A 123,968-nucleotide genomic window follows, 5' to 3' on the forward strand; every position below is an offset into this window, starting at 1 on the left:
AACGGGTGCAACTATGCCCTCTGCCTTCATGTACTCAGTGCCTACGCATATATACTATTGAGCCCCCGCCCACACTTTTTTTTAGGACTCGAGCGCTGTTTTTGTTAACATTCGAAGACCTGAAAAATTGCTTACTTCCCTGTTTTAAGCCCTAGAGGTAAATAGGCTCTATTGCACTATAAAGCCATCCTGCAATAGACTCATCCTGCCCTGCCCTTCCTTGATATCCTTGGAACCTGCTTGGAGTTTATTTCCTTTGACAGCCAAAATAATCCTTATCTGTAGCTTCTGAAATAAAATATATTGCTAGTTTGGACAACATGGCCAAATATATACACACTAAAAAAGATAATTGCGCAGCATCTGTAAAAAACAGCAGTTAACGTCAGTTAGCAAAACATAATCACTATATTTTTGCAATGCCTTGCAGTCAGATGGTGTTTTCAATTTTTTTTTTCATTTTTTCAAAAAGACCTTTTACAAACCATCTATGTATCAATTACATCTGGTAAGAGATGTGTTCAAGCTCATGAATTTTAGACTGGTCTCAAATCCCGGCTTCTCCACTTATCCAAAGTGTATGCTCCCGGCCAAATCCTTCCATCTCACTATGCCTTATCTGCCACAAAGTGTATGCACCCGGCCAAATCCTTCCATCTCACTATGCCTTATCTGCCACAAAGTGTATGCACCCGGCCAAATCCTTCCATCTCACTATGCCTTATCTGCCACAAAGTGTATGCTCCCGGCCAAATCATTCCATCTCACTATGCCTTATCTGCCACAAAGTGTATGCTCCCGGCCAAATCCTTCCATCTCACTATGCCTTATCTGCCACAAAGTGTATGCTCCCGGCCAAATCCTTCCATCTCACTATGCCTTATCTGCCACAAAGTGTATGCTCCCGGCCAAATCCTTCCATCTCACTATGCCTTATCTGCCACAAAGTGTATGCTCCCGGCCAAATCCTTCCATCTCACTATGCCTTATCTGCCACAAAGTGTATGCACCCGGCCAAATCCTTCCATCTCACTATGCCTTATCTGCCACAAAGTGTATGCTCCCGGCCAAATCCTTCCATCTCACTATGCCTTATCTGCCACAAAGTGTATGCTCCCGGCCAAATCCTTCCATCTCACTATGCCTTATCTGCCACAAAGTGTATGCTCCCGGCCAAATCCTTCCATCTCACTATGCCTTATCTGCCACAAAGTGTATGCTCCCGGCCAAATCCTTCCATCTCACTATGCCTTATCTGCCACAAAGTGTATGCTCCCGGCCAAATCCTTCCATCTCACTATGCCTTATCTGCCACAATTAAAAGTCTTTATAAGGTATTCAGCTCACACTGTATGCTACTTTAAAAAAAGCCCCACTCCTGATATTTCCACATAGATAAATATTAACAGTTACAATTCATATACTAGCTGTCACAGTTTATTTGTCTCCTCCCTTACTCATGGCCACGTGTTTTTAATTTAACTTCTCATGATGCCTTTGCGTATTGAAGACTCATTCTATAACATTATTTTCTGTGATATCACTGATGTCACTATTTATGCAAATAATGGGGGGCCCACACACTTTTTCGCCAACCAGGGCTCTGCAATTCCTATGGCCGGCCCTGTACGAACATTTTTGGTTTTATGTTTCAAACTAATACTGCTGTCAACATTAAAGAGAAAGGAGTGATATGGCAGAGCTTTGCCTATGGCACAGCTTTGATTAGGGCAGAGTTTGTATAATGGCAGAGCTCGGATTATAGCAAGGCTTGGGGAATGACACAGCACTGGTAAGTCCGAGCTCGGATTATGGCTGAAAAAAGATCTTCTAGGGTTTTTGTTAATGCAGGACTTGATCCATTGAGAGTGAAGGCTGATCGTCCGGTGTTGAGATATTTCGGAAGTATGTTCTTCAATTCCACTCTTATGCCGATGACACGCAGGTCTACATTGTGATAAAAAATATGGAGGAAGCTTTTGAGATTAACCTATGTATGAATGAGTTTAGCGAGTGGATGGCAGATAATCAGCTCCAGCTCAATGCTGCCAAAACTGAGCTGATACTGTTTAGTCCAAAAGGGAAAATGCTAACAGAGAGACAGAAATTACCCCCGTTTATCCTGGAAAAACAACTACAATATACCACCAAGGTCAAGAACCTTGGATGTGTGTGGCAATCAAACCTCAGCAGGGAGGCCCAGGTATGGGCTAAAGTTAAATCCGTTTTCTACGCAATTCGGGTGCTGCGTAACGTACTCCCTTTCATCCCAGTTTAAGACCATGCAGTAGTGGTGGGTGCCATAACTAGCCCCCACCTGGACTACTGCAATAGTCTGTTGGCAGGAGTTCCAGCCAAGCAGCTAGCCAGACTACAGAGAGCCCAAAATGCAGCAGTTATGTTAGTCGGACAGCTGAATAGAAGGGATCATGTATTTGCTTTCCGGAGATCCCTGCACTGGCTTAAGGTAGAGGACAGAATCAAATGTAAAATGGCATGCCTTGTATATAAATGTTTGAATGGACTTGCCCCGGGATACCTTGCCGATAAGATCATTCCCTACTGTCCCATTAGAGATCTCCGGTCTAGAGATCAGCTCTTGATGTCGGTGCCAAGGTCTAACCTGATCCCCGGGGGAGACAAAAGATTCAGTGTGTTTGGTCCGAAATTGTGGAACCAACTACCATTAGAGATCAGATCTTCCGAATCACTAATACTTTTTAGGAAGAGCCTGAAAACTTTTCTTTTCAGATAGGCTGCTTTCATTATACAAAGTGCATATTGAACTGATACTCAGAAGTCCACCCATTAGTTTACATCAGAACCCGTATATAGTTGATTCTGTTTGGTGCGCATTAGAAATTCTCAAATCAAATCGTTGTAGAGCACGGAGCATAATTTACAATAACAAGATGCAGACACTGGTGGGCCTCTGAGTGATCGCTAAAATCTGCACCCTTAGCAGGGCACAACGCAAGGAAGGGCACATGCAGGTGGATGGAGGAGACCCCCGCCCAATATTTTAGAGAGGATACTCAGTTCCCATTAGTTTAGCTGTCAGAGGAGGAGGTAAAGTCACATTTAACAGAGTTAACTTTAAAATGTAAAAAGACAAAACTACAAGTCCAAGAATTTCAAGTTAAGAAAGGGACTGGATGGCTTTCTCGCGCATGGAAATGGGGAACTTGAGAGCTCCGCGTTCAGGGGTGAGCCTGGGGAGCTGAGCACTGCAGGGGAGTACCATGCATGACTGCATTTATGTACCATCCTATCTCTGCATGGCTGGTTGTGCTTTTGTGATCTGTACACATGCTTCTCAAATGCAATACCTCCGCACTGCCCACTATTCTCTGCTCAATATTTACCCGTATTTAAGAAACTCAAAACCAAATGAGCAATTTATTCCATACAAATTTGAATGTTTGGCACGAAAAATATATATATATTCTCTTGAAATGTGGAGTATGTCTCATTATGTATAACAGCAACCTACATACTTGTTGTGTGTCAAGGAATTACTAAATGCTGAGGCTATCACCCACGCTCTTTGCAATGTGGTTTTATGCATTTTGAACGTAGTGCTGAGCTCTCATGTTTCACGTGAGCATGCATGAGAAGGACATCTTGGCCTGCTTTTTTTTCCTCTTTGGATTCTGGCACTTGCAGTATTTTCTTTCTGATTTAAAATGTAAGAAAACTACAAGGCCCAGAACTCAAAGCAACAACAGTAAAGGGTGTTCTTCTCCTACATAGCCATGTGAACATTTAGAGTTGTAGTAATAGGAGAGCGTATGGTGGCACGTGTAATTTGGTCACCTAGTCCTTTATAAAAAAGGTAATTGAACTTTGCAGTGTGGTGGTTAGTTGCAGTCCTACATTTCAAAAGGGTGTTGGGAAGCGAGCAAACCCATCCCACCTCCCTAGGCGCTTTAGGGTGACACAAGTCCCATTTGAAGACCTCTAATTCCCCAGGGGACGGCCTCCTAAAGGTCCCCACATGATCATAATATTATACGCAATTTAGACGTTTAAACATAGTGTGCGATTATAAGCAGACGCCATTTTGCAGCTATTAAGTAGCCATGGTCAAAGCCTAGGGCCCTCCTGGCCATGCAATATTTAGTGTGTAAGGCACAGGCTGCAAGCCTGAAGGGGAAATCTGAACAGGCCCAGGCGCTGATGAGAGAGGCCCACGCTGCTAACTTCCACAGAAACCCTTCTTTGTTCTAAAGTTGTTGCCAATATCTTTATTCTAAGAAAGAATCTGCTCTTCAAGGCCACAAGACAGTAATGGGCGCCCTGGTGTAAGCGTTAACACAAACAGGACAGAGCAGGCCTCCGATCCCCACTCAGCCAACTGCAAGTTATAGCCCCTACAACTGCCCTAGTCCCGAGACCCCTGAATTCCAAGATACTAGTTGACCCTAGACCACCAACCATAAACCAATCAACCACAAAAGATCTAAGAGTATGGTTGTCCCACCTTTATTTCACAATGGTATGATTTGTAATGCAAGGAACAGGTAAGGGATAAATTATACTTCAAAAGTGAGGGTGGAGGCCTTGGAAGACGAGAGATACGACCGAGATGAGTGAAGTATGTGTGGGTCACTGTAACCTCGAAACTCCCCCAGTGCCAGTCTTTGAGAATGCCAGGTGCACTGTATAATGTAGCACTATTTGCAAATGTATCTAATTGCTTCTTTGACCTGGAGACGATGAGCCCAGCAGATCCCACGTGATGGAAGATGGACGGACTGTGCTGGGACCAATGGCCTGGCATCCCCTATGTAGCATGCCGACCAGGTATAGGGTCGCACCAACCAGCCACGCGGGTTTCCACTGTATACAATGACGTGTTCTATGATGATGTGTCTCCTTTTAAGCTTCTGCTTGTACTTCTTTTCGGAAGAACGTTCCATGACAGCAGAGTTCTTTGCTGACGCACCTATTTTTGTAGAAATCAAACTTGTTTTCGAATGGATTGTGCTTCAGAAATATTTTCGAGCAGAGAGCGCTGCGCGTCGATGCCTGCCAACTCAATGTCCCTCAGAGGCCTCTATCTCGATATCAAAGTTGCCGATGGTATAAAGCGTGAGCAGCGACTGTTGGCTGCATTTCAATTTTTCCGCTAAAGCTATCGCTTCAGATACGGTACGCTTCTGTCCCCTACAAAGAATCTTCGATATAATCTTACAAATGGCATTGTCATCGGCGCCATCAACTCCGAGATCGGGGTTTAAGAAGTGCCAGGACCATGGGGCGAGAATGGCCCTTATGGACCCACATCGGGTGTGTCTGTGCTGCCTGGTTTCCTCTCATGCTACTTTTGTCTGTAAGACCCATCTGCATGGTCAGTAGGATCAGGTCTCCCAAATTCTATTTTTGGGGACGAATCTAGTACACTTGCATTTTTGCAGAGACTCATGTAGATGTTTGATCCTCGATTCCTCGGAAATCAAGGGTTCAGGAACCCCAGGTGCACCATATTGTAGGCCAAAGGGACGTGAGTCATAAGAGGAATGTTCTACATCCTGATAAATCGAAGAAAGTGATTTAAAAAAATCCTTTCTATGTAGTGGTATAGGATTTTTCAATAATCTTCAATGGCGTCGCAGAGATTTTCGACCCCGTCGACATCGAGGGTTCAACGGATCTCGAAAGAGATTTGTCTCGACTCAAGGGATCCTTCGACCGCTCTCGAAGAGTTTTTTTCCTTTCCTCCCAGGATCGAGGGCGCACAGGTTTTGCCCTTATCTTTTTTCTTGTTGTGTTTTTCTACCGGGAATGGCTTTCATGAGTCTTTGAGGGGGTCAAGGCTGCATTTTCGAATACCCTCATCATTTTAAATCTGAAATTCTCCCACTCAGCCGGAGAGGCTGATTTTGTCAGGCACTTGACCCGTTCTGGGGAAGAACTCGACAACGAAGATGGCAACCTATGGTGCCTTTTCTTCTAATGCCACAATAATGACAAGTGGTCAGAGCCACTGCGTGATCGCGATCGTTTTGTCTTTCGACGAGGAGAAATATTTCTCGATTCATCAGAAGATTGTATTTTTGACAGAGTCATCGATGGGGATTTATGACACCTACAGGCCATTAGATTTCCTCTTCGCTCTTTCTGAGCTCTCGCCATCATCGTTAGGCAGGCCTTACAGTCAAAAGGAGCAAACCCATCCCACCCCCTAGGCGCTTTAGGGTGAAGTAAGCCCCATTGGGAGACCGCTAATAACCCAGGGGGGCATCCCAAACGATCATAATATTGTACACAATTTAGACGTTTAAATAAGCAGACGCCATTTTGCAGATATTAAGTAGCCATGGTCAAAGCATAGGGGCCGCATGGCCATGCGATATTTAGCGTGTTAGGCACAGGCTTCGAGCCTGAAGGGGAAATCTGAGCAGGCCCAAGCGCTGATGAGGGAGGCCCACGCTGATAACTTCCACAGAAACCCTTCTTTGTTCTAAAGTTGTTGCTAATAAATTTGTTCTAAGAAAGAATGTGCTCTGCAATGCCACGAGAAAGTGCTGGGCACCCTGTTGTATGCGTTTTCACAAACAGGACAGAGCAGGCCTCCGATCCCAACCCAGCCAACTGCGAGTTATAGCCCCTACAGCTGCACTAGTCCCAAGACCCAAGAATTCCAAGATACTAGTTGACCCCAGACCATAAACCAATCAACCACAAAAGATCTAAGAGCATGATTGTCACACCCTTATTTCCCAATGGCATAATTTGTAATGCGAGGTACAGGGAGGGATAAATTATAGTTCAAAAGTGAGAGTGGAAACCTTGAAAGCCGAGAGACACGACCGAGATGAGTGAAGTATGTATGGGTCAGTGTGAGCTGGAAACTCACCCTTTGCCAGTCTTTCGGAATGCCATGTGCAGTGTATAATGATAGAGTAGTACTATTTGCAAATGTAACTAATTGCTTCTTTGGCCTTGGTTCCCTGGAGATGATGAGCCCAGCAGACCTGATGTGATGGAAGATGGACGGAATGAGCTGGGACCAATGGCCTGCATCCCTATGGAGCAGGCCGGCCATGTATAGGGTTGCACCAACCAGCCACGCGGGTTTCCACTGTATACAATGAGGTGTTCTGTGACAATGTGTCTTCTTTTAAGCTTCTGCTTGTACCTCTTTTTCGGAGAACGTACCATGACCGCAGAGTTCTTTGCTGACGCACCTATTTTTGGAGAAATAAAACTTGTTATCCTTGCAAGCGTTTTCTGGCGTGAGTGTTTAGAGGCGTGCCTGCAATGGACAATAACACTAAATGTATATTACAGGAATTAGCAAGCAGTGGTAATGCCAATAGTTTGGGCTTTTGTGTAGGAATGGGAAAGGTACTTGCCAGGCACAGCTTTAGAGGTATTAACTGGCCATTGATGGTGGTGGGTGCAAAATGTTGCGAGTAACTGGGCATCTCATAGCAGTGCCTAGCAAATTCTTTATACTTATACACAAGCTAAACTGTTGGCTTTGCAAATGCTTGTTTTTAACAGGACTGAATTGAAGGACGCAGAGGCTTTTCAATTGAGTGGTTGAAGACAGACGACTTTTTTTTACACCAGTAGCTCGTATACAACTCCAATTAAGTAATTAACTCTCAGAAGACTGCTATGAAAAAACACTGGCAGGCACTTTAATTACAAAGCCTGATGGTAAGGCTTCATTAAAGCGAGCTCAAAGAGTTCCGATGAGAGGACTTATGGTTGGGGAGGGGCAGGAACTGGGTGGGAATGGCCATATGGATTAGCATGGCCATGGGCAGTCAGTGGGTGGTCCAATAAACAAACCACACCTACAAACTATGTGTCCCTCCTCATATGCCCTTTTCCATATCGGTACTACCACCTCATAGCCCAAACATAACATGACATAAGCTTAAAGCCAGGACACCCAGAATATCACAGGACGGTACTTACTTTTAAAAATAAATAATAATAATAATAAGAGTAAATGATCAAGCACTGATGTTATCTGAAAAGTGGCCAGTTGTTTGTCATCATAACATTTTTTGGGGGGAGGAGGGGGGCAGCGTTTGCTCTTACTCATGTAATAAGATACACCAATGCCAACCAAGTGAATTAATCTCAAGGGATGAGGTGCCAACATGTCCCAGGCCATTTGGAGATGCTAGTCCAGTCCTGGTTTTAATTTCGCATTCTGAGGCTTGTCCCGAATAGAAAATGGGGTAATCTGGGACTACAACCCCAACAATAAAAAGTTAAAACCAGGACTGGAGTAGCTAGCACCTTGAGATTGGAATGAAGCATGTAGGCACCTTATTTATGAAAAGGGTCTGCCATTGCCGTCCCTTTCTGCTGTTTGGACATCCAGTAATGCAAGTATTGTCCACGCTTACTTTTTGAGGACTTGTAGTAGCCCGAGAGTAGGCGAGGTCTGTCTGATCGTGGCTGCTTTTTGCGTAACTTCTGCGCGCTAGATCGAGTTTTTCTCGGCTGCTTTCATTTGCAGGTTCCTGTGGGGACAGCAGCGGAGAAACGAAACCAGACTGATGCCGTTTCCGACGCGCTCCCCTTTGCAGGAGTTTCGGTTTCGTTTATCGCGGCCAGAAGGAAAAAAGAGAGAAAGACTGTAGGGCGTGGGCAGAAGAGAGGATGCTGCAGAACGAAGAAGGTCGTTAAGAAGACAGCAGGAGAAAAGGTGAGGGGAAAACAGAGGTACGAGACAAGAATCAAGCAGAGGAGGGGCAAGGGGAAACAGGAGAGGGGTACGAGGCAAGAAACGGGGGAGAGGCAAGGGGAAAAGAGGATAGGGGCAAGGGGGAATAGGAGAGGGTACGAGGCAAGAAAAGGGGGAGAGGCGAGGGGAAAAGAGGAGAGGTATGAGGTAAGAATCAAACGGGGGAGAGGCAAGGCAGGGACGAGACAAGAATCAAACAGAGGAGGGGCAAGGGGAAACAGGAGAGGGGTACGAGGCAAGAAACAGGGGAGAGGCAGGGGGAAAAGAGGATAGGGGCAAGGGGGAATAGGAGAGGGGTACGAGGCAAGAAACGGGGGAGAGGCAAGGCAAGGACGAGCCAAGAATCAAACAGAGGAGGGGCAAGGGGAAACAGGAGAGGAGTACGAGGCAAGAAACGGGGGAGAGGCAAGGGGAAAAGAGGAGAGGTACGAGGTAAGAATCAAACGGGGGAGAGGCAAGGGAGGTACGAGACAAGAATCAAGCATAGGGGGGCAAGGGGAAAAGAAGAGAAGGGCAAAGGGAAACAGGAGAGGGGTACGAGGCAAGAATCAAACGGGGGACAGACAAGGGGAAAAGAGGAGGGGTATGTGGAAACAGGGGAGAGGTATGAGGCAATAATCAACCAGAGGAGAGGCAAGACGAAAAGAGGAGGGGCAAGGGGAAACAGGAGAGGTACGAGGTAAGAATCAAACGAGGGAGAGGCAAGGGGAAAAGAAGAGAAGGGCAAGGGAAACAGGAGAAGGGGTAGGAGGCAAAACTCAAGTAGGGGAGAGGCAAAGGGAAAAGAGGACAGGGGCAAGGGGAAACAGGAGAGGGGTACGAGGCAAGAAACGGGGGAGAGGCAGGGGGAAAAGGGGAGAGGGACAAGGGGGAATAAGAGACGGGTACGAGTCAAGAATCAAGCAGGGGAGAGGCAAGGGGAAAAGAGGAGAGGTACGTGGTAAGAATCAAACGGGGGAGAGGCAAGGCAGGTACGAGACCAGAATCAAGCAGAGGAGGGGCAAGTGGAAACAGGAGAGGGGTACGAGGCAAGAAACGGGTGAGAGGCAAGGGGAAAAGAGGATAGGGGCAAGGGGGGAATAGGAGAGGGGTACGAGACAAGAAACGGTTAAAGAGGATAGGGGCAAGGGGGAATAGGAGAGGGGTACGAGGCAAGAAACGGGGGAGAGGCAAGGCAGGGACGAGCCAAGAATCAAACAGAGGGGCAAGGGGAAACAGGAGAGGGGTACGAGGCAAGAAACGGGGGAGAGGCAAGGGGAAAAGAGGATAGGGGCAAGGGGGAATAGGAGAGGGGTACGAGGCAAGACACGGGGGAGAGGCAAGGGGAAAAGAGGATAGGGGCAAGGGGGAATAGGAGAGGGGTACGAGGTAAGAAACGGGGGAGAGGCAAGGGGAAAAGAGGAGAGGTACGAGGTAAGAATCAAACGGGGAGAGGCACGGGAGGTACGAGACAAGAATCAAGCATGGGGAAAAGAAGAGAAGGGCAAGGGGAAACAGGAGAGGGGTACGAGGCAAGAATCAAGCAGGGGACAGGCAAGGGGAAAAGAGGAGGGGTATGTGAAAACAGGAGAAAGGTACGAGGCAATAATCAACCAGAGGAGAGGCAAGGGGAAAAGAGGATGGGCAAGGGGAAACAGGAGAGGTACGAGGTAAGAATCAAACGAGGGAGAGGCAAGGAAGGTACGAGGCAAGAATCAAGCAGGGGAGAGGCAAGGGGAAAAGAAGAGAAGGGCAAGGCAAACAGGAGAGGGGTAGGAGGCAAAACTCAAGTAGGGGAGAGACAAAGGGAAAAGGACAGGGGCAAGGGGAAACAGGAGAGGGGTACGAGGCAAGAAACAGGGGAGAGGCAGGGGGAAAAGAGGAGAGGGGCAAGGGGGAATAAGAGAGGGGTAAGAGGCAAGAATCAAGCAGGGGAGAGGCAAGGGGAAAAGAGGAGAGGTACGAGGTAAGAATTAAACGGGGGAGAGGCAAGGGAGGTACGAGACAAAAATCAAGCAGGGGAGAGGCAAGGGGAAAAGAGAAGGGCAAGGGTAACAGGAGAAGGGGTAGGGGGCAAAACTCAAGTAGGGGAGAGGCAAAGGGAAAAGAGACAGGGGCAAGGGGAAACAGGAGAGGGGTACGAGGCAAGAAACGGGGGAGAGGCAGGGGGAAAAGGGGAGAGGGGCAAGGGGGAATAAGAGACGGGTACGAGTCAAGAATCAAGCAGGGGAGAGGCAAGGGGAAAAGAGGAGAGGTACGAGGTAAGAATCAAACGGGGGAGAGGCAAGGGAGGTACGAGACAAGAATCAAGCATAGGGGGGCAAGGGGAAAAGACGAGAAGGGCAAAGGGAAACAGGAGAGGGGTACGAGGCAAGAATCAAACGGGGGACAGGCAAGGGGAAAAGAGGAGGGGTATGTGGAAACAGGGGAGAGGTATGAGGCAATAATCAACCAGAGGAGAGGCAAGACGAAAAGAGGAGGGGCAAGGGGAAACAGGAGAGGTACGAGGTAAGAATCAAACGAGGGAGAGGCAAGGGGAAAAGAAGAGAAGGGCAAGGGAAACAGGAGAAGGGGTAGGAGGCAAAACTCAAGTAGGGGAGAGGCAAAGGGAAAAGAGGACAGGGGCAAGGGGAAACAGGAGAGGGGTACGAGGCAAGAAACGGGGGAGAGGCAGGGGGAAAAGGGGAGAGGGGCAAGGGGGAATAAGAGACGGGTACGAGTCAAGAATCAAGCAGGGGAGAGGCAAGGGGAAAAGAGGAGAGGTACGAGGTAAGAATCAAACGGGGGAGAGGCAAGGGAGGTACGAGACAAGAATCAAGCATAGGGGGGCAAGGGGAAAAGACGAGAAGGGCAAAGGGAAACAGGAGAGGGGTACGAGGCAAGAATCAAACGGGGGACAGGCAAGGGGAAAAGAGGAGGGGTATGTGGAAACAGGGGAGAGGTATGAGGCAATAATCAACCAGAGGAGAGGCAAGACGAAAAGAGGAGGGGCAAGGGGAAACAGGAGAGGTACGAGGTAAGAATCAAACGAGGGAGAGGCAAGGGGAAAAGAAGAGAAGGGCAAGGGAAACAGGAGAAGGGGTAGGAGGCAAAACTCAAGTAGGGGAGAGGCAAAGGGAAAAGAGGACAGGGGCAAGGGGAAACAGGAGAGGGGTACGAGGCAAGAAACGGGGGAGAGGCAGGGGGAAAAGGGGAGAGGGGCAAGGGGGAATAAGAGACGGGTACGAGTCAAGAATCAAGCAGGGGAGAGGCAAGGGGAAAAGAGGAGAGGTACGAGGTAAGAATCAAACGGGGGAGAGGCAAGGCAGGTACGAGACCAGAATCAAGCAGAGGAGGGGCAAGGGGAAACAGGAGAGGGGTACGAGGCAAGAAACGGGTGAGAGGCAAGGGGAAAAGAGGATAGGGGCAAGGGGGAATAGGAGAGGGGTACGAGGCAAGAAACGGTTAAAGAGGATAGGGGCAAGGGGGAATATGAGAGGGGTACGAGGCAAGAAACGGGGGAGAGGCAAGGCAGGGACGAGCCAAGAATCAAACAGAGGAGAGGGGCAAGGGGAAACAGGAGAGGGGTACGAGGCAAGAAACGGGGGAGAGGCAAGGGGAAAAGAGGATAAGGGCAAGGGGGAATAGGAGAGGGGTACGAGGCAAGACACGGGGAGAGGCAAGGGGAAAAGAGGATAGGGGCAAGGGGGAATAGGAGAGGGGTACGAGGTAAGAAACGGGGGAGAGGCAAGGGGAAAAGAGGAGAGGTACGAGGTAAGAATCAAACGGGGAGAGGCACGGGAGGTACGAGACAAGAATCAAGCATGGGGAAAAGAAGAGAAGGGCAAGGGGAAACAGGAGAGGGGTACGAGGCAAGAATCAAACAGGGGACAGGCAAGGGGAAAAGAGGAGGGGTATGTGAAAACAGGAGAGAGGTACTGTTGGGGGCTGTCCCGGTCCACCGGGCAGCCCCATACTCGTGTCGGGTAGCACCCGACACGACACGCTGGAGTGCGGCGATCACGCCGCACGATGAAGGGTGGGGGTTCATCCCACCCGCTCCGGGACACCGGAGCGCCACACATGGCCGGCTGACAACCGGCTTACCTCGGCCCCGGCTCTGGGGGCACCCAGGCCGGGGTCGCATCCCCAACCCGCCTCACATGGCTGGGGGACCCACAGGGACGGCGTTGCCCGGCAGGGGCACCGTCCGGACGGCGTTGCCCGGCAGGGGCACCGTCCTCCAGCTGGGCCCCGACCTTGGGCCCAGCACACGTGGCGAGGCACCCCCCAGGCACCAACACAACACACCACGCGGAGTCAGGTTCACTCGTGACTGCCGAGCCGGAAGCGGCTCGGACCTTTTATTAGGTTGGCCACAGGGGTAACCATGTGACCACATACCTCCATGGAACGTACCATGGCCCCTCACAGGGGTGCCATGCAACACTCCTCCTTTTTCATAACACAATGCAAAAACTCCAAAATTCCACCACGACTACCACTACTACTACTGGAGCCACTCTACTACTTTACACACCCTTTATTAACCTGGGTGAGTGGCTCTCATGTCACTAAACAGCACCAGTGAGGGCTACTGGCACCACATAAAGCACTCGGAGCCTACAGGTGCGCACCACACGACATTGCCCACTAACTGGACCATTTTAAGCAAGTCCATGTCTGCCGGCTCACAGTCTTCCGGGGAATGTCACTTATGATGTCCATCTTCAGTATGGAGTCGCCGGAAACCAGCTCGCACCCTCACCAGAGTTCATTTAGGACAGTTACTACACCATCACACAAAACACCGGCAAAGCCGCACCTGGGGAGGCCCAGGGGCCACATCGGCTAAGTCCACTTGTACGGAGAGGAGATCGTGGCAGGGTGGCAGAAAAACCCTGTTCCTCCTTGCAGGGGCCTGGGGGCCTGCATCCTCGTTTCCCCTTTTCTTTGCACGGCAGGCCCATGCTCTTGAAGGGCACTGCCGCATGCTTTCCTCCAGTTGGGGGGCAGACAGCCCACCTCACGGTGCTGCGACGCCGCAGGATCACCCCACACGGGGCGGGCAGCTTCCTTGCGAGCCCAGCTGGTGTTGGGCCCGCTGCCTTATTTTTTTTTTTCCGGCAGCGATGTTTGCCGCGGCCTGCGGGTGGGGGGGGCAGGCAGCTCTCCGCCCGCTCCTCGGGGCGAGCACTCTATTGTGCTTGCGAGCCCAGCTGGTGCTGGGCCCGCCTCCTTTGTTTCCTTTGCAGGCCCGTTCGATTCGGGCCTGCACCATCCCTTTTTTTTTTTCACGCGGGCCCAGCTGGTTTTGGGCCCGCCTCATGTCTCCCTCTACCGCGGGCCGATGGGGGCAGCCACGCTGTGGTGGGCGGCCAGCTGGCATGCTGGGGGAGGGGCCGCTCACCTCTCCATCCGGCCCACCGCGTGTGCTAGTCCTCGCTGCCTCCGCCAGCCCGGTGCGGCCGACGCCGCTAGCACTTCCCTTCCCGATGGTGGTGGGGGAAGGGCGCAGTCACCCACGCGGCCGATGCCGCGAACTTCTTCCGTCTCCCTCAGGGGACGGGCGGGCCGCTCGCCCACCCTGATATCCTTGCGGGCCCCGCTGGTGTTGGGCCCGCCTCCTTCATGCGGCGTCCCTCGCCGCTCCCATTTCGGCACGCGGATCGCGGGCGTGGCGTCGCCTCCTCACTGTGGCCGACGCCGCAGATCGTACCTCCCCCAGATGGGAGGGGGGGCAGCCCGCGCGGCCACCGCCGCACCCATCTGCATTGTGGGCCCAGTTGATGATGGGCCCACCCGTGCACTCGATCCTCGGGGCACGCAGGGCCCACCTTCGTCGCCATTGTTGGGGGCTGTCCCGGTCCACCGGGCAGCCCCATACTCGTGTCGGGTAGCACCCGACACGACACGCTGGAGTGCGGCGATCACGCCGCACGATGAAGGGTGGGGGTTCATCCCACCCGCTCCGGGACACCGGAGCGCCACACATGGCCGGCTGACAACCGGCTTACCTCGGCCCCGGCTCTGGGGGCACCCAGGCCGGGGTCGCATCCCCAACCCGCCTCACATGGCTGGGGGACCCACAGGGACGGCGTTGCCCGGCAGGTGCACCGTCCGGACGGCGTTGCCCGGCAGGGGCACCGTCCTCCAGCTGGGCCCCGACCTTGGGCCCAGCACACGTGGCGAGGCACCCCCCAGGCACCAACACAACACACCACGCGGAGTCAGGTTCACTCGTGACTGCCGAGCCGGAAGCGGCTCGGACCTTTTATTAGGTTGGCCACATGGGTAACCATGTGACCACATACCTCCATGGAACGTACCATGGCCCCTCACAGGGGTGCCATGCAACAGGTACGAGGCAATAATCAACCAGAGGAGAGGCAAGGGGAAAAGAGGAGGGGCAAGGGGAAACAGGAGAGGTACGAGGTAAGAATCAAACGAGGGAGAGGCAAGGAAGGTACGAGGCAAAACTCAAGTAGGGGAGAGGCAAAGGGAAAAGGACAGGGGCAAGGGGAAACAGGAGAGGGGTACGAGGCAAGAAACAGGGGAGAGGCAGGGGGAAAAGAGGAGAGGGGCAAGGGGGAATAAGAGAGGGGTAAGAGGCAAGAATCAAGCAGGGGAGAGGCAAGGGGAAAAGAGGAGAGGTACGAGGTAAGAATCAAACGGGGGAGAGGCAAGGGAGGTACGAGACAAAAATCAAGCAGGGCAGAGGCAAGGGGAAAAGAGAAGGGCAAGGGTAACAGGAGAAGGGGTAGGAGGCAAAACTCAAGTAGGGGAGAGGCAAAGGGAAAAGAGACAGGGGCAAGGGGAAACAGGAGAGGGGTACGAGGCAAGAAACGGGGGAGAGGCAGGGGGAAAAGGGGAGAGGGGCAAGGGGGAATAAGAGACGGGTACGAGTCAAGAATCAAGCAGGGGAGAGGCAAGGGGAAAAGAGGAGAGGTACGAGGTAAGAATCAAACGGGGGAGAGGCAAGGCAGGTACGAGACCAGAATCAAGCAGAGGAGGGGCAAGGGGAAACAGGAGAGGGGTACGAGGCAAGAAACGGGTGAGAGGCAAGGGGAAAAGAGGATAGGGGAAAGGGGGAATAGAAGAGGGGTACGAGGCAAGAAACGGGAAAAGAGGATAGGGGCAAGGGGGAATAGGAGAGGGGTACGAGGCAAGAAACGGGGGAGAGGCAAGGCAGGGACGAGCCAAGAATCAAACAGAGGAGGGGCAAGGGGAAACAAGAGAGGGGTACGAGGCAAGAAACGGGGGAGAGGCAAGGGGAAAAGAGGATAGGGGTAAGGGGGAATAGGAGAGGGGTACGAGGCAAGACACGGGGGAGAGGCAAGGGGAAAAGAGGATAGGGGCAAGGGGGAATAGGAGAGGGGTACGAGGTAAGAAACGGGGGAGAGGCAAGGGGAAAAGAGGAGAGGTACGAGGTAAGAATCAAACGGGGAGAGGCACGGGAGGTACGAGACAAGAATCAAGCATGGGGGAGGCAAGGGGAAAAGAAGAGAAGGGCAAGGGGAAACAGGAGAGGGGTACGAGGCAAGAATCAAGCAGGGGACAGGCAAGGGGAAAAGAGGAGGGGTATGTGAAAACAGGAGAGAGGTACGAGGCAATAATCAACCAGAGGAGAGGCAAGGGGAAAAGAGGAGGGGCAAGGGGAAACAGGAGAGGTACGAGGTAAGAATCAAACGAGGGAGAGGCAAGGAAGGTACGAGGCAAGAATCAAGCAGGGGAGAGGCAAGGGGAAAAGAAGAGAAGGGCAAGGCAAACAGGAGAGGGGTAGGAGGCAAAACTCAAGTAGGGGAGAGGCAAAGGGAAAAGGACAGGGGCAAGGGGAAACAGGAGAGGGGTACGAGGCAAGAAACAGGGGAGAGGCAGGGGGAAAAAAGGAGAGGGGCAAGGGGGAATAAGAGAGGGGTACGAGGCAAGATTCAAGCAGGGGAGAGGCAAGGGTACGAGGTAAGAATCAAACGGGGGAGAGGCAAGGGAGGTACGAGACAAGAATCAAGCAGGGGAGAGGCAAGGGGAAAAGAGAAGGGCAAGGGTAACAGGAGAGAGGGGTAGGAGGCAAAGTAGGGGAGAGGCAAAGGGAAAAGAGGACAGGGGCAAGGGGAAACAGAAGAGGGGTAAGAGGCAAGCATCAAACAGTGGAGAGGCAACGGGAAAAAAGTAGAACGTAAAGGAGGAAATCGTATAGCGGTACGAGGCAAGAATCACGCACGGGAGAGGCAAAGGGACAAGGAGTAGAGGGGTAAGGGGCAACAGGAGAGAGGTACGAGGCAAGAATCAAGCAGGGCACAGGCAAGGGGAAAAGAGAGGGGCAAAGGGGAACAACAGGAGAGGTGTATGGGGCAAGACTCAAGCAGGGGAGATGCAAGGGGGAAGAGGGGCAAGGGGAAACAGGAAAGAGGTAGGAAACAAGAATCAAAGGCAGGAGCGGGAATGGAAAAGAGGAGAGTGGTGAGGGAAAACAGAGAGAGGCACAAAGCAAGAATTAAACGGGAGAAGCAAAGGGGAAAAGAGGAGAGAGTTGAGGGAAAAGAGGAAAGCGGTTAGGGGAAAACAGGAGTGGGGTATGAGGCAAGAATAAAACTGGCAGGGTAAAAAGACTACATGGGAGGCAAACGGGGCAAGAGGAGCTTAGATGTACGAGGCAAACATTTAACGGGACAGAAAAGGGGAAACGAGAGAGGTTTGTGGAAAACAGGTGCGAGGCAAGAATCAAACGGATGAGGGCGTTGCTCCCCCTTTTTTGTTGTTAGCACAGCACGAGCACAGCGCTGTATAATTTTTTTTATTGACAATTTATGTATTTTACAACACTCATAGATACAATATACGGTCAGACATGTCTTAATATCCCCCCCCCCACACCGGCAGTCAGAGACAGTGGGCAGCAACATGCACAACAGTGCACGCAGAGCATTTTCTAGCCAACTCGGTGCCCAGTGTGAAACACCAGAAGCCCCCCCCCCACTGGCATCCGCCACACCCCCAAACTAGACCTATGTGTCGTGCGACAAAACCCCTCCTCAATATGAATAATGAATTGCTATATAAATGAAGCTGGTTTCCTTAAATTGTGATGCAAGTACTTTACAGAAGAATTCTAATGTGAAAACACAGCGGTTGGTGTCCAAGTTATTGTTTTTTCTGTCACCTGCTCTTAGGGAAGGCCTTTCCTGAATGCAGTTTCAAACTGTCCACACTGGCACACTGTGGTGTGACCAGCCTACCAGGGTCTGAGGGCCCTCTGACCACTGGCCCTGTGTTGCAGGTGTTCTGTTCGTACAAGGGGCAATACTAGACTATCTATATTAATTATTTTCTGATGCATGGTTATCATTCCAAGATGGACAGTCTGGTAGACTCTTATTGTACTCTTTCAAAATCACAAAGACTTTCTGGACTATAACAGTGATCAGAGATCTCTATATTGGATAAACAAATCTGTGATAAAAATACTCCTACGTCCCGTCCCCTTTCCTCCATACTTTTGGGACATTCCGTCCTGGGGGACAGGACCCGGGACCGGAGCACTTTTGTAAAAAAGCATCAAATAGAAAAATGTGTCTTTCTCTTCTTACGCGGGGTACCGCAAACGGCCGTAACCCCGCCCTCCTTAGCTCTGCTCACCGCATCGCCCTTCAGTCCCTTTCTCTGCATGTTCGGTGCTGCACGCACTAGCATCACCGGGAAGCCTTTTTCCTTCCCATTGTCCTTCTCGCCTGCTCCGGTTCTGCGGTTGCGTAGTCCTCCGTCTATGCCGGAGTGTCAGGGATTTGCCACTTGTAACTCTTGCGAGCGTTGCTTCGCTAGGGCAGATCCCCATTTTCTCTGCTGGAGTGTCTAGGACCGGATCACCGTTGGGACTCGTGTTTCTTCCGTGACTCCCTTTCGGTTCGGGCACTACAGCGTTGTCTTTGTCGGTGGGAGGAGATCTTCCAGAAGGTTCACCGAGAAGAGACGCCCGGTCAGTTCCTTACTTTTCAGGGCACCCCGGCCGGGGGACTCCTTCCCGGGGTCCTCCTGGTCCGGGAGGGGCTTCAAAAGCTCTGCTACTAGGGTTTTCCCTGAGGTGCCTCGCAGGCCTAATAGGCGTACCAGGGTTTTCTCCGATGGTTTCCGCGAGAGGCCTGCCTATACCGGTTCACGATCTAAGATTAACCGAGCCAGCATAGTCATGCTGAGGCGTTGGGTACTGGAGTTTGCTCCGAGGTCTCCTTGTCAGGAGCTTCCCACACAGACACTGGGGTGCGCCCTGAGGCCTCTGTTGAGTCTTTCTGTACCAAACCATGGTTTTAGGCCCCTCTCAGGGGAACTATTAAGATCGGACTTTGTTCCGAGGTTCCCCTTAACGAGGCTAAGGTGTGTACCAACAGAACTGAGAGACCTGTTAAGACCTTGTCTGTGAGGTGGATTCCTCAACTTTCCTGCGCTAGCGAGTCACTGGTTCTGTTGAGGGGGCACAGGGAGAGGTCGTCAACCGTACCTCCTCTGTTACTGGCATTGCTGAGGTTCCTCTTTTGGAGGCTACTTTAAGGGACAGGATGTCCAGTAAACATCCAAGGCTCCATAGTACCGGCTCTGCCGAGGATCCTTGTTTCAAGGTTAAAATTTCAGTCCAATCCCCTGACCAGTCTGTGTAGTCAACTGTCTCATCTACACATGTGACGCAGTTCTCCTCAGATGTTCACAAAATGGCAGGCCTTCCCGCTTGGTCTATGGTGGCCATTTTGGATTCTTCCCTTACACCCACGCTATCGACGGCGGGTGCTAGGAACCTTATTTTTGGTGGACAACCGTTTCCACGGGTCAGTGCAAACCCGTTCCGCCCTTCTTATGACTGGCGCGCTCGGATGCCACCACCGCATATGGTCTCGCTTTCTGGCACCCTCTTCGTCAGAGGATGCTTTTTCCAGGAAGTTTCAGAGACTTATGCACTCTGATCCCATGAGGGAGTACTTTAAGGGCCTTTCTTGTAGCTCTGTCACCAGGGTTTTCCCCTGAGGTGCCCCAACGGCCTAACAGGCATACCGGAGATTTCTCAGAGGGTTCTGACGGACCTGCCAGTACCTGACTTTTTCCGAGGTTCATCATCACGGTGCTAAAGTTAAGCCCAGTTTGGCTGGGATACCAGGGTTCACCCTGAGGTCTCTGTTTCTGGAGCTTTCCCTGCTGTAAGGCTAAAGTCTGTAGCAAGTCCCGACTCGAGGCCCCTTTTAAGGGAGCTTTACGTACCAGGTTGAAACCTGAGGTTCCTCTTGTGGAGGCTAAAGTTTGTACCGAGTCGCGACTCAAGGCCCCTTTTAAGGGCGCTTTACGTACCAGGTTACCTGAGGTTCCTCTTGTGGAGGCTAAAGTCTATATCAACAGATCTGAGAGGCCTTCTCTGTGGGTCTTGTCGTTGAGGTATTGTCCTCAACCGTCCCACGCTCAGGGTGGTACCGGTTCTGTTGAGGCCTCAGTTGGATGCTAATTTTGAGACTGGTTCGAAGATGTCGACTAAACATCTGAGACCACCCAGTACAGGCTCTGCCGAGGATGCTTGTATGGCTAAAGTGTTACTTAAATCCCCTGACTCTCCTGAGGAGGCAATTGCCTCAGCTGAGCATGTGACGCAGTTCTCTTCAGGTGGTGACAAAATGGCGTCCCAACCTGCGTGGCCTATGGCAGCCATTTTGGATACCTCCCTTACACCTACATTCACAATGTCTGGTGCTGAGAGCATTCCTTTCGGCAATAGTAACCCCGTTCCGCCCTTCTTTGACTGGCGTACGTGGGCTCCGCTGCCTCATTCTGTCTCGCTCCCTCCTGTTTTTGCTCCACTGATCTATGTGGACCGGGCCGGTGGTGGACCCTCCTGGCAACCATCCTCCTTGTGTTCGGGAGGGTAGGTCACTTACGAGCGGTTTCTTCCTCTTCGACACCTAAGCCCTCGGCTCAGGATGAGTTTTTGAAGATGTTTCAGATGCTCGGGCACTCTGACCCTATGAGGATGTACTTCAAGCGTCTTTTCACTCCTGTTCCACCCTGGCTCCGGCTGCTCTGATTCGGGTTTTCTTTTAAAACCTGAGGCGGTAGGTGTGGAGGACCAGTCTTCTGCTCCCGCCTCGTTGGGATGAGCCTTATGCGGATGAGGACGGCTATGAGCAGCTCCGCTCTGTGAGAGCATTCCATGACCGGGAGGGGCTTGTGTAGCTCTGTTACCAGGTATTCCCCTGAGGTACCTCAAGGGCCTAATAGGTGCATCAGGGTGTTCTCTGAGGGTCCCTCAGACGACCTGCCAAAACCGAACGTGGTTCCGAGGTTCACCATTTGGCTGCTAAGGTTCAGCTCAGTTTGTCTTGGGCTCTGGATACCGGGGTTCGCCCTCAGGTCTCCATTTCTGGGGCTTTCCACACTGACGCTGGGGTACGCCTTGAGGTCTCCGTTTCTGGGGCTTGTCACACTGAGCCACGGCTCGAGGCCCCTCCTTGATGGAGCTATATGTCCCGGGTTAAAACCCAAGGTTCCTCTAAATACAGTACCGACGGAGTCGAGGGATCCTCTAAGTGTACTCTCGGTAGGATACATTCCTCAAACGTCCCACGCTCAGGGTTGTGGTGGTACCGATTCTGTCGAGGGGGGCAAAGAAGGTGATAGTCAACAGGCCTTCCAGTACCGGCTCTGTTGAGGTTCCTCCATTGGAGGCTAATTCTGGGTCAGTTCCTAGGATGTCCACGAAACATCCTTGCACCGGCTCGGCCGAGGATCCTTGTTTCAAGCCTAAGTGTTTCTTAAGTCCCCTGACTCCCCTGAGGGGACAGTTGCCTCATTTTCTCCTATGATGCAGTTCTCTTCAGGTGTTGACTAAATGGCGGCCATTTTGGATACCTCCCTTACACCAACTTTCATGTTGACTGGTGCTGGGAGCGTTCCTTTTGTGGCCAAGCAGTTTTTTCCACGCTATCAACAAGGACCCGTTTTTTGGTCCTGGCGACAGCTTCAGCGAAGGCCCATTGTACACAGAGGGTTGCGTCCCAGACTTGGTCCTTCTCTGGGATCAGGGGGTTTCAGGGTCGTCGTGCGCGCCTATCTGAAACTCCAGTTGGTAGCCCTGCCTTAAGCGGCAGCAGCAAGTTGGTTGGTTTTTCTCTCGGCCATCAGCCTCTACAGTGACAGGCCACCTCTGCCGACAAATCACCAAATTATATTTTTGGTCGGTCACACTACACTTCGGTGGTAGGACGAATCTCGTCTCATATGGAGGGGTGGAAAACAATCACCGAATTCTGGTGGGGTCTGTCCATCGTTTAGGCGGGTTTTGCTTGCCGTTTCCTCCTACGCGACCCTTCAAACCTCTCTTCCGACAGATCAGGATGCCCTCCCTCAGAGCAGAGTTCCAAGAACAACTATACCTCCGAGCGGTGTAACCTGTTCTCCGCATGGAGCAAGGGAAGGGCTAGTACTGTTGTCCTTTCGCAGTGCTCAACCAGGCTGGCCTGCGCATTATCTTCGATTTTTCTGAGAGAAATTCAAGTTGATCACGCCCTGCCAAATAAAGTCCTCTCTTCGGAAGGGCGATTGGCTCATAGTGGTGGTCTTCCAAAATGCGTAAATGCACATTTTGACTTAGAGCCCACATATGAAATATCTGCGGTTCTCTGGAGCCTGCATATGAAATATCTGTGGTTCTCCATGGGAGCATAACACTTCAGATTCGGGTACTTCTTTTGGTCTTGCCTCAGCGAGATGCACCAGAAACTCCTCTAAGGGGCCCTGCAGCCGTCTCCCAATACCGGATCTTTTTCCAAGGTTCCCCATTTGGGGCTAAGGCTGACCCCAGTTCTGCTGTGGCTTTGGATACCAGGGTTCGCCCTGAGGCTTCTCCATCTGGAGCTAAATTTACTGAGTCTTGGCTCAAGGCCCCTCTCGAGGTGGCTATAAGACCAGGGTTAAACCTGATGTTCCCCTGCTTGGGGCTAAATCGGTCACCAACAGAATTGAGAGTCCCTCATCGAGGGTCTTGGCTGTAAGGTATATCCCTAAGACTGTCCAGTACTGGCTCTGCTGAGGATCCTCAACTAGACGCTAATTCTTGGGAAGCCCCTGACGTGTCGAGTAAAACACCCTCGATCTGCCAGTACCGGCTCTGCCGAGGTTCCTTGTTTCAAGGCTAGGATGGCACACAAGGCCCCTGACTCCCCTGGGGAGACTATTGGTTCACTTGCCCCTGTGACGCAGTTCGCCCCTGGTGTGTGATAAAGGTGGCCCAACCTCTGCGGGCCATAGCGGCCCTTTTGAATACCTCTGTTAAAGCAAGGTTTTACATCAACAAGCAGGGCGACACGGACTCTCCTCTACTTGTGGATCTTGTCATGCAAATTTGGGCTGGGCCATCCAGTATATTGTTTGGCTCCAGGCTGCACACATCCCGGGTCACCTCAATGTGACCGCAGATTAATTCAGTCACTGTCGGCATCGGTTACGAGTGTGAGATGAACAGCAATATCATCTCCAACTTTTCCAGCAATGGGGCACGCCGAGTTGGTCCTCTTTGCAGCTCGTGGGTCAACATGAAAGCTTATGCGTACCCCTCATTGCCTCCTACCTATTGGTCGCTCTGTAAACACCTTGAACCGTTGCCAAAGCAGCTATGTGGGTTTTCCCACCAGCTTTTGTGAAACATTAATGCTTAGACCTGAGCTCCAGGGCTGATGCTCAGTTCGGGCAAGCTGTTCTCAAAAACCTCTTTTAGTAAAGGAGTTCCATCCACCTGTTGATATTCTGTAAGGAGTGCTTGGTAATCTCCCAAAAGTATGGAGGAAAGGGGACGGGACGTAGGAGTGTAACAAAGTTACTCACAGTAGTGACTACCTTACTCCTAGTCCATAGTCCCCTTTCCTCCATACGCCCGCCCGCTGTACCCTCTAATAAGTATCTATTATTGCTTAAATGGTCTCAGACCTGGCGATAGAAAAGGGCTGAAGCGCGATGCGCTGGGCGGAGCTAAGGAGGCCGGGGTACGGCCATGTGCGGTACCTCGTGTAAAAAGAGAAGGACACATTTTTCAATTTGATGATTTTTTACAAAAGTTCTCCGGTCCCGGGTCCCGTCCCACAGGATGGAATGTCCCAAAAGTATGGAGGAAAGGGGACTATGGACTTAGGAGTAAGGTAATCACTACGGTGAGTAACTTTGTTATTATTGTATGTATAAATATCTAAATTCATAACAGATGCATGGCTTGGGTTCACAATACTCACCCCAACATAAAAAAGTTTGTAACCATAAACCATACATACTCATTTGGACATCTTAAGTTTTTGGTTGTGAGTATAAAATGGCTGCAACATCGGCCACTCAATTGGGGTTCAAGGGCTCTTTTGCTTCTTGTTTCTCAAGAATTTTGGATGAAGGGCTGCGTCTCAGTGTGAGCATGCCCAACCCCCAGTACTGAAACATCTTTTGGGAATTATATCTATAGACAGGATACAATAGAAGAGAGACCCAATAAACAATGCACAGAAATGCTACACAAAAAGGATTGTACCTCTTACAAACTTTAGCCTTACTAGTAATAAGCTGATGAAGCGTTTTAAACAAAACAGCCTTCTAATGCATGGTAAAGGGTCCACAGTGCCTCGCCCACTACGTCCTCACTGTTACACAGACCTCAGGGGTTATTTCTGCAAAAACCAGCAGGCCTATGCTTTATATAACCGAGCTGGCATTAGCATCTCTTATTAGTGCTGGCCTGCAACTAGTGAAATTTATGGTGTGGCAGAGTAGAAAGGGCGTTTGGCCAGTGGATGTACAATTTGAGGCAACTTCTTTGATTGCTTTATGCGTTAAAGTGTGGGCACAGTATGGCATGGGCGTCAGAGCCACATACACAACACGTTTCAGTATGCTATTGTATAGACATTGGACACATCAGACAAAAACAGGCATATGTGCTGTTACATACAGGAGCGCCACATAGATGCCATTTAGCAACAGGATGGTGGCTTGTATAGCGCACAAAACATTGCTGCACACATATCACTGCATTGATTTGCCATGGACTACTGTCTGCATGTTGACCCACAATCAACACTACTTTCCTAATCAAGGTGCCAAGTGACATGAAGTTGTCATCTGGTGTGGCGCTAGGCAGCGGTTGGCTTGTTATGAAAATTAAAAGACCTTTGATGCATTTAGTCCATGTCCCAACGCAGCAACTAGAAAACGTAAGCAAGAAAATGACAATTAACCTTCCCAGTGATGCTCCATATGTAACTGAAAAGTAATATACAAAAAAAACGTTTTTGTGTGTCAAAGAGACAAAAAAAGAAAGAAAATAGTGTTCAACTTTTTCTGTGTGTCATTTTAATTCTCTTAGAAGAATGCATAGGTTTGGTCAGCTAACTGATACTTGTGCTGGCCTGGTGAATACAAATGCCCCATGTTCAGTACTTAACACTGAAATGTTAAGCACATACTGTGTAAAAACAATGGATGTTAAATGAGCCATCACTTATAAATTGCCCCACTTGAAAGGCTGTCGACACAAAGAATGGGGGACACATGGTGTGTTACTCCAGAGCATCTCATTCCCCTCGAAGGCATCCCAGTCATCCACAAATCGACAGAGACCAGCCAGCCGAACATCTCAGGAGCACCTACCTGCACAGCAGGCTGCTTAATCTTTTGTCCAGCAAAATCAGACTTAGCTTTTTGGGTGGGCCTCTTACTGCGAGCTGTTTAGCTCTGCTCCCCGGGCTGAGTGCATGCATGGTGTGGTTGGGGCAGGGAGGTTGGTGTGGCCTGGACGGGGGTCACGTGCCCTCACAAAGAAGCATTTCTTTATTTTCCTACATGAACTGTGCGCAGGTGGCGCTTTATAGTTCTTACTCCCAGAATCTGCAAACAGCGCAACAGTGTGCTCCGTGCACCTGGCAGACGATTTCAGCCAGTCAGAAGTCGGGGTCTGGTGTCAGTAATGCACTCATTCAACCATCTACTTGCTGCTTTCTAGCCAATGGTATTCGAACGTGTGCTGTGGAGGGTGGGGCTTGCACACCGCCATGTTGTCAATGGGTGTTACGTTCTGGCTCCGCGTTGCAGTGCCGGGGGAGACAGAACGTTGTGGACCTTAACAGAAGGCCACGGTGGCAGGAGCGAAATGAATACACGCCACGCCTCGTTGGCTTCATGCCCAGAACTGCCTCCCGTTCGTAGGGGCGGGGCTTTTATTAGAACGCCCTGCGTCACTGCGTTGCGGGAGCAGGGCGGATACAACAATGGGCAGAGGCACATTGCTGCATGTGCTGATGGAGGATTCCCTGCTGTGCTAAAAGCAAGAGATGGAAGATGTAAGCAGGTGAACGGGTGAAGGATAAACTGGAGAGAGTGCGAGGCAAGAATGAAACACTGCAGGGGAATAGGGAAAAGTGAAGAGTGGGAACAGGACAGAGGTAGGAGGCAAGAATCAAACGGGAAAGGCACGGGGAAAGAGGGAGAGGGGAATGAGGACAGCTTTAAAGAGGAAAACTGGAGGGTTACGAGCAGAGGTTGAAGTGGGCGGGAGCGGTCAGGAGCGGTACTCCTATACTTTTTTATTTTTCAGTTTCACTGTTCCTATACTTTTATTTTAAAAAGAAACCGTTCCGGAACGGTTTAGTTTTAAAATAAAAGTGTAGGAAGAAGTTGAAGCTTGCACTTCAGTGCACTGCACTGAAAATTCCCTTAAATAACAGGTGTGTTTGTTTGGGGGTTTGGAGTATGTGTGGGAGGCGGCACAGCGATGGGGTTTGTGTAGAGTGGGGCAGACCGGCAGGGAACATAGCTCCACTACTTCTTTTCGTACACTTCGACCGAGACAAAAATCAAACAGGAGAGAGGCAAGGGGAAACGATGAGACGGTCAAAGGAAACAGAGAAGAGAGGTACAAGGCAAAAATCAAACACGGGAGGGGAAAGAGGAGAGAGGCAAGGGGAAAGGTGGAGAGCGGAAGGGGTAAATGGAAGAGGAAGCCTAGGTAAAGGGCAAACAAGCGAGAGCGTATTAGGAAACCAGATGTTAGAAAAATCGGGAGAGACATAATGGGGAGCACGAGGTGAGGAGCACACTGGAGAGAGCCATGGGTGAGAACGGAGGGGCAGTGGGGAAAACGGCACAAGTCGAGGGACCACGCTGGTGGGCGCCACCCATCCACTTTTTTTGAGAGGGCGGACGCCGTCCCCCTGTGTGTTTAACCAACCACAAGTCTACATGAATACCTTATTAGAGGACAGCAACACGTCTCATATTAATATCCTGCTTTGCAGGACATGTTTCCTTACAGTTCTTGGATCTAACAGGCACATGCGTTTTATAATTAGCCAGTTATGCAATAACGAAATGGATACTATTGGTGAAAGTAAGGTGAATGAAATGTGCATATTTAACTTAAGGAAATGCCAATTTCCTATGACGTCACTTTCCAATCGGCTCGTTAAAGTCGCCCCCACCATTTTATTTAGGACTCGAGCCTTGAAACCAAGAGAGGGGGAAAGATGAGGGAGCCAAGAGGAAAACAGGAGCCGTAGTGACCAAACAGGCGGTAGGTTAGAGGAAAAGAGGTTCTCTCTGGTGCTGCTTGCCCCCTTTACTTCTATCTGCCTTCTGTTTTCGTGCCCTTCGCACACTTCACTTTAGACTGCTTTTCTTTTCCGTGCCGCTCACACGCTTTACTTTCCATTCCTCAGCTTCAGACTCACACGTGCACTGGGTCTCTCCTCAGCTTCAGACTCACGTGCACTGTGTCTCTCCTCAGCTTCAGACTCACACGCACTGGGTCTCTCCTCAGCTTCAGACTCACACGCGCACTGGGTCTCTCCTCAGCTTCAGACTCACACGCGCACTAGGTCTCTCCTCAGCTTCAGACTCACACGCGCACTGGGTCTCTCCTCAGCTTCAGACTCACACGCGCACTGGGTCTCTCCTCAGCTTCAGACTCACACGCGCACTGGGTCTCTCCTCAGCTTCAGACTCATACGCGCACTGGGTCTCTCCTCATCTTCAGACTCACACGCGCACTGGGTCTCTCCTCAGCTTCAGACTCACACGCGCACTGGGTCTCTCCTCAGCTTCAGATTCACACGCGCACTGGGTCTCTCCTCAGCTTCAGACTCACACGCGCACTGGGTCTCTCCAATGCTACAGACTCACACGCGCACTGGGTCTCTCCTCAGCTTCAGACTCACACGCGCACTGGGTCTCTCCTCAGCTTCAGCTTCACACGCGCACTGGGTCTCTCCTCAGCTTCAGCTTCACACGCACACTGGGTCTCTCCTCAGCTTCTCTCCTCAGCTTCAGACTCACACGCGCACTGGGTCTCTCCTCAGCTTCAGACTCACACGCCCACTGGGTCTCTCCTCAGCTTCAGACTCACACGCGCACTGGGTCTCTCCTCAGCTTCAGACTCACACGCGCACAGTGTCTCTCCTCAGCTTCAGATTCACACGCGCACTGGGTCTCTCCTCAGCTTCAGACTCACACGCACACTGGGTCTCTCCTTAGCTTCTCTCCTCAGCTTCAGACTCACACGCGCACTGGGTCTCTCCTCAGCTTCAGACTCACACGCCCACTGGGTCTCTCCTCAGCTTCAGACTCACACGCGCACTGGGTCTCACCTCAGCTTCAGACTCACACGCACTGGGTCTCTCCTCAGCTTCAGACTCACACGCGCACTGGGTCTCTCCTCAGCTTCAGACTCACATGTGCACTGGGTCTCTCCTCAGCTTCAGACTCACACGCGCACTGGGTCTCTCCTCAGCTTCAGACTCACACGCGCACTGGGTCTCTCATGCTGTCAGAAACTCACCGGTCAGCGCGCTGTTGCTCACAATGTCCACTACACTCAGCGCTGAGGTCAGGGTCTCTCCCCCTCAGACATTCCTGGGGTTTGTATCATGTGCAGGAAAATGAGCACCTACCAACGCCTACAACAGTATCAGCCCACCCTCTAGGTTTCGCCTCGCAATTCCGCTCCTTGGAGACACGGCTCCCTCGCCACACTCTTTCCCAATACTTTACACAACAACTGGTCAGTGTCTCGATGTCCCGCTCTCCAATGGATGACTCTGGGCTTCTTGGCTGAAATTGCCTGGCGTTCTGCTTCCACAGCTTGTTTGTTTTCTGCAGCAAAGCTCCACCTTTTATACTTTGGTCGGTGTTCAATATGATGCAGGTGTGCATAGTTACTGCCAAGTGCCTGACTCTGCTTGACCTCATTAAAGGGGCATGCTGGTGATGTGCTGTAGTAGGCCTCTCTAGTCATCTTCCTCCTCTCAGTACCATAGGCTCCTTTCCCATAGGTAATCTGCATTACTCTCGGGTGCCTCTTCCTCTTCCCAGTGTGTGTTGAAAACGGGGATGGGGAATAGGATAGGACTGGTAATAGCCCATAAAGGCTAAGGGAGAGTAGGGTGATTGATAACTGGAACTGATGGGGATACCATGTTTCACCTTCTGGCATTCTCTCCCCAATCCCCAGAGACCCTCCACTCGGGTGGTCCTCCCTCACTTGTCCGCTCCCAGGGTCAGGATCCAAGAGTGATGGCCCTTCTCTGGCCACCTGGATGAAGATCCCAGGGGAGTAGGTGAGAGAATACCTTCGGGTTTCTCACATATAGCATTGTGTATACTCTTGTGCAACCATGACATAACTAATACACTTGTGCATTCCGTTTGTCATGCATCAAGTCTCTTCACCCACACCCTGTAACCCTAAGAAAAATGAGGAAAAACAACAGAAGACGAGGGTCAGTTTCTCACTTCCCTGCCCTGTGTTACAGCACACGTAATCCCACTGCATTCTTCATGTCACATAGCTATTGCTCCTGGACCTGCATGCAAGCCCAGAAGTGGTTGTTGTAAGGCGAAAAGGGAAAAACCGGTGGGTGGGATGTCCTCTGTTCCTACCCGCTGAGCCGGCTGCTCTGGTTCACCGTTGTGACATGCAGTCAGCCTTCTCTCATCCTGTGCTATCGTGTACGTCTGTCAAACACCTGGGCGTTTCACCTTCACGACCCAGCTAGGGTGTATCACAGCTGTGACCTGGCTTAGGTGCAGTAGAAGTATGGAGGCCTCTTGTTCACGCCGCCATTGTGGCATGTAGCAGCCACACACGTTGCCATTAATCACGATCACTGATCGAAGGACGGAACTCTCTTTTACCCTTACCCTGACGCCCAGCCTTCTAGCTAATGTAGTCCCCGCCAATGCGTCCGCTTCCCCCATACTGGGCAAACACACACCGAACCATTCCTGGCAGATGGGAGGTGGGCTAGAGCATCATTTACAGTTCTGATTGCTCTGCACCTGATTAGCGGCTTAAGATATTTCTTCCTTTAGAATGGAAGGAAGAGCAGAATACAAGAAAATGCATTATGTTGTTGGTTTCATTTTTACAAAGGGGGCATTTTTTGGGAGATTCACAGTTCTATTTGAGCAATAGTTCAGCTAGGTACGTACTAAACTGGAGCTTGAGGTATAAAGCCCGGGAGAATTTTGGCGAGACAACATCCAGATATCTTTCATATCCAAGGGTCTGCTTAAGGTCCCAGTATTTCCTTCCGCTCTTGTTGCTTGCAATGTCAACGAGAAGTCCACTTGCTTCGTTGTACATGATGGCGTCTTTGATCCGTGTTTTTACACTCTGGCTAATACGTTGGGGTTCTGACTAGCACTCACAGTGACCCAGCTGATTAAAGGCATCCTTTAAATATTTAACCATGGTAGGGAAGGAGCACCTGCAATAAAATATCTTTGAGGGCCAATCTATACGCAGTAAGTACAGAAGACCATACCCTAGCCCATTAGAGTGACTTATGTAGCAGCCCAATTCTCTGGACATCGACCTCTAGAAAAACAGGAATAGTAGGAGTGCTTCTGGAGAGTCCCAAAATGTTTTTGATAAATGTATTTTCATTTGTAGTTAGTTGGTCTCATTTTGTTCCCCATAGTGCGCTGCTTGTCTCACATGAGCAGAGTACGCTTTCAAGGATGCCTTCACCGCCCCATTGCCATACTCAAAGTGGTGGAGACTTGTGAAGCCCGGTAGCATTTTTCTGGGAATCAGACCCCTAAGTAGTCGTACTAATTAACTTGCTTAAATTTCCCCCGTTGAGCGTCAGGCTGAGTCTGTTGAGCCCCTTGGTTATGCTTTTCCTAAAAACCATAGCTTTTATTTTTTTTGCATTTATGGAGAGCCCATTTCCGCCACAAAACTCTTCTATTGCCAGCAGTTGTTTTTTGAGCCGAGCGGGGTCAGGGATAGGAGTACAGCGTCATCCGCAAACATTAAAATTGGGTAATTTTCCCCAGCCAAGGTTGGTGCATCACAAGGTAAATTCATTAGTGTGAAGACGGATTTCTGAACTCTGTCCTGGAGGGGAAGAGGTTCAGAAGGCCAGCCTAGTTTCTTGGAACAGGGTAACCTCTGGACAAGCCAGACCAATCAGGGTAGCGATCGCGGCGGTCAAGACTAGGTCTCAAGAGGGGTGAGGGTGACTGAAAGCCCGCAATGAGCACACAAAGCAAGGACACTTACAAATTATCCAAGCAGGTGTTATATTAAAAATATATACACATTTATTACAAGGCCTTTGTAACCTTGACTGTAGCGAGAAATCACAATAAAACTCATGTAAACCAACACATACCAAACCAATACAATATATATACCAATACAAACGAGTCTAACGAGTTAGACGCACAAAATGTGTAGACCACCTAGATGGGGAGGAAAACAGGCAGTGCGAATAATAATTAGACCCAGTCCGCCTTCAGAGGCACCTAACTAAAAGGAAGTCCGAGCCCTACGAAGAATGGAGCCTTGTGCTCAAAAGTACCTGTACACGCTGGTGCCAACGGGCAAAAAGGGGAGTCTCTTCGAGGGAATCAGGCAGTTTACGACTCAAGCGCAGCCTCCACTGTGGGCAGAAGCAGAGCGCGAGTACGGAAAGGCGTGCTGTTAGACATAGCGGGGAAAAGCTATGGGCTCCTGCAGGAGGGCGACCAGTTCCTAGCGATGCTACTCACCGGTCCCTGATGTAAGCAGACCCAGGCTTCTCCGTGTCAGTTTCAGTGCTGGCAGGTTCAGATACAAGCAGGGGACGTCTCGGCTTTGTGTAGATTCCGCAGCAGCAGAAGTTGAGTTGAGGATGTCCCAAACGCAGTGAACCCGCACAGTTTGTTACCACAGCAGGGCAACGGAGCGGCCGGGTGTATTTCAGCCAAATGTACACTACTCACTTCAGACCTGGGAATGCCAAGAGTACGAATCGTGTGAGAGTGACAAGGACTCTTAATACAACAAAACCTGACGGCGGTTACAGATCAAGACTCCTGGGTAGGCTGGTCAGTCTGCTGGATGGCCCATAGACACTTCCGAAGGCTTACGTGCAGGAGATGGTGAAGATGCCGAGAATAGTTGTTCCCACTATTCCAAGGGTCGAAGTACCAGTACAGGCCTTCTCGTTCGATCCGAGGTAGAAAGGGTTTCACAAAGCGACAGCAGTGCAGAGGAGCAGTCCTTCAGCGGGTCACCAGCGATTCCTCGGTTCAGCCTCGTGGTTGCAGGATACTTGGCTCCTGTATTCCTTTGTTCGTGAGAACTCAGGAGATCGACATGGTAGTGGCGTTTCCAGCCCCCTCTTATCCACGGTTCCCTTCGTGCCAAAACGGAGGGGACCCAATGGGAGATCCGCTCATAAAACACTAACACCATATGTGGACCTATCACGGACCACGGGGGTCCCAGGCATTCACACTACCCTAGACTCTGGCGCCCAGGATGTGTATTGGGACCAGACATCCCAGCCCCCCATCCTGGAGGCACACACAAGGCCTGTAGAAGCCCGCGAAAGCATCTGTGTTTCACGGGAAAGTACATGCCCAAATAAGGAAGGCCCCGGGTCGGCTCGACCTGGGGGAGGTGAAGGGGCAAGACGGTCAGCGGACAGGACAAAGAGCCTTGTGGTCTGGCCATTTTGGGAGCCAGGCCACCATTTTGGGATAAGCGTGAGAAACGTGCTTAAAACGCCAAAAGGAGCTCAAAAACACAAGAAATGATCGCTGCCACCAATCCCGTCCGTGATTCACTTGGACTGTTCATTTACAATCCAAAGAGAGTATCCAGGGCCTGTAGAAGACTAGAGACCCAAGAGAGCAGTAACTTAGCTTACAGTGCCCTCTTGTGCCATGTTGCGCGAAAGCTGCAACATGATAAAGAAACTACGGAAAACAACGTTTCCCGGTACTGACTGTCTTAAGGGCATGTCCGTTTCCCCGTAAGAATGGAGCGAAAGCCCAGAGGAGTGCGGCAGAAGGCTGCACTTCTCTGGCAAAGTCTAGATCATGGGGAAAACAACAGCACAAAGTTAAGGGGTTGCCACATGGAAGGAAAATTACCCAGTATTAAGAAATCTTTCCTAACAATTAGGTATGGGATTATGCCATTAATAAAAAGGCAAAACAGTTTGGGAGCCAAAACACATCCTTGGCGTACACCGATATGAATTTGGATTCTCTTGGTGAGCGTCCCATTGGCACTCCATCTTACCTCAGCCTCTTTTCCTGTATATAAACAGAGGGATTCCCATATCTCTTAGAGTATTCTATAACATCACCTTCTGCACTTTCTCAAAAGCTGTTTTTAGGTCAACAAATGTGACATATAACCAAATTTTTCTAAGAGTTGCATATTTGTCACATAAAAGACCCAACCTTAGGCATTGGTCGATGGTACTGAAATTTGCCCGCAAGCCAGCCTGCAGATGGTGTAAGATGTTCTTTTCTTCCATCCAAACCTCCAGCTGAGCCAACAGTGCCCTGGCTAATATACACGCCCCCCGCATCAAGCAATGATATTGGGCAGTAGTTCCCAGGGTCCTTTCTGCCGTCCAACAGGACAATTTCAGCTTGGATCCATGTTTGGAGGCTTGCTACCAAAGCCACGTTGAAAAGCTTGGTAAGATAAGGGGCCCATATCAGGGGCTCTGATTTATAAAAAGCTACCAGTACCTTATATGGGCAACGTGCTTTTTCGGCTTTTTGACTATTGAGAGCAGTGGTAACTTTGCCTAGTGTTAGGCTAAGAGAGCCAGGAGCTCCTTCAATATTGACTATGACAGCGGGGCTTCTGTCCATGAACACTCTAGTTTCTGTGTACAATGATGAAAAATGTGAATACCAGACTAATTTCAAAATGTGACACTTGATTTGCTTTTGACATTACGTGCTTGCTTACCCTATAAGGCTCCAGGATCGGTTCGGGTATTTTTCAACAATGGCATTAAGGAGGGCATTCCAGGTGCCTCTACAGTGCTCCTCCTTTTTCTCTTTCAGCAGACACTTGTAGACGGGGTGAGCTGTTGGTATTACCTCATTCCCTGCTACAAAAGCATTTTTCACACTTTAAATTGGATTCTCCTTTGCCCTACTGAACTCCTGGTCGAACCAGGGATTTGTTTTTATTACGTTCCTACGGTTCAGTCTGGCATTGGCCGTGAATAATGGTCTTACTTCGTCCACAAACATTGCATGTGACTTTAATACATGTGAGGGTGACCCACCATCACCTACACCTAGCAAAGCACTTTCTAGTGTTGGGAGGATAGATTCGTAGGTAGCAGCCACTTTCTCAGTTGTGTTGATTTTGGCCACCTTAACTGCTTTTCTTGCATATCCGGATAGCCTCACTGCTACATTATCTAGTGGTTTACTCACCCACACCAGCCCAAACAATTGGGGGCCATCCTCAGAGTCTATGGCCGGTGGTCACCCTCCACCCTTTCGAGCGCTAAAAACTCAATAGTCTGGGACAATATTTCCAAATTTACCAAGATGCAATCTATTACCGAGGCTTGAGGGCCATTCACATATGTATATTTGGCTGGTCAGTCTCCAGCAAACCTCCCATTGCATGCTCACATTTTTCAAGACATACAGATATTTGCAAGCACAATGCCGTTCTTTTTAGACCACCTGGGGAGTGCAGCAAAGCGGCTTTCCACATTTCAGAATCTTATCCTCATCCTCACAAATACCATTGGTCAGTGACAGTGGCTCATATTGGAGGTTAAAATCCCCAGTGATGAGTACCTACGGGCTGCTTGGATGTTTCATTCTTCAGATATTAACTCTATCCTTAAGAAGATCAAACAATTTGAGTTCTTTATCTTGACCTGGTTTATTGTACACATTGATTAAAAATATTTCAGATCCATCCCTAGTAGTCAAGGAAAGCCACAATAGCTCCATACATGTGGTATCAATCTGTTCTGCTTCATTGTCTAGAGAAGCTTCAATCCATATTAAAAGGCCCCACTCTCTCTCCCCTGCCTTCCCTTAACTGTTGGGATCTCAAACATTGTGTAGCCCTGGAGAGGGGTTACCTCTATTGCCCTGGTCTCCTGAAGACCATTGATTGTATACCCTCCTACAAAATCCAGTCATTGGCTGTCTTATCATATTCCTGGCCAGCCCTGTGATGTTCTAGGATAAAATGTGTACCACTGACTCCCGTAGATCGGCTTGATCGCCACCATAGGTGGCCACGGGTTGGTCGTGGCACACATGATATCGTTTCACGGCCGCTCGCTCCCCTCAGTTCGACTGGGGAGACCTCTCCATTTGCCTAATTTCACATCAGTGCTATTGCCATTGTTGCAACAGTCATTGGGGCAGGGTCCTGTAAGGAACTCACGGTGGCAGCAGTAAGACAACCACAATTGATCACAGTTCAAGGGTGTTTATTGAACTTTATAATGGGTGAGATAAACGCCTAATCTAAATCTAGAATGGGAGCAAGCTACGACCATCAAATAATAAGGCATTCCTAATAGCGTCTTGCCAAACAAAAAGGACCTATACTAAAAAGAAACGATTACTGATTCCTTACTGCTAAATTACAAAAAGAGTGTGGGATAATTTTCACCAGAAAAAAAAGAAGTATCCACAAAATGAAAGTCAGGATGGTAAGGCTGGGTCTCCCTTCCCCGCGTTTGAAGCACGGGACACGACAGGACTTCTGCGCACAGCACATTCCTGGGCCTCGTCAGCACGAGGTTCACAGTTCAGGTTCAATGATATCAAAATCTTCAGAGGCTAAGTCTCCTTTCAAATGTCTCTTGCCTTAGAAGGCCTGTGGTGTTTCACAATGACAAACAAACAAAAAGTTCTCTCAGTGATCTTGCACCTTGGCCAATTGCACTTCGCCACAGGATCTCCCTCCGCCGGGCTAGGATCCTTCTCGAAGTTTTGGGCCTCACTCCATCGGATTCACTACAGCCTTTCTTTAACACAGTTCATGTATTTTAACACAGTTCATGCATTGCTCATTTTCATCAGACACCACGGTTTTCCTTCACCTAGCTTTCTCACGGCATCCCTGTGTCAGGTTCACACTTGCCTTTATTACACAGTTAACCATCTTCTTGGAAAGCTGGGTTCCCTTACGATAGCTTTCCTCTGGCTACGGGTCAGAGACTTTTGATTGTATAAGGGATTTAACCTGTCCCTTATAGGACCACTCTGACGCCTCACGCCACCCTTTCCCAGGGCTTCTGGTTCTTGTAGTTTCAAAGACTAGGTCCCAGTCAGTCTTTTTTGAATGAGCACCCACGTGGCATTGGACTCAACTGGTTTTCTCTACAGTTCAACCACACAAACAAGTTACTTGTCTTTTGGATTCCTTGCGTTCAAAATTGCTGCCACTTGCAACCTTGGGCTTAACACAGTTCGGCTTACTGTAAGTTTCTTCTGACTCATCGGCTGTGCTGAACCCCCTGGCTTCTTTGTTCTCTGGAGTCAAGGATAGTACCACGGTAGCCAGCTTGCCTCTCCGCCTGCATTATCAAATCGGGAGGTCCCTGTGTACCATTGAGGTCTCCTGCATCGCACGCCAGCTGTAGCTCCCGGTCCTATAATTTCCCTTTTGTAGGCTTTGCAGGTCTGAGGTGAAAAGGGCAAGGGCAACTCCCCCTTCGCCGTCCTTCCAGGTCTCACCGCTTTCCTTCTCCGTTTGAACTGCCTGTTTGGTGTAGCTGTCTCCTCGCTCGTTCGTCCTTGCTCGAAGTGTGCTTTCGTGCTCCACCTTTTATCCCTGTTGGGAAAGTAAAGGGTTGTCAGGTGTATGTGATTACTGTCAATTGCCTGACTCTGCCTGGCCCTTGCGTTAGGACATTTCAGATAAACAGTTATAGTATTAGTCCGTTGTTTGTCACAGTGTAAGAGAGTGCTCGTGTCGAGGAAAGCGGGGGCTAGAGTTTTCAGATATCCTGCAAGGTACGATGGGGGAAAGGTGTCATAAGAAAGGGGTTTATTGGTTAACTCAGAAAGGTGAGTTTGTAGGGTTGGTGAGATGATTAAGGTGGATTGTGGGAATGGTAGTGTTTTGTCAAAGCAAGCTGGAAATTCGGGAAACAATAATCAGAAGAAGGTAGAGAAGAATGACTGAAAGTATCAGGGTAGGAAGGGTGATGATTATGGGAGTGGTTAGTATAATGGGTTGGAAAAATTAGCTTGAAAGGGTTCCGACTTTGAGTGTGGAATTGAGAATAGTGGTGGGGGACTTTGTATGTGTAGAAATGGTTCTGCACCAAGAAGGACATGGTCGGGATGAGGTTGAGGTAGAATGACAAACTCCCACGAAAGCTGAGGGGATATCAGGTGAGGGCATTGGAAGTGGGGAGGAGGAATAGCATGTCTCGCCTAATGGTGCTCGCCCCAATGTCCCCAGAGGTTCTCCACACAGATGATCCTCCCTCGTTTGACCTCCCCTGACCACCTTGGTGTTGGATCCCCGGGGTTTCTTAGGGAGAACACCCTTAGGTTTCTCACAGTCCCGATGGAAGTTGAACTCCTGAGGTCCCACTGGATATTTAATTTCCTTATTCCACAGGGCATCGTATCAATATTCGACATCTGTCTGGGGAACTGCCGGCCTCAGTACAATTTGGGACCATAGTACACAGCTAGACCTGCAGCTCTATTGATAGCAGTCCCTGGACAAGCTCCTACCCAGTCAGTAACATCTGTATGTAATCCTGGGGGCTATTGGACATTTATTTCCAGATGCATTTAACAATATCATCTTATAAGATGGAAGGGCAACCTTTTTTATGATGAATCCAGTGGAGAGTCTTATTAATTAGAGCCTCTTGGTTCTCAAACGAGCCCTCAACCAGTCTTGGGACATTGTACATTACTACAAAGTGATTTGTGGTCCGATGTTCTGGGAACCTCATCGAGGAGGCCAACCCACCAGTGCGTCTTGTCTGTTGGGCCTATCTGGGTGTCTACCTCTTAATGCCCTAGATGGGGAGGTGGCAGCTGGGATTCTGCAGGTTGAGGGCTGACTGTTCGGGCAAACGTGGCTACCAGTCTCCTCGTATTGTTTAATAACATCCACAATCGGATCAGCCCACCTCTTATTCTCTTTTGCCTTCACAGTCTATCTCTTCTGGCTGTTGTTGTTCCTGTCTACTTCATTTAGCTTCCTCTTGTGCCAAGGTTACAGCCGTTATCAACCCCTCGACCTCTATCAGTTAAGTTCACTTTGGTGTTGGCTGGTAAATGTGTTCTGAGGTACTTGCCATGTAGATCTCCCACCTCTTTCTTCAGCTCGCTGACACTGGCCTTTAGCTGGTACACTAATTTACTGAGGTTGCTTAGTTTGCCAGAGATATCACTGCTGATGTGCGCCTCATCCTCTCAAGCGTGCTCTAGCCCTTTTGGTTTTAGATATTCCTGTCTTGCCGGGGATACCCTTTATTCTGTTTTTGTGAACTTCCTTTGGGCAGGGCTTTATTCTCAGCCCAGGTTTTAACTCTTCAGGCCTGCTCACTCTGGTAGTAGGATCGCCCTCAGGGTTCTGACCCAAGTCCAGGTCCTCTAAAGATGAGAATCTGTTTAGGGTTGGTATCAAGGAAGAATTTATTGTTTGAACCCATGGCCACCTCAAAGTCGATCAGGAGGTTGCTAGTTAAGGGCACTTCCAATGGAGCACTCACACTTGCTACTTTCGCACAGTACTCAATGACACATGGCATGCTGCTGGTCTCCATATTTATACTCCCTACGGGTAGGAGATATCTTTCCCACCTCTTGGTGTGTCCTTCTTTTTGTCTCGTATACATCTAGGGGTTCCTTTAATAGCCCAACCGGCTGCCCTTGAGCAGGGTTACCCTCGGCCCCGGCCATCTTTACTTTTACTGGAGTATCCTCAGCAATGCCAATGAGATGCATCTCTGAGTCTATGCCTGCAACAATGCAATTTGGTTTCATTACTTTCTTTGTAGAGATATTAACCCCGCCCTCAATAGCAAACAAGAGGTCCTTTATTTCAGTAATCAAGACATTGACCTCGTTAATAGGTTGAAGCAGATACAGTGCAGGTAGCAGTAGTCCAAGTACCACACTGGTACGCAACTCAAGTGCATGCTTCCAACAGACACAAGTTCACGCACACCCTTTCACTGCTGCCTCTTACCTGTAGAGTACAGATTGAAGAAGTGCAAGCTCCATTTACAAACCCCAGATACAGCACAGTTAGCATCAGTATACAGGGCGAAAAATGTGCATTCACCACGTCAATAATCACGTGGCGTGTATGAAATGGTGTGGTGTATATGTATAGAATTGAGGTGGCAAATGACTTTTGATGTCTGGCTAGTGGCTTGCAACTTGAAATTGTTCTCTATGAGTGTATGCTTTACTCTAAAGAGGCAGCGGTAGTGCAAGGACATGTGCAGACTGGATCTCTGCCAGTGCAGGAAGGAAAGAACAGGAATATAGGCCTTCTCTGTCTATGCCCCAAGACTCTGGAACCTCCTCTCCGCCAACATCGGACTTGCCTCATCGCTCCCACAGTTCAGAAAAGTGCTCAAGACCTTCCTCTTCAAGGAATGGTTCCTCCCTGACCCCTGGGTCCACAAACCCCTCACCTCGTGTCCCCACCCTAACTGAGGCTGCGTGATCTGCACCCCACTGTCTCCTCCCCTGGTTGCTAGAAGATCCCTTGCTGTCAATTGCTTGCCTGCCCTCCTGTGTTAGCTCCTCACTCCCTTTTTCTCTGCTTCCCTCACAATGTTCTCCCCCCTCTGATTGTAAAGCGCTCTGTTGTTCCTGAAGCTAGGTCTATGCACATTAACTACTGTAATAATAATAAAGCTGCACATGCACAATGGGTTCAGCAAGGACAGCAATACAAGACACCATCCACCACCACACCTTCATGCTGCCCCATGTATATGAGAACACCATGATAAGGCCTCCATGTAGTGCAGTCTGCCCCTCCTCATAGCTCTTTAGCACACTGCATTCCAATGAGGCTGTGTTTGAGCAAACAGCTGCACCCACACTGACAACACCGCTTGTAGCGCAGAAACAGCTGTGTGCGTGTGTGTGTGTGTTTGAGTACATGCATTTCAACCTTTACTAGAAAGCATATATCTCCTATTGGGCAATCTCAGTTGTATAACATATGAGTACATTAGTTATAAGCACTTGGTTTGCACTAATAACAGCCAGTCCCATAGTTCAAAGTTAAGCATTGTACCTGTTGCCACCCCGATGCATGGCCCATTTCTCCATTCTTATGCATCTGATAGAGTACCATTACAGTGAGTAAAAGCAGAAGCTCTTTATAGTGCTACACTACATCAAGAATAGTGGTGGCACGTGCTGTTTGGAAACAAATTGTTATCTTTATTCAGCACAAAATCACTTGACCATTTATCCTCAGTAGTAGGTCTGGACTTACTGGTTAACTAATGTTCACTGCAGGTGCCCTTGTTTTTTTGCTTGTCATTTGCATATTAATGGTGACTTGGCTTTCTTTCTTCTTCCCAGAGACTGCATCGAACATATCACCCATTGTCCTTTCACCTCACTGTGCCTGAGTCAATCATAAAACGACACGATGGCGGCAACATCAGACTAAAGCATCTACCTTTTTAGCAGACTGACATCTGAAGGCTCCAAGCCTGTGCAGGTCAACTCCCTGCGCATCTCCTGACCAATCACTAGAGAGTACCTGTTTGTGATGGCGTGCAAGGTAGAGCGTTTCCAGAGTGCCGGAAAAGGAAATGGCCTGCGGGCTACTGTGCCGTGTATACCAGGCGAAGAGCTATACGTCGCAGAGCCTTATGCCTACACCGTCAGCAATACTGGATTCGGACATGTATGTGAGGCCTGCCTCTGTTCCACAGGCCACCTGCTTCAGTGCTCTCGCTGCAAGTTTGCCAAATATTGCAGCAAACAATGCCAGGCGCAAGCCTGGCCGGACCACAAGTCTGAGTGCAAATGCCTAAAGGACCCTGGATTTGGCACTGCTCTTTTCAGACTAGTTTTCAGAATCCTTGTGAAGATGCTCCGAAAGTCCCCTTGTCCTTCTGAAGAGCTCTATTCTATGGCTGAACTTAAGGGACATTTCGAAAACCTGAGCGGAGAAGATCAAATGGACTATCAACTCTTTGGAGAGATGTTGAAAAACTACCTGAGAAGAGAAAACCTGGACCCTTTGCACTTGACAGACAACCTAAACATTGCTGACTTCTTTGCTAAGGAGGTCTGCAATGGTTTTATCATCACTAACGAAATGATGCTGTCAGCTGCGGTTGGCTTGTACCCGAGCATGTCTCTGTTGAACCACAGCTGTCAGCCAAACTGCACAGGTATTTTTATGGGGCGTCACTTCCATCTCCGCGCAATCAGGACTATCCAGACTGGTGAGGAGCTGACCATCACCTACACTGAATGTCTCATGTGCACTGTAGAGCGTCAGAAGTCCCTGAGGCGCAAGTATTTCTTTGAGTGTGACTGCCATCGATGTCTCACACAGGACAACGATGACACGATGCTGGCTGGTGACCAAGAGGCTTCAAACGAGACCAAGGCCTTGATTTCCAAAGTGCGAGAGTTGCAAGAAAACGAACAGTGGGCGGCAAGTCTGTCTCTGTGTAGGGCTCAGATTGCAAGAAATGCAGGGCGGGTTCCCGACGAGAATGTCTACCAGCTTGAAATCCTTGAATGTGCCATGCAAGCCTGTGTGACTCTGAACCTGCAGGCAGAAGCGTTGCACCATGGCACAAGAACTTTGGAACCCTACAGACTGTACGCCCCAGCAATGCTCACCAACTATCCTCTGAAGTTAATGGAAATTGGCATTTTGCTGCTTGAGCAGGGCAGGATCCCTAAAGCAATGGAGACCCTCCAAGAAGCTCTAAAGGACATGGAAATATTTTTGGGAAGAGCTCATCCCAAGACACAACTTCTGCTAAAGGTCCTGCAGGTATGAAAGTAAAGGAAACTCCTGCAGACATGGCCTTAGTCCATCAGCAGGAGCAAACTATAAGCTTTGTCCATTATATATGAAACATTTTGCTTTATATCTCTTCTTTATGGGTCGTCATTCTCCTTCATGCAATCCCCAAACACACAGACTATTTTAACATAGGTATGTTTGTATGGCACCAGGTGGCATGTGAAGTCAAAAGGAGCTCTTAGTAGCTATCAGTATCAATTTAACCAGGCTCTTCTACTCTTCAAGCAGGAGAAAAATAGCTCTCAGCGATTGAAACCCTTTTCTGTGCGAATGCTTGCAAGGCAGCTGAATATATGCTGAACAAACACCACCCTCCAAATTGACCCTCTTTGGCATAGATAGTGGAAAGTTTAAGACCCAAGAAGAAGGCTTTTTTTCAGTGCCGAAACACATTCACTAAACTTTAAACTTGATATTTACATCATGAATTCACTCTCTGCTAAGAGCTTTTTGCTTATTTTTGAGACTTGGCTGCCTACGTTTTGTTCTTCAATAGCTTTGGGGGCCCACTTTCTGCCTGTGTAACTGATGGCTCAATGAAATCAGACGAACTTGATCTCTCTCACATGAATCTAAACTCGCACTGCATCCTGTGGTTGTCTTGATCACTTTATGCCCCCTGTTGTTGCTGTGCTTGCAACGTACTCTGCGCCAGAAGCCAAGAAGGCTTCTGCCCAGGCGACCGGTCCTTCATGGTGGTGTTCTTTTTGCAGGTCTGGTTTACTGTAAGTGAATTCGTTCAGTGGTAGACAATGTATTCATGTAGGGTCATCATTTACTACATTTTCTGTCCTGCACGAGGCACGTATAGTATGTAGGTGATGATGCTGGATAGCAGGTCTCCATGTGAGTGGGCGCAAATCAAGTGGCCAGAGCATTATTTACACCCACCCCTACAACTGATAGACCTCTTCCCTAAGAAAGTATGCTTATTAGGGCACCAAATATTTCACTCTCACCATCTGATGCATCCCTCGTCCAGATGTAACGATTATTGGACGGCCACTCTCAACTCAGGGAGTTCCTTCCTTCTCCAATCAAGGTGTCGCACAGTAAAATGCTTAACAGATTCAGACTTGGTCAGGTTTCCAACCTGTATAATAACAATCAGCTTCTAGCCCCTGTGCCACCAATAACCCAGGAACCAGGCCGGTATATAGAAGTAGAAATATAATTTTATTTAGGTTGCACAATTAATAATAGCTACACCACAATAACACAAGCTACCAACTCTGTGACACCACACAATAACTTCAGCACATATGTAATTTACGTATTCGCATTCACTAGCAGATATTTCTGAATAACATTTCAATTTCAATGAACACAAGCTTATTTTTAATCGCAGTGCATATCGCATATGAACACATAGGAAAGCTTGAAAACACAGTCATTTAAAATCATTTGCTCCTTTCTCCCGGCAACCCCCCACCCTCAATACTCTCTGGCATCAGTTATATGTGACACCCCTCCGTTCAAAGGCAAGTTTTAGAGGACTATGAACATATAGGGAATTTCGTTTGGCTTTTAAATTTGAAAGGCAGGGTTTTGGAAATGAAAATCAATTCGAAAATCCATTTGGGAACACACACATTCAAATGAAAAGCAGGATTTTTGGGATTCTTGTTTTGGGACCAAGGACACCCCTTTTCTGCAAGGAAGTTTAGGGGTTACAGGAAAATAGGGTCACTGTTATGTTGGAAGGATACACGTGGAGACTCTGCGGAAGCTTCCAACACCTTTTATTTGTTATAGGTTCAATCTCCAAGGAGAACGACCCCCAGCCAGGGGCAGCACTACCGTCCTCCTCCCTTCACTGTCCTTCCTCCACACACTCTAGAACCTAGAACCTTCAACAGTAACTAGCCTCTAGGTTCTACAGTAACTAAGTATCATGATGCACAGTTGTTCAGCTGCATTCTAATGATGATGGAATAGATTCCACAAAGGGATGCAATGTGCATACAATGTTACCCATCCTAACACCTCCTCTCCTTAACCATGAAATACAAAATGTCAGGAGTACATTCATTCACTAATATGCTAAAGAGGAAAAGAGAAAAATAGTTTCCACAAATGGATGCAATGTGGATACAATGTTGCAATAACTAATACTATACAATGTTAATATATTACTTCTCCTGAAACACATGAAAAAAAAGAAAAATAAATCCAAAGCGATAAGTCTTCCACTCATTCTCGCCCACTTCCACTCACATACTTCTCCTTGACTGGCCGGAAAAGAGCCACTCTCTCCTTGTTCCAGACGCCACCTCCTTTGACTAACACTGAAGAACCTAAGTCCTTAACAACTTGTTTGGGCTCAGAAAATAACGAGGCTCCTTTGCGCACTTTGGTAGGAAGTTTGACCTTAATCCAGTCGCCCTCCTCCACTTTAAATTCTCTACAGCAATTCTTTTGAACATATTGCACTTTAGATTTGGCCCCAGAATCAAGAATTTTCCCTCTCGCATTTTCCAAATCTACTCCGACTAGCTTAGACCTACCCATCCAGCCAGGACATATGTGTGAATTGGGCCTTCTTCCCCTCAGTACCTCAAACGGGGATACACCTGTGACACTGTGGGGAGCTAGCCTGTACTGGAATGTTTGTTCCATCACTGTCCTTATCCAATCCCCACCAGTGGCAACCGCAATCCTAATGGCCTCCATCAGAGTTCTGTTGCAGCGTTCTACGCACCCATTGCTCTGGGGGTGGTATAAGGACGTGTTGACTTGCTCTATCCCATGTTTACTCAAAAAGCCTCTAAATTCCTTAGACACCAGTTGGGAACCATTGTCAGATAAACATTTACTAGGAAATCCTTCTCTCCAGAATAACTTCCATAAATTACATAATGCTGCTGCTGGAAATGTCTTTTAATACACAAACGTCAGGCCATTTCGACAATAAATCCATAACCACCAACAAGTAGCTATCCCTTCCACCTCCAGTGTTAAATGGACCCAAGAGATCTAAAGCAATTCCATCCCACGGAACTCGGGGATATTCTCTCACTATCATAGGCACCTTCTGCACTCTGAGTCCTTTATTTCCCTCCACACATTCCACACAATCTTTGACGTGTTCCTCTGTATCTCTATCAACCCCGGGCCACCAAAACTCAGACCTCACCAAACCCTTTGTTCTAGCAAGCCCTAAGTGTCCCACATGGGCCAAATCTAGTATCAATGTTCTCATACCAGATGGTGCAACCATCTGATGTCCCCTATTTAAATAGCCATTCTGAGCCCATAATTCTTCCTTCACCCTGGCAAATCCACCCATATAACCACTATAATTCTTTATCTTCCCATCCATCACCAATGTCAACAGTCTTTGATAAACAGCATCTTCACTACAAGCAGTGTCCCCATCATTCTTTTTCAATGTCTCATGTAATTGAAATATCTCTGCACTCTCCTCAGAACATGAATAATTATCACCAGTTTGAACTTCTCTCTGAACCGATCTAGATAAGGCATCTGCGACCACATTGGTCTCACCATTAACATGAAGCATGGTAAATTGTAAACCTTGCAGTGCCGTTACCCACTTCATGAAGCGCCTCGACACTCCTTCCAAACCAGCTTTAGTAAAAATCCCAACCAAGGGTTTATGGTCAGTGCAAATCGTGAACTCCCTGCCCCACAGAAATCTGTTAAATTGTCACATGCTAGGGCTTCTTTTTCCACCACAGAATATCTACCTTCTGGTCACTTTGGTGATCTGGATGCAAATGCCACCGTATGTAAACCAACATGATCCTCTCGCATGAGTACGGCACCAATGCCATAGTCACTGGCATCCATGAACAGCAATTTACGTTTCCCTTCTTCAAAAATCTTCAATATAAGTGCATTGAGAATGGACATTTTTATCCTTTCAAATTCTTCCTTACAGTGATCATTCCATTTAAAAAAAACTCCCTTGCGAGTAAGCATTCTCATGTTCCTTGACATTTCCGATAAACCTCTGATAAATTTACCATAGAATTCTACTAGACCAAGAAAAGACAAAACATCCCCCTTTGACTTGCGCGCTTCCATCCTTCTTATGGCTTCTATGGCTTCCTCTTTGGGTTTGACACCCTCGCCTGTTATCTCATGGCCTAAATAAACCACTTTGTTGGCCTTGAATATACACTTTTCCAAAGCTACTGTGAGACCTGCTTCTTTCAATATGTCTAAAACTCTCTTTAACCGCTCATCATGTTCCACCTCATTGCTCCCACACACAAGAACATCATCTTGCTAACACATAACGCCTTTCTCTCCCCCAAGCAATCTGTGCATTATACCCTGAAAAACACTCGCTGCCAAAACCAACCCAAACGGCATATGAGCAAATCTGAATAGCCCAATTGGTGTGATGAAAGCTGTGAGGTCCCTAGAATCAGCATATAACTCTACTTGATGGTAGGCTGATTTTAAGTCTAGAATGGAAAACACCTTGGAGCCAGACACTCCCACCAGTATGTCATCTATTCTAGGTAAAGGAAACCTGTCCGCCACAACCATACTATTCAAATGCCTAAAATCGATGCATAATCTCAATGATCCATTGGTTTTCATGACCACCACTATGGGACTAACCCACTCTGACGCATCTATCCTTTCAATAACTCCCATCACTTTCCATCCTCTTCAATTCCTTTTCCACGTCTTCTCTGAGAGCAAGGGGAATGATACGCAATTTTGCAACCTTGGGAACAGCACCCCTCTTTAATCGAATTTTGTGCACAAACCCCTTCAAACATCCCAACTTGTTAGAGCTGGTATCCAAATGTACATCAGTAGTGCCTTCACTCTGCACAGACAATACTTGATCCGGATTGCTTGCCTCAAGCCTTATTTTTAATTCAGCTTGGTTGCTCCACAAAAGCAACTATCCCCCTCTATTGGTAACATATATGGTCCCTGTAGATTTCCTGTGTTTAAATTGTAGTTCGGCTTCAAAACTTCCTATGATCTCTATGGAGATCAGAGCAAATGCATCATCATATGCATTTGCTCTGACAGAATTCTCCCACAAAGTGCAACAATCAAACTTCTCCTTCCACACTTGTACACTTATCAATGTGTAATCTGCTCCACTATCTATAAGCATCGATACAGGCACTCCTCCAACCAACACAATGACATAAGGCTTTTTCTTTTTTATCTTGCCATCAATGGCGTTCACAGAAAACACTGTTCTCTTCCATTTTCACTGTAAGGTTCATCCTCATAATCCGCACTGACCTCCTGTACTTGACTTGGACCAGAAATAAAATTTCTTCAACATCAGGCAATATGCCGTCTCACACCACAGTCCTTGCATATAATATGTATTGCAAAACACTCTTTATCAGACGCTAAGTGTGACAAACTCCCGCATTGTCATGATCACGGCCAAAACTCCCAACAGAAGCCCCAAGAAAACCTGGTCCTGCATCTACCATTCATGGATGGAGCACAGACTCAATGGTGAAGGAGCAGGCAAGGGAGACACTTCCTGACTTCCAAACATGGCTGCCTCATTTGTTCCTGAAGTCACTGTTTGGGTCCAGGCATTCTTTCTAACTCCATACTTAAGCCCCTCCACTCGAGTGCTCCGCGCTTCGCGTCTTTCTGCTTTTGCAGTTAACGCTTATCACGGTCCGCTCTGTCTCCGTTATAACTTGCCTGTAACTTCCACAGTTTCCTCAGCACCTCAGTTTTAGCATTTCCCTGATTACGTTTGGTTTAGTTTCCAGGTTTCCGTCACAGCATTAATTCTGCAGTTCAGAGTCCTCGTTCGTAATTCCTGTCAGTCAGCTGTTCCAGTCACAGCTAGCTCCTGACTGATTCTCGGCTGCCTTTGAAGTGCGTTAGGTGCTTAAGGTATTTTTCCAGTCAGAGCATTTTCTCGCAGCAAGTATTTCCTCACATTTGTTGTTTCCTTGAAGTGTGCCATAGTGTATTTTGAGAGTTTTCCAATTACTGCACTTTTGTGTAGCAAACGTTTCCACACACATGTTGTTTCCTTGAAGTGTGCCATTGTGTGTTGAGTTTTCCAGTCAAAGCATTTTTACACGGCGAACGGTTCCACACACTTGTTGTCTCATTGAAGCGTGCCATAGCGTATTGGGAGTTTCCAGTCACAGCAACCTTACTCGGCAACCTTTCCACACACGTGTTGTTTTCTTGAAAAGTGCCTTAGGTATTGAGAGTATCTTATTGTGGCATTGTTTTAAGGTTCCTCAAAGGCACCTTCCTGCTGAAGCTAGTCACTCACGTTCTACTTCCAATCCTTTTTTCACTCACACATAGTAGCACGTTGAACAGACGACTCTCCGAGTGTTCTTGAGTGGTTTTATTTTTGGAAGGGTAGCAGTTTTTATTTTTTATTTATTTGCATTTATAAAGCGCACAAAACTGCCCTGGGGCATCGTGGCGCTGTTACAGCAGACTTAGTCTTGAACACAAACATAGGAATATGTTTACAGATGTAAACCGAGTTACAGAGTACGTTTCACATTGGTAATAAACATTGAGCTTAGGGGTTATGCTATGCTGTGGTTACAATGCAAGCATGAATGTGCATGTGGAGGACTTTTAGCGGAATAGGAGGGTTTTGAGGTTTTTACGGAAGGTGTGGTATGATTTTTCGTTCCTTAGTGAGGTAGGTAAGGAGTTCCAGTTTTTAGGTGCGAGGTGTTGGAAGCTGGTTCCTCCCGCCCTGGATCTTTGAAACGTGGGGACATCAATCATGTTGGTGCGGTGAGCTCTGGTGGGTCTGATGGAGGCTTTCGGTGTGATTCTTTCTGCGAGATAGGGTGGGGCATCCAGGGAGAGGCATCTATGTGTGATGGTCATGGCTTTGAAAAGTATGCGTTCCTTCACGGGTAGCCAGTGAGCATCTTTCCTTGCTTGCGAGATGTGTTCTCTTTTTGGAATGGACAGCGCTGCCCGGAGCGCGTTGTTTTGCGTGATTTGGAGTTTTTATAGGTTGTGGGCGGAGGTGCCTAGGAACAGGGCATTACAGTAGTCTATTTTTGTACCTATAGTGGCTCTGGCGATGGACAGGCAGTTTTTAGTGGAGAGAAAAGGCTTGACAGCATTTATCACCTTGGTGGTGAGTGCTGAGGAAGAGGCTATGGCGTTGACCTGGCGAGACATAGATAGTGAGGCATCTAGGTGAACACCTAAGGTTTTAACAGTCTTGGAGACTGTGATGGTGGAGTTGTCGATGTTGAAGGATTTGTATTGGGGGGGGAGTTTGTTGAGAATTTCATTGGTCCCTACTATGAGGATTTCGGTTTTGTCCCCGTTTAAGCAGAGGCCGTTGGCCGCCATCCAAGTTTGGATGGCTGTGTAGATTTTGGTTAGTGCTGTTGCATCTTCTTCGTAGGTCCCAGTTAGCGGGAGTAGTACCTGTGTATCGTCTGCGTAGTTGGTGTACGCTATGTTACGACAGTCGAGGTCATTGAAGAGAGGAAGGGTGAATATATTGTAGAGAGTGGGGGCGGTGCAGGAGCCTTGGGGGACGCCGCAGTGGATGGTAGTAGGGGTTGCCGAGGCAGTGTCTGAGAAGACTTTCATGAGTCTGCCTTTTAGGAATGAGGCCACCCATGCAATGGCTTCCGGGGAGAAGTGTGCTTCATTTTTTAGGTGCATGCCTAGGATATCGTGGTTGACAAGGTCAAAGGCGGCAGATAGATCCAGTAGGAGAAGGAGTGCCGGTTTGCCTTTATCCATAGTGTCTGCAAGTTGTATTTTCAGATCAAGTAAGGCTGACTCTGTTCCGTGACCTGGTCGGAAGCCTGACTGTCTTTTGCCTAGAATATGGTTGGTTTCGAGATAATCCTGGATTTGTGTGTAGGCAATTTTATCAAGAATCTTGAGCAGGAAAGGCACAGTGGTGATGGGCCTGTAGTTGGTAGCTACTTCTGGGTCGAGGGTGGTTTTTTTTAGAAGCGGGCGCACCCAGGCTTCTTTTAGACTGTCAGGGACAGTATTGGTATTGAAAGAGGCATTAATGAATGATTTAAGGAAGGGGGCGAGTGTTTCAGTGCAGTCTTTGATCAGACTGGCGGGGCAGGGATCTCCTTTACAATTGGAAGGTTTGATCTTGTTCATTACCTCAATAACTTCGTGTTCTGTGACTTCCCTGAATTTGAACGGGGTGGTGGGGGCTTTGGTGGATGGGGTCCCCGAGCTGGGGGTGGGCATGTGGCTCGTGGTGGTGGGAGATTTGAGGTGCAGTGATAGGTTTTTGTGGTGCTCCTTAATTTTTGTTTGTAGGAGTTCAATTTTATTTAACAGGGCAGATTGTATGGAGTTGCACCAGATTTGGTCTTTAACAATGTCTTGTGATTTGGTGGCCGGTGTGGTGAGTTCGTTGAAAATGGCGAAGAGTTCTTTAGATTCGGAGCTTGCATTAGCAATTCTTTCGTTATAGGAGACTGATTTAGCTGTGATTATGGCTTTTTTGTATTGGGCAGTGATTTTTTTGTAGGAGGATAGGGTGGCTGGGGAAGGCGATTTCTGCCAGGAGTTTAGTGCTTTTCTTTTCTGTGAGCGGAGTTCTTTGAGTTCAGTGGAGAACCAGGTATTTGAGTGTTTGATAGTTTTGGCTTTTTTGGTCTGCAGGGGGGCAATGGCGTCAATGGCGGTGCTTATGGTGCTCTTGTAGATATCTGCTAATTCTGATGGATCAGATAACTTGAGGTCTGTGGAGAGGATGTGAAGGTGGGGTGTAATTTTATCTTTAGTGAGATTTTTTACACATCTTGCCAGTGCTGGGGGGGATGGGGTTAGGTTTGTTTGTGTTAGATACGGCGGGAATGAAGAAGTGAATGAGGTGGTGATCTGACCAAGGAGTCGGGGTGATGGAGCTAATGTCGATGTGACAGTTGTGGTCGGCTATCCAGTCCAGGATACGGCCTTTGTTGTGTGTGGGTGAGGTTATTTTTTGGTCGAAGCCTAGTTCTTTTAAGGCTAGTGCAAGAGATTTAGCTGGCTTGTCCTTTTTGTCGTTATACCCCAGGTTAAGGTCACCTAGAAGGATGCTTTTGGAGGTGAGTTTTAGGTTTTCTGTTAGGCGGTGTACAAGGTTCTCATGGAACTCTATTAGTGGGCCAGGCGGGCGGTAGACTAGGTTGAAGGTGATGGTGGAGTTAGGGGAGAGGGCAATTTTTATAGCTAGAGAGTCTATGGTGTCACCTAGATTGGAGGTGATTTGTCTGGCCTCGAGGTGATCTTTCAGGATGAATGCTACCCCACCACCTACTGAGGAGAGGCGGTCTTGCCGGATAATGGCGTACCCCTGTGGGATAGTAAGGTTGAGGGCTGGCCCTGCAGCGCTGTGCAGCCATGTCTCGGTGATGGCTAGGATGTCGAGGTCCAAGTTAATTAGGAGTTCGTGAATTTCAGTGGCATGGGCAGGGATGGATCTAGCATTAATGAGGGCACACTGTAGGTTGTGTGTGTGTTGGGCTGAGGTAGGGGTGGTGTTGAGTGGAGCAGCCGGGATGGGGAGCGGCATAGCAGGTTTAGGTAGGGGTGTTTTGACTGTAAGGGCTGGCGTATTTGGTGTGTTAAGAGTGATGGGAGGTGCTTGGTGGGTGAGTCTAGGGTGTCTAGAACGGAGACCTAGGAGTTGGTTCCTGATGTGGATGGGTCTAGTGTAGGAGGTCATGCTGGGTGGAGGATGACGTGTTGTGGGGATGCTTTCAGTGAAGAAAGATGGTAGGAAGTAAGTAGGAGGAATGTTGGAGAGGAATGCCAGTGGGGCCGCTGGTGAGCTGGTGGATTGGGGATGAGGCATGGCGAGGGTATCGTTACACATGGCACAAATAGAATCAGAGTGCAGTGTGGGCAACAAAAATCACGGCACAATGGAATCATAAATACAGATGGGGCAAGATCTGAGGCACAACTAGAATCAGAATGCAGTGTGGGCAACAAAATCACGGCACAATGGAATCATAAATACAGATGGGGCAAGATCTGAGGCACAACTAGAATCAGAATGCAGTGTGGGCAACAAAATCACGGCACAATGGAATCATAAATACAGATGGGGCAAGATCTGAGGCACAGCTAGGAATGGGACCATAGGCATAACACAATAGTAAATAGTGGGTAGATTCGAATTTTGCAAGGGGTGGCTGAAACACAGTATGCACGTTTAGAATTAGTGTTATGAGGAGGTTTGCAGGTCGGGCTGGATGGAGGTCGACATAGTAGGGGAATCAGGAAACAGTTTGTACAGTACCTTCGGTGGAGTGGCGCCTTTCTAGACGCTGTTCCGTGTGTGTCCTGAAAGAGCAAGGGTGCGAGAACAACTGGGGATGAAAGTACTGCGGAACGGTGACCACCACCGTGGCGGGCCGGTGTCAAATCTGGGGGATCACCATATGGCGCTCCCTCACGCTCCACGGCGCAAACAGGGGCCTTAGTATGGGCCTTCGTGTGGCCGCCGGCGCTTCCGCCTGCCGGCGGATGTAGGTGGAAGAAAAAGGCTGCTAGTCGCTTAGCAGCGAGGCATCAGCCTCGGTTTCATGCCGCGCTGCGCCCGGCATTAGAAGGTCAGTGTCACTGGTTGTTCTCTGTAATTCCCATTCACTGTTTTCTGATATTTCTCTAGTCAGGTTGTAATTAAAGGCATGGTCCAGTAAAAAAATGTATTGTCCCTACGGGTCTGCCATGTTTTTTTAAGCCTAAGTGGCTCGATTTTAGAAAACTTTCCTATGGACCTTACCCGAGTTTTCGTCCATTAAATGCACGTGAAAACAGGCACCAGGGAGCCGGCATTTTGTGATAATCCTATCACTTGCCGCATCGCCCTGGCTGACCTCTTTCTGCGGCACTAAATCAATTCCCCCACCCCTGAGCCTGACATTATCCAATCATTCATATTCCCCGCCTCTCTCCGTGACGTTACTGTGCTGCGTAGGCAAACGCGCCCAGTCGTCTTCTACGCGACTTCACACAGAACCCGGAAACCAACACAGACCATCTCACAACACAGCGCGCCACAATTCGGAATATGAAACTGTACTTTAAAATCAAACAACAACACGGTACATTTGGTAAAGTACATTTATTTGACATTACATGTTTAGAGAATATTCAGCAATTGCCATATGAACTCCGAAAGCCATTTATTTTCTTTTATCTTTATCCGCAATGGTACACAGGGTGTTGCTTTTCATTAAAAGAAGCACTTTGGAAGCACGGTGAATGGCAAGGCTGTTCCATCAACTAGGCACTAGTCCATCGTAAAGTTTGATATGTTGCTTCTAGCCACTAGTACAGCGTAAGGGCATGTGGGCCCTTGGCGATCGTCCCATAAAATTGTCAGTGTGCTTCAGTTGTTCACACGAAGCTGAAGGTGTCTCACGAAGAAACCGTCTGCCGCTGTCTCAAACCGATGACAGTAGCAGAATGGGAGCAAATACCTGTTATGAAAACAAAAAAATTATAATTAGTCTCGCCAGCCGATCTTCATTAATAATACTCATTTTATTTATTACAGCCGATCAGAAACTATTTGCTTGCAAGGATAGTTCAATGGAGTATGTTCGGCACTAAAATCAATGCGAAAAGTAACAAAATAAATCGAGGCCAACACACAATGATAAACGACAGTTAGTCTACATGCGTGTGGAATGAAATGATATATGATATGGGATTTGTAACGCGCCTATACACAAGTGTTTCAAGGCGCGACGAGGCAGGTGGGGAACAAGGGCAGACAGACAACGATCCTACTAGGCCAGGTGTCTTTCTGATCGCGCATGGGGAAGGAGGGAGGGGGTAAAAGTGCTGTACATGGTTAGTCGAATACAAGATAAATAATAGGGCCGGCTGGTGGCAAGTGCAAGTTAAATGCTGAGAGAAGGGGCTGAAGGATACAGAGACAGTCCCATAGTGCAGCTAGGCAGTGCAGGGAAAAGTGGCTGGGCCAAGGACCGAGATCGGTGAGACCAGTGGACCTGCATGCCCATGTGCCCACTACAAACATGTTTTCCTTACTTTTCCTAGCTCTTCATTCATTCATTTATTCATGCATCGATTCATTAAATCTTCATTCCGGTATAAAAGCGTCTAAAGATTTACTCACATTATATTTGAAATTTCCATTGTGTCTCTTTGTAATGCAGTCTGTAAAACGGACCGTGCTCTTGACAACGATTTTTCGTATACTGAACTAAAACTCGGTCTAGTTTCTGAATGTTCTGCCTTATCGTCTCTTACGTTATTGCGCACCCCCTTCAAATGTAGTTCTTTCGGCATGGTCCGTCTCAAAGTAAAAAAACAATAGACCATTATACTTCCAGTGCGACTTGTGGGCCTCTTCTGGGCGCGAGCTGAATATCAAAGCTGCTGTCCTTCGCATTATTTATTTGCAACATCACGTAGTAAAGGCATCTGTGAGAACTTGAAGTTTAGAATCCCTCTATGTAGTGCGCCTCAATGTTCAAATGCAAACTGGCTTCTCTCCCAAATGCCACGGCCCGCTTGGCGCGCTCTAAGGCCCCCAATTTTGTCCCCGTTGTCTGCGAGCTTTGCAGCCCAAAAGGAGACATTTAATTTTTGGCGGAAGGTCAGGGAAAGTATAAAGTACCACAGGAGTTGAGTTAAAAGGGAGATTTATTGTTTGTTTGTTTGTTTTATTATTTGCAATACGCAAGCCTCCCCTCCGTTAACAGTGCGCAACAGTGCGCAGCATTTACATCTACATGAGATAAGACATGAGAAAAATATATACATACACATATATGAGGTGAATAGAGAGAATTCAAAGATGACACCCAGCTTGTTCACCACCCATGATGGTGAAGGTAGGCGTTAGGGATACAGGTACACTGTACACTAAAAATTTTTTATACAAAAAACAATCGTATTGCAATTATTTAAACCGGGATTTGTACTTCACAACCAGCTGTGCTTCTGGTGGACATGGCACAGTTGCAATGTTTGGTGGCAATGGATCACTGCTCTGCACAGAAACATCCAAAATTCCATATCTGTGCTTCTCTAACACAGCAACAATAAGGCCTTTCACAAAGTCGAACTGCATTTCATCATAGACTGGTTTGATCACCCATTGCTTACTTCGCTTTGAAAACACCTAAGTGTAGCGAGGCATCCTTACTTTACCCCTAGTCCTAGATTGTTCACGTCCGACATTGCTGTTATGGGCCAAGTCCGCTAGTAGAGTGCGATGTTTCATGCCCCAAAAGCTAAAATGCAAGTGCTTTGGCCTGTACTTTAGGCACATATTGTGGAACACTTCCAAATCTCCTGTGTGACAGAATTCTGTCAGTCCTCTCAAATCTCTTGATAGAGTTTTGTCGAAAACAATCTTCTCAATGGCTTTGTGTGTCAGTGAAGATGGAATCAACCACTTCTTCTTCCGTGCCTCCTCTGGGGACAAAGGGCCATGTTCACATTGGTGGAAATGTTGATTTTCTGTCCAGCGGTGAACGTTGGTACAGTGGTGCATCAGTGACAGCCATTTTTCAAGTAGTATTTCCACTGACCCTTCACAAGTTTTTGAGCTCCACCAAAGATGGTTGGTGATAGAATGGGACCACTGCAAAATACTTTCAAAACCTTTTTTTTTCCTGCAGCCGAGATTTTCTTACTGATTGATTTAGCAAGATGCCATACGTCAAATTAATGATTAATATGTGGGAACTGCTCTCTCATTGTCTTGGCAATTGAAACATGTCTGTCCGTGGCTATGAGGTCGATGTGCATTCCACTTAATTGTAGATATTCCACTGATTTTATAAATCCTAGTTTCTCCATGGCCACTGAGGATGTACATTGTGTTACCTGCACGACCACCAAACTCACAATTTTCTTACTATCCATGTCCTGAAAGTGGTAGGTGCACTACTTGGCAGAAAATCCAGGGCTGTCGCACTGTCCATCGCCGGCAAGCCTGAAACGTTTCCCTTCGAATGTACTTACTAGAGACAATTGTTCAATTTTCCAAGCATCACTAATGGCCGGAAACAGATAATCACGTTGGTATATGTAGTACAGTGATTTAGAAAGGAAATGGAGTCCCACAAACTGAAAGAAAGCCTCTAACTTTCTAAAACTGGAGCCACTAAAAAGTGATGCAGCTGCACACAGTAGATTGCCTGCTGGCATTTTCCCCAGCATCGTTTGTGCAGACCATGAGAACCTATGATTTAATCTACAGGCGGCATTTATTTTGACGTTACTGCCTTTTATTTGACGAGTCACATTAATCAATGGCTTCCCACATACTTTCCCTCTAACGGAATGCACACATTTCAGCATACTTATAATTTCCATCAAACAACTGTCGAATACAATGTATTTGCTCGCTTTCATTAGACTGTCATCCTGCGTCAACGTTGTTTCGGCCTGTGACGTTGCGGAGATTTCAACACATTGGAAAGTAATATCGCTGATATCAAGTTCTGATGCGTCTATGGATGCTGCGGCTGGTTCATTCTCTGTCATTTCTACATCTTTTACTTCAACATTGATGGGAGAACACAACAATGTCGACAGGTTTTTGGGTGGCAAATTTTTGGCGGGTGTAGATTGTGTGAATTGATCTGCAACTACTTCAGAGCTATCTTCAATACATTCAATAACATCTTCTTGTGGTGGTGCGGTCGCACTGTAGCAATGGTCCAATGCAACTTTGCTGTATTCTCCAAACACAGTTAATTCATGTTCTGGCCATTGGACATGAGCATCTCGAGCCTGAACACGCCTGGCCTCAATTAATAGTTCCTCCATAGTGTACATGGTCTGGCAAGCAACATCTCTCATTCGCTTAACTGTCTGTGCATGTATAGTTCTGACACCCACGGGTAACTGGAGGAGAGATTGGAAAACGGATGTTCAGTTTAAACACAAGATAAAGTGTAGTCCAATTGACTGGAAAAAAACATAAAATAGACCCCAGCACAATTTTTTTTTTAAAGTTATGAACTGTTTGTAACTAACCTTTTTTAGTTTTTTTTTCTTTGCAACTTTTTTGACTCGACCTTCAACATCTGCACGCTGTAGCTCCGATTCGTTTCCGCATGTCCTCCCTTCCTCTTGCGCTGCAATGACTATATTTTCTGTATCTGCATAGACAGCACGGAATGAGGCTCCATCGTCTCCCTGAAACATGGTACTTTCATTACTATGTATCAAAATATTGTTAGCATAAAACACACGTGAGGACGAACACCCAGGTACATCTCAATAGCCAAACACGATTTAAACATTGTGTGTAACAATCAAACGACAAGTATTCGACCAGTGATGATCTATTTCGATGGAGCTGTCAGTATCCATACCTCTGGCTCTGCATGGACTGCCATGAATGGTTGTATTGGAGAGGAGGCATCCGCATCTCCCTGAAACACAGTACTTGCCTTAGTATGGTTTTCAATATCGGAAACATAACACACACTTGGGGTCGAACGCACAGGTACATATAAAGAGATAACCACAAATGATGCATTGTCTAAAACAATCAAGGAAAATCTAAATATGATCACATTTCATCGACTTATTTCTCCGATTTATTTACATCTGCATCATCTAAATGGGATGTTGTGATTGTAGTGGAAGCTCCATCGTCTCCCTGAAACACAGCACTTAAGTTAATAGGGAAGAAAGTATAGCAAATGGAATCACGTTCTATGATCACTCATGATGGAGCTGTCAGTATCCATACCTCCTGTGGTGAAGAACATCTAGAAATGTTGTAGATGTGTCGGACGCTTCAGCATCTCCCTGAAAGACAGTACTTGCATTAGTATGGATAACACTAATTATAACTGAAAACAAACACCAGTGGACGATAACTAAGGTGTATATCAATTGGAAAGCACTAACCAAACATTCGGTAAAATAATTACACGATAGAATAAAACTATTACTTGACATGCATAAAACAAGTCTGTAGCGGATTAGCCTAGTAACATTACCTGATATGCGCTAGAAGTGGTTGATAACTGCGACCACGTCAAGGATGTAGAATGTTCTTGCTTCAGATCCAAGGGATAGTCAAGAAGTTGTAAAGGTAAATTAATGATTGATAATGAAATGCCAATATTAAAAATAGCCATGTAAGGCGAAAGAATACTTGAAAAATGCTCAATACAGCACAGTTCCCTGTTCCCATATATATACATTGCGTTTGTGGGCTATGAAATCGAAAAAAAAAACATATATTGATAAATGTCATTCTTCAAAAAACTATACACTCATATCAATATCGAAATTATTACAAGGGATAGAACACCTACAATATCAATTAATCCATTCGGCTACCTAAACACTACCGCAAGGCCTAAAGCTAAATCCGGACACTTGACTCACCGGTGGCGGAATGTGGACGAATAGAGTGGGAATAGCGTTTTCGAGCAATTTCCGTGTCGTTCGCCGTTTATTCTTTTTTGTTACCCAAGATGTTTTGTACATCTCCAAGGAAAAGTGCCGGCTGCAGATGCGGTATCGATCACCCCTCTTGTCCTGTAAGACTTGTTGGACTCTACTTTCCAGCTCATCCAGTGGATATCCGCAATGTCTGACCCATTCTCTTATTCGATCAACAGTTTTCGGGAATACATGCATTGTACTGCCTTCAGATTTCGCATGGGTCTTCGAAGGGCAACCGCTAATCGAACAGGCAGGCATTGTTGATAAATCTGAAAAGTAAATATCAACATTATTATACAATCTTCAAGTATAAAGATTTGATAGAAAAGTAAATGAATCATACAATGATCAATGCAAGGTTTGTTTTGGTCGCAGGAACTATACCAGTTCATTATGTGCGGCTTAGTATTTGCATAAGTTGCAGAAATGTATAAATGATGTGACTAAAATTTGAACATGTGACTCGACCCTTGGATGTTCTGTCTTGCACGAGAAGGAAACATGCTTACATTATAGACTGGACCCCCGAAGGATGCAATTCGATGACAATAGACACAGATGAAAATAAATAGATCTATTGATAGCATAGCAATGGAAACGCAAGTCAATAGCAATGAGACCAATGAACATAGCACTATTGTGTACTCTACTCGCAAATAGATAGAAATTTAAAAATCTGCGAAATATGACTAGGATACATGGCCTTACCTTGACCAACAAACAGTTGGATTCAGCAAGCAGAGCAGTATGTTGCAGGAGAATAGGTGGGTGGCCACAGGTAGCACACTGATGGGTTTGCTCTAAGCGGTCACAGAAGTTCACGGATAGCACGACGACGAGCAGATTAGCGTAGATCTCAGTGGTTGCCAGGTAGCATGTTCAGGAGTTGACTTGCAATGCACAAAGATGTTCTCATGAGACATATCAAGTGGTTTATAAAGTATTAGAAACAGGGGTGTGTTTGTGAATGAATGACGTATGTATGTCGTGGTATTAGGGGGGCGGCCTGCTTCAAGGGGAGGCCTGGCTTGAGACACGGGGTCTGAGGAGGCCATGTGACCAATGGCCCCTTGTTATGGGATACCTTTTTAAGTGTACATGTAGTTTGGCACCTTGGCCTTTCGCGCCCCTGACAGCGCGCATCCACTGGCGCAAACCTCCTTTGATAAAGGGGGTGGGATGGATGGGCCTGGGGCGTGCAGATAAGGCACAGGAAGACTGCTGAATGGAGACACACTTATGTGGATTGCAGGGGGGCAGCCTGCTTCAAGGGGAGGCCTGGCTGGAGACACGGGGTCTGAGGAGGCCATATGACCGATGGCCCCTTGGCGTGGGATACCTTTTGAAGTGTACATGTAGTTTGGCACCTTGGCCTTTCGCGCCCCGGACAGCGCGCATCCACTGGCGCAAACCGCCTTTGATAGAGGGGGTGGGATGGATGGGCCTGAGGCGTGCAGTTAAGGCAGGAAGACTGCTGAATGGAGACACACTTATGTGGATTGCAGGGGGGCGGCCTGCTTCAAGGGGAGGCCTGGCTGGAGACACGGGGTCTGAGGAGGCCATGTGACCGATGGCCCCTTGGCGTGGGATACCTTTTGAAGTGTACATGTCGTTTGGCACCTTGGCCTTTCACGCCCCTGACAGCGCGCATCCACTGGCGCAAACCGCCTTTGATAGAGGGGGTGGGATGGATGGGCCTGGGGCATGCAGATAAGGCACAGGAAGACTGCTGAATGGAGACACACTTATGTGGATTGCAGGGGGCAGCCTGCTTCAAGGGGAGGCCTGGCTGGAGACACGGGGTCTGAGGAGGCCATATGACCGATGGCCCCTTGGCGTGGGATACCTTTTGAATTGTACATGTAGTTTGGCACCTTGGCCGTTCGCGCCCGTGACAGCCCCCCATGCCAGCGCTCATCCCCGGGTGCGAACCGCCTTTGATAGTATATCGTTGCTTATCAATAACAAATGCCACATACCGGAGATTCTTGTGAGCACAGACCCACACTTCAACCGGTGTATTATAGTGGTCAAGACCCTAAGGCCTGTATAATCCAATGGTAATTGTTAGTATAGATATATGTGTGACTTTTATAGAGGCATAACCTACTGAAAGACTTTGAACAAGTGTTATTTAGTGCATGCATTATCGAGAATATGTTATGTTAGCTAAGATAGATAGTGACCACCCTGCTTCACAGCGACCAGACCTTCACCCATTTGTAGCACAGTTGTCTGACGTCCATCCTTGAATGGAGAATCGAAACAACCATTGTTAAAATATATGTGGTGTTTTATTTTGTATCTTATTCTCATGACACAAAAATACAAGACTTTAAAGATTATACAGGTCAGGTTGCAGCACAGCGAGAGAAAATCCCCTGTACTGACCGCTGTCACTTGGGAACGTTTCCCTTATGGCACGAACGGCACAGGCGGGTATCACTCTTCGAACGCGGTGTCCAAGCCTCCCGTGGAGCCACCATGTGAAGGAACGATAGGCCACGAGCCTGTACCACCCGTGAAAAGGAATGAAACAAACTGTTTTTAAATGACCAAGATAAGTTTAATAAACGTTTGTTGTCAATGACAATTCTTGTAACTAATGGCATTCTGCACGGACAAATGCTATCTAGACAATGCACACTATTGAACGACTTTCATGCGTTACTATGATATGAATATATAATTTTGGATAAAGTAGAAGACCATGAAATAGAAGTGGCATGACAAGCAGAGTATTCTTACTCGTTACTCGGATTACGAGGTCAAACAGTTGCGCGAAGTTCGTGCATAAGCACCATCATTATGCTCAACACAGCCCGTGTGAGGCAGGCTGCCCTAAAGTCTAGCAGCTTAGTGATGCATTGGGGTCGTGGCTCGCCTTCCGAAATGTAGGCCAGGCATCCCGAGTTTTGTCGGCAGCAGCAGTTCTCCTCCTCGGTTGGCATTAGCTCGCACCGATTGCATGTGCACCAGGTGGAGACGCCGTCCATGCGACTAGGCCCAGGCTCTTCATCTGTTGATTCGTCCTGCCAACTGCTGTCCGAATCCCCATCGTTTTCGCGTGCTTCCCTTTCCAGTAGTTCCTCCTCGGTATACTCGGGCTCGTACATGTAGGGCATTATTGTAGCCATTGTGTGGTAAACAAAGTAAAATAATTTACAGAGATGGTACAGGTGTTCACACGGACTACAAGCGGCGAAGGTAGCTGACCAGAGCACAGAAACGAGTCACAGAATACTCAAAGTAACACAGAGAGAGGAATGGAATCGAAAATCTGCTGCTGTGTGTTGGGAAACGTCTGTTTATACTTATTGAGGAAAGAGGCGTCCTGCCATTTCCATGGCGACACGTCATTAGCTGAGGCGCAGCGATTGTTGACACGAGACGTGCTTTGGCGTTGGGAAATGGGCGGTACGAGTCTGCTGATGACAGGCTCAGGGGCGGGGGATTTGATTTAGTGCCTCAGAAGCAGGTCAGCCAGGGCGATGGGGCAAGTGATAGGATTATCACAAAATGGCGGCTCCCTGGTGCCTGTTTTCGCGTGTGTTTAATGGACGAAAACTCGGGTATGGTCCATAGGAAAGTTTTCTAAAATCGAGCCACTTAGGCTTAAAAAAACATTGCCGACCCGTAGGGACAATAACATTTTTTACTGGACCATGCCTTAAAATCTTGCTCATACACGCCCTCCATTCAGCAACCTCAGTCCCTTCTTCAGAACAAGCGCCCCTGCGCTGAAGCAGGATGGAGAGCCCACCATAAAAAGACAGAAGGTAAAGAGAAGGTGTATAATATTACTACTGAAAACACATAGCTAGTGCCCTTGTTTATGAAAGTTTGAAGTTGCTTAGGAGAATTTCTGTGTGTTTATAGAAATCCAGCTCGGTATTAAGGTTTAGATTAGAGAATAGCATTGCTCTCTGAGAAGAGTTCAAGTGGTGTTCCCGTGGAGTTCAGGTAAGCGTTATAGAACGCGAAGCTGTGCTGAAAAACACTCTGCCTGAACACCATAGAGACTCCTGAAATTGATACCTTGACGCAACTGTTGGGAGAGCTAAGGGCTGAAGTCCATGCAGCCCGTTCGGAGACCAGTTCCCTTCGAAGAGAGTTAGTGGTAAATAGAGCTAGAACAGAGGAACTGGCTCGTCAGCTCTTACAGACTCAAGCAGGACAGGTTCCTTTGCCTCTGATTAACCCATAGGCTTCAGTGTCCACCCCAGCTCCTGTTCCTGTTCAAGTGGTGGTCCCTGGAAATGTTCCGTTAGCGCCCCCAGAGCGTTTCACAGGAGATCCAAAGAAATGTGCTGTGTTTCTAAATCAATGCAGGTTACATTTTTTGTGCAGGCCAGGAATGTTTCCTTCTGATCAATCTAAGGTGGCCTTTGTCCTGTCCTATTTGGGTGGCTACGCTGCTGACTGGTCTGTTTCTCTAGTCAACAGAGATGACCCTGTGTTGAGAAATTTCCAAGAATTTCAACAACAATTGGAAAAACGTTTCGCTCATCACTCCCTAGGACAGGCCTTAGACAATGAGTTGCTGTCACTTCGACAAGGCAATCAAGATTTACTAGCATATGTCACAACCTTTAACAGGTTGGTTGATGAAGCCAATTGGCCCATGGAGAAAAGAACAACTTTGTTTTATCGTGGTCTAAGAAGTGAGTTAAAAGTTGTTTTGGCCCAGGTCGTAAACCCGCCGGAGAGCATCACGGAATTCATTGACTTGACTCTGCAGTTGGATCATCGTCTGTAGGATCGAAGAATAGATCGCTCTCATTCAGAGAGTCAAACATATTTTGTTCGTGCTAAGGAACCTGCTGGAAGGTCTGGGACCGAGGTCCATCCCAAACCTATGCAACTGGGAGGAATACAAGGGCCAATTTCTCAGACGGAAAGAGACAAGAGGCGTCAACAACAGTTATGTCTATATTGTGGGAAGGCCAGACACTTTTTGAACGATTGCCCAGTGAAACCAGCAAGAAAGCCTTTGGGAGGAGTTAATCAAGATAAGAAGGAGCAGGTGTCGGAAAACTCCAGTGCCCGACAAGTATAGAGGTCAGCTTGTCGAGCGTGGAGAAGGTTTCGGTGACCTCACACTTTGTGTTCCCAATTGTCCTATGTAGTCCTGAGAGTCCCACCAAAAGGTTCGCGTTGAATGCTTACATTGATTGTGGAGCCATCGGCAACTATATGGATCATCGTCTGGCAAGTAGATTAGGATTCTCCATAACGGAAAAGTTGAAAGCTGAGAAGGTTTCCGGAGTGGATGGCACTCCATTAGTGTCTGGCCCAGTTACACAGTGCATAAACGACCTTGTTATGGTTTGTCAGGAAGAACACAAGGAGAGGATTTCCTTTGACCTAATTCAAGCCCCTCAGTTTCAAATAATCAAAGGAATTCCTTGGTTAGAAAAGCACAACCCGGTCATTGATTGGCGTTCCAGAACCTTAACCTTTACTGCAGATTGTGAGAACTCATGTCGGAGTGTGGAAGGTGGTGTGGAACTCTTACAGCCAGAACATGCTGCTGAAATCACCTTGGGCGCAATCGGTTCCTTGCCATCAGAATACCAGCAATATCAGGATATTTTTCAGGAGGAGATACAAGCGGAGGTTTTGCCCCCTCATAGGGAGTATGATTGTCAAATTGATTTGGTTCCAGGAGCTCCGCTTCCTTGTAGTAGAATTTAGGCTCTAACAGAAAAAGAAAATGGTCATCTGAGAACTTACCTTGATTAATACTTGGCTAATGGATTCATTAGACCATCTAAGTCTCCCACAGCATCGCTCCTCTTCTTTGTTCCCAAAAAGGAAGGTAATCTAAGAACTTGCATAGATTATAGAGCATTGAATCAAATCACTGTAAAGAATCAATATCCACTTACACTCATTTCAACTCTGTTAGAGCAAGTAAAACAGGCGAAAATATTCACAAAGCTTGACTTAAGAGGGGCCTATCATTCAATCCGGATCAAGGAAGGAGATGAATGGAAGACTGCCTTCCGAACCCGGTACGGGCTATTCGAGTACCAAGTAATGCCTTTTCGATTATGTAATGCCCCGGCAGCCTTCCAGTCTTTTATGAATGATGTTTTCAGAGAACTATTGGACATTTGTGTGGTAGTCTACGTGGATGATATTCTCATCTTCTCCGCCAATCCTTTAGAACATGTGAGACATGTGACCTCAGTTCTTCAGAAACTCAAAGAAAATTCCTTATATGTGAAGTTGGAAAAATGCCAATTGCATGTTCCGGAAGTAGAATTCTTGGGATTCATCTTATCCTCACAAGGAGTTAAGATGGATAACAGAAAAGTGGAGGCCATTCTTACTTGGCCAGCTCCTACCTCTGTCAAGGGAGTTCAAAGCTTCCTGGGATTTGCAAACTTTTATAGACGATTTGTGTCAGATTTTTCGCAACTAGTTCATCCCATCACTTGTTTACTGCGAAAGAACAAAGTATTTAATTGGACTACAGAGGCTGACGAGGCTTTTCAAAGGTTAAAGGAGAGATTTACAGCAGCACCAGTTTTACAACACCCAAGACCAGACCTTCTATTTGTAGTTGAAACTGATCCGTCAAATGTGGCCATGGGAGTAGTATTATCTCAGCGCAACCCAAACTCACAAGAGTTGCATCCTGTGGCATTCTGGTCAAAAAAGTTCTCCCCAGCAGAACTGAATTACTCAGTCACAGACAATGAATTGTTAGCCATCAAAAGTGCACTGAAAGAGTGGAGACATTATTTGTTGGGAGCGAGACACACTGTTACCATATTCACAGATCATAGAAATTTGCAATACGTACGCTCAGCCAAGGCGCAATCTTCTAGACAGTTGAGGTAGGCCCTTTTCTTTGCCGAATATGATTTCGTCATTACCTTTCGGCCAGGTGTTCGAAATGGAAAAGCAGATGCCTTGTCGCGAATTGGTAAAGGAGAGGAAGCTTATGTTGCCCCCAGCCCAGTGGAGATCATTTCTGGAGAGAAGATACTGGGAGTTGTGGACGCCACAGATTTATCATTCGAAGAGTTAAGAAAAGAAATAAAAAGCAGCATGACAGAGGCTGAACTGCAGAAGTGGGAATCTAATAAAGAACACTACAGCATTCAAGACGGCTTGCCATTTTATCAAGGTTGTATATATTTGCGCACAAGATGGTTACAAACTCAAGTAATTGCTAATTACCACAGTGCCATTGAAGGTCATCCCGGAGTCGCTAAAACTAGGGAAAAAATTAAAACATTTTATTGGTGGCCTACTTGGCGTCGAGATGTAGAACAATTTGTTCAAACTTGTGGCAACTGCGCTCAGAATAAATCACAGAAGAAGAAACCTGCAGGACTCCTTCAACCATTGAGTGTGCCACCTGCTCCATGGCACACACTCTCCATGGACTTTATCACCGATTTACCTAAATGTGAAGGATTTGACACCATTTTGGTTGTGGTGGATCTTTTTTCCAAAATGGGACAATTTGTGGCCTTGAAGGGACTTCCTTCAGTATTGATTCTCGCGAGAGTATTTGTGGAGAATATCATAAGACTCCATGGATTTCCTTCAGTTGTAGTTTCAGACCGAGGAAGCCAATTTGTTTCCAAGTTTTGGAAGAAATGCTGTAAACTAGCCCAGATTGATGTGCGGTTGTCCACTAGCCATCATCCACAAACTGATGGACAAACCGAGCGCACCAATCAAACGTTCGAGTAGTACCGCAGATGCATTCTCCACCAAAATGAAGGAACCTGGTTAGATGATTTGTGGGTGGCTGAATATGCATACAACAATTCTGTGCACTCCTCCACTGGTTTAACCCCCTTTTTCATTCTGAATGGTCGACATTCAAGAACTTCAGTTTTGGATCCACCTGAGTCTTTGGAAATGCCAGCAGTAAGGAACCTGCACACCAACATAGCCACAGCCATGATCAAGGCTCAAGAAAAGTTGTCAGTCGCAAAGGATTTGCAGAAGAAGTTTGCTGATCTCAAAAGAAGAAATTCACCAGAATACCAGGTGGGAGACTCCGTTTGGTTACCCACTAAGAATCTAGCACTGCGAGGAACCCGGAAATTCCTTCCTCGTTATTTGGGACCCTTCACAGTGGAAAAAGTCATTAACCGTGTGGCCATGAAGTTAACTCTTCCAAGGAACATGAAAATTCACCCTGTTTTACATGTATCTCTGTTGAAGGCTGTGAGTCCCAATACTCGAATTCAAGAACCTCCTGCTGCAGTGGAAGTGGAAGAAGATCAGTCTGAGTTCGAAGTCAAGATTATTCTGGACTCCAAGATGGTGCGCAATAAATTATTCTATCTAGTCAACTGGAAAGGATATGGACAGCAGGAGAGAACTTGGGAACCTCTTGAGAACATCCACGCTCCAAGACTGTTAAAAATCTTTCATCAAAACAATCCGCACAAACCAAGAAGGGGAACTTCCAATTTAGGAGGGGCCTTGGGGGGGGAATACTGTCATGATCACGGCCAAAACTCCCAACAGAAGCCCCAAGAAAACCTGGTCCTGCATCTACCATTCATGGATGGAGCGCAGACTCAGTGGTGAAGGAGCAGGCAAGGGAGACACTTCCTGACTTCCAAACATGGCTGCCTCATTGGTTCCTGAAGTCACTGTTTGGGTCTAGGCATTCTTTCTAACTCCATACTTAAGCCCCTCCCCTCGAGTGCTCCGCGCTTCGCGTCTTTCTGCTTTTGCAGTTAACGCTTATCGCGGTCCGCTCTGTCTCCGTTATAACTTGCCTGTAACTTCCACAGTTTCCTCAGTACCTCAGTTTTAGCATTTCCCTGATTACGTTTGGTTTAGTTTCCAGGTTTCCGTCACAGCATTCATTACGCAGTTCAGAGTCCTCGTTCGTAATTCCTGTCAGTCAGCTGTTCCAGTCACCGCTAGCTCCTGACTGATTCTCGGCTGCCTTTGAAGTGCATTAGGTGTTTAAGGTGTTTTTCCAGTCAGAGCATTTTCTCGCAGCAAGTATTTCCTCACATTTGTTGTTTCCTTGAAGTGTGCCGTAGTGTATTTTGAGAGTTTTCCAATTATTGCACTTTTGTATGGCAAACATTTCCACACACATGTTGTTTCCTTGAAGTGTGCCATTGTGCGTTGAGAGTTTTCCAGTCACAGCATTTTTACACGGCGAACGGTTCCACACACTTGTTGTCTCATTGAAGCATGCCATAGCGTATTGGGAGTTTCCAGTCACAGCAACCTTACTCAGCAACCTTTCCACACACGTGCTGTTTTCTTGAAAAGTGCCTTAGGTATTGAGAGTATCTTATTGTGGCATTGTTTTAAGGTTCCTCAAGGGCACCCTCCTGCTGAAGCTAGTCACTCACGTTCCACTTCCAGTCCTTTTTTCACTCACACATAGTAGCATGTTGAACAGACGACTCTCTGAGTGTTCTTGAGTGGTTTTATTTTTGGAAGGGTAGCAGTGTCACTGGTTGTTCTCTGTAATTCTGGTTCACAGTTTTCTGATATTTCTCTAGTCAGGTTGTAATTAAATCTTGCTCATACACGCCCTCCATTCAGCAACCTCAGTCCCTTCTTCAGAACAAGCACCCCTGCGCTGAAGCAGGATGGAGAGCCCACCATAAAAAGACAGAAGGATAAGAGAAGGTGTATAATATTACTACTGCAAACACATAGCTAGTGCCCTTGTTTATGAAAGTTTGAAGTTGCTTAGGAGAATTTCTGTGTGTTTATAGAAATCCAGCTCGGTATTAAGGTTTAGATTAGAGAATAGCATTGCTCTCTGAGAAGAGTTCAAGTGGTGTTCCCGCGGAGTTCAGGTAAGCGTTATACACATCTATAACACCTCCTTCCTGGAGGACCACTGGAGAAACCAGTTTCCCTAAAATTTCTAAAATCATTTGTCTCTTTAGACAATCCTCTGGAGTCTTTTGCTGGAAACCATTGCCGACTCCAGCCTCTGCCAGCAGGTGTCTTATTTTCCTGGCGATCTTCAGATCACTTCCCCACATGTGCAGGATGTCTTGGAGGTCCTGTACCTTGCCTTTTGGAAACCTTCGACACTTTTTGGATTGCCCCTTCACTATCCTCCGACCTAGGTCTGTCATTAGTTACATTGTCTGCCTGAAGTGATTTTATGCACCTGTCCGTGTGCTCCACAGTTTTTGCAATTTCAATGGCCCTGTCCAATGTGGGGGTCCTCTCTTTCCATAACTCCTTCCTGATGTTGTCATTGGAAAATTTGATCATCAACTGATCCCTTACATGCTCATCCTGACAATGATCAAACCTGCACTTAACTGCTAAGCCCCTCAAGTATGTGACAAAGGGCCTCATTGCACGGATGGCGGTAGGTATTTAACATTACCGGTAATGGAATACCGGTAACGTTAAATGGCCATGCGGATTACGACCCGGCTCACCGCTATTAGCGGCACCGCTAATTACGGTGCCACTAATAGCAGTTAGTCCGCGTGCGCGCGACCCGCCAACCCGTAAATAACGACATGCCGCTAATAGCACACCATCACAAGGCCAGTGCACACGGCAATAGCGCCATGGTAAATACCCCAAAACCCCTTACCGGCATGGCGGCAATACCGTCATCGCGAACCATCCGTTAAAAGAACTAAGCAGTGTCAACACATGCCACAGGTGGCCAAAATCAGCACAGGTGGAGGCAATGGAGACTGTGGCTGCTCAAAAGAAGCACACCACACCCCTTCCCACACCCCTTCCCACACCAAGATGGTTCCAATACTGGCAGCATTACATGGCCTGGAGGACTTGATTGCAGCGCTGCTGCTACAGCAACAGGCTGCACAGAGGAGAGGCAGGAGGAGGAGGAGGGCAAGACAGGCACAGCAATCACCACCACGCCACCTAATCATACCACAGAGGCACCCACCAATTCCCCGGATCAGAGCCAGTCCATTTAACCTAACACCTGAGCAGATAAACACCCTGTACCGTCTGGACAGGGACACCATCACCAGCATCGTGGACATGATACACAACGACATTGTGAGCCTCATAGATATCCGAACTTCCATCCCCCCTCTACTCAAGGTAGTGACAGTGCTCCACTTCCTGGCCACAGGAACCTACCAGCATACAGTGGGGCAGATGCATGGCATCTCCCAACCAGTATTCTCACGCATACTGAACCAGGTACTCGATGCCCTCCTGAAGCATGCACCCGAACACATATCCATGCCACGGACTGCCCAGGAGATTGCAAACACCAAAGTCGGCTTCTATTCACTGGCAGGCATCCCAAGTTGCATTGAGGCCATCGACTGTACACATGTGGAATTGGTCGTCCCACATCACAATGAAGTAGTCTACCGAAACAGGAAGCAATTCCACTCCATCAATGTCCAGATGGTATGTGACGCAAACAAGATAATCACACATTGCTGTGCCCGATTTCCAGGATCTACCCATGATTCCATGGTCCTGAGGCACTCAACTATCCCCCGCTACATGGAGCGACAAATGGGACAACGTTCGTGGCTACTTGGTGAGTTCCATGCTAAGCACATGGCAGTGTGATTGGGGGGGATAGATAGATACTCCAACTGGGTGTGCATTGGGGGGGGGATAGATAGATACTCCAACTGGGTGTGCATTGGGGGGTAGATAGATACTCCAACTGGGTGTGCATTGTGGGGGGGTAGATAGATACTCCAACTGGGTGTGCATTGGGGGGTAGTTAGATACTCCAACTGGGTGTAGCCTGTAGTCCGTCGCCCAAATGCACGTACAGATGTACGCTAATGGGCACCTGTGAGGGCAGCAACGTACTTGGGATGAACGGACATGCAAGTATATGCCACACGACACAGCTGACAACCCAAATCTGGTGAAATCAAACATCAATCCTTATCCACATTGCACGACACTCCACGCCACGAAATACACAAATGTCATCCATGCCGCCAACATAGTCATGCAGCATTCCTACAGCACAACATCAACAATGCATTGTGCCCTTGGATGCATGCAAAGATATACCCCCTAGCTATGGCAATGCACCACAAACCCATGCACCACTGAAGCGTTGCCTCTCAGCATGGCAACAGCAATGTCGGAAGGACAGTACACCACCAGTGTGGTACCAAATGTGCCTACCCACAGGGACACCAATGACCTGGCCTCACCCAGGACATGGCAGTCACTGTTGGAGGCATCCATGGGGCATGTCTACTTGCATGCTTGTGCTCACCTTTGCACAAAGCAGTCACACAGACCATATTCATTGATGCAGTTGAATGTGTACATGAATCAAAATGATAGGCCAAAGTATGTGACATGAACAGGCCACACATGTGTCAAAAAGTAACAGGGACCCATTCCTCCCCCCATGTAGGTGATGCCAGCTATCCCCTGAAGAGGTGGCTCCTCACACCTGTACGGAACCCACAGAACAGGCACGAAGAAGAATACAATCATGCACATACCCGTACCCGCCTCGTCATCGAGCAGACTTTTGGACTGCTGAAGTCACGGTTTAGGTGCAATAGCAGGTCTGGTGGCGCCCTCCTGTATGGCCATGAGAAGGTTGCAAAGATCACCACGGCATGTGTCATGCTGCACAATATGTGTATGAGACGGAATGTGCCACTGCCCCCTGAGGTTGAAATGAAGGCACCTGATGAGGATGATGACGGGGATGAGGATGGAGGTGAAGGTGATGCAGGTCATGCAAGAGGAGATGGCCAGGAGGGACGTGATGTGAGACAGCATTTGATCAACCAAATATTCTGAGTAACATGTAGTCATACTGTCACCTGTATATGGCTGGTGATGCACTGGTGTCTGTTTGTTAGCTCACAATGGACGTTGCCGTCAATAAATTGATCATACACAATGAAGGAGTCAAGGCCTGTGTTTTACTCAAACAACAGTGTATTAATGAACAGAAACAGGAAAATGTGCAAGGCCCCAACCATCCCGGCACCCTTCCCCCCACCCCCCACAACTGTCCCATCACACCCTTCCCCTCCACCCCCCACAACTGTCCCATCACACCCTTCCCCCCACACCCTTCCCCCCACCCTCCACAACTGTCCCATCACACCCTTCCCCCCACCCCCCACAACTGTCCCATCACACCCTCCCCCCACAACTGTCCCCTCACACCCTTCCCCCCCAACAACTGTCCCATCACACCCTTCCCCCCCACAACTGTCCCTCATGAGTCTCCAACAATGTATGTGTCCAGGCATGCAGAGAGGTCAATGGACATTCACGCCCTATTGTTCAGCATTTGGGGGCTGGCTGGATGTGCGCCTGGTGGTGCGTGTAGAGCGTCTGATTGGGCTTGTCTGCCGCGAACTGGTGATCAAAGAGGTGGCAGACTGTCCTGCTGGAAATTGGCGCTCCATAGCATCTGCGATGCGTGTTAGCACCTCCCGGACGCGTATCAGCTCCCCACACAGCCTGTCTGTGCACGACTCCATTCCCTCCCCGGAGTGCCTGGATGTCTCCCCGAGGTCAGCCCTGAGACGGGCAACCTCCTCCACATGTTGACCTACGAGGTCTGTGAGAGCCTGCTGGCGCTGGATGACGCTGGCTAGGTCAGGGGAAGTGGCGGCCTGTGGTGGTGTGTCTGCTGCGCATCCTGATGCTGGCTGGTGTGCAGATGCCGGCTCTGGGGGGCTACTGAAGGCCTCCATAGACTCGTGAACGGTGACGTGCGAGCAAGGTGTGTGTAGGGGTGATTGCTCGGGGGTTACAGCAGGGCTTGGGGTGTGCATAGGCAGATCGAGTTCCGTGGGCTCATCCACGTCGGACAATGGGGCAATGGCTGCTGCTTCCCCTGCCGAACTGGCAGCAGCTGAGGGTGGACCCTCGGTGGCGGTGATTTGGGGGGGGGAGTGGCCCTCCAGAGGCGGGGCAGTAGGGTTTTGCGTGGCACTGGCAGTGGCGCGCAGGAGTTGTTTTGGACGCTGCAATAGGGGCCTTGGCCTATTCCACCTGATGTTGTTGGTGCATCCTCGCTGGGCTGTGGCCTTTTCTTCTTTTGCACAGGGGGTGCCTGGGATGCTCCCTCGCTGTCTGTATGCGACCCTGTCGGGGACAAGAAGGGGGATGTCATTGGTTATGGTCGCATGTACTCAATGCAGGCTACATCATGAATTCATTTGGGGCCGTTTGAACTTCATTGTGGAGGAAGCAGGTGAGGTGTCATTTCAGTGCCTCATCCATGCAGTGTTGTGTGTGGCACTTGGCTCTGTTGATGTATGCATGTGTGTGTGTTGGGGTCTGGCGCTGACATGCGCAGGGTGGGATGCATGTGTGGATGCCAGGCCATCCATGCAGTGATCCAGGGCTGCCATTTGTGGGGACTTGTACATTCACATTGCATGCTTGCATCAGTGCACTTACCTCCATCAGAAGTGTCCGGCACGCCGTGCTCCATCCTCCGGACTCCCTCATAACATTCTACCCCGATGAGGTTTGCATATGTTTCCTCCCACTCCTTCAGCTTGATCGGTGACCCTGACTCTCCAGCGGTGGCAGTCTTGTGGTTCTCGGCCAGGATCATCCTGACCCGGAGTCTCAGGTCGTCCCATCGTTTTCTGCACTTGTGTACAGTGCGCGTGCTGGCGCCTACAGCACTCACTTTTGTTGCCACTTCGGCCCAGATTGCTTTCTTCTTTAGGAGGGTTTCCCGCCGCATGTCATTTGCGAAGACCACTTCTGCATTGTCCGCTAAGGTTTGAGTCAGCATCACTAACTCCTCGGTGGAGAACTTCTCCTTTCGCTGGCGGTCTGTTGTTTTTTTTAATGCTTTGGGCATGGTAACAGTGTAGCAATGGGTCTCAGGCAGCAAGGTAACACGAACAGGTCCAGGGGGCAGAGGATGCAATGGATTGTGTTTTTAAAGATGGCCGCCGTGCTCTTTCCCGTTCCTGTGCGATGATGCTATTTCCGGTTCCGGTATTTAACGGTCACCGCTATTAGCGGTGGCCGCTATTTGCACAATGCGTCAAGGCGGAGTTGCTATCTGCACTGTTGTGGAAGGCGGTAAGTGACTTTTGGGGGAGATTAGCGGCAAGGCTGGAGGGGCATTACCGGCATGGCGCAAAGCTTGTGTCTGCGTACTCGTAATGGTACGCTATTAGCGCACTCCTACGAGGGTGGACACGTTAAGGGCGCCATGCCGGTAATTTGCGGATTTTACCGCACAACGTGTAATGAGGCCCAAAGTCTTTGATGCTCTCTCCACCCTTTTGACTTCTTGTCGCAAATGTATACCTTTCCAGTATGATGTTCTCTTCAATGTAGTAATGCTTATCTAATTTTGCCAATGTTCTCGCATAAGGGCCTCCATCTGGAATATCTATGGGTTCTGGTAATTTTTTCAAGACTTCCTGCCCTGCAGTTCCCAAACAATGGAACAATAATGCTTCCTTGCACTCATTCGAGAAATTGGCACCAAAAACAGCCAGTGCATATTTATGGAAGCCCTCTTTCCAATCTGCCCAGTGCACTTTGGGTTCACCTGGGACAGGCAGAAAGAAAATCGGAGCCGGTACGTTAGCCATGTCTTCAGCTTCCACTTAAATCAATGTTACATCCGCAGCCAGAACAATCGCTGCACTCGAGTAGTCCGCCCCCTCAAAATTGTGCTCTTTGATAACAAGGGAATGTTAACAGACTGTAGACACTCACCCGTGAGACTCCTTCCAGTAGCGCTACTGTATCCGATCGTTTGTTCCAAAGCCGTTGTGAATGCCTCGTACTTTATTGTACAAGCATGTCAGTCGAAGAGAGAAAGAAAGAGAAAAAAAAACAAATCCAAGATGGCTGCCACATCGTTGGGTCCCTTCTTCTAGCACCGTGATGACGCGCAGCTGCACATCAACAAACAAACAAATCCGAGATGGCCGCCACGTTGTTGGGTCCTTTCCTCCAGGACCGTAATGACGTGCAGCTGTGGCCTGCTAATGCGGATGCGCGGAGCGGCGTTTGTGATGTTGAGATTGCTTCCACAACGGATCACAAACTTCAAAGGTAAACAAGGTGTGTAACACACGCATAACGCAACCCACCTTAAATAACCAAATTAATTCAATTGCACTGCTACGACTGGTGGTTTCAGGAGCAGCGCTGATGAGAACAATGTGATGCCAGTTCGTTGAGGCATAGCTTCTGCCTTTACAGCTGGCTCTCCGCCTGCATGCACCAAATCACGTAGCTTCTGCCTTTACAGCTGGCTCTCCGCTCTCCGCCTGCATTCACCAAATCGCTCTGCAGTCTTTACAGCTCGTCGTTGGAGTCGTTCTTCCTGTAATGGGTATCCGCAGTGGGAAAACGTTCCCACCTCAGAGTGCTGCAGTGCACTCTCCTCAAATTCAGGCAGCTTCCAACACCTTTTATTTGTTATAGGTTCAATCTCCAAGGAGAACGACCCCCAGCCAGGGGCAGCACAACCGTCCTCCTCCCTTCACTGTCCTTCCTCCACACACTCTAGAACCTAGAACCTTCAACAGTGACTAGCCTCTAGGTTCTACAGTAACCACGTATTATGATGCACAGTTGTTCAGCTGCATGCTAATGATGATGGAATAGATTCCACAAAGGGATGCAATGTGGATACGATGTTACTCATCCTAACAGTCACCTAATTACTTTATCGGCTATAGACACTATAACACACTGGGGATGAGATTTGTTAATTTCAAATTTTAACAAGAATTAACCCATGATCTTTTCTTTAGTGGAATTGTGATCAAATGGCTAAGTGTCTACCCAGTTTTGTCCACTCCACTCACAATTTAATGAGAAGGATTAAGGCAGGTAGTTTCCCCCCACAGAAGGGATAGCTTTGGGTTATATCTACTTACATGGGAGATCATTGTCCTCAGCTCAGGAGGCCAGACACAATTTAGGATCCTCTTTTGGTAACCGATAGCAGGAGTCAGCTCACACCCCAGGCATGGACAGCTCAGTTATTCTCAGCAGGGCCCAGTCAAGTTTGAAGGCTGTCTCAGACAGGGCTCCCAGTTTTCCAAGCACAAGTCTCCTTTCTTTTCTCCTTCTTTCTCTCTGTGTCTCTGTCCCTTTCTGTCTCTCTTCCCTCTGCCCAGTCCTTTTCCCTCCTAATCTCCCTATTTTGGTAGACATGCATTATATAGTACTGATGACACATCCACATTATGAATATTCCCAAGCATTAGATTGGACATTCATTTTCTACCCCACCTCTCTAGTCCGGCCTCTCCCAGCCAATAGGGCAAGGTTTTCAGGAGGTCCAGATTATGGATAATGAGGGGAGGAGAGAAATGCCTCTTTTTAAAATGACATTTACAGTTGCATTTTTCTTTCTCAGAAAGTCACAACATAACAACGTTCTTAAATTTACAGATAACCACAATAAAATATATATTTTCTGATTCAGCGATTCATGTCGGGTCTGGGGAAACTACTTTAACCGCGGCATGACCTTCCGGGATTGAGCTATCATTTTTCACAGTTTATTCATACCCCCAAATAGTTCTGAACATCAAACTTCACAAAACACACATTATTTTTACTTTGTATCAGCTCACCAAGTTTTGGATTTCTGTCATTTATACGAGTGTCAGCTACACAGAGCTATATGGTCCTCTTTTTTGGGGCTGTGTAGGTGAGGACTACAGAATTAAGTGTACCAAAGGTAAGTCCCACAAAACAGCTTCCTCCTTTTAAGCTATGATGTTCTTCTTAGTATCCACCGGACATATACACAAAAAACCTACTCAACATGAATTTAGGCGAGAACACATGGCTTTCAAAGAAATAATCAAATTTTAATGTTTATAAGTTCATAAAACACAATCATTATAGACAAAAATTAAAAATCAACCCAAAAGGTTCACAAATCTAAATCATTTGTCAGAAACACCATTTGATTCTGGTGTATATGCATCAAGGCACACACTGCTATATTATCAACAAATGAGTAAAATATGCCAACAGTGAATCATGTGTCTTTTATGGAACTTCCTTTTAAGGGAGAGTAGATGTGTCAACACTTAACATGTGTTTCTAGAACCCACATACATTTTTGAAATACAGTCAAGTTAATGTTTATTTGCATTTCCCATTGGTCTGTCTTCAGGACACTCTTTATTTTCATCACATATTGACATTTAAAGTGTTGCAAATTAGGAACATGGTGTGTTCCAAACAATCTAGAAGTTAAAACAAACATAAAACCTTATTAGTATCATGTGTAACTCTGTGTTGTGTCAGAATATGTGGATATACAGAGAAAATAACCTTCCATTTCTTTGAAGCTTAAGGGCTACTTCTAAGTAACAATCTAGTAAAGAAAGAATCAGGGCTACTTGTCCACTGAAACCCACACCAATGTTTGTGATGGCAATTTCTTTATCATTTAGAAAATAGCCTTTGCTTTCATATTGCAATCTACAAAGGTATACCATTCCCTATAGGTACCATACTGATTCATATGGTAATCTACATATTTCCATTGCTATCCTACACAGGACAACTTTTTCATAAAACTTCTCAGTTTACCCGGTAATATTGTCTAATTACCTGTAGCTCCTTTTTTCTTTGTAAGGTTTATTTCAAAACTTGTCGAGCCCGTCTGTACCGTGTGAAGAGGCATACATACCCAATATTGTGTGTAGCCACTCCTCATAATTCTTATAGGGTCATCACCATTCCTAATGTAAAACCAAGGTGGGCACGATGTTATTGGCCAGTTATTATCAAAATAACCCATTTGTTTTTAATGCCGATCAAATTGTGCTTACCGGAAGAAAGAGTTATTTACATCTTCTTCTCACTCACGGCGGGGACGTTTATGTACGGCTTCTCCTGAACAACAATAGTAGAGCCAAATTATGTGGATAGAACGCCATGAGAAGAAGATACAAACAACTCTTTCTTCCGGTAAGCACAATTAGATCGGCATAAAAACAAATGGGTTATTTTGATAATAACTGGCCAATAACATTGTGCCCACCTTGGTTTTACATTAGGAATGTTGATGTCCCTATAGGTCTTATGAGGAGGGGCTACACACAATATTGGGTATGTATGCCTCTTCACACAGTACAGATGGGCTTAACAAGTTTTGAAATAAACCTTGCAAAGAAAAAAGGAGCTACAGGCAATTAGACAATATTACCGGTTAAACTGAGAAGTTTTATGAAAAAGTTGTCCTGTGTAGGATAGCAATGGAAATATGTAGATTACCATAAGAATCAGTATGCTACCTATAGGGAATGGTATACCTTTGTAGATTACAATATGAAAGCAAAGGCTACTTTCTAAATGATACAGAAATTACCATCACAAACATTGGTGTGGGTTTCAGTGGACAAGTAGCCCTGATTCTTTCTTTACTAGATTGTTACTTAGAAGTAGCCCTTAAGCTTCAAAGAAATGGAAGGTTATTTCCTCTGTATATCCACATATTCTCACACAACACAAAGAGTTTCACATGGTACTAATAAGGTTTTATGTTTGTTTTAACTTCTAGATTGTTTGGAACGCACCATGCTCCTAATATGCAACACGTTAAATGTCACTACATGATGAAAATAAAGAGTGTCCTGAAGACAGAACCAATGGGAAATTCAAATAAACATCAACTTGACTGTATTTCAAAAATGTATGTGGGTTCTAGAAACACATGTTAAGTGTTGACACATCTACTCTCCCTTAAAAGGGAGCTCCAAAAAAGACAAATGATTCACTGTTGGCATATTTTACTCTTTCGTTGATAATATAGCAGTGTGTGCCTTGATGCATACACACCAGAATGAAATGGTGTTTCTGACAAATGATTTAGATTTGTGAACCTTTTGGGTCAATTTAAATTTTTTGTCTATAATGTAATGATTGTGTTTTATTACCTTATAACTATGTATATTTCTTTGAAAACCATGTGTTCTCACCTATATTCATGTTGAGTAGAATGTTTGTGTATATGTCAGGTGGATACTAAGAAGAACCTCATAGCTTAAAGGGAGGAAACTGTTTTGTGGGACTTACCTTTGGTACACTTAATTCATAGGAGTGTCACAATCCCATTTTTTTGTTGAATTAAATTCTACACATCACATAAAAATTATATTTACATTAAAGGACTGACAGGCCTTTTGTGATCTTTAAGGTGCATCCTGGATGAGCTCAATGGGACGCACAACCGTCTTTATATTAAGGAAAATTAGTTCAATGTTTTTCAAGTAGCAATGTATTAATATGGGCCACCCTTGAGTGTCCATTTCTCAAAACCGAAGCTGTTTAATTTTCTCCAAAGTCACATGACCTGGACATCTGTTTATCTATTTTGGATGTTTATGTAACAGTCTTTGAAGTTCCATTATCATTCTCTGTTTAAAGATGCAAAGCAGTTTATTGGGGCCATGGTAGTCCTGAAAAGACAGGCTAGTCTTCCTTTATCTGACCCTTCCACAAATTTGATCTGACAACAGTGTCTTTTTTATAGCATTTTTCTGAACAGACTTGCATTCCTTGTAGGCCTCAGCAAAAGGTCTCTGAGGTCAGAGGCACAGCTACTCAGCCCATCAGTTCAATGGGGAAAGCTGCAAAAGCAAGCTACATGTATAATTCCAAATGAAATTGCATTTTAAATCAAAAAGACATGTTTTACATGTAACAGTTTACATGTAATCGGGGCTTTCTGTCCATGTTTAATGTTTTTCTTTAGTCTAACAGTTGAAAAGACATGGCTTCCCTTTCTGTATTGTCCACACATAGGTCAATATTTACCACGGGTCACCAATGTCCACTTTAAAACTCTATGTAGGCCTTTCCATTTAAATGTCAGTTTATATCTTGGAAAGTAAGTGTTTCTGTTCATATCAAATGAAATATGTCACTTGGCTTCACTTAGATTTCTCGGTCACAGTCTTGTATTGCATAGAAGTCAATGTAACATGCTGATGCTTGTCTTCCTCAGTCAAAATGTGCCCTTTCCCAGTTTACATGAAGTCTGCATCTGCAGCACCACATGTCTTTTTGGAAACCATTGGCCACATGTAGCAATATTACTGTTCTAAGGCACACTTTCCTTCACTTAAGTGCCTTTCTGTTTTGGTAAAGTTGAGTGAGGCCTATATTTCGCATTTACTAGGCCTCATGTTGGAAAATAAGTGTTTTTGGCTGGTCTGCATGTTCCAATGGGTCTCATCCAGTAGTAAGCTTTAATATTGCAGTAGCGGCCTTGCTTCACCCTTTAGTTTGTCATTCTGGGGCTGAAGCTATACCCCAAACAGACAAATGTTGCCTGATCCGACCACCCTGTATAAACTGGACCTGTCTGTATTTAACAGGTGCCCAAAAACATCCTGGCATGTAAGAAAAGGCCATGAAATGAAACAGGGCACCAAATTTGTCCTCGCCACTAGCCATTGGCTAGTGATAATTGGCTCTTGGCAAGTAATAAACGGCATGCTTTCTGTATCTATAGAATTGAGGTGACAAGTGACTTTTTATGGCTGCCTAGTAGCTTGCAACTTGAAACTGTTCCCCCGTGACGCCAGTATGTAGTAATAACTATGTGATTTGTCAGAAATGACAGATTGGGAGACGGCGGAGTGGAGAAAGACTTGGATTTCCAGAAGCAGCATGCCAGATTGTCTTTTTACTTAGCCTCATGTGCTCCAGGTGTTTACCAACAAGACTGCTGTTTCTTTTTGTTATTGAGTTCTGCTCAGTCAGGGTGTCTGTTTACACCTAACTACGTTGCCCCCAGTTACCATAGTGGGGCAACATGACTGAAAAATCATTTGACTTTTGCTTGGGGCAGCTTGAGTTGAAAGCTTGCGGAAATGCAGGCAAAAGGTGTAGTAGTCTAGTGAATAGATTCGAAACGTTGGCTTGAGACAGACCCATAATTGCATGCTCCACAATGCAAATATGGACACGTGTGACAACCATTGCTGTAACATATCTTAGTTTGAGGTTTAGGTATCACAATCCTAAGGAGATAGTAGGCTGGGGTAAATATATAGATAGGCGCCGGTGGTACACATTTGCAAATCACAATATGTATTTTATAGATGCAGAAAATGGCGAGACAATGTTCAGAATATTTGTGACAAATTGTGAGTTGTCATGATCACTGGGACATCAATGTATGGCGATATTAGCATCTACCAGTGTTCAAAGTCATCAGACAGGCCTTTTCAGCTGGCCTTTCAGTCATGGTCATATAGGCCAGTCCGGGCCTGTGGTGGTTGTGCTGCTACATGCCATTAGAAGCTTATATACAGCAAGAGAAGGTTGCTGTGCTTATCAGCGTACACTAGCTCATTTAAGAAGGATTGCTTATGCTCACACAAAGGACACTGAATTTTAAGCTCCTCACCATTTCCGGTGACAAGAAAAGTAGATTTATTACGGTTAAGGGATTACTAAATCGTGGCAATATGGGCCCATTAAATTAATATTATATAAAATGGCCCCCAACAAAATTGTGTCCAGGACTTTTCGGGTAATCTCATTAGAGTCCATTACCACAAAGGCTAAGATGAAAAACACATCTTTGGACAACATGCTGTGCATAAGCTGAGCAAGTCGGGCTCTTCACCCCATCAGCCACCTTAATGAACACATTCCTCGCATTGGGCAACCTTACATGTTACCCAGACGACCTTGAAGTATAGTCAGACGCAGTATTCTTTTGAGTCTTCGCAACTCTACATGTAAGGTTGTGTTCACGTAACCAGCTTTTGTTTTGCACTAAAATGACTACGTACTCATCTCTGGCATTGCCGCTTGTCCACAGAGAGTGGCTTAGTGTACTCTCGCCAGTGATAGCTGGACTGTGGTCTGCAGGGAGTAAACACAAGGGATGTGGTAGATGGGGGCGTGGGGAGCAGGAACAAGTGAAACAACCTTCAACATGTGAGAGCAGTACACGTTATGGTAAAGATGTGGGCTGTAAGGAGACTCTGCGAGGCCGGATCATTCTGTAATACTAAGCAATATTGCTGCAAAGTCAGTTCCTTGTGGCTCAGTAAGTAGTACTAGTAGCAGTGAGTGGATGGGTGTGTGATGAGCTGGTGATTTGCCCCAGGGATTCCTGTGATGTGTGGAGGCTTATTTTCCAGGTTATGTTGCATATTGTTATCTACTGCTTTTGACTGTGTTTCACACAACTGTACAAGCGCTGTGATACCTCCGGGTCTGGGCGCTATATAAATGAAATAAATGTTCATCCGTTCCCAAGACAAACCCCCACGATCTAAATACTTTGTCAGGATGGCAGAGTCAACGGTTGGCTGTGTGACAAGATGAGGTTAGTTGGAGCAATAAGGCCTGTCAATCCCAGTTGGCAACATACAGGATGGTCTGCTTTAAGGACTGTGGGTGAGGAGTGTATGGTACAATATAATATATTGGAAGAGTGTATAATGTGTAGTGGAAATCTGAAAGACCTACCTTTGCTTAACTGATAGTGAGGGACAGGAAGAGTGAACAAGTATTTAAGAACTGGCCTAGTTGATTTAGGGCAGGAAGAGGGATAAGACTGAAGCTGTACTTTGCATTATATCTGAGGCGGGGCATAGGTTTGCTTGGTCGCGCTTAATGATCTGATGTAGTGCTGCTGGTTTACTTGATTCGTATGGTTATTAACATAATTTCCGGCTAGCTCTTGGGTTTATCTGGTAAAGAAGGGTGTCTTCCTACATTGTTTCCTGTTTCCTGGTGTACATTGCACGGGGGTGCCTGTCGCGAGCCATTATTTCCGCAGGCATATTTTGTCTGTTATCTAGGCACTCTTTATTTATCCTTGTGGTGCAAATCTCAGTAATGCTGATGTTTCATACTTGGTAGTCTGATCTTTAGAAATCCATTTAATCATCACTGAACTGTTTGCTTAAACACACATAAATGTAAGCCAGCAGTGTCTTAATTATATATATATATATATATATATATATATATATATATATATATATATATATATATATATATATATATATATATATGAAATGTAAGTCTCTAGGACCGCCACCTCTTCCCTACCTGTTGCCTATTTTATTACAGCGGCTCACAACTGAAGAATCTCACTCACAATTCTGGCATCTGTTTGATTGGGGGTGCATTACAGAAAACAGGGAACATATGCTCAACTATAACCCTTTCCACATCATGGTGCCAGGCTTATCAAGCTTTACAGTATTCGTTTTGACCATCCCACTCCTCTGCCTTTTGCAGGGGGGGGGGCTAAGTGTTGATGGGAGGGGCCACTTTAAAAACTGGGCGGGGATAACTTGAAGGCTCCATCCCCTCTGTTCTACCCCCAAGGGCCGTCTGGTGTGGGGACCAATTATCTTAATGGTACATTTTAAAGCGCAATATGCCATTACAAATTAAAATGTTATTGGATTTAAAGACAACATACACATTTGGTTCCTTTGATAATTTCTACATGCCATGGACAGCAACCTTTAAAAAATATTCTTGCGATAAAAAAGTAAATTGTGAGCCATAACACTTGTACATATAAGGTCATGCCATAGCGATAAATGGCTAGACTGGCTGCACCAAAATGCCAGTGCAGCCATGTAATCACAGATGCCATGTCTACTTTATTATATTTGCCCATTTAAAAAAAAGTAAAAAAATATATAAGGTTATGCCACAGTTATAAGTGACTAGACTGACTGCACCAAAATGCTATTTTAGCCACATAACACATATGCCGAAGAAAAAGAAAGTGCGCAAATAAGCCCCTACCCTCGGATGTCAAAGTACACAGAAGGTGGTTATAAGCTGGCTCGCATCCGTGGGGACGGGGAAGGTGGTTATAAGCTGCCTCGCATCCGTGGGGACGGGGAAGGTGGTTATAAGCTGGCTCGCATCCGTGGGGACGGGGAAGGTGGTTATAAGCTGGCTCGCATCCGTGGGGACGGGGAAGGTGGTTATAAGCTGGCTTGCATCCGTGGGGACGGGGAAGGTGGTTATAAGCTGGCTCGCATCCGTGGGGACGGGGAAGGTGGTTATAAGCTGGCTCGCATCCGTGGGGAGGGGGAAGGTGGTTATAAGCTGGCTCGCATCCGTGGGGAGGGGGAAGGTGGTTATAAACTGGCTCGCATCCGTGGGGAGGGGGAAGGTGGTTATAAGCTGGCTCGCATCCGTGGGGAGGGGGAAGGTGGTTATAAACTGGCTCGCATCCGTGGGGACGGGGAAGGTGGTTATAAGCTGGCTCGCATCCGTGGGGAGGGGGAAGGTGCTTATAAGCTGGCTCGCATCCGTGGGGACGGGGAAGGTGGTTATAAGCTGGCTCACATCCGTGGGGACGGGGAAGGTGGTTATAAGCTGGCTCACATCCGTGGGGACGGGGAAGGTGGTTATAAGCTGGCTCGCATCCGTGGGGACGGGGGCCGATGGGAGCATTTAATTTTGCTGAGGCAGAGGGGCGATGGAAGTTTTGAAAGTAGCAGTTTTAAAGTTTGACTGCATTTATGCAAGTACATTTTGCTGCATCTGCACAAACAGTCAGACTTTAGTTTCAGGAAAGGCTTCCATACCTGCTCACCAACTGCAAAGGAAAGAGGCTGGAGGGCTGCTTAAGTAGGGAAAAAGGACAGGAAAACAGGAAGGCGCCAACAGTTTAAGGGGATTTACAGGTGGGAGGGGCTTAGGCCAGGTGACCCAGATCCACCTGCACCTGCTCACCAACTGCAAAGGAAAGAGGCTGGAGGGCTGCTTATCTAGGGACTAAAGGGCAGGAAAATAGGAAGGCGCCAACAGTTTAAGGGGACTTTCTTTATGTTACCCTCCACTGTCGCTGCACCAAGGCCTCCTCACAAGGTGTTTGGGGCTGGAAACGCACTTATGGAAGTCGACAGGGTGCGTAGCTCTGTTCTTACATAGCCATCTTGCTCCATGCCCCCTAGTAGTCTCAACACATTAATAATTCTGCTTGTGTAGGCATGCAGGTGCTCAAAAATGACCATCATCTCTGTTAATCTCTCCACATATTTTACACCACTAGTATGTTACCCCCATACTTTCTTAATTACTTAGTAGCACTTTAGCTATCATATGGTTAACATCACTGAATCATTGTTGCCACAAATCGCCACACTGCCTAGAGCATCCATCTTACTCCATGATGGACCTGGCACAAAGGCAGTGAATTACTCTTCCTACACTGTCATTCGTACCCAGCAAAGTGCACTAAGCCAATTGGGTGGATGCAAGAGTGGGTGAGAATACAGTGTGTACTGCCCTCTCTTGCCAGCCACCTGAGGCCTTCCCCGGTTGGCACCATCCTGATTGTGGGGAGGCAACTGGGGGCTTCTCCCTGTTGCCTTCCCACATGCCCACCCAGTTCCAAAGAGATCATGCTCCCTTTCCCCACCCCCCCATCTCCCTCTCCACTTACCTGTTGGATCGAAGCTTTGTGCTCCGGTCCCGGGGCTCCTCCCACGCACGGCTGCCTTGGAATTGGAAAAGGGACTATCTTTTTTTTCTTGGGATATTGGGATCGTACAATACGCGCGGATAGCTACCACGCCTGAGTTGGAAATGCGTACATGGACGGTAACGGCCCCAGCGCTCGTTGTTCAGGCTGGCAGGCCGTTAGCGGCCATGTTCGTCCTCGACTGTTGCATGATTGCTACAGTATGCGTTCGGTCTGATCTAAACTTGTTTCAAATATTTCTTACACCTTCCCCTTGCTCAATATCCACTATGGCCACTGCAAATGTTTTATTCTAGCCCTCCATTGGTGTATATGCTGATTTCACCTAGTGGCATGTGATGTACAGACCTCTAGTGTTTATGGTTTAACTGCATTGGGTCATGTTAATATTGCGATTCATGAATAGATTAGCTGCATTGCTATTTTTAAACGCAAAAAAATGTAGTATGTTTTTTTTAATTTTATTATATTTCTCTTTATTCGAAATGGGAAGGTGCGTTTCAAATGTACATGCTGTAGAATTGTAATTGTTATTTATAATGTGCTTAATAGCCAGAGGTTTCTAAGCGCAGACCCGGAGATCGAGCCTGTGTTGCTCTGTGTCATCTTGCTTCCACGGTGAGCAAGTTGCCCCGGAACTATCCGTCCGACACACAATGCTACAGGTTTTGAATAGTCTGTATGTTGAATGTTGACATGGGTGCAGGCACAGCAAAAGAGTCGTAGAATACTGCTATGGCCAAGCACATCCGGTCTAGCAGCACACATGGCCGTCCAGACTGAAACACCTAACTTACCTCAACACCTCTGCCACTAGCATACAGCGACTTACATTCGAAAGGAACTTGGTATAGCTGACCACACATCGGCTCTCTATACAATAGCAATCTTTTGCAATTCCACCAACAGCGCCCACCCACGTGCCTGACCTCTCAGTGGGCTGCTTAGTCGAGCCTAGCCAGCCATCTAATTCCTAGACCGGCAAAATGCACACACACATCTCCTAAACTTAACCTCTTAGAATTTTTCACCGCATTGACTACGGTCACCGAGGGCGTTCCTACCACAAAAGCACATTCAGGCCACACAAGTGGGGAAAGAGCGCTATATAAATAACCAAATACAATACAATACAATCCATAATTCTCCCAGAGTGTGTAGCACAGAAATAATAGCAGGCACCAAACCCAGAGTACTGAAGAGTATAGTAATGGATACTGCAGGATATGGTGCAGTCCTTATTTAATGACATGGTCGTCAGGTGCTGTATGGTGCAGAGTCTGCTGCCCCCCAAATGGCAGCAAATAAATGTGACATTACACAAATGTTTTGGGCAGGTCAAGCGTAGAACATAAGCACCCGAAAAAATGCTTATCACCTGAATAAACTCTAATGTTACCAATAAAAGAAGAAATGTAAACTAGTAAAGATGAAACAAAATGATGAATAATTCTATATGACATATTTCTTCGGGAGACGATGGTGCGGAAAAACAGTAGAGGCCTATAATGTTACTATTAGCATACAGGTTTCATTAGAGACCTCCTCTCAGCCAATCAGAATGTTCGAAATGCAGTCCATAATCTGTGACATAGACCTAATTCCAAACATTCTGACCAGAGCAGCAGCCTAACAAGCAAGCAGCACATAAAACAAGCACTGGCAAAGTAAACAGCTTTAACTTTTGTGTAGGCATGGGATAGGCATTTTCTAAGCACTGCCATAATAGTATTACCTGGCCATATAATACAACCGGCCGAAGATGGTGAGATCACCTGGGCATATGATTGCAGTGCCTGACAAAGGCCTATCCCATGCCTCCAAAAAAGCCACATCTTTTGGCTTTGTCAATACTTGTTTTTAGCGGGACTTTGTTGCACGGAACAGATATAAATGAAGTGGCTGAAGGTACACTTGGTCAGGACATTTTGATTACACCAGTAGCACATTCACAACTGCAATTACATTCCTTTCTTTCACCCACAGAACACTCACCATCATCATGTCCAGACTAGACTATGCCAACAGCCTATACCTAGAAATGCCAGAACTACTATTAAAGAAACCTCTAAAATGCTGCAGCCAGACTCCTGCTCAAACTTCCACGAAGAGAACACCTCACCCCAGCGCTGAAAATGCTACACTTGTTGCCAATTAAACAGCAAATAAGGGTCAAAACAATGTGCGCAACGCACAGAATAATCCACGGCCAGGGAGCAGAGTTTCTAAATGAGAAAATAACTGTCTACCGTCCGACAGGACCACACAGATCAAGCAACGACATTTGTCTAGAACCAAAACCATACAACAAAAGAAAATTCGAAGGATCATCTTTCTCTCACCTGTCAGCAATAACCTAGAATGACATACCAAAAAACGTACGCAACACAAGGGATCATTTGGAATTCAGGAAACTATTCACAATGTGGCTTTTTGCTCCAGAACCAGAAGGAAACGACTAGGAAGCATGCACCCAACGGGAAACCAGAACCTTAAGGAGTAACCCATGACCCTAACTTCATCTTCCCTAACCGGAGGGCAGGGGGAGGACACCAGAACAGAAAATAGGAAACTTAAGGAGGTAAGGGCCCCCAAGGGACGGTCAGGGAGTGACCAGAACCCTCTATCCCAATCATCGCCAACCTAGGTCGGGGAACACACCAACATTAGCCAGGTAGACATACCACTAGAGTAACACAGAGGAAAACTGCCACTCCTCAATTTGTCTGCCAACTAAGCGGACAAACTAACACACCAAACACACAGGATAATCATAGATGTTAAGCACAGAAACTCAAAGACAAAGAGGTAAGGAAAACCCGCTAACCCAACTCTAAAACCTCAACTTTCCTCATACACTTCCCTTATAGAAACTCACACAATCCCATCTCTGCACAGCAATACGCATGTACTTCACACTACAACAACAGACTAACATCACATAACCCCTCACAACAGCACAAGGGAAGTCGCACCGACCAGAAAACTGCACTTAAGCTCAGCGAACGATGCAAACCGAACTGAAGCTGCCAACAGGAAATCACAACTCTCACTTTCCTATTCCCACTTAATCCTACAAACCCACCCACAGCCCCTTTTTACACACAGTGGTCGAAGTGAGCGGGAGCGGACGGGAGCGGTGCTCCTCTACTTTTTTTAAATTAAGTTTTACAGCTCCTATACTTTTATTTTAAAAAGAAACCATTCCGGAACGGTTTCGTTTTAAAATAACAGTGTAGGAAGAGGTTGAAACTTGCACTTTCAGTGCACTGCACTGGACGTTCCCTTAAACAGCAGGCAAATATGGTTGGGGGTTTTGTATTGTGTGTGGGAGAGGGCAGGATGATGGGGTTTGTGAGGACCGGCGCAGGCTAGCAGGGAACATAGTTCCACTACTTCTTTTCTTACACTTCGACCACTGTTTACACATCCTCCTTTTCAGAATCACCAGAGCGCCTGGGGACCTCTCCGGTGGTGATGGTGTGCGATACAAATACCTTTAACATTAACTCTCATGGCACTGCTTAGAAATAAAATTGACAGACCAAAGTTGGATGTTATTGCTTGATAGAGCAAGTTTAAAGGCATCCCAGGAGGATTTGGTTTTTTTGGCGGGGAGGGACCGATAGTAGGTTGGAATGGTAATTGGGATTAGCATGGCCCTGGCAATCAATAGGTGGGTAAATAACCAAACAACACCCACACGCTGTGTCCCTCCTCACATGCCATTCCCCTCTTAGCTGTACTCAAGTGCAACCGTTTGTTTGGACTTAAAGGTGGAGTTTATGCCCCAAATTAAAAATGTCTTCAGATATGTAATGGCAGAGAGGGGGCAGGGGTACAGTTCTGTGCCACAAACTAATAAACATCAATAAAACCCGAAACGTGTAAAGCTAATTGTTTTGACTTCCATGTTCATCACACCAAACCCACATCTGCTGGTGTGTCCTGTTATTGGTGCCCACCCTAAATCTGCGTTCCTGTTAATTGCGCAACCCCACGTGCTAATAGCATTATAGACCTCTTGAGGGTCGCTAACATACAGCTAGCTATCTGCTTAATCTTGGGCAAAAGCCCCTGTGCAGGACCCTCTCTCCTATAAGGGGTTATAATGGGTGTGCTAGACCTGAGCCCTATAAACTATATCTCACTATGCCCTCTCCAGTTGGTACATGCTGAACTATGTAGTTGCTACCTATACCTGTGCAATCATTACACAGACATTCTTCGTACTTATACTTTTACTTGGAGCCCCCTTGGTAACTCAGGAAATAGAAGATTTGTTTCACTCCTTCTCCAATCGAATTCCTCGTTAAGAAACCGTCAAGATATTTCAGACTGCAAACCCCATGAACCTTCACCACCGACTAACTTGGCTATGGCTGATGGGAGCCGAAGTCCAAACGTCTCCATGGTCACATAACGAGTGGGCGTCGGCACTCTTCCATAGTTTAGGTTTTATTGTGTGTCTTTTAGCACATAGCTAACAACTTGCTTCACTAGGAAAGGCTGAATGACGAACACGATAGAATCTTGACACAAATCAGCTACCATATGAAGTAGGGGGTACATTCTATATAAGAATGAACCTCTTTTGTAATGACCAAACATCACTGAGCTCTTGGGGTCCATGTTGGAGGCAAGCTAGAGCTAAGTTAAGGGCCTGGTAGGGGTGACCCAACTGAGCACTCGTTCTTTGTTGGCTGAGTAACTCTGGGAGTTCACTGTAGGTGTCTGGAAAGGCTTTCTTGGTGAACAGTGTCGATTTAAGGGTACGGGGGAGTTTTGTAGTGGATTTCAGTTCTAAGGGAAATTGGCAGGTCATTCCATTGTTTGATGGCAAAGGTTCCACTCCCCTGTCTTCCCTGTCTTAGCCTTTTGTACTTGGGTTGGCGAAGACATTGCAGAGTTCTGGTCAAATACATTTGCCACTCCCGTACTGAGCAATGGAGGTGACATGGAAGAGGTTGGGCAGAATATTGAGGCGATTGGTAAATCCTAAAATGAGTGATTTGCGCTGTATGTGCGTTTCATGTAATGAGCCAGATTCCTAACTCCACTCTTTCTTGTTCACAGCAAAACACCAATAAACAAATTCACAAGAACGCCAACCAACAATCTCCCGGGCCAGTACATCAACAACCTCCCGGGCCAGTACATCGGAAAAAGGACTTGCTTTTCAAGTAGACAGAAATCTACAAGTACCACTGCCCCCTGTGTCTCCACATAGTCACCTCCTGATACCAGCTTCTGCAGAACAACACTTCTGGGGGAACCCACTTCCCACGATGGCGTGCAAGGTCGAGAGGTTCCAGAGTGGCAGGGACGGCAATGGCCTACGGGCCTCTTCCTCGGTGTCACCGGGGGAGGTGTTGTATATCTCCGAGCCTTTTTCTCACGTTCTCAATGCGAATGTGAGAGGAAATGTGTGTGAATTCTACCTGAACCCCGCTGGCCACCTGCTTCATTGCTCTCGCTGCAAGTTTGCCAAATACTGTGGCAAACAGTGCCAGACAGAGGCCTGGCCGGATTACCGGAGGGAGTGCAAATGTCTAAAGAGCGCCAACTTTAACACCGACCCAGTCCGACTTGTTGACAGGATCGTTTTCAAGTTGCTTGGAAAATCGCCATGCCCCTCAGAGAAGCGTTGTATTCAGTGTCAGAACTTGAGTCCAGCATCTCAAAGCAAAGTGTTGAATTGAAAAAAGAGCTCGAGAGCTTTGCAAAGTTGCTACAACTCTATGTTAAAGACGAAGTCGCTGACCTTTGCCAAGCTATAGCTCCCTTAAGCCTTCTGGAACTCTTTGGCAAAGTGACCTGCAACCGGTTTTCCATTGTAAATGGGAGCATGCTGAATGTCGCCGTTGGTCTATACCCGAGCATGTCCCTGATAAACCACAGCTGTGAACCAAACTGCGTGATTGTTTTCATGGGGCGGCACCTCCACCTGCGTGCGATCAGAAATATCCAGGTTGGCGAAGAACTGACCATCACCTACGTTGAACCTCTGATGCCCACAGCTGAGCGCCAGAGCCAACTGAAGCGCAAGTATTGCTTTGAGTGCGACTGCCGCCCATGCCAGACACGGGACAAGGATGACTAGATGCTGGCGGGAGACCAGAAAGCATCAGATGAGACCAAGGCCTTGGCCTCCAAAGTGCTGGAATTGCAATCGAATCAACAGTGGGAGGCCAGCCTGTCTCTGTGCAGGGCTCAACTAGAGAGAAACGCAGGTCGGCTTCCCGATAAAAACCTCCACCAGCTGACACTGCTTGACTACGCCATGGAAGCCTGCCTGGCTCTTGGTCTGATGGATGAGGCGCTGCGCTTTGGGGCCAGAACCCTGGAACCCTACCGACTGTACACTACAGGGATCACTGCTACGAGAGGCTTGCAGATGATGAAGATAGGCACGATGCTGTGCCAACAGGGCAAAGTGCTCGACGCCATGCGCACCTTTCGAGAGGCGTATGATGTTATGCAAATGTTTTATGGGCGGGATCATCCCATGACACAGAAGCTTGTTAGAATCCTAGGCTAAAAGATATGGCAATATGTAAAGCATAAAGAAATAGATCAAGATTCATGCAGCAAAATACTGTGTAATCTTCTCCCCTCCCCGCTTGTTCCTTTTTATGTGGAGACATGTTCTGATTCTATGCAAAACTGACCAGCCCTGGCCTTCCTAACACATCCCTATTTGGAGGCGAGCAGAGAATATTTGCTTTGCTTGGGTGGAGGTGGCAGGTGGGTGCAGTCGTTGGGTAAGAGCTCTGCTCTCTTCAGTTGTCCCTCTTGAGCATGATCTGCCGGAGAGCCCACTACCCCCCCTTTTATGCACACATTCTTCTAAGGATCAAAGAGTTTGCGGGGGCTCCATTTCGTCCCATACTTTGACCTCTAATCTACTCATTCCCGCAGTGATTAAGATAAGAAAATGGGTGTTGTGCTGGCAGTGACGTTTCACTGGAGCCGGCACACGCTTGCTCTATGGCTCATATGTAAGTGGGAGCTCCCACTCGCTTACCAGGCATTTCCTGTTCAAGCCTGCTTTTCTGATCCACAGCCCAAAGATTAGTGTCGGAGCCAATGGTGGCGACGTCTAAAGCGCTCCGCTGATTGGCCTCCATCATGCCTGGTCACTGCTGTCGAAGGAAATGGTGGTGACGTCTAAAAAGCTCAGCTGATTGGCCTCCATCGTCCATGTTCCTTGACCCTCGCCATAGGCGAATGCCTCCATCCAAGTGCATATTTCGGGTTTAACGATGGGTCAGAGTGGCAGGTTTGGCTCCTATGCAGCACATGACCAAGAATGTCCAAGCCAAGGGCATCGTTTCCTGGCGTGCAGGTGCTTCCAGTGATCTGGTTATGAAGGTTATATTTAGTGTATATTTAGTGTACTTTGTGCACTCCACCGGGACATCAATAGTTGGGTTCAGCGTTCTTGCGCTCCTGGTGTGGATTGGAGGGACTTAAGTTTTAGTTTGTTGTTGGTTTAGGTGCAGTTTAGACTGGAGGTTTTGGTGTTTGGTGATTTCAGGGGTATCCTGCCCTTGAGGGTAGTAGCATCATGCAATGATAACAGTGGTGGCTAAAGGGGTTTAGAGGGCAACCCCTCACCCTCCTCCAGGGGCAGTTTTGGAAAGCCCAGGGAATCAGTACAACACACCAGGGCCACAACTGCAACAACCCCACGGTACACAATGCACCAACCTGGGAAAAGTTGCCATTGGATGCTCTACTTGGGATATCTAATGTTTAACTAATGCAGCGAAGCAGAGAAAGTTCTCTCCACATCTAAATGGCCCAACACTGCCATGTTGCGGAGGAGGCACCCATCGCCTCTTTGTCATACACAAAAGTTTTACGATGGGGATAGGCCGAGCTATATACCGCTTTATTTTAAACCCCTCTTTACTTCAACAGAGCGGTCAACTTAGTTAATGGCATATTGCAATATGTGCAATCCGTTTTTATATAGCTGCAGAGGTTTCTCGATTAAATATGAGAGACCTGATGTGTCTCACTGGAGTCCATCAACTATTTGGACACATCAGCAACGCTATTTTCGCTTATATGAGGTGCGATTGACTCCACCAGCAGGTTGCGGCACCCCACATTATTACATTGTTGCCTTGGGTTCAAACGCTAGTTGGATGTCTAGAGCAGGGGTCTGCAACTTGTGGCTGTCCAGCGGGTCCAAACTACAGTTCCCAGGATATCTGGCTATGGACTATGCTGGTTAGGGATGATGAGAGTTGTAGTCCAAACATCTGTAGAGCCAAAAGTTGCAGACCTCTGGTCTAGAGGCTGATCAAGGCTGGTTGGATGCAATAAGTCTAAGTATTCTTGCCCAGTATATTCATACTAAAGCTGAACAGCTACTGCTATCTCAGAGGGTGCATTCACACCGCTCAGGCTTCTTGAGTTCGGTCCCATGGGTGCATTCACACCTCTCAGGGGTCTAGTCCCTGTCCCAAAGGGTGTATTCACATTGTCCAGAGGTCTGTGTTTAGTCCTAAGAGTGCATTCACACCGTTTAGCGGGTCTACCTTCTGTCTAAAGGGTGCAGTTTCACTGCTCAGTGGTCTGCGCTCTGTCCCAGGGTGTATTCACAATGTTTAGGGCTCTGCATTCTGTGCCAATGGTGCATTTGCACCATCCAGGGATCTGCATTCGCTCCCATGGGGGCTTTCCCACCATCCAGGGCTCTGCATTCGCTCACATGGCGGCTTTCACACTATCCAGGGCTCTGCATTTGCTCCCATGGGGGCTTTCCCACCATCCAGGGCTCTGCATTCGCTCCCATGGGGGCTTTCCCACCATCCAGGGCTCTGCATTCGCTCCCATGGGGGCTTCCCACCATCCAGGGCTCTGCATTCGCTCCCATGGGGGCTTCCCCACCATCCAAGTCTCTGCATTCGCTCCCATGGGGGCTTTCCCACCATCCAGGGCTCTGCATCCGCTCCCATGGGGCCTTTCCCACCTTCCAGGGCTCTGCATTCGCTCTCCTGGGGGCTTTCCCACCTTCCAGGGCTCTGCATTCGCTCACATGGGGGCTTTCCCACCATCCAGGTCTCTGCATTCTCTCCCATGGGGCCTTTCCCACCATCCAGGGCTCTGCATTTGCTCCCATGGGGGCTTTCCCACTATTCAGGGGTATGCATTCTGTGCCAGTGGCGCACACACACGGTTTAGAGGTCTGCGTTATGTGCAAAGGGTGCATTTACACCGTCTAGTGTTCTGGGTTCGCTGCCAATGGCGCAATCTCATCGCTCAAGGGTCCGAGCTCTGTCCCAAGGGTGCATTCACAACATTGAGGGGTCTATGTTATGTCCCAAGCAAGCATTCATACTGTTCAGGGTCTATGTTTAGTCCCAAAGGGTGCATTTACACTGTTCAGTGTATTGCGTTCTGTCCTGAGGGTGCGTTCACACTGTTCAGAGGTCTGCTTTTGGTGCCAATGGCGCATTCACACCGTTCAGGGTTCTGAACTCTATACCAAGGGCGCATTCACACTGTTCAGGGGTCTGCATTCAGTGCCAATGGCGCCTACACCATTCAGGGTTCTGAACTCTGTCCCAAGGGCGAATTCACACTGTTCAGTGGTCTGCGTTCGGTGCCATTGATGCATTCACACCGTTCAGGGTTCTGAGCCCTGTCCCAAGGGTGAATTCACGCCATTGAGCGGTCTACGCTTTGTCTCTCAGGGGGTCTATGTTTTGTCCCAAAGGGTGCATTTACACCAATCAGTGTACTGCGTTCTGTCCCGAAGGTGCATTTACACCATTCAGTGTACTGCGTTCTGTCCTGAGGGTGCATTCACACAGTTCAGGGGTCTGCATTCGGTGCCACTGGCGCATACACACCGTTCAGGGTTCTGAGCTCTGTCCCAAGGGCGCATTCACTCCATTGAGCGGTTTGAGTTCTGTCCCTCAGGGGTGTATGTTTTGTCCCAAAGGGTGCATTTACACCGTTGAAGGCTCTGTTTCATCCATGCTGTGTTTCGGTCATGTACCCACTTGAGGTAAAGTTAACTCTTGTCACAACCTCTATAACAAGAGCGCACTAGAGGTTTAAACTTATCCCCTTCTATCTGCATTTACGCCAAACAATACGCGATGAAGCATCCACTCAGAGCCCACACCATGTGTGGGGCTTGTGCGTGCTTTAACTAGACCAGGATTTGCACCAGTAGAATCCATATTTCAAAGTCCACTCGAAAATGGATCCTGCAAAACATGGCATTAAATATTTCTGCATCACTGAAGCCACATATTCCAGACATAATGTGCACCACTTAAGGGTGAGGTCCACCCATCATTCCCTTATATGTTGGTTTCTTTGTCATAGACCCGTACGTGACACGTTTGCTATCCTCTTCTAACCATGGCCTTTACAGGTCCTTCATTTCAGTGGAATGTACTCTTTCGAGGTGCATTCGTAGATTATAGCGCACTCTTTTTATTTGAGAGTTAATGAGACTTAGATGTGAGCTTTAAACACAGGTTTTGTTGAAGAGTTTATAAGTTATCTACCTGGACTCCTTAATCTGGCATTCTCCTGATGTTTTGGACTACGATTCCGATAACACCCTCCCCATCGATTAGGTAGACTAAGACTGATGGGAGTTGTAGTCCAAAACATATGGAGAGCCCAAGGTTCCGGGCCGCTGGGTTATGTCCCTATAAGTGGACTCGTCAATGAACGACGCGTAGCATTTTATGCTGGCCTGAACTCCTGCCATTCCAGAAACTGGTCCCACTTATTAGATAAGTATTGCCTGGCCATGGATTCCGTTTTGCTTCATCTGATTGGGCAGCCAGGTAGGGGAGTTTTGGTGAAAGGTATGTACGCAATCCAACATTGCTCTCTACCATTGAACAAAAGAGCAGCCTGCTTCCTTTTGCTGGGGGCGCACATGCTCACACAGCTCCACTGCCGGCTACACTTGACACTAACGCAAGTTGTAATGTGGTAGAAGGCCATTATGAGGAAAAGCCACGTGTGATAGATTATGTGTGTATATGTATTGACTTGAGCGAAAATAATTTCAGTGGCAACAACAAGGATTAGGCCACAAGGTTGCTGCAGGCTTCAATTCAATCCACTGATGAAAACTGGGCATGCAGGCTGGCACAGCTGATGCCTTCGATGTAGAATTTTGCCCACATGTTTAGTTTGTTGTTTTAAGTTCATGCCAAGTTATTTTCAAATGAGTGTTTATAATGCCGTCATATTTCTAACTATTAGAATACTCCCTGGCGCTGTCACTGGGGCCAATCCAAGGTGTCTCTACTGTTCATTGAATAATTATTGTGTACAACCACTGCTCTTTCTGACATAATTTCTTTATTGTTGATTGAATAAAGATTGTATATAGCCACTTTCTGACATCATTTCTTTATTGTTCATTGAATAAAGATTGCGTACAACCTCTTCTCTTTCTGACATCATTTCTTTATTGTTCATTGAATAAAGATTGTGTACAGCCACTTCCTGACATCATTTCTTTATTGTTCATTAAATAAAGATTGCGTACAACCTCTTCTCTTTCTGACCTCATTTCTTTATTGTTCATTGAATAAAGATTGTGTACAGCCACTTTCTGACATCATTTCTTTATTGTTCATTGAATACAGATCGTGTACAACCACTTCTCTTTCTGACATAATTACTTTATTATTCTGTTTTGTTAAGTGCCCACATGATGTGGCCCTATGACGCTGGAATTTACGGACAGTCCCACACATGGGCCGGCAGATATCATTATTCAGAATCATCAGCTGGTTGTCAGAAGCCAATGGTTCCAATTCAAGTTTGCTACTATCTGCTGGTGTATCCTTGTCCCCGGTTAGGGGTGTGAGTGGGGTGGTGGTTGCAGCATTGCCTGGTTCTATGTAAAAAGGCTTACTCCTACGTCCCATCCACTTTCCTCCATACTTTTGGGAAATTCCGTCCTGTGGGACTGGACCAGAGCACTTTTTGTAAAAAAGCATCAAATTGAAAAATGTGTCCTTCTTCTCTTTTTACGTGTGGTACCGCACGCGGCCATAACCCCGCCCTGTGCATCGCCCTTCAGTACTTTTCTCCGCGCGGTCAGGGCTGGACGCACTTGCATCACTGGGAAGACCTTTTTCCTTCCTGTTGTCCTCTCCTACTCCGGTTCTGCGGTTGCGTAGTCCTCCGTCTATACTGGATTGTTTGGGATTTGCTACTTGTTCCTCTTACGAACGCTGCTTCTCTATGGCGGATCCCCATTCTCTGCTTGTGGGACCGGATCACCATTGGGACTCGTGTTTTTACTGCGACTCACTTTCGGTCCGGACACTTCAGAGTCGTCTTCGTCGATGGGAGGAGATCTTCCAGAAAGTTCCTCCATCGTATTTTCAGCTGTTCACCGTCAGAAAGAAAAGACGCCCGGTAAGTTCCTGGATGCTCCAGGTCTGGGAGGGGCTTCAAAAGCTCTGCTACCAGTGGTTGCCTCTGAGGTGCCACGCAAGCCAAATAGGCATACCGGGGGTTTTCTATGAGGGTTTCCGCGAGGGGCCGGCTATACCGGATCACAATCCGAGGTTCACCGATCAGGTGCTAATAGCTAGCATAGTCTTGCTGAGGCATGGGGTACCGGAGTTCGCTCTGAGGTCTCTTTGTCAGGAGCTTCCCACACAGACACCGGGGTGCGCCCTGAGGCCTCTGTTGAGGCTTTCTGTACCGAACCACCATTTGAGGCCCCTCTCAGGGGAGCTATTAAGACTGGACTCTGTTCCGAGGTTCCTCTTAACGAGGCTAAGGTGTGTACCAACAGAACTGAGAGGCCTGTTAAGACCTAGGGCCTCATTACGACTTTGGAGGTAGCCATTAGCGCCATGGCTGCCTCCAAAATCGTGTCTGGGTCTGATCTGGTGGAGTGGGGACTTACCGGGACATTCCGCCCTAGGCGGACCCGGTAAGTCCCCATTCCAAAAGCCATTCCCCATTCCCATTTGATTCCCCATAGAGCTCAATGGGAATGGGGAGGGAACAAATAATGTGCTCCCTGGTCCCTGGACGGAAGAGCGACGAGATGTGCGCTTTGCCGTGCATTTAGTGGTGCATCTAGAATGTAGAGCAGCAGGGTGAATGAACGCTACAGGCACGCTGTCCTTTTGTAAAAGGTAAGAACTAGGCTCTTAATTTGGGTACATATCTTAATCATGAGAAGCCAGTCGAGTGACTTTGAATATAATTAATAGGGGGTCTGTTTTCACTACAGGCGAGGTGTTGAAACCTGAATTTCCCATTGAGTGGAAAGGGAACTGTTGACATGGAACTTTACCTGAATAATTCGGTCTCTATGTCCTGTTAGAACTATGCAGTCCTAATATTACAAAACTTTATTACAATTCATTATATTTCATAAAACAATTATAAAAAATGATCATAGTACAAAGGACCATTATGTTTAAAAACCACACAAGTTTTAACACCATAAGTGAGTAATGTTTGTAAATATTCCGTAAGGATCTTACACTGTGTGTACATCTCACACTCTGATTCCTGTGCCACACTACTAATGGCCTATTCCCTATCAATGTAATACAAACTACCCAACTTGTACAAGTTTCTGTCCTTGAACCACAACAATGTCGGACATTCTTCAGGGGATAAATTGTCTTGTGTCGTAATCTAGAACATTCTTCTTTCCTAGGGGAGAACCCTGTTGATCAAGAAATAAAGGACACCCTATTAGTAACTTATAATCGAGTATCAATCTCTACTCACATGAAAAACATGTGAAACATGTAAAACAAGAACCCTCATCCCTCTAAGGGTGCAGGGTATGTCTAAAATCACGTACCTCTGTTCCCAGTAGTAAATCTTGGGCTTTTTCTGTACAGTGTTGTAGATTCCCAATTTCTTCAGGAATTCTTACATATCCTTTCTCACCCCTGTCTAAAATAGTGTGCAATATAAGCAAAAATTAATAAGGGATATTGCTGCAAACTCCCGTAATCATCCACTTGCTAGGCTAATCAATACATACATAGGTGCTAGATCTTACCTATTTAGATGTAGCATTATGTTGGAAAATTGTACAACCTCTCAGTTCCAAAGACTCCTTTGCACTTTTTCCCATATCCGGGTCAGTGAAACAATTCTCTACTCCCCTTCATGGGTCACCTGTCTGTAAAAAATGGACAGAAACTTATTCAAGTATCACTCCTCTCAACAAAGACAACTAAACTAAGTCTACACGACCCTCTACAGAGACCCTCTGCTCACTTGCATATAGGAGTTGTCTCGTTCAACTTCACAGTCAGCCACTACAAATGTGCTACCTCTGAGTCCCAGGAGGATCCAAAAGCACCGCGGACTTCGCGGGTCAAAACGCGCCTAAAACGTGACGCAGAGACGTCATCACGCATCATAGATGCGCGATGACGTCACTGCGCCACCGGCGCGTCCAATAGCGCCCATACCTGCGCACACCCATGTAATTCTGGGAAATGTAGGCGCCATGGTCAAAAACCTCCCCCAACGTCAAAGAAACAGACAAATTATGTCGCCCACACAGTGGCCGTAATGCCCAATGAGAATCACTTCATAATGACTCGCCTGCAAATTGCCCTTTAGAAATGAAAAGTGGACCAAAACGCCACTAAACTGGTGTTTCAAAAGGTAAAAGGACATCTATGATGTAATTCGGAGAGCAGAGATACACAGCTTATAGCCCTAACCTCAAGTTGCATTTTAAGGTATGTTACTTGCCACATAGCCCTAGTGTGGTATACAAATCTATCCACATAGGAAAAAACAGCACCAACATACAAGTGTTCATACGCTAAGGGCCACATATGATTGCAATTACATTACATGTGTTGCATAAAGAGTGAAACCAGAGTAATGGATAGTACTATATATCAGGTCTACATTCAGCATGATTTTGTGACACAACCACATTGCATAACGTGATGGGTGAAAAAAAGGATGAGCTGTACATCAAACTTTCCGTAGGCATAAATTTGTGCCACAGTAACTCTGTATTACATGATGCAAGACATACTGAAACCCCAAGTTAAGCATTTTTTGAAAAACAGTGTCACGGGATGAGCTGTACATCAAACTATCCATAGGCATAATTTTGTGTCACAGTAACTTTGTATTACATGATGCAAGAAACACTGCGACCCCAAATCAAGCCTTGTGCCATTCGACACCTTCATTCATCCCTTTGATGTAACTTTTAGACAAAAAAATAAGTTTCTGTTCTAGATGTAATAATTTTCTATTGATAGCCATCTGGGATTGCCCCTTAACCTGTTTCAAAATGCACCACTGAAAGTTGTTGCATGAATGTTTCATTTCTATGAAATGTTTTACCATGGGAGCCTGTTCTACCTTATTTCTAATGCAGCTCTTATGTTCTATCATTCTGATTCTACATTTTCTGTTCGTTTTGCCAATATACATACGTTTGCAAGGACATACAATCAAATAGATCACATTATTCGTATTACAATTGGTATGTTCATTGATATTCCACAGCCTATCCAAACCCAAATCTACATTCACTGTTTTGCTTGTTTGAGAACACATAGAGCAATTTCCGCAAGGAAAATGCCCAACCACTGGAGGAATACCCCACAAAGTGGTTTGTTGCATAGGCCTCTTTTTGGCATTCACATCATTTCTCATTATCAAATTTCGTATGGTAGTACTCTTTTTGAAAGCTACAATAGGTTTTCCTATTTCCTTGGTCATGATTTTTTTCCAATTTCTTGTCACAATGCCTTTGATTTTATATGACAAATTACTAAACGTATTGACAAATACTAGAGGTGTCTCCTTTGTACTACTTTCTCTTTGAATTTGCTGGTCAAGAAGAGACTCGCGATTATTGTTAAAAGCCCTCTTCGCTGCTTTTTTCACCAGGGGGACAGGGTAACCCCGATGTATCAACTTGGTAATCAAATTGTTTGCTCCAGTTACATATGAATCATTGGTGCTGCTATTCTTTTTTAACCGCAAAAATTGACCAAACGGGAGATTGTTCTTCACATGTTGGGCGTGATGACTCTTAAAATGTAATAATGCGTTCTTGTCAGTTGCTTTAGTGTATGGTCGGACTAAAAGTAACCCATTCTGATGGTAAATGCATATATCTAAATAATTCACTTCTTTGTTGCTTACATTGCTAGTGAATTTCAAGTATCTATTTTGTTGATTGAGCCACTGTACAAAATTGCCTGCTTCCTCTCCATTGCCCTTCCAAATGACAAAGACATCGTCTATATAACGTAGCCAACATATGATGTTATTCTGGAAAGGATTACGTTCATTATAGACAACCGTTTCTTCAAACATGTTAACATATAAATTCGCAACATTGGGGGCCATGGCTGAGCCCATAGCAGTCCCTTCAATCTGTTTATAGAACTGCCCCATAAATTGAAAGAAATTCTCTGTGAGGGCCATCTCTGTGCACCATTTTATGAATGAGTTGGATACCGGGCTTTCATCAGTTCTTCTCAATAGAGTCTCTTCCACTACCACCAAGGTAGCCAACTGCGGAATGTTAGTGTATAGTGCTTGGATGTCTAAGCAGATCAATAAATTCACCTCGGGGTCGAAAATGTTCCCCTCTTTTCTGTTAATCGCATCCGTAGTGTCTTTGATGTAACTCTTCATGGTGGGAATGAAAGGCCTCAAGTAAAAATCAACAAATTTGGAAAGTGGTTCCAAAAGGGAACTTACGCCTGAGACAATAGGTCTCCCTGGCGGGTTCTCCAAACTTTTGTGAATCTTAGGTAATGTGTAAAATATGGGTATCTGACCATTCTCTCTAATAAGATATTCACTCTCTTGTTTACTAATCATCTGTTCATCCACTGCCTTCTGTACCTTGTCCCGTATGATGTTTAAAAGATCATTGCTGGGATCTTTGTCTCTTTTGAGGTAATGGTTCTCATCTGATAGCAATCTTTCACATTCCTGGATGTAATCACACCGATTCAATATAACGATGGCTCCCCCTTTATCAGCTTGGCGAATAATTATCTTGTCATTCGCACCCAAATTTTTCAAAATATTCTGTTCTTCCATACTTAAATTAGAATGGTGAGGGATACCCTTGTTTTCCAACTTGGTTACTTCCTCCAAAACCTTTCTTTCAAAAACCTTGGATTCTGCTGAATGTGCATTAATGGGTGCACAGAAAATGGAGGGATTTCTCAAACCGCTACAATTATCACCTTTATCAAATACATTGTCCATAAAGAATTGTTTCAGGTGGACTTTCCGCATAAACTGGTTGAATTCAATCCTAAATTCAAAGGGGTTGTGAAACTTAGTGAGTACGAAATTTAAACCCTTATTGAGCACTTCCTCTTCTTTTATAGTGATCTGGGTATCAGAAAGGTTCACTACCAGCCCCTGTGGCTTCTCGTTTGCATCTGTTCGGGTTCCCACTGCCTCTGATCTCCGCCTCTTCCTAAAAAAGACTGTCTTTGGTTATTGCCTCTCTGGCTATTGTTCCTGAGAAGCCACAGGGGCTGGTAGTGAACCTTTCTGATACCCAGATCACTATAAAAGAAGAGGAAGTGCTCAATAAGGGTTTACATTTCGTACTCACTAAGTTTCACAACCCCTTTGAATTTAGGATTGAATTCAACCAGTTTATGCGGAAAGTCCACCTGAAAGAATTCTTTATGGACAATGCATTTGATAAAGGTGATAATTGTAGCGGTTTGAGAAATCCCTCCATTTTTTGTGCACCCATTAATGCACATTCAGCAGAATCCAAGGTTTTTGAAAGAAAGGTTTTGGAGGAAGTAACCAAGTTGGAAAACAAGGGTATCCCTCACCATTCTAATTTAAGTATGGAAGAACAGAATATTTTGAAAAATTTGGATGCGAATGACAAGATAATTATTCGCCAAGCTGATAAAGGGGGAGCCATCGTTATATTGAATCGGTGTGATTACATCCAGGAATGTGAAAGTTTGCTATCAGATGAGAACCATTACCTCAAAATAGACAAAGATCCCAGCAATGATCTTTTAAACATCATACGGGACAAGGTACAGAAGGCAGTGGATGAACAGATGATTAGTAAACAAGAGAGTGAATATCTTATTAGAGAGAATGGTCAGATACCCATATTTTACACATTACCTAAGATTCACAAAAGTTTGGAGAACCCGCCAGGGAGACCTATTGTCTCAGGCGTAAGTTCCCTTTTGGAACCACTTTCCAAATTTGTTGATTTTTACTTGAGGCCTTTCATTCCCACCATGAAGAGTTACATCAAAGACACTACGGATGCGATTAACAGAATAGAGGGGAACATTTTCGACCCTGAGGTGAATTTATTGATCTGCTTAGACATCCAAGCACTATACACTAACATTCCGCAGTTGGCTACCTTGGAGGTAGTGGAAGAGACTCTATTGAGAAGAACTGATGAAAGCCCGGTATCCAACTCATTCATAAAATGGTGCACAGAGATGGCCCTCACAGAGAATTTCTTTCAATTTATGGGGCAGTTCTATAAACAGATTGAAGGGACTGCTATGGGCTCAGGCATGGCCCCCAATGTTGCGAATTTATATGTTAACATGTTTGAAGAAACGGTTGTCTATAATGAACGTAATCCTTTCCAGAATAACATCATATGTTGGCTACGTTATATAGACGATGTCTTTGTCATTTGGAAGGGCAATGGAGAGGAAGCAGGCAATTTTGTACAGTGGCTCAATCAACAAAATAGATACTTGAAATTCACTAGCAATGTAAGCAACAAAGAAGTGAATTATTTAGATATATGCATTTACCATCAGAATGGGTTACTTTTAGTCCGACCATACACTAAAGCAACTGACAAGAACGCATTATTACATTTTAAGAGTCATCACGCCCAACATGTGAAGAACAATCTCCCGTTTGGTCAATTTTTGCGGTTAAAAAAGAATAGCAGCACCAATGATTCATATGTAACTGGAGCAAACAATTTGATTACCAAGTTGATACATCGGGGTTACCCTGTCCCCCTGGTGAAAAAAGCAGCGAAGAGGGCTTTTAACAATAATCGCGAGTCTCTTCTTGACCAGCAAATTCAAAGAGAAAGTAGTACAAAGGAGACACCTCTAGTATTTGTCAATACGTTTAGTAATTTGTCATATAAAATCAAAGGCATTGTGACAAGAAATTGGAAAAAAATCATGACCAAGGAAATAGGAAAACCTATTGTAGCTTTCAAAAAGAGTACTACCATACGAAATTTGATAATGAGAAATGATGTGAATGCCAAAAAGAGGCCTATGCAACAAACCACTTTGTGGGGTATTCCTCCAGTGGTTGGGCATTTTCCTTGCGGAAATTGCTCTATGTGTTCTCAAACAAGCAAAACAGTGAATGTAGATTTGGGTTTGGATAGGCTGTGGAATATCAATGAACATACCAATTGTAATACGAATAATGTGATCTATTTGATTGTATGTCCTTGCAAACGTATGTATATTGGCAAAACGAACAGAAAATGTAGAATCAGAATGATAGAACATAAGAGCTGCATTAGAAATAAGGTAGAACAGGCTCCCATGGTAAAACATTTCATAGAAATGAAACATTCATGCAACAACTTTCAGTGGTGCATTTTGAAACAGGTTAAGGGGCAATCCCAGATGGCTATCAATAGAAAATTATTACATCTAGAACAGAAACTTATTTTTTTGTCTAAAAGTTACATCAAAGGGATGAATGAAGGTGTCGAATGGCACAAGGCTTGATTTGGGGTTGCAGTGTTTCTTGCATCATGTAATACAAAGTTACTGTGACACAAAATTATGCCTACGGATAGTTTGATGTACAGCTCATCCCGTGACACTGTTTTTCAAAAAATGCTTAACTTGGGGTTTCAGTATGTCTTGCATCATGTAATACAGAGTTACTGTGGCACAAATTTATGCCTACGGAAAGTTTGATGTACAGCTCATCCTTTTTTTCACCCATCACGTTATGCAATGTGGTTGTGTCACAAAATCATGCTGAATGTAGACCTGATATATAGTACTATCCATTACTCTGGTTTCACTCTTTATGCAACACATGTAATGTAATTGCAATCATATGTGGCCCTTAGCGTATGAACACTTGTATGTTGGTGCTGTTTTTTCCTATGTGGATAGATTTGTGTACCACACTAGGGCTATGTGGCAAGTAACATACCTTAAAATGCAACTTGAGGTTAGGGCTATAAGCTGTGTATCCCTGCTCTCCGAATTACATCATAGATGTCCTTTTACCTTTTTAAACACCAGTTTAGTGGCGTTTTGGTCCACTTTTCATTTCTAAAGGGCAATTTGCAGGCGAGTCATTATGAAGTGATTCTCATTGGGCATTACGGCCACTGTGTGGGTGACATAATTTGTCTGTTTCTTTGACGTTGGGGGGAGGTTTTTGACCATGGCGCCTACATTTCCCAGAATTACATGGGTGTGCGCAGGTATGGGCGCTATTGGACGCGCCGGTGGCGCAGTGACGTCATCGCGCGTCTATGATGCGTGATGACGTCTCTGCGTCACGTTTTAGGCGCGTTTTTTGACCCGCGAAGTCCGCAGAGCTTTTGGATCCTCCAGGGACACAGAGGCAGCTCGTTTGCTGTGGCTGACTGTGAGGTTGAACGAGACAACTCCTATATGCAAGTGAGCAGAGGCTCTCTGTAGAGGGTCGTGTAGACTTAGTTTAGTTGTCTTTGTTGAGAGGAGTGATACTTGAATAAGTTTCTGTCCATTTTTTACAGACAGGTGACCCATGAAGGGGAGTAGAGAATTGTTTCACTGACCCGGATATGGGAAAAAGTGCAAAGGAGTCTTTGGAACTGAGAGGTTGTACAATTTTCCAAGATAATGCTACATCTAAATAGGTAAGATCTAGCACCTATGTATGTATTGATTAGCCTAGCAAGTGGATGATTACGGGAGTTTGCAGCAATATCCCTTATTAATTTTTGCTTATATTGCACACTATTTTAGACAGGGGTGAGAAAGGATATGTAAGAATTCCTGAAGAAATTGGGAATCTACAACACTGTACAGAAAAAGCTCAAGATTTACTACTGGGAACAGAGGTACGTGATTTTAGACATACCCTGCACCCTTTGAGGGATGAGGGTTCATGTTTTACATGTTTCACATGTTTTTCATGTGAGTAGAGATTGATACTCGATTATAAGTTACTAATAGGGTGTCCTTTATTTCTTGATCAACAGGGTTCTCCCCTAGGAAAGAAGAATGTTCCAGATTACGACACAAGACAATTTATCCCCTGAAGAATGTCCGACATTGTTGTGGTTCAAGGACAGAAACTTGTACAAGTTGGGTAGTTTGTATTAGATTGATAGGGAATAGGCCATTAGTAGTGTGGCACAGGAATCAGAGTGTGAGATGTACACACAGTGTAAGATCCTTACGGAATATTTACAAACATTACTCACTTATGGTGTTAAAACTTGTGTGGTTTTTAAACATAATGGTCACATGTACTATGATCATTTTTTATAATTGTTTTATGAAATATAATGAATTGTAATAAAGTTTTGTAATATTTGATACTAGTGTTGTTGTGGTAAGAGGGGTGAATTACACCCATAAAAATATCAGACTTTCTCCTTATATGTAAAAATGTACGCTCACAGAGCGAGAGGTCTGTTTCATCCCTTTCTGTGACTCAGAACCGTGGAGAATAGAGAGAACTATGCAGTCAGCATGTATTGAGGGAAGGGCCATGTCGAACTTTAGAATGTGTAGGTAGATCACCCATTCTATTTTAAAACTCATAGAGCTTTTTTTGTCTGCTAGATCCATGGATGGGGTGAAATCTAACAAGTGACCGGCTTTGGTGACTATGGAAATTTGGTCTCAAGAGAGAAGTAGCAATTTTCCTCAAGAGAGAGGCAACCAGTCTCTTTGACTAAGGGTGAGGATGTAAATTGAATGCCTATCCTTTTTTCTCTGTCTAAATAGATTGAGGCTCATGGTATTCATGCACCTTGGTATATGGTGTAAGTTAGATGTTTCAAATAGGTTTTGGTTAGGTATAAGTGAACTCTCCAAGCCACTACAAAGGTGAATAACAAGAATGGTAACTGTTAATGAACTTGAAATCATTTATTGATACAAGTTTCTAGGCACAGGTATATTATTAATTGTATACTTGCTGCACCCTATTGGTGATTAGGTGTGGCTAGGTTTAGTAAATTAACGGACAATGTCCATGTAGTAATGTGTTTATGTTTGTATGTACCCTCAGATATAGGAACCGGGACTGTAGAGGAAAGGATCCAAATCCTACAGAAAGCACAAGACAAACTTCTGCCCCTGAAGAATGTCCAGTTACTAATAACATCAAGGACAGAAACTTATATAAGTTGGGCTTTTTTTGACACAGTAGAAAGCAAGAGAAATTGAGTTGCTACTGTGTTGTGTATCAAGTATTGCCAACTTGATTCTGTGTGGTGGAATAACTGCTTTTATCATTGTATACTTTTATGTGGTGTATATGTGTTTTTTAATACTTTTTTGATACCTGTGCTATGAATAAGAAAATGAATTAAAATATGACATTTTAGAAAATTGCTTGTATATGTTATTAACTATACTACACACAGTCCACATGTGTTAAGTGGCTGGTGGTAGTGTTTTGATATCCGAGGGTAGCATGTTGTGTTATTGATTATATATGTGTCCCTTCTTTTGGTTAAATAGACTAAACATCTGAAACCACTCAGTTCTGGCTCTGCTGAGGATCCTTGTAAGACGCTGACTCTCCTGAGGAGGCAATTGCCTCAGCTACGCATGTGACGCAGTTCTCTTCAAGTGGTGACAAAATGGCGGCCCAACCTGTGTAGCCAACGTGGCCATTTTGGATACCTCCCTTACACCTACGTTTGCAACATCTGGTACTGGGAGCATTCCTTTCGGCAATAGTAACCCGTTCTGCCCTTCTTTGACCGGCGTGCATGGGCTCCGCTGCCTTATACTGTCCCGCTCCCTCCTGCTTTTGCTCCACTGATCTATGTGGACCTGGCATGTGGTGGACCCTCCTGGAAACCACCTCGGCTGAGGATGAGTTTTGGGAAGTTTCACATGCTCATGCACTCTGACCCTATGAGGACGTATTTCAAGCGTTTTTTCACTCCTGTTCCATCCCGGCTGCTCCGATTCGGGTTTTTCTTTTAAAACCTGAGGCGGTAGGCATGGAGGACCAGTCTTCTGTTCCCACCTAGTTGGGATGAGCCTTAAGCGGATGAAGATGGCAATGAGCAGCCCCGCTCTGTGAGAGCATTCCATGTCCGGAAGGGGCTTGTGTAGCTCTGTTACCAGGGAATCCCCTGAGGTGCCACAAGGGCCTAATGGGTGCACCAGAGTGTTCTCTGAGGGTTCCTCAGAGGACCTGCCAAAACCGGACGTGGTTCTGAGGTTCACCGTTTGGGTGCTAAGGTTCAACTCAGTTCGTCTTTGGCTCTGGATACCAGGGTTCGCCCTGAGGTCTCCATTTCTGGAGCATTCCACACTGATACCGGGGTATGCCCGGAGGTCTCCGTTTCTGGTGCTTGTCACACCGAGCCACGGCTCGAGGCACCTCTTGAGGGAGCTATATGTCCCGGGTTAAAAGCCCTGGTTCCTCTAAATACAGTACCAACAGAGTCGAGGGATCCTCTAAGGGTCCTGTCGGTAGGGTGCATTCCTCAACCGTCCCACGCTCGGGGTTGTGGTGGTACCGATTCTGTTGAGGGGGGCAAAGAAGGTGATCAGCAACAGGCCTTCCAGTACCGGCTCTGCCGAGGTTCCTCCATTGGAGGCTAATTCTGGGTCAGTTCCTAGGATATCCACTAAACATCCTAGATCTGCCAGCACCGGCTCGGCCGAGGATCCTTGTTTCAAGGCTAAGTGTTTCTTAAGTCCCCTGACTTCCCTGAGGGGACAGTTGCCTCATTTTCTCCTATGACGCAGTTCTCTTCAGGTGTTGACTGAATGGCAACCCAACCTCCTTGGTCCACGGCAGCCATTTTTGATACCTCCCTCACACCAACTTCCATGACGACTGGTGCTGGGAGCATTCCTTTTGGGGCTGATCAGTTTTTTCACGCTATGTGGACAACAATGACCCTTTTGTCGGTCCTGGCGACAGCTTCAGCTAAGGCCCCCTGTACACAGGGGTCAGGGTCCCAGACTAGGTCCTTCTCTGGGATCAGGGGGTTTCATGGTCGCTGTGCGTGCCTATCTGAAACTCCTGTTGGTAGCCCCGCCTTAAGCGGCAGTGGCAAGGTGGTTGGTTTTTCTCTCGCCCATCATCCTCCTCTACAGGGACAGGTAATCTCCCTGCCGACAAATCACCAAATGATATTTTTTGTCGGTCACAATACACTACGGTGGGAGGACGAATCTCGTCTCATCTGGAGGCGTGGCAAACCATCACTGAAGACTGGTGGGGGTTGTCCATCATTTAGGTGGGTTTTCGCTTGCCCTTTCCTTCTTCCCCACCCTTCAAGCCTCTCTTCTGACAGATCGGGATGCCCTCCCTCAGAGTAGAGGTACAGAAACTCCTATACCTCAGAGTGCTGGAACCTGTTCCCCTCATGGAGCAAGGGAGGGGCTAGTACTGCGGTCCCTTCACAGTGCTCAGCCAAGCTGGCCTGCGCACTATCTTCGATTCTTCTGCGAGAAATTCAAGTTGTTCACGCCCTGCCAAATAAAGTCCTCTCCTCAGAAGGGCGATAGGCTCGGCGTGGTGGTCTTCCAGGATGCGTAAATGCACATTCTGACTTGGAGCCCACATATTGAATATCTACGGTTCTCTGAAGCCCGCATATGAAATATCTGCGGTTCTCAGTGGGAGCAGAACACTTCAGATTCCGGTATTATTTTTGGTCTCGGCTCAGCGAGACGCACCGGAAGCACCTCTGAGGGGCCCTGCAGCGGTCTCCCCATACCAGATCTTCTTCCAAGGTTCCCCATTTGGGGCTGAGGCCGACCCCAGTTCTGCTGTGGCTTTGGATACTTGGGTTCGCCCTGAGGCTTCTCCATCTGGAGCTAACTGTACTGAGTCTTAGCTTGAGGCCCCTCTCGCGGTGGCTATAAGACCAGGGTTAATCCTGAGGTCCCCTGCTTGGGGCTAAATTGGTCACCAACAGAACTGAGAGTTCCTCATCAAGGGTCCTTGCTGTGTTAGGTATATCCCTAAGCCTTTCCGCACGCACGCCCGGCTGTGGTGATACCAGTTCTGTTGAGGGGGCAAAAGAAGGCGGTCACGTACTACAGACCTTCCAGTACCGGCTCTGCTGAGGATCCTCCACTAGAGGCTAATTCTGGGGAAGCCCCTGACGTGTCAGGTAAACACCCTAGATCTGCCAGTATCGGCTCTGCTGAGGTTCCTTGTTTCAAGGCTAGGATGGCACGCAAGGCCCCTGACTCCCCTGGGGAGACCATTGCTTCACTTGCTCCTGTGACGCAGTTTGCCCCTGTGATAATGGCGGCCCAACCTCCGCAGGCGTTGGTGGCCTTTTTTAATGCCTCCCTTAAAAGCGAGGTTTTACATCAACAAGCAGGGCGACACAGACTCTCCTCTCCTTGTGGATCTTGTCATACAAATTTGGGCTGGGCCATCCAATATATTGTTTGGCTCCAGGCTCCAAACATCCCGGGTGTAACGCTTACCTTAGACTCTGCGGGGACACCACTAAAATGCAGATAACCTTCTTCTCTGGGTGCGTTGTGTTCAACTATCTCTATGTTACTACTCTTCTTCTTGAACCTTTTGTCTAGTGAGAGAACCAGGGACAACTATTAGAAAACCTATTCCTATAACTGAATGTAACCATTCATTCCCACTGTTCTTTATATTACCTTATGTTCTTTTTTGGTGAGCTCTCCATCCTGCAACTGGCAGGAGCGCTTGTTCTGAAGGCTGAGGGAACGAGAGGCTAATGATATCGCTGACTGGAAATTGCTGACTAGAAAAACTGACAGGGGTCTGAGAGATCACAGAGACAGCCAGAAGAACTCACACCATTAATTCTGCTGAGATGCTGTGTGGACAATGAATGTTTTCAATTAACATTAGTGTCAAATAACTGCGGGGAACTGCGACATAATGTTTCAAGATTTCTTCACAGAAAAATGCGTGCCTAATGTAAAGCAGGAAAATAATTCTGCGCCTAAACTAGTCATAAAAAAACATGTGCGTATGGTACTGAAGGAACTCTAGCCTGCGACGTGTGACTAATTCCTAGAATACGTGTTTCTGCTGAGGAGAAAAACAAACATGTGCAAATGGTGCTGAATGAACTCTAGCCAGTGACGAGTAACTAAATACTAGAATTCGAGTGCCTGCTGAGGAGAGCGAATTCACTGAGAAACTAAACAACTTGTCATAACTTAACCATAATGGCACCATTCATGACGAACACATAAGATTCACAGGTGCACCACAAATTCCAAAACTACTCAAAGCTTAGGTTACCTTGAAATTCAGTGATCGACTAGCAAGAAAACTTAATCTTAACAACTTCCAATAAGGCAAACAATACTTGCAGAGATTGTGTAACCCTCTGTACTCCGGATTTGACAGAATTTGAATAACTTGCTCTCTGTGAAAACTCAAACAGGAAAATACCAGGAAAAAACAATGATGTGGGCAGAACAAAGGGCGGACAAGGGAGGGAAAGGAATTACGGGCAAAGAAGGGAAAAATGCTGAGGGAACGCTGCAGGAATTCCGAACCGCGGTAAGCGTCTCTGAAGAAAAATCAGACGCGGAATGAAAAAGGGGAGGGGCTTAAATACCCAGTGAGGTGAGAGTGATCGCAACTAGACTGCAAATTCTATTTAGAGGAATTTTGTTGGCAGCCATGTTGAAATCCAATAAGTGTTCTACAAGTAACTACCAAGGACTATTTCAGCATTACCCCACAAATACCCTGCTGCACTGGAAACAAGGAAAATCTCTGAAGGGAAACCCAGTGATCATGACACCGGGTCACCTCAATGTGACGGCAGATTAATTCAGTCGCCAGTCGGCATCGGATACGAGTGTGAGATGAATAGCAATATCCTCTCCAACCTTTTCCAGCAATGGGGCACGCCAGAGGTGGTCCTCTTTGCAGCTTTTTGGTCAACATGAAAGCTTATGCTTTCCCCTCATTGCCTCCTATTTACTGGTCGCTCTGTAAGCGCATTGAACTGTGGCCAAAACAGCTACGTGGGCTTTCCCACCAGCTTTTGGTAATTATTACTGCTTAGACTTGGCCTCCCGAGCTGATGCTCAATTCGTCCAGGCTGTTCTTAAAAGCCTTTTTCAGTAAGGAGGTTCCATGCACCCGTATTTCCTGTGAGGAGTGCTTGGTAATCTCCCAAAAGTATGGAGGAAAGGGGACACGATTTAGGAGTATAACAAAGTTACTCACCGTAGTCACTACCTTACTCCTATTCCATAGTCCCCTTTCCTACATACGCCCACCCGCCGTCCCCTCTAATAAGTATCCTCTATTATTGCTTAAATGGTCTCAGACCTGGCGATAGAAAAGCACTGAAGGGCGATGCCCGGGGCGGAGCTAAGGAGAGCAGGGTTACGGCCGCGTGCGGTAATCCCAGTAAAAAGAGGACAACACATTTTTCAATTTGATGCTTTTTTACAGGACGGAATGTCCCAAAAGTATGGAGGAAAGGGGACTATGGACTAGGAGTAAAGTAGCCACTACGTTGAGTAACTTTGTTATTCTGAGCTCCGGCTTGTACTTGGGATTGTTTTAAAGGAAGCTTACCTTTGGTAGAGTGCTGAGGAGGGCTACAAGGTGTTGCAGAAGAGTGAGCACTACACTCTAGTAGTTCATCCTCAATGCTTCTTCCTCCTGATCATCAGTTGGTGTGATCAATTGGCATCTGGCCACTATTGCTGCTGTCGAGAGCAGAATTGGTCATTTGCGTCCAGCAATGGGAGGATTCCTCTGTGCACCGTGAATTGATAACTAGTGCTCTCCAGTTGGCTGAGAGGGAGTGGTCAGAGTTGATGCAACCACCAAAGGTCTCCTTTTTTCGTCCTCTGCTAGAGCACAGAAGTGTACTTGCCCACACATCAACAGATGACTGAAGGTCGGCTTGAAGTCCTCTACTTCTTTTATTTTCTTCACAAAAGGGAGAGGTTGTCATGGAAACGGGGAAGCAAGCAGCATGGTTCCTAACTTGTATAAGGACTCTGTTCCTCAGTCCTTCCCTTTCTTCCTTAGTTTAAGACACCCCCAAGCAGATTCAAATGTCACTCACAGTCTTTGGCATTTCATAAGGACTCGTTTCTTGTCTCTTTGCCTTTCTTGGTTGTCGAGGGGTTGTCCTGTTCCCTCGTTGGTCTTGCCTCTTGACCAGCACGAAGCGATGCTGTTTCACTGTGTTCTGTCCCCGTCTCTGCCGCACTGCGATGACTCGATCAAGAGACGGCCATCCGTTGCCCCCACGCAAGTTAGACCTCTGCAGTACTGCGCAGAGATCATGAATAGGGCATGTTCTGACATGTCTCAATTACTGGATGTCCATTTCTCTGACATGTCTCAATCACTGGATGTGCATTTCTCTGACATGTCTCAATCACTGGATGTGCATTTCTCTGAAATGTCTCAATCACTGGATGTCCATTTCTCTGACATGTCTCAATCACTGGATGTGCATTTCTCTGACATGTCTCAATCACTGGATGTGCATTTCTCTGACATGTCTCAATCACTGGATGTGCATTTCGCAGCTGGAATCTCTGTTTGTCACCACCCTTGGCTTCCACGACATGCCACAAGAGTTTAATACCGCCCCTAAATAAATTATCATCATTTGTATTTGAACAACTTTTCTTTTCAAGTTCAGCTCCCATGGAGCCCGTTGTTTACTTTGATGTATGAGCTGGATGTGTGGCGTGCCCTTCTAATCTTCTCAGGGCCCGCCACATAGCTCCGAAGAAGAGCGCGAGGGTGGACATTCCACACCCACCTGGTCGGCCTTGTACGCCACGATGGTGGCTAAGACAGGTGTGGAATTCCTCTCTTTTCTGTGCCGCCAGCTGCATTTCCAACTAAAAAGTGTCCATTCTCTGTGCTGTCATGCATTTTAAGAGTAAGGGGGGCATACACAGATTACATTTAATTTCACATGCCAGTTGGGGACGTTACAAGTGTTTTCTAGTCACCGTTTCTTGTTTTCTACTGGAAAACCCTTCAGAATTACCAGTGTTCTTAAACACACACATACATATGTATTAGCACCACACACCGTGGGTAATAATAAGCAGCGCTCAGATACCTGAGGGTTCGTAGCGCTATATAAATGCCAAATTATTATTATTATTATTAGTCTCCGGTGGTCCCATTGATATCAATAGGAATGAATGCATTTTTAGCTGATAACAGTTGTCATGGGTCGGCAAACCCATTGAAATCAATGGACAGTACGAGTCTTGCTATGAGGGTGACATCTTGGGCCAGTCCTAACTTTTCACTTTACATGCTAGAGTTTGCAGGCCCCTTTTTATAATGAGAAAAATACTATTACAAGTCTCGGAATTCAAAGGGAAAATCCAGCACTTCCTGAACGCAGCACACACGAGAGGGCTCAAGATGTCAGCTATGGCAATGTCGCAGTCAATTCGGTGTCTAGTCATGAGTCATGAAGGTAGTGTATACATGTCCACATTATCCATTCAATTCGGTTGATATTAGTCCAGCCTTGGTTAACTTTGCATTCTGGGACGTGTAGCCCTGGATTTCTCTGTTACAAATCCAGAACTACAAGTCCCAGAGCGCAAAGTTAAAACCAGGACCTGGATGGAATGGCTAATGTCAGCATGCATCTAGAAAAATGTTCCTACATTCAAAGCTGAAAATGTAAAGAAGCATGACGCAGGAGCCATTGCTGAGGTATAGCAGTAGGAAAGGGAATGTTGGCCTACAATCAGTGACGCAACACCTTGAGCTGATCGTCCTCCTGCCCCCCCCAACCCCCTCCGAAAAGGTGAGTTGAGGGGCTGGGCCTCCACACTTTATTTGTGTTATGTTGATAGGGGAGGGAATCCTTTCCTGAAACGTGTGGCTTTCAAGGCTTCCCCCACCTCTCTGCTTAACAAAATGAAGGGCGAACGCGCAGTCCGGACAGCAAATGGCAGGCGCCGTCCTTAGTGGGGACACCCACTCAGCCGTTGAAAGGGGGAAAGGAAGGAAGGACAAGGCAATGGCCCCCACCCATGGGCAAGCGGCAGGCGACGGAAGCACGTCACGTGGGGATGACCGAGGGGTAGCAGGAGAAGGGGAGGCTATATAAGGCCTCTGACCTCCCAGATGCGCCCACTTGGTCCTGCTTCTCCTCCCAGGTTGGCAAGGGTCCAGCAATTGCTACGTGCATGGAGGTCATTGACCGACAATGAGGGACAAGCGATAAGGACGCCGGCACAGTGCTCATTCCGGTTCCTCTGTGTTACTTTAGAAGCAACAAGGAGACTTGTTTTTCCATGTCTTTTAGACACTGAGGGCCTAATTCATGGAATGATTTGCAGAGACAATAGGAGGCTTGCATGCGAAACCGTGCGCAAACGACAATTTGTGTATTCAAGGAACACAATGCGCAGGGCTTACCAGGGACTCGCGAGCAATTTGTGCCGGTCCAACATGTCACTGCGACACCACAAACGCCTTGCGTGAAACTCATAGCGAAGGAGCGTTGGGTTCTGCACAGTCACTTAAAAAGGGGGCGGAACACGTGGAAGGGGGAACAACAAGCAAATATATGGGTTTAACGAGGGATGTACCAAAGTAAAATCTTTACAACACCCATACGCGCGCTAACAACCCGTATTCATGGAATTAAACAGGGCTCGCTGGCGCGCAGTAAAATACGTGCAAATTCTGAAACACATACGCCACAAAATAGCTGGTGGATATGTCAATCTGCACAAAAACAAATGCATATAAATCCCACGCAATCAACAAACGCACGTATACAGCTACGATGAATGTACCATTTGTCGCAGTAGTGATCGTGGGACACCACAGGAGGAGGACAATGGCCAGGGCCCGGATTTTTCTACCTAGGACTGGCCTTTTTGGGATGCCCGATGACCAGGTCTATGGGAGGTATAGGTTTCCACCTCATATCATATTAGACTTGGTCACAGAGTGGGAGAATGACCTCACATCACCCACCCTGTGCTCCCAATCACTGAGCCCTTTGGAAAAGGTGCTCAATGTTCTGCATTTTTTGCCCACTGGGTCATTTTAACAGACCACTGCCATGGTTGGGGTCATTTCATAGCCCACACAGTTACGCTGCCTACACCAGGTGTTGGCAATAATGACTGAACGCCCCTCAGTCCGCAAGCACATCTACATGCCCAGAACACCTGCAGAAAGGCAGGCCGTGGTCCAGGATTTTTATGGGGTGGTGCTCTTCCCTTGAGTACTTGGTGCCATTGATTGCACCCATGTGGCTCTACGTCCACCGAGAGTGACAGAGCTTGCGATAAATGGAACAAGTTACTTACCTGTAACTGTTGTTCTCCAGCATGGGGTCTGGCAAGGATTCACATGCTCATGAATATTCCCCGTCAGGCTGGGAATCCTCGGTACAGAAAAAAATCAGTATCAGTTTCGTTTCTGATCTGTCTTTCCTAGTAGTAACCAATCACTGATCTCTGGGTCATACTGCCCACAGCCAATGACTGACCTCTCCCTAAGCCCTGCCTCCGGCAGCCATCCTCAGATTTTTACCGCCCGTTCAAGTGTTGGGAGTCCTCGTGCTGTAACTCTCGAGCTTTTGCTGCGTTTTCACGCTTTTTCAAAGAGAATTTCTAATTTTTCGGTTAAATTGAGCCTCAAGCTCCACCGTCTTTACATCCGATCAACAGGAACAGGATCAACAGTTTTGGAAGTTTCTATGCCCTTCAAGGGTGAAGATTTCGTCGAACGACGCTTTTGGAGGATTCCAGAAGTTTCTGAGGCCTACCCCGGACATGGCCCAGGATAAAGGGAGCTCGACGCCCGGGAAGCTGTTCAGGGCCTGCCCTGCATGCCAGCTGCAGAACGTGTTCAAGGAAGACGAGCATTCCTTATGCCTCTACTGTCTTCACGTGGACAAAACGCACATGGAGGAGGACTGTGCGTTTTGCGGGAACATGTCGGAGCGGACCATGAGACACCGCCATCTTCGTCTTGCCAACTGGCTGGAGGGAAAGAGCCCGTCAGGTGAGAAGAAAAAGAAGAAATCCGAGCGGTCTTCTAAGTCCTGTGAGGGCGCCCCGACGACGGGGGCCCAACAGAAGGCTAAGCACCGTGAGTCTGCGGGCACCGGGAGCGCCGAACGGTTGGGCTCCTCGGCTGCCAGGCAGGGCGCACCCTGCCCAGCACCATCGACCATGAGCCAACTCTCTGGCTCGGGTAAGAGGAAATCCGAGAACCCAGCCAAGCTTCTGGAGAGGCCCCGGTCGATCTCAAAGATTTCGGCTGAGGGGGAGAGAGGCGGGGAGCCCTCCCCAAGGTGAAGGCCACAAGCACGCAGTCAGTGACTAAGGCCTTGATTCACCCAGCCAAGGCCTCTAACGAGGAGGTCACTGCAACCCTGGCACAGCCTGCAGAGTTACACCTGTGGTAGTGGCCTCGGGGCCCAAAGTCTTCCTGCCACCTCGGAGGGAGGCATATTTCAAGCCCATCAAAAAAAAACCCACGAAGCCCCCAGCGGGGAAAGAGGGGAGGGGGCAGTGGCCATCGTGGATGAATTTGTCGAAGCCCCTGAGGGCCACAACGCGGGCATGGAGGAGGACCAGCCCGTCAAGAGGCATCCCGACGAGGGGGACGACGGAAGCGACGGTGGCACCGACGGGGCCCCAGACCAACCGTCGCACCCGTCGCAGCCAGTCCCGCAGGACAACTCTGCGGCCATTTTGATGGCGATTCAATCCTTATGCCCTGAAATAAGGACTAGATTGCCGTTACCCCCGACAGAGGAGCCGGAGCCAGGCCCGACGGAGGAGCCAGGTGCAAGTCGGTCGGGAATTCCACCACCCAAGAGGAGAAGAACACATCCTCCTGCACCCTTCCAGCCCTCGAGGCCTGCTCAACCCTCCTCCCCGTCCATGGTCCGCGGGGGCTCTCCCTCCTCAAGAACCCGTCCACGACGCCGGCAAAAAGGGACCGATACGAAAAGAAGTACCGGGTCCCCGACGCGGCACCTCTATGCCTTAGAGCACAGCCGACCCCGGATTCAGTCGTCTCGGTGGCGGCCAGGAAGAAGGCGGGGGGGACATCGGCATCGACTTCACCGCTGGACGGCGAGGGAAAGAAGCTCGACGCGATGGGACGAGGAGTCATCACGTCGGCGGCGACGACGATTAAGGCGGCCAACGCCCTGGCTATCTTTGCCCGCTACGACATGGAACTTTGGTATAAAATCGCTCCCTTGTTGGACTTCCTGCCGGACAGCAAGAGGGCAGAAGCCTTGGAAATCCTGCAAGAAGGCGAGGTGGCGTCGGACCACGCCATAATGGTGGGGACGGACATCGCTGACACCGGTTTCCGCCAGTTGGGCAACAGTGTTTGCCTCAAACAGCGCGGATGGCTTAAGGCGATGGATTTCCACCAGGACGTACAAGCCAAAGTGTTGGACATGCCCTTCGACGGGAACAACCTGTTTGGGAAGACAGTCGATGAGTCCCTGCAAGCCATCAAAACGGACACGGAGACAGCCCAGGCCCTGGGAGTTCTCCAGCAACGACGGCCGTCCTTCCGGAACACCGGAGGCAAGCAAGGGGCCTCCAAAGGTTCCGGCAGCGGCTCCTCTACCTACCGTCAAGCGGCCCGTTCCTCGTCGCAGGAGGCCTATAGAGGACGGGGCCAGTCTGGAGGTTCCCGCCGTCGTCGCCAGGGAGGTCAAGGCAGCAAGGCGGCCTCGAAACAGGACTGAACCGACCGTGGCGTCGGGCCCCCACGGAAGCACCCCGGTGGGAGGCCAGCTGGCAAAGTTTGTCAGCGTGTGGGAGTCCATCTCCACCGACCGTTGGGTGCTGGATACCCTGGCCCAGGGGCACACCCTCGAGTTTCTAAAGAAGTGCCCTTGCGTGTCACCCGTGGCCAGGAAGGAGAACCACGTACCCCAGCTGCTGCTGGAGGTAAGGGCGATGCTCAAGAAAGGTGCCATCGAGCTCGTCCCAAAGAGACTTCGGGGCTCTGGGGTCTACTCAAGATACTTTCTCGTAAAGAAGAAGACAGGAGGTTGGCGTCCCATCCTGGACCTGCGGCGACTGAACAAGTACATCAAGGCTCAGAAGTTCCGGATGGTCACCCTCCAGCACGTGCTGGAAGAGCTGCAGGAGGACTATTTCCTGTCGTCGTTGGACTTGGATGATGCCTACTTCCACATCCCCATTCTAAAAGGCCACCGAAGTTCCTCAGGTTCAAGGTCCAAGGACGGCACTACCAGTTCAAGGCCTTCCCGTTCGGATTAAAGTCGGCACCCAGGGTATTCACCAAGTGCCTAGCACCGGTGGCGGCGTGGCTACGCCTACAAGGGATCCACGTCTGTCCCTGCCTGGACGACTGGCTCATCCAAGCAAGGACAAGGGGGCTCGCCGTAGAACACACAGCGAAGACCGTCCAGCTACACATGGACCTGGGGTTCTCCATCAACTTCCCCAAATCCCACCTGGTCCCTTCGCAGGTCACCCTGTTTCTGGGAGCCAAGCTCGACACAGTGGCATGGCTGGCCTCGCCGTCCGACGAAAGGACGAAAGCCATCCTGGGCAAGGTGCAACGCCTGCTAGCCACGGACATAGCCAGGGTAAGATCCATCAATGTCCTTCTGCATCTATCTGGTACGCCAGTGCAGACTTTGAATGCGTCCACTGCAAGAGTTCCTCGATGCACGCTGGATCCAGGCGACGGGCGGCTTCGAGGGCGGGATACCGCTCGACGAGACCTTCCGACGGGCGATCCGGTGGTGGGGCACCCGCACTTTTCTGACGGCGGGCGCAGACTTTCAGACCCCAGCTCACCAGGTAACGGTAACGACGGATGGCTCCCTGGAAGGGTGAGGAGCGCATACCGGAGAAGTCCACGCGAGAGGCCTTTGGCTCCCGGAGGAAAAGCAGCTTCATATCAACATTCTGGAGCTCCGCGCAGTGTTTTGGGCCCTCAGGTCCTTTCTTCCGTCCCTCAAGGGCAAGGTGGTGAGGGTCTTCACCGAAAACACCACCACAATGTTCTACATCAGGAAGCAGGATGGAACCAGATCCCCAGCCCTGTCCAAGGAAGCCCAGGATCTGTGGCACTGGGCCGTCGACCAGGGGATGTTTCTGGTGCCTTTTCGTCTGGTAGGGATAAAGAACACCATCGGCGACTCACTCAGCAGGGAGCTGCGCTCGTGTCACGAGTGGGAGCTACGCCAGGATCAAGTGGATCGACTCTTCAGGCTGTGGGCCAGACCCAGCTCGATCTCTTCGCGACGGCGACGAACTCCAAGTGCCAGAGGTTCGCCAGCAGGTTCCCCCAACCGAGAAGCATGGGCAATGCTTTCTCGTTCCCCAGGGACAACCTGTTCCTCTACGCTTTCTCGCCGTTGCCATTGCTACTCCGGCTCGCCAACCAGCTCAAGAGGTCCCGGTGCAGGATGATCCTCGTCGCACCGGCGTGGCCGAGACAGATCTGGTTCCCGGACCTTCTGGATTTATCGGCATCCCCACCAGTCAAACTGTCCGTGGACGCGGATCTTCTCTCCAGAGAAGGAGGCCCCATTCTCCATCACCACCCCAAGTCGCTGAACTTGCAGGCCTGGCTCCTGCAGCACTAGAGTTGGGGGGATATGATATACCGGCCGACTGCAGAGAGGTTCTTGCAAAGGCCAGGCGTCCTCAACACTCAAGTGTTATGGACACAAATGGAAGAGGTTCTCTGTGTGGTGCCGGGCACAGAAGATTAACCCTCTATGGATCACGGCCCCTCAAGTACTGCCGTACCTACTGTTGTTGGCCAAGGCTGGACTAGCTCACGCCTCCATCAAGATACATCTGGCTGTCATCTCCAGATACACCAGGACAACAGGACGGGTGTCCTTGTGGTCTCATCACCTGGTGAAGGAATTTATGAAGGGACCATTCTGCTCGTTCCCGCCGGTGAAGGCCCCAGCCCCGGCGTGGGAGCTCAACGTGGTGCTGACTAGGCTCATGGGGACCCCGTTCGAGCCTATGCGTACGGCACTGTTGAAGTTCCTATCGTGGAAAACAGCTTTTCTTGTGGCCATCACCTCCGCACGGCACATGGGAGAGATTCAGGCCCTATCTTGCAAGCCTCCATACTTGACTTTTCACGACACGAGGGTAGTGCTGAGGACACACCCCTCCTTCATGCCCAAGGTGCCGTCGGACTTCCACCTCAACGAGCCCTTGGTGTTACTAGTTTTCTTCACGTCGCCGCCCGAGAGGACTTTGCACTCGCTGGATGTAGCTAGAGCGATGAAGTTCTACGTGGACCGCACGAAGAGTTTTCGGAAGACGTCAGAGCTTTTTGTGAACTTTGGACCTGTGAATCAAGGGAAGGCTCTCTCGAAGGCTTCCATTTCCAGATGGCTCTCCGGCTGTATCATGCACTCTCACCGGTTGGCAAACCGACCGCTGCCCGGCCGTCAGAGAGCCCATTCGACCAGAGCGATCGCTGCTACCACGGCGTTCTTGTCTGGCGTGCCCCTGCTGGACATCTGCAGGGCTGCTACGTGGAGGGAGACGCACACCTTCACGAAATTCTACTGTGTCGATCGGGATTCCAGGGAGGAGTCCAGGGTCGGCCAAGCAGTGCTGCGCAACCTGTTCGCCTGAAGGGCCTGGTGAGGAGGTAAGAGTTGCTTAATGTTGAGTTTATGTATTGCTTAATGTTGAGCCTTTTGCCACCTCCCATGGTTGTGCATGTGTGTACTGCTATGTAATCTTATATTCATGAGCAAGTGAATCCATGCCAGACCCCATGCTGGAGAAGGAACAAGTTACTTACCTGTAACTGTTGTTCTCCAGCATGGGTCTGGCATGGATTCACATGCGAACCCTACCGGCTACCCCTCTGCGGCTCTTCACTTGGTCATACTGCCACTTTACGTGCTACCAAATCTGAGGATGGCTGCCGGAGGTGGGGCTTAGGGAGAGGGCAGTCATTGGCTGTGGGCAGTATGACCCAGAGATCAGTGATTGGTTACTACTAGGAAAGACAGATCAGAAACGAAACTGATACTGATTTTTTTCTGTACCGAGGATTCCCAGCCTGACGACGGAGAATATTCATGAGCATATGAATCCATGCCAGACCCATGCTGGAGAACAATAGTTACAGGTAAGTAACTTGTTCCATTTATCGCAATCGCAAGCACTGGCATTCCATCAACGTGCAGGTTGTATGTGATGCCAAGGATATCATTGCTTCTGTATATGCAAACTACCGGGGTCCACCCATGATAGTTTCATATTCTGAATGTCACAACTACACCGGGCCCTGGAAGCTGGGAGGCATGGCAACACATGGCTCATTGGTGAGTATAAATGCCCCTGCACATGCATGCATGTCACACACAAATACACACAAGTGACAAACATCTCCAGCTCTACAGGGGACAGTGCCAACCCTCTGAGCACTTACCAATCATCTGTGCCCACCAAACCACCCTGAGAATGTGTCCTTGGAAGTGCTACATTGTGTGCATCCCTTAGAACTAAAACTAATTTGATTTTGGGTTTCCAAAAGAAACACATAGATGAGGGACTATGCCACTACCACCATGCCAAACTAGACATCCAATTACCTGTATGTCACATAAACGTCCCATATTTTCTATTAAATTTATTTGCATTTATAAAGCGCACAACACGCCTTGGCCATCGCAGCGCTGTTACAGAAGGCTTACTCAGTTACATATGTGCTTGTCAAAACATACATGTTGCTTAGCCCCATGTTGCAGGGTGGCAGCCGCATACAAATGCAGAAAGTCATTTTAGGCGGCCGTGGCTAGGAGGAGAGGGGGGAGGGGAGGGAGAGTACAACGAGAGAAGGGGATGGAGGCACACACAACATCACAGGTGACCAGTGCCACCTCTTCTCCGTCTTTATCCGTATAAACATATTGGAAATGAAGGAGTTCTTAACACAGTAACTTAGACGACTCAGGACATGTAAGTGCCCCCGGTTTGGATTACTGAGTATGAGCAAGGCAAGCGAGGACGGGGTCAGGAATTAATGGGATGCCCATGATATTTGTAGGCAATTACCAGGAAGATTCAATTAAGAAGGCGGGGGCACTCCCACTTCACCTCCTCCCTAGGAGGGAGCGGTGTCCTCGGGCACAGCCACATCCGGCTGTTTTCCAGGGAACGGATTAAGGCTGGGGGACTGCCGAGCCCAGTCTCTTTCTTCAGCCCCCTGCCTGAAGTCCCACCTGCCCTCACCTCCCAGTTTGCTAGCGATTAGGTAATGTTGAAAACACAATGGAAGCAAGAGAGACACTTTCACACAAGAATGAAGGCCAGTGCCGGAGCTCCTCTGCAAAGTTTGACACGCTGCCGGACACGTCCGGAGTGGCCTTCCTAATGGCATGAATGTCGGGATGAGGGAGAATGTGTGCAGGTTAAGCGGAAATTGGTGGGAAGTCCCTTTCCCCAGGGCGAGCCACGACCTAGTGTCTGGGGGGAAACTCTCTACCGCCGGTAACCAGCAGAGAGTCATGGCAGAGTCACAGGTCGATCCCAATAGAAAGCGCTGACAGATCCCAAAGGGGACTGCGCAGCCAATAGCTTAGAAGTATCGGCGCCCAGGAGTACTAGACTCAGGGGAGGTCCTAGAAAAAGTGGGGGGGGTTAGGGGGCTTGGAAGTTCTTCCAACTCCAAATGCGGGGCGTGGGGAAGGTATGGGAGAATGGAAACTCAGGGGAAGCTGTGGGGGAACGGGAAGAAGGTGGTTACAGGAAGGATTGGGTAAAGAAAGGATTTGGGGACTGGATAAGGAGGGGGTAAGGAAAGACTTGGGTAAGGAAAGAATTGGGGGAAGGGAAAGTATCTGGGGGAATGTGAAGAGTGTGTTGGACGGAAAGGCA

At 47.4% G+C, this 123,968-nt stretch overlaps 1 protein-coding gene and 1 pseudogene across 3 annotated transcripts; both read left to right on the forward strand.

Annotated features, from left to right (window-relative positions):
• Positions 1–8,559: 8,559 nt before the first annotated feature.
• LOC138520861 (histone-lysine N-methyltransferase SMYD3-like) lies at positions 8,560–96,394 on the forward strand. 3 transcript variants are annotated; one of them, XM_069633269.1, is made up of 3 exons: positions 8,560–8,677; positions 40,541–41,981; positions 89,923–96,394. In XM_069633269.1, exons 2-3 carry the CDS (start codon positions 40,734–40,736, stop codon positions 90,031–90,033), a joined length of 1,359 nt encoding a protein of 452 aa, XP_069489370.1. In that variant the 5' UTR covers positions 8,560–8,677; positions 40,541–40,733; the 3' UTR covers positions 90,034–96,394. The 3 variants fall into 3 exon arrangements, with proteins under 3 accessions (XP_069489370.1, XP_069489372.1, XP_069489371.1); XM_069633271.1 differs by lacking the exon at positions 89,923–96,394 and adding an exon at positions 70,783–71,288; XM_069633270.1 differs by having other exon boundaries at positions 8,574–8,694.
• Positions 90,135–96,394, forward strand: LOC138520862 (histone-lysine N-methyltransferase SMYD3 pseudogene; annotated as a pseudogene).
• Positions 96,395–123,968: the final 27,574 nt, after the last annotated feature.

The sequence above is a fragment of the Ambystoma mexicanum genome, chromosome 13 (genome assembly GCF_040938575.1).
Source record: "Ambystoma mexicanum isolate Mex_15411 chromosome 13, UKY_AmexF1_1, whole genome shotgun sequence".
NCBI lineage: Eukaryota > Metazoa > Chordata > Amphibia > Caudata > Ambystomatidae > Ambystoma > Ambystoma mexicanum.

Excerpts from the sequence above, each read along its gene's own strand:
- LOC138520861 (XM_069633269.1), top strand. The coding sequence starts at position 40,734 with ATGGCGTGCAAGGTAGAGCGTTTCCAGAGTGCCGGAAAAGGAAATGGC. Across the intron at positions 41,982-89,922 it reads TTCTGCTAAAGGTCCTGCAG|CAAAACACCAATAAACAAAT; the intron begins GTATGAAAGTAA and ends TCTTGTTCACAG.